The following is a 116,360-nucleotide window of genomic DNA, read 5'->3' as shown; positions in this document are numbered from 1 at the left end:
ACATTGTTTATTTCTGTATATCTCTTGATTATATTGATCATACTAGATTATAATATTTTTATTTTAGAGAGTTTGATTTTCTGTTACATGGCACTGAACAGGAGTGGCCCTCCAATCTCATTGTACATCCTGTATAATGACAATAAAGGCATTCTATTCTATTCTATTCTAGGTTGATTTATTTAACATTTCAACATGTATAAAGCTACAAAATGCACCCCTAAATAGCCTATAATACTGAATGGGCTAGTTCTCTATTAAAATGACCAGGCTTAAATATAATTAGAAAGCCACAGTTGTCAATTTGCTTGGCTGATGTGATTCCTGCTGGCACAGCATTTGGTCCCAACACATGTCACATTCCTGACCGGAGCCATTATAGTTGTGACAGCCAGCGGACTCAGGTTACAGCACGCGGACACAGCAAGAGCACGCGAGGGGACAATATGGGTGAGTACTCTGCGGTCTGCACATAAATAAAAAAAAACAAAACGAGATGACGGGACAGTATATCAAATATTACAACAGACCTAAGTATGCATGCAGTCTGTTTGCATAATGAATATGTAAATTGAGCCTGTATTTATTTGCCGTTTAGTTTTGTTGTACTAACTTCATTGTTCACTATATTTAAACAAGCATACCTTCATTCAGTTCGTTAAATTTATTTAAAATGTGCTCTGACCTCTCCAACTTCTGTGTACCATTACAAATACGTAAAGGCAGGCACTCTGCTCGAATAGCATCATGGGAATAGTAGTCTGAATTCGAATTCAACTGTGGGATCGAATAGAAACTGTATTTTTTCACACACTACATTACCCAGAACGTTGAGCGGTGCCATACGTCAACCGCAATCACAGTTGTAGCTCCAACATGGCGTCGCTGGGAAGGAGGCGCGGTGTCCCAGTAAGCAGGGAGAGGTCAGTTACTCCACATATTGGACATTAAACGAACATGTTTTAATATGGTGCATCGTTTGGTCTTTGTCGCCGTTTGTCAGATCCAGAACGTGCTTCTCATTTGGGATTCAGAGTTAAATATTAACTCGATAAGTCGGATTTTTTTAACCCGGGGTTAGCTCATGTTAGCGGGCTAACGTGCGCGGCTAGCTGTCGCTAACGAGCAGCTCATGTGATGTTTTGGTTGTTTCACAGCGAGCGATTAACTCTGGGAAAAGTTCCGTTTTGCCACATGCTGGGGCAAACGGCGGTCCGATATGCCAGGTTCATATGCTGCACAGACTTGGCTCAGCTAGGAGTGTTGACCGCTGTGTTTGTCGACCTGGTCTCTCAGCAACTTAGCTGGCCGGTCCTCCAACTTTCTGCCAGTCGAGCGCGTCGGCTAATGCACCTAACCGAGGTACAACTTGCCCCTAGCTCTGTGATCCTCAACCGATTTTCCCTACTTTCTTAAAATTCCCTAAAAAGTCCCCCTCAAGTGTGTGAAGAATATCACCTATAGTGGTTGAGCCGTGTTTGTTGGTCTCCAAGGAGGCCTTGTATTGTGAAATGTTAGGAGTTAATAAATAGAAAATATGAATAGTTTATTGTGCGACAGCTTGAGAAGCCTATAATGACCATTTGGTAATCTTGGCATTTGATAATTAGGACTTGATGTAAAGTAGCTACCCAAGTCTATGCATTTAAATGTTATACAAATGTTAAGATGTGTATATTCTTGGGACACCATTAAGAGCACTAATTACCAGGGTGGGCACCTTTCATATTTGAACTGGTACTCAGTACTACCTCTTTATTTATTCTTTTTAATTCTGAAACACAAGTCCAGACTTCATTTTATATATATATATATATATATATATATATATATATATATATATATATATATATATATATATTTTTTTTTTTTTTAACTTTATTCACATTTTACACACCACACCAGTCACCTTGGTCACTGTCTGACAGTGTCTGTGATGCTAACTGTCATAGGATTAGTTAGGTTTAGCCTGGCTCGACTGAGTCCAGTCAGTTTAATAGAATAGAATATAATAGAATAGCCTTTTATTGTCATTGTACATGGTACAACAAAATTGTGCAAGCTCCGCTCCAAAGTCTGGTTTTCTGCGCTAAATATTGGAAATTTAAATAAAGTGGAAAATACTAACTGTACAAATAGAAACTGTACATTACACATAAAATACACATAATTAAATACACAGACTGTACATTATTTCACATAAAATACACAAATGGCAAGTTAAAACATCAACCAACACAGTGTTTAAAAGTCCCATTTCTCTGACAACTTATTCAACTAGTTAATTACCTGATGATGACATCAAAGTTGTCGAAAGGTTCAGACATGCTAAAGATACATGCAGGTCCTTCACTGAATCTGGCTTTCAAGCTGTCAAATAGTTGGATATATATTGTATTTTCAAGGTGTATCATCGGATCAGATGTTGTTGCTGTGGCTGCCTTTGCATATTGCGCTGCAAAAATTGCAGAGTTTTGTCTGCTTCCACTTCCAAAAAGCATAACCACACTTGAGACTACTTTGAGCTTGCTGCCATTGCTTTTGCCCTTTTGCTGCTTTTCAACACTTCGCAGGAGTGACATCACATGGTCTTGCTGATTTAGACTTCTGCAGCGAATCTGTGCCTATGATGTCACCTACGTAAGTGGCAGACACTGTTGCCAGCATTCACACTTGTGCGTGGTCGTGTCCCGTTGTCTTAGATATGGTACCAGGCACAATAGAAACACATAAAATCCTGGGACTTGTTTCCCCCTTTTTGTTGTGGTCAGTTTTTTGTTCTCAAAGGCAAAAACATTTGTATCTTAACTTTATCCACTTTTTGTGTACATTCCATCTCGTCCATTCCAATAGATTAGGCAGTCTCCCTCCAGGAATTTGCTGTCATCTGTGAGTCCCTATATTGAGGCTATGATTATAATTCTCTCAATAATGAATTCAAAAACTGTGGCAAGAAATAGACAGAATGCCCAGGAGTAATAAACAATACTCAACAGGTCAATCAGAATATTTGCCGCTACCTAATTGCGACTTGTAGTTAGATTTCCAGGGAGGGACACATCAGGGTACAGCATAGTGTTTCAGAGGGGGTTTGTCATTGTGACACACCTACGATGTAAGTTAAGTGCAAAGGTCTAAATCAACTGTGACTCAGATGTGCTCTGGTGCCAAAGTTTGATTGATTTGGTGTGATTCGGTACTTGGTAGTGCCGACATAATTCGGCTGGTACCCCCCCCCCCCCAAAAAAAAAAAAAAAAGTACCAAGTTGGGTACCCAACCCTTCCAAATACACAGCACATCTTACTTTGAGAAAGTCATGGACATCAGAACAGCACAAGTTTAACTAAATAAAGTGCAGCAAATATTAAATCCTGCCCTGCTTTTTTAGTTTTTTGTTTTCTGCTTTTGTTGTTGTTGGTTTGTTTTTTATTACAGTTTGTCAACAAAAAAAAAGCAGTCAGTCCAAGCCAGCATTATGGTTGGGATTATAGTGGTTGTGAAGGTGTATTTCAAGCTGAAATATGCTGAAAATACTGGGATATTTTAAATATTCCTGTTCATCGGTGCTCTTAGTTACACTCCTAAACAGTGTTAGATTTGGATGAATGAGTCCCTGGTTATTGGTTAGAGAAAATCAAATCTCCTTTGCCGTTGATGTTTGTTAGATGGAAGAGGAGTTGACATTTCAATTTTATGTCAGAAACAGGCAGGAAATGGGGAAATAGAGTTTTAGCTTTATTAAGGTATGTTATATGTCCTCTGTTCTTACTCTCACTGTTGCCTGCCTGTTCCTCTGTTTATGCACAGGGGAGTGATGGCGGCGTCAGACTGCTACATCGTGCACGAGATCTACAATGGGGAGAACGCACAGGACCAGTTTGAGTATGAGCTGGAGCAGGCACTGGAGGCCCAGTATAAATACATTGTTATTGAGCCCACGCGGATCGGAGACGAGACGGCTCGCTGGATTACCGTGGGCAACTGCCTGCACAAGACGGCCGTGTTGTCAGGTGCCGCTTGCCTCCTGACGCCACTTTCGCTGCCCGTTGAATACTCACGCTATGTGGCATTGCCTGCCGGCGCCCTCAGCGTGGCCTGTGCCGCCCTCTACGGGATTTCGTGGCAGTTTGACCCCTGCTGCAAGTACCAGGTGGAATACGACAGCCAAAAACTCTCGCGGCTGCCCCTGCATACACTGACCTCCTCGACGCCCGTGGTATTGGTACGCAGGGATGACATCCACAGAAAGAGACTCCATAATACGATAGCACTGGCTGCCCTGGCGTATTGCGCCAAGAAGATCTATGAACTCTATGTGGTATGAGTGCACTCTGAAGAAGATTTAAGAACCAACAGAAAAAAAGGAAAAAAAAAACAAAAAAAAAAAACAGAACCTGCTTACCCCCACAATGTAAGAAAAAGAAGCCACAATCAAGCCCAGCAGTCAGCTCCATGTGTGGTGGGTGCCTCCAATTTGAACTATGATCAGAGGGATATAGTTAAAACTAGAAGGAATTGTTTTTTTTGTTTTTTTTCTTCCCTTTTACATTTCCTTTACTTCTATGTGACACCAACAGCACAGTTATCTCTGTAGTGCACTCGCGCCCTTCCCCTCAATTCTCTCCACCTGTATCTTTGACACATAAGAAACTAGTGCACGAGGGTATGGCAGCAGTTCCTCTGGACTGAGGTGTGTTGGATTGAAAATGATCAGTTTTGTGTACCAAGTTCGTTCCCCATGTTCCTCGTAGTTTTACTGTACCCCTTTTTTGCTGATCAGTACATCACCATTTAATTAAACATTAGGATATTTCAAACTCACTTTTCTGTATTTTATTTTGCTTTTTACATTAAACGGATTCAGCACGATGTCTGGAAAAGAGCAAGTAGCTCCAACTTGTTTGAGATTGTCTTGGTCATGTCCGGTTTGAATGAGTGCAAGTAAGAATATCCTATTAAAAAACAAAAAAAAACTTATATTAAATGAACCAAAAGACAAATTTGAGACTGTTTGATACAACAGAAAACAGCAAAGTTTTATCTGCAGATGAATGACAAATGAAATAATTATTGCTTTTACCTCTAGTTTGAAAGGGATTTGGTGGCTCTTATACTTTGGTGGCCTTTTGCTTTCAGTTTGGGTCCTTTAGAAGGAAAGATCACTGCAAATCAATACAAAGTTGTTTTGAGTGATCACCTTTGTCCTACTGCACAATGAAAGAGTTCCAGTGCCTACATAACTTGGTTGATTAGGATGAAAATGACTTCAGTCATATGCTGTTGCTTTCGTGGTCACCACATTTCAACCCAGTTCAACACTTGTGTGACATTTTGGACTGACATGTGAGACACCTGTAGAGTTTCAGGGACTCTGAGACTCAGTGTCAAACTGGATTGAGGCTGTCCTGGTGGTGCGTGGTGGCCCAGCATTGTAATGTCACGCTTACTGCACTTTCTAAGTCACAGTGCTGTGTGGGGTTTTTTTTTTTCCTTTAATTTGCTACTTGTCTGTGTTTATCCTGCAGAAAAAATAAGATTAAGTGAAGCAGGAGTTGTGACTGCATAAGTTGAATATTAAGTGACATGATAAAGTTAGTGGTACCGCTTTTTAATTTTCTTTAAAAAAAAAAAAATAGTTGCTGTGACCTTCCTATCAGCTGGAAGCAACCTGGCCATTCTCTTCTGACCTCAACAAGGCATTTTCACCCAGAGACCTGCCTCTCACTGGATAGCTTCTATTCTTCAGATCATCCTCTGTAAACTCTACAGATTGTTGTGTGCTAAAATCCCAATAGATCAGCTGTTTCTGAAATACTCAGACCAGCCCATCTGGCACCAACAACCATGCCACGTTCAAAGTCACTTAAAATCACCTTTCTTCCCCATTCTGATGTTCGGTTTGAACTTCAGCAGGTCATCTTGACCATGTCTTCATGATTAAATGCACTGAGATGTTGCAGTGTGATTGATTGATTGATTGATTATTTACATAATGAGCAGTTAAACAGGTGTACCTAATGATATACTCCTAACATTTAAAACCAGTTGCTTTGGTTTTTAAATATCATTAGTGCTGTATTTGCTTACATGTGGCGTTTCTCAGGAACTGCACAGTGTATGAAAATACCTCAGACAACAAAGACCCAAATCCTCCAGGGTCGAGGAGAGCTTGTTTACAAGCTTGTTATTCACACTTGCACAGTGATTTTTTTTTTTTTTTTTTTTTTTTTTCTCCAAGTTTAACTGTGGTGTGTATTTGCTCTTGGATCAGGAAAACCACAGACGTGCAGTTATGTAGAGTTAAACATGTGAGCATGCACAGTTTAAGAATCAAAATTTCAAAGTATTTAATTTTTTTGGTTACGTAAGAACTCACAACACCTGTGGGAAAAGATTTAAACACTGACAATGAGAACTGAGTCGCAAACAGGTTAGAGGCCCCACCCATGAAACACCTGTGGGGAATGATCGTGCAAGAAGTCAAATTCCTGCAAGACATGGGAAAACAATGCAGTTACAGTCAACCGTTATAACACTACATGGAAATGCACACATGTTGGAAGCTCTAGTCTTGCAAAAATAATGCTTCCTTCAAAGTCCAGGCAGTAATCCACACAAGGCTGTATTGATTTTCTTGCAAAACACGTTTGTGGACTTCTGAGTTTATTGTACTGCTGCCATCGTGCGTGACAACATCAGTGAAGGTTAATGAGCTGTGCAAGCCATGACATTACCAGCACCGTGAGCTCGTATATTTAGGATCATGAGATCTTTTTTTCTCCAAACTTTTGTATTTTCATCACCTTGGTAAAAGTTAATGTTCAACTCATCACATAAAATTTTGTCCCAAAATTTCTGAAGCTTGTCTCTGTACTTCTTGGCAAATTCCAGCCTGACTTTCCTATTCTTTTTCCTAATTAGTGGTTTGCATCTTCTGGTGAAGCCTCTGTATTTTTGTTCATGAAGTCTTCTGCCAGCAGTAGATTCTGATACCTTCCTGCCCCCTGGAGGTTGTTGCTGATGTCACTACCAGTTGTTTTAGGGTCTTTCTTTACAGCACTTACAATGTTTCTGTCATCAGCTGCTGTTGTTTTGCTTGGTTTTCCTGTTCAGCACCTGTTACTTAGTACACCAGTGACGACTTTCTTCTTCAGGATGTTTCAAACCGTTGTACTGACTGTGGCCAGCATTTGTGCAAATTCTCTGATTGGTTTTCCATCTTCTTTCAGCTTCACATTTGCTTGTTTTTCACTGATAGACAGCTCTCCGGTTTTCATATTACTTACTCCTCTAACTCTAAATGCAGTCGACACAGGAAAATAATTAGTGTAACAGGACACACCTGGGCAACAAAACACACCTGTCAGTCACATGTTCCAATACTTTTGCTCACAAGAAAAATGGGTGGGTTCAGATGAAAGGTGCTATCTTCTGAACTATATCAGATCCATCCATGATCCATGGAAATAAAAGCTGAGGTATTGATCTTTTGTCTCACATTTATTTGATTTATTTTTTTTTATGTCAAACATAAATGTTTTCAGTCTACAGCAAAAATAAAGGGATTGGCCTCATTGATCCAATACATTTGGAGGGGACTGAATACCTATCATGGGCATGAATGTCATGATAATTTTGGGCGTTTAATTTCTTTGACCTTCCCAACTTGTATAAATCTACAATCCTTCTCTGAGGTCCTTGGACTTGCAAATTGTTCTGACTACTGGTCAATCCAATGAGTGTTGTCAAAGAGAAACTACCATTTGTAATTAATTATGATCACTAATATCCTAGTCAAAAGGATATACAATGTAATGCATTGTGAAAGCTTCAGCACCACTTATTAAAAGATTAAAGTGAGCCTGTATATCTATTTTTGACCTTGTGTGGATCAGAGAAAATCCTAAGTAAATTCAAACTAACGCACCCAATTCTTGTTTTTTAAAGTCATCAAAGATGTATGCTGTACAATCATTCCACCCTGGAAAAAGGAACAGTTCAAAGAAGTAATTAAAAGCTCAAAATTACCATGACATTCATGGCCATGATTAGTGGATGTAAACTTCTGACCTCAGCTGTTTTTGTTCCCACTCAGGATGTGGCTGTGAGTCAACTTCCTTCACAAACTGTGTTTGTAGTGCAATATCTGTTCAGAATTTCTGAAGAATGTGACCATGAAAAATACCCTCCATACTGTAGTAATTAATAAACCCTGGAAACTAGCTGAAAATAAACCGAATTCAAAATAAAAAGTCAAAACAAAATAAAAACTGCAAAGAAAATACAAAACTAGATTAAATGCTAATAATATATCTGTTTATTCATGTGAGACAATGACCAAAAAGAAGAGAAAGATTATAGCAGATTAAATAGGTCCCAGTGGTTTAAACAGTTCTCTCTACAGAAATGTAAAACATTAATAAACTAAATTATGAGTTTTACGAGAAAAGATAGCAGCTTTTCTTTTTCCAGCACGTAGCTTTTTCCCTTGTAGTTCACACTCCGGTCCAGTAGGTGGCGGTAATAGACTTGTAAGTTAGTTGTCAACAGCCATTAAGTTCTAAAGAAGAAGAAGGGGAACGAGGAGGGAAAAAAGAAGAAGTAGGAACTGTGGATCTCTGACACTTTGGTGCTGTTCTGCTCGGCAGCACCGCTCAGGTGAGACCCGACAAAGGAAACTACAAACGGGCAAACTGGCGGGTTGTGCTGTAGATGCTAGCTAAAGTTTGTTTTAGCCTCAGCAGCCGTTTTGTTGTTTTTACGTCAGCTAAGCTAGTGCTAAACTCACCTGGTTTCCACCAGGCATACTCTTAACTGCACATTTTAGCTATGAACACATTAGTTCGCTGAATGGTGCATATATTTAGTTAGCATTCACTGTGTAAAGTTGTCCGCTTTCTGATGATATCAAGTTATTGGTTATTGATCCCAAACACCCAATAGGAAAATAAAGGAAGATGCATAAAATGCCCTTTAACCTCCTGAGACCCGAGCTCCTGTTTGCGATGCATTTTCAGTCTCTCCTAGATATTTGATTAGATGGACCTGAAATGTATATATACTAAGCTTCCTCCTTGAACAAGAAGTTGTATTTTGTTACATGTTGTTACATACTTTTATGAGAAAATAGATGCCCTCAGATGTGGACACTGGGATTATTTTATAGCATAACACAAGAAAAACAACATGACTTAACAAAGTATAAAATACTCTTGCGCACAATGAAGTATAAGGTGCAGCAAAGCCAAAACGTAATGTCCCCATATGTGGACGCAGGGTCTCAGGAGGTTAAGTCTTTATTTAGTTGTGTTAGTGTAGATAATCAGTGGTCATTTATTGTTGGAATATGAGTTCAGTTTTAACGAGAAAATTTCATCCTGTCTGAATGTGTGTGTGTTTGTGTGTTTGTTTATTGTGGACATTCTGGTAGTTACAGTCATGTGGACTTTAAAGGAACAGTCAGTCGTTTTTTTTTTTAGTTTATTAAAGAAAAGTATACATTAGTGTGTAATAACGTCTTCAAACAAACTGATGCCTTCTAATAAACTTAGAATTAATCCATTAAAATTACACAGGAGCGGGCAACGGTATGTGGAAGCCACCATGTTGCCCGCTACAGTGGCAGAGATGGACATTGCTGCGCCGCCTTATCATGTTTTATGTTTGTAGCTAGAAACCAACCGCATACATTGAATGCCAAGGGCAGAGGAGAAGGAAGTCGTAGGAGTTTGCTTGCCATGGAGGCACATTTTAATTAAGGATTTTAAAAGGGACAGCAAAGTTTTGACACATGGAGTCTGAAAAAAATAAAAAGTTTGTCCTACAGCGGCCACTGTAGCTAGGAATATGCACTTGAATTGGGAGGGATAAGAGAACAGAACTCAGTTGACTGCAGTCTGCTGATAACTAGTGGTGGGATTGTTGACACTGTACCTTTAAAGTGTCTGCTCAGTTTTTTCTCTTTTTTGGCTGCAGATAGCTGGTGATTGCCAAGCAATGGAGCGTGTGATAGGAGGAGGAATGCTGCCACTGGTTTTAGCAGGTGTGGGGGTCGTGCTGCTGTACCGGATACTTGTCCGCCTCAGAAAAGGAGCCTCAGTCCGAGGTGCTGTGGTGGTCATCACAGGTGCCAGCTCTGGACTCGGGAAAGGTCAGGCTCACATTAATTTCTTTCTCTTTAGCTTATATGTGGATGCTCTCTAAAGCTCACACCACACTGCTTTAGTGCTTCATTTCAGGTTGGTATGCTTGGATAGGCTGGGGCTGAAATGGGACAAACTGACAGGTTTTCCAACTGATGGCTGTCCAGATCTGATGGAAAAATGGAGGACTTTTGAAGCGGATGTAAAATAAAGTGACTGAAATGAAGCCAGAACTGAAATTGGTGTTTTTGCAGTGTATTATACAGCAGGAGGTGTTGTGCAAATTAGTGCTAAAAATGAGCCATGTTGTTGATGTTGTAACTAAAACCGTTAACTTCATCAGAGGAAGCACACTGAATCACAGCTAGTCTGATGCACCTTTGATTCACTACTGGCAGAGCACTTTGAGTCAGTGTCACTGATGGATTTTTATTCTTCTCTACACGCATAATGAAACATGCTCAGTGATAAAGACTACATTTCTCTCAGTGAGCGAGAAAAAAGAACTGAAACACTGCAGATGAATTAAACTACAAGCAAAACAGCAATTGCACTTTGTTATAAAGTTAAGTCTTTAAAATTCAGAAAAAGATGCACATTCTGTCAACAGTTATTTTTTGAGAACAGTAATAAAATTATTATTGTGCCTATTTTACATTTTCATTGCCTACTTGCAACATCTACTCTTACCAGGAGCAGTTTATAAATATATAAAATGAATATTGAGCACTATTGAGTTCAGCTTGTTGGTGTGGCCCTCCACAACAGTCCCAGCTTCTCATGTGGCCCCTTGGGAAAATTAATTTCCCACCCCTGGTTTATGCACATTAATCTACAACACTAATTTTGCATTGTAGAGTGCGCACGGGTCTTCCACGCTGCAGGTGCACGGCTCGTGCTTTGTGGACGCGATGCAGCCCGCCTGCAGCAGGTGGTCCAAGAGCTAACAGCAAGTTCAGCAAACACACAGAAGCAGGTATGTACACACAGACATCACTGCAGCTCTTTGCTCTTAGTGGTACAAGGAGTAACCCTAACATGAAAGAAGTCTGGGCTGTCTCCGTCATTATTATCACTCCTGTTTTCGAATATTTTGTGGAAGTAGACAGTTTTTCTGAACTATTGCTTAACCTCTAAGAATCCATATGTGAAGAGTTGTATTAATGAAGACAGAAGATAACTGTTTTGTTTTGCTCACCCACCAGATTTACACTCCCTGTACTGTTGTCTTTGACCTGGCAAAAACGGACACGGTGGAGAGCGCTGCTGAAGAGATCCTGAAATGTTACGGACAAGTGGACGTCCTCATTAATAATGCTGGAATCAGTTACCGTGGCAATATACTGGAGACTCATGTTTCAGTTCAGCGGGATGTTATGGAGACAAATTACTTTGGGCCCATTGCTCTTACACAAGGTTTGTGACCGGCGCACCCCGCATGTTATCATTTACTTTAACTTTTGGTTGAAAGATGTGAGCATAATGGGAGGTTAAAAAGTCATTTATTTATGTGGGAGCTAAACTGTGGAGATTCTGCATCAACATTACAGGTTTAGATTATCATGAATGTGAATCAGCTTTTTTTTCTTTTTGTCTTCTTTCCTCTCTTCACAGCTGTCCTGCCCTCCATGGTACGCCGCCGCAGTGGCCATGTCGTAGCGATCAGCAGTGTCCAGGGGAAGATAGCCATTCCTTACCGATCAGCTTGTAAGTCATCTTTCATTGAAGCAAACAGATGTAAGATGGCTTTGCCAGGGGGATGGTGAATAAAGCAAGACTCTGGTTTGTCTCACGCTGGTCAGATGCTGCCTCCAAGCATGCCACCCAGGCCTACTTTGACTGCTTACGAGCAGAGATCGAGCACTACGGGATCCCAGTGACGGTAATCAGCCCTGGGTACATTCGAACCAACCTGTCCGTCAACGCCGTCACAGGAGATGGCTCCAAGTATGGAGGTGAGACAGTGAAAAGCAGCATGGAGCCCCATTTGAATAATAATGAGTTAGTAGGGGATGGAAACAAAAGTAGCAGAGTTACTAGTTAAGAGTCAGTTCATGAGGTGTAAGTTGATAAGTTGAAGACTTGTTAGGATGGTGTGAGAGTGTGTGTGAATCTGTGTTGCCAGTTGTACCTTTTGCTGGGTTTTCCTTCTGAATGTCTTGACGAAATAAAGGAAAAGACTCTGGAACCCAAACGTGAAGGTGCCTGAGCTTTAGGCTCATGAGGATTACTTTTACATACTCTGACCTTTTTACTAGAAACTCCAGACATGTTTAATATGAAAATCAAACCTTGTAACAGTATTACAGAAGTAAAGCATAAGAAGTCCACTTTAAATACAAATTTTCTTTTAAACCTTTCATAAAAACTTCTCTAACCAGTGTCATCTGTGGAAGTATTTGTCTTACTTTAGCACATTATCAGTGATGGTAAAAATAGTTTAATCATAGGTGGATCAGTGCAAGTTTTCAGTGCAGTAACATTAAAAAATGAGTCAAGGCCAAATATTTAAGAAACAAAGTCATATTTAAAAAGTTTAACTAAAAAATACAACTAAGAAGCAACATTAATTGAAATGATCTGTATTCCCTTGTGCCATTAATGTAACATCTCTCTCGTCTTTGCGATGCCGTTCAGTATTGGATAAAACGACAGCTACGGGCTGGGACCCTGTGGACGTGGCGCAAGAAGTCCTAAAGGCTGTTCGTCAGCAAAGTAAAGATGTGGTTTTGGCCGGCCCTCTGCCCACCATGGCCATCTACCTCCGCACACTCTGGCCTGCGCTTTTCTTCAAGCTCATGTCCTCCCGCGCTCGCAAGGAAAAGAAACCTAAAGACGAGTGATGCAGCAGAAGTGGAGAGCAGCTGTTGTGGAAAAACAGACTGAGGCCAAATGGTCAGGATGAACTGGCGGAGCTGTTCTAGTCTGGCATCTGAAATAAGTCAGACCCTGTATGATTTTACCAGAGACGTGGAATGTGTTTTATTGTTTTGTAACATCTGTGCCAGTTCACGGCTCTGTTGTTTTGATACTTCTGCAAATTTGGCATCAGAATTGCTGTTTTTTGCAGTAGCATTCATGCTTAATTTCTCATTCATGTGATATTGATATTGTCTGTTTGGTCTGAAAGACAAATTTCCAGCTGTCCCACTCATAAAAAAGTCATTGCCAGAAGCCTGCAGTTTAACATTTTACTAACTGGGGAGGAGAACAGATTTCATTTATAAACACCATTACTCTGGAAATCTTGATGCCAACAGAACGTAAATAAACCAAACTGTGGTAAAGGGATCATGTATGCTGCTTTGCCAGAGTATCTACCCACAACTGTGTCACTTACTTACTGTAAATAATGTTCTGTGGTTACAAAGTCAAACTTTGTCAACAATTTCTCATTGAAATGTGGCACAACACCTGACATGTTGTTTCTGGGTCATTTTTTCCATGCACTATGCAGAAAACATCACTGACAATGAGTCACTTCACTACCCATACACGAGTACTTGAGTTTTTGTTCGAAGTAGCTTCCATCTAATATTGTTCACCACTTTATTCCAGTTGAGATGCTTTAATGAGTATTAATGTACCGTTGTTATTGGGAGCAGTCAGGGAGTCGGCAGATAAACTCATCCATCTCTGGGATGAGCCTAAGGCCACAGACTAACTTTGTACATTCTTGCATGTGAACTGGTGTGTACCCCACAGTGAAGACAAGAGGCAGATTTTTATAACTATCTTTATACATAGAATAGAACACCTTTTACAAACTGAAAACAGGTTTTTTTTCCTTTCTTGGATGTCACCTTAAGTTAAACAGAAAACACTCGTCTCAAATGTTAACAATAAATAGTCCAAATAATTTACATTATGTTACAAAAGCGCAGTGAATACTGGAATTTCCATTTGTACAAATACATCCTTCAAGAGGAAAAATAAAACTGCAAAGACAAAAACTGCTGTTTCCTTATTAAGAATCTAGTGTGAAAAGATGAAGTCTTTCACAAATTTAACACCACAAGAGATTTTACATTTGTTAGATCAAAGCCCCCCAACGACCAAAGGAACGAGGAGGAAACATTTTACAGTCGCATTTGTGGAATGACGAGCTCTCAGTTTACACTGTTACATCAAATTAAATGGGTTCACACTACTGCATAGAGGTGATGCTGGTTAATCAAATTAAATGTGAAGGCAATGAGTGCGGACTGCACAGAGCATGTGGGTATCCTCTGAAGACCGCACACTGCACGGATAAAGTAAGAGAAATTAATATGAATATCCAAATAAAAACAGCCAATCATGCTGACATTAGGCATAGTGTTTTGTTTCACTAACCCACTAATCAAAGGGGAATTAATGTTTGGGGAATATTTTTTAAAAATGACAAGACTTTAAAAAAAAAGGGGAGTCAACGATGGCTTTAGTGTTTCATTAAATTAAATACTTCTAACTGCTCGTGCTTATGGAGTGTATCACTGCTGGGAACACTTAATGGTACCCAGGACATTCGTAATTCAAGTCTGTCAAACAAAATGACAGCTATTTATTTGAACTAATTAGAACTGCAAGAACACAAGAAAGCTAAGGAAGGTAAATGAGTCGTTACTATTTATTATTTATTTTTAGTTGTAGTCGATATAGACATTCAAGGGGACTCCTGCCTGTTGTGGCAACATTATTAAAAATGAGACCAAAAATAAAGATGAAGAATCTAACCCCTTTCTAGACATGTCCTCTTTGCTGTTTATCTGGCATTTTCACGTCTGAACGAGTAATCTGGTCGAACCTAGTAACATTTACGTGCCACCTTTAAAAAACAGAAAAAGCCTGAATGCATGCCAGATTAACAGACTGGCACACATAAGACTACTGCCACTCGTGTCTCCTGAGCATCTCACAGAGATCCTCCTCTCCCGTCATTCAAACCTTCCTCTGTCTGCAATCCAGGAGGGAGATTTCCATCTCATAGCTTGTGTGTGAGGAGCAGGGAAAGTCATAGGTCACTTTTTATGTGAATGTTCCTCAAGGCTTCATTCAGACATAACGCACCGATGGAGGGTCTCAGTACTTGCATATTATGCTGCCATACACGCAGACTTGTGGCATTTATAGGTACAAGCACTCTTACACTCTGGCGAAGTTTGCCCACCCTTCTAAAATATTCTGATGCCGTCACCTAGATCAAGAAAATCAGCAAACACCACAAGTCTTAAAAGGGCTTAAATATCTAAAAGCTATTCCTGTTTGAATGTGCATCTCTGCACACAATAAAACTAATGAGAACTGAACACAACTGGCAGTGGACATAAAAAAAAAAAAAAATTATAAAAATGTAAAAAAACAAAAAGCCAATACACTTTCAGCATCTGTAGAGCTACCAAGTGGAGTCAACCAACAAGCTGCCATTTTTTTAATGTTTGTGTGAGAAATGAACAACCTGAATCCAAACGCGCATGACTACAACACAATCTATAAAAACTGAACCCACAAGAGATGAGGAATAAAAAGAGAAAAACCAAAGAACAATAACAGGAAAGAAAGAACTTCTACCTGCCACTTTCTGTTTTGCTCCAATTTTGCTACTGAACTATGCCAAGCACCTTTTTCTCACTGCCATGACTTTCATAAATGACGGCCCAGTGGCTGTTTACCGCCAGCTAGTGATCTGAACTGCACATTTTGAGAGGTCAACCTTAGAGCCTAGAAGACACACTTACACACAGATACATTCATGCACTCACACACAGAGAGCAGGAAGAGACATAAAAAGATATTTTGTTCAGATATGGCATAGTATTTTCCTGTACATGAGGTTGTATTTTGTAAACTCATTTGTTTATCTAAAGTGTTTTGTATTTAAAGGGAATTCTTCCTGAAAAAGAACAGTTCAGTGAAACCAACGCAACTCACTTTAAACAACAGTCACGCTCGACTGGTATTATTGCACTTTTACAAACAGGGTGTGGATGGCTTTGAGGGGTTGGCCTTTCTCCCCAGTTATCTTTCTCCAAACAAGAAGTAAAGAGGAGAAACCTCTCCTCTGCTCACTCACAGTGGCTCTTGTCACCACCAACATGGTGCCTCGGTTCTGCCTCGGTGCCTTTTGAGAACCAGCCCACTCTTCAACAGGTCTGAGAACTGGACATAGTAAAAGTTGGGATAATTTCCACAGTATGAAAACTTAAACTGCAGCCTGCAAATCCGTTGTGAATTTCTAGCAGTAGCCACTCCAAAAAGTTACTGCCTCCAGGTGTGGGCCCAGCAATGTGCCCCCCCCCGCCCTCCAATGGAAATGCGTGGAACTGGTTCTAGATTAGCGGTACAGATGGCCGTGGCTTGGTGGAGCCAGTCATCCTCAGGGAGGTGGGATGGAGGGCTCGGTCACGGCGAGCTCCTGAGCCAGATCATTGAAGCGAGCAATGTAGTCTATGCTGCTCTCACTCATCATACAAGCAAGCTGAGAGTCCATCTGCAAACACAACCAAAGAGCTTTCAGTTTGACAACAGCCAGAAAAGCAGCAAAGGCAAATAAAAGAAAAAACATATCGGGATCTCTCATATCTGAAACATCTGGAACAGTTTGATGTTTTAGGTCAAGAGCGAGAAAAGAGGGTTTATCATGTCAATAGCTGTCAATGTAATTTACTGGAAAAGCAGAAGGTTTGGTGTAAATACAAAAGGAAACAGCCGCTGGGCTTCATTCATCCCCCAGGCAGATCTGAGTCCTATTCCAGCAAGCAGGTTTAGTTATCTCAGTTAACCCTGAAATGAGGGAAACTTTGTTTAAAATGGCTCATCCTCCCAAAACTGTACTGAAATATTTAAAATCTATGAAAGCTGAGGCATTTTTTATAAACATGTTCACCTGTACTGACTTGGAAAGCTGTCCAGTGTTTTCTCAGTTAAATGTGAAAGTATGACTGAACTCTGAATATTAACTCAGTAAAACATCTCTGCTGTGGCTGTAAGAGAGCCATCATCCATCAGTGTAGGCTGAGATTAGATCAGAACTGGGGAACATTAAAGCAGACCTGCCCCAGACTCTGGTGCTATCTGGGTAATTAATATCACAGATCCATCAGTAAACTGCGATTCGTTTCTTCAGATTTCTAACTTCAGTTTTTCACCTACACTTTGTTCCTGTCAGGATACAGCTGAATAATTATATTTAAAAGTCAAATGTAAAATCAGGATTCCAACTTCATCTAAAGAAAATTCAAGATCAAACTTTTATTCTGTCTATGATGATGATGACAGAGTGGTCCATGTTAATTAAAATAACTCTTACTACTGTTTAAAATAAATATCAGGCTCAGCTCTGACACGTGTTCATATTCCTCGGTCCACTGGGTTAAAATGGAGGCTCTGCCCTTTAATTACCTGTTGCCATGGTGAATCCTGGTCTCTAGCTCCACTGATGATGGATTTCTTTCCCTATTCACACACATACTTAATTCAAGGGGAATATACTCAGAGCTAACTCTGATCAGCCTTTCTGAACAGGAAACTCAAAGTTGCTGATCTCAGTTAATAAACTTTATTTTTAAACTCAGAGTTTGTTGAACATGCTTCCTGGAAAAGGGCCCGGGACATAAACAGGGGTTATTTTTAAAATGGGAACTGATGCTTTTACATTTGAGTTTTTATAGAGATTAAAAAAAAATAAAACATTGTTACTGAGACTCAGAGGATTGTGTTGTACAGAATTAGACAGTCTCCTCTCTCCAGTGTTTGTGCCCAGTGATGTGTCTTACTTACTCCATATACATCTAAGTCACAATACAAGACTTCTTTCATTTAATCAAAAAGCATTTACTTACTTCTGCCACATCAGGAAGGCCACGGGATTGAAAGGAATCATGGGAATTGCAGTCCAGTAAGCTAGGCCCGAGCAAAGCTGTGCCGCTGGAGGGGCCAGTGGGGGTTAGGGTGGTCCGTCTGCCCTTATCAGGAGAGACCATGCTGGCTGGAAGGAAAAGAAGAGCAAAAGACTCAGTGAATAGTCTTTATGAGTTATCACTTCTACAGCTGTATCAGTAATATTGAGCATTCTACAAACAGATTTTTGTAAAAGTAATTGTGTGAAGGTTTAATTTTCCAAGTATCACAAAAGTGGAAGCAGACCCTCTGTGCTGTCAGGATGCAGCATTTTTATTGGGAAGTAATGATAATGAATCCATAAGTGGGTGTATTTTTTTTCTTCTTTGCCTTAAATTTCACTTCTGACAAACTCTTGAGGAAAGAAGCACACAGCAGAATGAGAGATAAAATACATGAAAAAAAAAACTTACAAAGGAGGCATCCCAGTGTGGAGTCAGACGAGTCGCTGGGGTACCACTGGGGGTCGTGGCTGGGTGATGGGATCCAGCCTCTGGATGGGCTGAGCGAGGGAGACGAGGCCAGCAGCTTGGAGCCATCGCTGTTGCCCAGCTTGGCTGGAGAGAGAGCGGCCTCCTCACCTGCAGCACAACAGGCAAACAGAAATGAGAGGTCACTCATTAAACCCAGCAGCTCAGATGTTTAGCTGGTTAGACTGTCAACATATGGTCTTTTCTTAACCCAGAGAGAACTTAATGACCATAAAATGACGCACCATAGTGTGTAGAGTTGATGGCGAGCTCGATGATGGAGTCACTAATCTGTGTTTGAGGTTCTCCGGAGGTTAGAGCCTCTTCAGGGGGGCCTGGGAGTGAGATATCAAGAAGCGAGGCAACGCTCGGTGGAGAGAGGAGTGAGTCTCCACCACCGGTCACTCCAGGAGATGGAGGAGGTACACCGTTCTGTGGAAAGAACAGCTTCATTTAGCATGTTGGATTTTTTAAATCATTTACTCAAACATAACTGACTTTTTCTTCATCAATTGCCTTCAAGTAAACCAACTGTTTATGTGCACAGTCTCCCCACCAAAAGGCCCCCTGTGTGCAACAAAACACCCTGATGTCACTGCAAACAGCTTTATTAATCCCATAAGGGGCAATTTGTTTGTGGCAGCTTGTGTGGCAGCTTGTTATTAAACAGTTACATACGGGCAAACAAATCATGCAGTATATTAAAGGTGACTGTGAATGTGTCAGAGAATTATATGTAAGAATTTTTTTTTTACAGATAAAATCTATAAAAATGCCTATAAATTTTACTAAGACTGGTATGTTGCAAGTCTAAACAGACATTGCATAATTTAAAAAACAAAGAAACAAAAAAACCCAAAACAAACATGCAAAACCTGCCCTACTCTGCACAGATAAACAGAGAAATACAGCAAATAAAGTAAGATAAATCATGAGTCGACAGTTCTATATGAAACACTCTAAGAAGGTCATGAGCAATAGCATTTATTGTAATGCCAAAGGCAAGGAGGAGATATCAGATGAAAGAGGCTCCTAGTCTGTGTGTGTGTCTGACCTCTGGGACATTTTGCTGGAGGAGTTGGGAGTCTGGCTCAGCATCAGCAGTGGGTGTGGTAGCAAGCAGAGCGCTGTTATCCACAGTGGAAGAATCTACCTCCCGACAGGGACTGCCTGGGATGATGCCTGCAGTCTTAGCTGCCAGGTCAATGGCACCTGAAAGAGTATTAACAGTTTAGGCAAATGAGGGATTTATCATATCGCTTCTGTTAAGTATTAACAGCAAGAATATGAGAAGAGCAGGGGAAAAAAAACAAAAACAAAAAACAGTATCATATAAGATGGAAGAATGTTCTCTTGTGCAAACTTCTGATCTTGACAGAGTAATAGAATTTGAAAGAGTAACCTTACACAAACACAACTTGTAAATTAAATACATTTTAAAATAATTTTACAAAAACGCAGTTTGAAAAATAAACACAAAGATACTGGAAGAGCCCTTTACTGGGACTAGGTCTGACTAATACGAGTAATGCGTAAGGTTACTTTAAAGTTAACAGATTAAAAATGTTAAGTATCTTTAAGTGCTGTGGTTTTCTGCAGTATTCCTGTCTTGTTGAACCCATAAAAACAACAATACATGCTTTTTTTTGCAATAACCTGTGTCTAGAATTAATCAGTATCTGAACAATAGAGAATAATGTAGCAGTTAACAGAATCAGTCCATACTAGAGAGCTGGCTGGCAGAGCTAGATGCTGCAGGGGGTGTTTTAGTCTGGACAGAGCGAGAGGAAGGAGCTAGTCGGGTTTGGATTGGCCGGAAAGATCCAGTTCCTGAAGGAAGAAACAGGAAGTGAGAGAACAGACAATTAGCAGAGGTCTTGCTGAAAAAGAGAACTCATATTTAGCAATGACTTTATTAATGCATACTGTAAAAAAATAAATAAATAAAATCAAAACACACCCTAAACATTTCCAGTATCAACTGACAACATCTTTTAATGTACGATCCTGCTATTGCTATCTGAAGAGTACCTGTGGCAGAGGAGTTGGAGAGGATGGAGAAGGAACAGACATGTTGAGGAGTATCTCCTGTAGTTCTGGGCAGCAGTGTTCGCTGTAAACAAGACAGAAGCAAACAAATGAAATGCAGAGTTAGGCAAAACCACCTTTATCCCCACTGCATGTAACGTGGATATTTACTTTAAAAAAATAAATAAATAAAAAAAAACCTTGGGGGGTCTTCTCTTACCTGAACCACAAGTGGTTTACGAAGTTGTCTGTTCCGAGGTTTTCGCTGTCTGGAAAGGAAGAGATCTGACTGCATCTGCAAGGAGGAAAAACGTGCATTTTAATGCTTGTTAATATATCAATTTTGTCTTTGTATGTTTGGTGTTAAAAAAATAAAAAGATGGCTTACACTGATAGAGTCGAGCTGCTGTCTTAAGGCTAGCTCTGCCTCCTTGTTGGGGGAGAACATTCTGTTGTGCCGCGAGCTGTTGGGTGGCAGCGTGGTGGGTACCGCAAACACACTGCCTTCAGAGTCACCGACCGCAGTCGACCCCAGCAGAGAGCGGGGAAGGTTGCGCCCACCTGAAGAGCATTAGAACAGGTGAAGTGCCACATGAGGAAAGGCAGTCATTTGAGTAACTTGCCTACTAATATCTGCACCGCATAATTACTCCTCACTGTTTAATAAGTACAGCACTGTCAGTACAAATACAGTGTTATCACAAAAACCTGCAAGTAAGAGCCATGAATACCTCCAGTGTTTGGCAGCTGTAACCTGGCCATTCGTACAGAAGCCTGCTGCCGGCCACAGCTTGGACTGCGAACGCCTGCTACAGGACCCTTCGCCGGAGGTGTGAGGACCTGGTTTTGCTCCTCCTGATGCGTCTTGAGTGGCGATGTGGCCGTGGAGCACAGCTCTGGAGCCTGAAGGGGAAGGTACATGACACCTTCCAGTTTACATTTCTACATAATGCTATAGTTTTAAAAAGAGTGCAGCCTTCATATTGCATAACCAGTAGCTAGTACTAAATCACCTTTAAACTTCATCTCTGAGAGATTAAAAAATTTTATTATTATCTGAAACAAGAGTATACACAATTGCAAGGCTTTAAACCATATGCCCATGTAAAACACAACTGTTAAATTACTCATTTAAAACAAGACAGCAAAAAAAACAAAACAAACAAAGACCTGGTATCTAGCCACAATGTTAGAAGAAAGAAAAGCAAATCCTTACCAGAGGTTTAGGGTTGACCTCAGTGGTAACCAGCTTGAGCAGGCAGCGCAACACTCGATTTGTCCTGTCGGGCTTTGGCTGCACTGAGGCTTGTCCATTTACTGAGCTGCTGGTAGGAGCTGCAACTGGCTGCCACTCATACTCCAGCTGCAGCTTGCCTGGCTTTCCAAACATCAGGTAGAGCTCAGCTAGTGTGACGTTCTCTGCGTCACGGGTGCTCCAGCCTTCCTCTCTGATCTGATCAACAGTCCGTTCTTTGGCTGCTGGTGTGGAAGCTTGTGACACGGCTTCCTCTGAGCTAGTCACTGGAGGTTTGACTGAAGGAGGCTGGTTGGCCTCTGAGGAAGAGGCGCTGGTGCTCTGCTCCTCTTTGCACTGCTCAGCAGAACCCTCTGCACCACTACATGAATTGTCCATGCTTTTGGTCACAGCTAAGCCACCACCGACCTCAACGCCAGTACAAGTCTTGCCTGGCTCAGAAGCTCCTATCCCATCTGCCTCTTCTCTGATGGTCACAGTCTGCTGAGAGGAAACTGGGACAAAGAGAGATTGAGGTCTCTTCTCTTCTACCTTTGCAGAACTGTCTGCTGATGATTCGTGGTTAGGGGGTTCAGTCCGACGAGAATCACCTGATACAGTCACTGAAGCAACAGCAGCGCTTCCCCGTCCAGATTTACTTCCAGTTCGAGGTGGTGGAGCTGTGTGGATGCCCAGGATCTGGGCAGCTGGCAGTTCCTTGGCATTAGGCCGGTTCTTGCCACTTTCTATCCAGTGGACAGTGCAGGAGGCTTTGGAGTGAACCACACGTGCTACACCAGGCAGCATGGTTAAAGTGCAGCTTTCAGCTGGAAAAAGAAAAAGCTCTTCCTTCTGAGTTATGCTGGGAGAAGCTGTGCTGGTCTGGTTGCCCTCTAGAGTCTCCCTCTCCATAAGACTCTTAAGCTGAGTTTTAAAAGTTAAGGACTAGATTATAACGGACACAAACAGGTGTATGCCCCAGAAAGCAGCACATCTCTTCACTTGTACACTAGAGATGAAAAATATTCTGTACTGTGCAACATATTGTAGTGTAAGGTTTTAAAGGATACAATCCGCTGGTCGTGATAAGCCCACTTCTGTTTCAGATATTCAATGAGGCTGGAGACTTTCCTGTGGAGCTCCACCACCATCCTGGGTTGGAAAAGACAGCAAAGGTTTGACAACAACTTTGCAAGATACACAACACTACAGGGTCCAATACTCCTGAACTAAACTACTTCTATGGTAGTACTTCTAGGTTTTACACTATTGTGGAGCAAGTTTAATAAAGTTCTCTAAAACCAAAATAAACATAGGTGTGGAAAAAAAAAAAAACAAAAACAACAAAAAAAACCCCAAAACTAACTGAAACAATGAGGTGTTTCTAAAATTTTCAGTTTTGGCAACACAAATGTGATGAGACATTGTGCATACTGAGATGTGAATGACTACATCACTACGTCAACCACTTTTGCAAAGTGACAAATGACCCCCTATAATAATACTACTACTACTACTACTACTACTACTACTACTACTACTACTAATAATAATAATAATATCTAACACTGAAACCAGTAAAAATGAAACAAAGAAGCAAACCCACTCTAAAAATGAACTGAAAAAAAAAACTGAATAGAGAGCAAAATTTAAATATGAAATAGTTTTATCAGCCTCATTTCTGTATCATCTTATCAACAATATGTTTACAAGCAAGCACTATTTTTATATTTGATGGTTCAATATAAACAAAACAAAACAAAACAAAAAACCTAATTTGCCAGATGTTTCATTACTGTGCTGTGCTTCTGATGAACTGATCCAGAAAATAGTGGAAAACATCAAAACCATCAAACTGAAACAAGCAGTCTGAAGCCAAAAAGAGGTTCCAAAAATAGTTCAGGTTTATTGCACCGTCACAGCTTGGAAAAAAAACATACCAAACAAAACAAAACAAAAAAAAACAAAACAAGAAAGTGGACCAAATGACGAAGGTATGACATCTCGCTGAGTCTCAGATATGGTATCCTTTTGAAAATATATTTTGGTAGTTATGTATGCCTGACCTGAGGCGAGGGTTGTGGGCAAGACTCTGAACTCGGGCCCAGGAGTGGTTACTGCGTGGCTGGAGCTCCACTGCCACCTTCAAGGGCAGGCGCACCGGCTTCTGGTCCTCTTCATCACTCACTCCTACAGGACACAGAGTTACACCATTACTGAGTGACAGCCAACAAGAGACCTCTTGGCCTATAGAGCTCCACTGTCAAATCTTTTACTTGTACAATATGTGATATATTGGATTGAAAACTAATTTGGCTTTAGGTCAGCCATCATTGAGATGATATATTTTTTTAAAAATACATTGTGAAAATTCATTAAAAAAATGTCAAAGTAAGTCAAAAATCAAAAATTCATCTCCCCTATTTTGTAGAGCATTACCTAAAGGGTATTTGTGACAAGTTTCAGAAGATTTCAAATATAAATGACCAAGGAGTAGCAAATTTAGCAAAAACTTGATGGACTCTCAACAGCTCGGTATCGGATCAGCTCCTCTGACTGTCGCCTGTCATTGACAGCAGAGCTATAAAGCTCTCTTCAAAGAATGGGTGTGGTGCTTTTGAAGAGCAAGAGCAAATGGACAGTGAGTGACAGTATGCTGTGAAAAAAAGAGCCACAACTGGAACCTGAGGGGAGATTCAGCCACTATATGAACAGTCCAAATGCTGCAAAGTCCCATGCTCTCGCTTAATAAACTGTGACAACATGTAAAGGCAGTCATCAAACTCAGTGGAATCCATTCACAGATTTAGATACAACAATGAGAGAGTCTCTTTTTCTACCCTTGATTAAAGTAAATGTTTTCAGTAACTGTGCCGAGTGGGTGTTATTGAACAGAGGGGTTGATGACAGCTGGTCAGAACAGTCATCTCCTCCATCTTCCTCCTGCTCATCCTCCTCACTTTGCACCCAAAGTTACCATGGCAACACCACCATCCCACATGCTGCCATTGTTTTTGTCAAAACCCCGCCCCTGTGAACCCCTCGTCTCACCATCAGTGAGGTTTTCAGTACGTGTTCAGTACGTAGTGCAAGTGCTGGGTTTCTGCAGGCTCATGCTCACCATCTGGATCACAAAGTTTCTTCAGTGCTCGGCACATAGGAGCTTTGATACGCAGGTTCCTCCCTTTGGAGCGCACGGTGGTGGCCCTGGTGGAACAGAAGGAGAAGTAAAGGAAATATTCAGTGTCTTCCAAGAGCAACTTTATTTAAACACAAAGACTAAATAAAGGCTGCTTCAGGCTACTTCACATAATAAAGTCAGAACCTTGTAGTATCACAGTGATACAGGAGGCCCATACTGTCACTTAGCCCTCGGACTTGTTTCTCATACTAGCTGAGTGCTAATCTGTAACTTTTCAGATGTGATGCAGGGCATCAATTTAATGTCTCACAGTCCCAGATGTGTGCATGTAAACACACTAGTCAATGCTTTTGCCATTTACTTACCCTTGCTGGATGAGTTCATTCAGCTTTGCCACATTCTTATCATCCATCACTGTCAAAGACAAAACACAAAGCCAGACGGCCATTTATGACACGTTCTTCAGAGGCAACTGTCCCCAGCCACTGGGATAATGCAGAGTTTAATCACATCCCCTGTGTCCAGGACCAGCAGAACTAACAGTAAAACACTCACGCACAAATTCAAGCACTTGCACAGTCTTCACTTACATCCTCCAACTTTTTTGCGAAGCTCAGCATAGCAGATGAGGCCGTACAGTTCTTGAGAAGATTTCTTCAACACTCTGGAGTACACTGAGAATGAAAAGACGCACAAGTCATGACGCTGGTGGAGGCCTGTGCATGCTACATAAAGATAACATGACAGTAACACTGAGTGCTTTTTGTAGGGGAAAAGACCTCCAGCTTATCTGGTGAGCTTCTTTAACATATTTATTGCTGCCTAAAAAACAAAACATTAGCGTGGGATCTGTTGCGGGAGTGGGGAAAATATATTGATTGATTATTGTTGATTAATGCTGTCTTTACTTCTCATTTAGTGCCTGTTGTAAGCAGCATAACTGAAACAAATCCACAACAAAAACTTCAATATATAAACAAATTAAGATCAGCTTAAGAAATCACCTTGTTGTATGAAATACATCATATTTGGGTCCCAAAGATTCCAAGATACATTCATTTATTCACCTTAAAGTTCCACATGTTTTCTGTGTATTTAAAATTAAAAAAAAAAAAGAAAATGGGGGGAGCAACTCACCGTTAGCGAAGTCGATGTGTTTGGAGATCTTGTGCCAAGTGCGGTAGTAGAAGTGGCGGACCTGCTCCTTGTTCTTCACCATGTTTGCTGGCTTGCCTCTCTTCTTGTACTTCATTGCAATGTTGTTCTGGATGGCCTCAAAATCTTTCCCATGCTGGAAGCAAAAAAGGGCAGTGGTGGGTATACAATGTCAAAAGATCTACACAGGGAAACATTTGAACTTATAAGGTGGTTGCGTCCTTTACCTCATAAAGCCCCTCAAAAAAGCTGTTTTTGTCCTCGGCACTCCAGGATTCCCATTGCCGACGGGCTCGCTTCTGGTTGCCAGCTTGCTCTTCCTTCTCTGTAGACCCTTGGCCCTTGGAGGTCTTGGATACCCCCCCAGTGGAGCTGACCACAGGCCCCGACTGACCCACCGCACCCTGGGAAGAAGAGCCATTCTCTGCTCCTGTTTTAAATGGAAACATTCAGAAGAAAAGCACAACTTAAATATCAGCTGACCACCATGGTTGTTTTGTATAAAATTAAAAAAAAAAAAAAAATGTTGATATTAGGTGTGTGGTTGGAGAGATTAAAATACGTGCACACACAAAGTCACCCACTGCCATTATAGCGCACAGAACCTGCAAAGCCTCCCTCTCTGTGGTTAAGCTCTGGCAAGGAGGCAGGAAAAGCAATCAGTCCCTATGGTCAGGTCTACATTACACAGTTCCAAAACCAACTCATGGTGGGCTCCACTGGCCAGGTTTACCCCAGCAGTGAGCACAATGCCAGGAGACATTAACAGAAGCACCCAGACAGTTGCTGTTACAGAACAGTGCCCCGTTAAGGAAACTGGACTTTTTCAGTCTAAATGGGTGTTCATTTACAAATGCAAACACGTCTCTGGTTCACAGACAATAACCTAGATGTGTCTCTTCAAAATAGATGTGCTTTCTTGGTCAGCCGGTCAAACATTGGGAGCAATCTAAATATAGTTTATGGGACAATCAGTCGTGTTCTTTTTTCAAACAACAAAAATCCACCAGTCATACCTGTCAGGACACCAGAGGAACTGTTTTATTTTTTTTTTTTTCCTCTGATCAAAAGCTGCTTCCTGTACAGAGCAATTTTAAAAAGTAAAAATGTATGAATTTATAATTGCAGATATATAATGTAATGACATATTTTTTTCCAAAATGTTTTTCACCAGAGTGACCGGTGGTATGGAAACCCAGGAGGTGATCCCTCATTTGCACAGATAAACTGAAGCAGTTTGCAGTTACTATTAGTGATTAATAACCTACAAAGAAATCCTTCAGTGTGTTTAAAGTCATCCTGAAAGCCTTAAGTCATCGTTAGCTTTGATTCATTGTTTAGAGAGCTCTTGATATCAGTCACCCTTTGAGTTATTACACAGGACCATTCAGATTATTTGCAAAAGCAAAACTAAATAAGCACTTTGGCAACTAAATTACAGCCTCTGTTTTACTGTTATTTGTTGAAAACTATGGGGAAAAAAAAAAAAAAAACATTTTTTCTAACAAGTTCTGAAACACAAATGTAGCATAGGCTAGATCTGTGGATCAGTGAAATGACTGGCTGAAAACTAAGATAATTCTTGCCCAATTTCCTATATAGTCCCCAAAGACAATAATAAGAAAAAGGACAAAAGAATTGTAAGCAACCCTGTGAAGTAATGTCCCTTTCCACACTGGTTTGTTAAGCCTGTGAGTTATTTCTCCTATGCTGACAACAACATTGTGCCTTTATTGTTATTGCTGCCAGTTTCTAAGAAACTGCAACTGAAAATAATCAAGTGACATCCTAATTGAAATCTAAGTTCTGGCCTCTCCTCTTTTTCGCAGAAGTGGTGCACAGGATGGTGTTGCAACATGGGCTGGAGCTGCCAGAAGTGTACCCAGAGTTCGACCCAGCAAGTAGTCCATAGGCAGCAAAACGGCATCACAGATAAGCACACTGCAGGGACAGCTAAAAACTGACAGCAGACCCCCCAAACCCTTGCTCTGCTGATCCTACCTGTGTACACTCTTTTCCGAGCTGGTCACTTACTGTTACCTTTCGATTTTGCCCCGCCGTGTCCATTGATGGACGAGCCGATTGAATCCTTCCGTATCCGCTTGCTCGGAGGTCGAACGCTGGATCGGAGAAAATGATGCTGGTCGGGGCCCGGCGGGCCGGGCTCCGCTGGAGTCTGGGGCTGCTGGGTCGAGCCTGGTCCGGTTCGGTTCGGAGCAGAAACAGGAAGGACCGGGGCTGAACCGGAGCTGAGACCCGTGGCTGATGGATTAAGAATTTCCACTCCGTCCTCTCCCTTTGTACTGCGCTCTTCGCTCGCCTGCTCTCCGCTCTCCTCCTCGTCGCAACCGTCGGGCTTTCTGGACGGATTCCTCCTCCCATCGACACCGATCCCCTCCCTGGAGCCCGGTGTCATGCTGCCACAACACATTCACACAAAATTTGTCACATTAGGAGCAAAGCGATGTGCAAAATTAACTTCTAAAGACGACGTTCACTGTCTCTCAACATGGCCGCCGCTGTTTGTTTCAAATCCCCTCTTCAGTCCCGTCAAAACAACACCAAATATATGCATTTCATGCCTTGAGATAAATTAAATTTAACAGCTAAAACAGTCTGGTAACTGGCGACGATGCCTTTCCGAGTAGCTTTCCCCTCTAATGGCCAATATTAACGATTTAATTTAAACTGAATTCAAAAGCGAGCGCTTTTCAGTTTAGCGCCCTGCAGAAACGACAACGAAAAACCCCTCGGTGCACTCGACCTCTAAATAAAGTGTTTGTTTCAAACCTAATTTTACCCATTTTGGTGCTCCTCTGTAGCGGACGGTGTCTTCTTTCTCTTCACCATGGATCCGAGCGGTTAGACTGGCAATTAGTGGTCAAATTGAGCATAATAAAGCCGAGAGCGATCGCTCCGCTTTTATGCCCTCTCCTTGCTCCTGATTCGACTGGAGCTGAACTCTCTGCGCAGTTCAACTGTCTCTACTATCAGCAACAACATTACTCAATGCTTTCTATGCAAGGAGGCATAAATAAGACAAAACCGACGCCAAATATAAGACATTTAACTGTATTTTAATAGATAATTTACAAAAAAAAAAAAGCTCGTGTCGGTTAAGCACGTTTGAATCTATAAGCAGCGACAGTTTTATTAAGCCGCGCGCAAGTGGACTTCGCCTGAGACTACGTCACCATATGCAGAAATTATGCCTGCAAAAAATGTTAATTTTACACTCAAATCTTTGCCATGAAATATTATTTCACTACCAACAACATACATACACGCGACGATGGTACAATGAGGAAAATCAGGACCTGGATTTAAGTACACGTCAGGCAACAGCAGCAGCAGGGGTGCCGCAGTTATGTTTAAATGTGTAAACACTGCAGAGTTTCTTATTATTGTGTGTTCGCCACTCTTTTTCCACAGGTGCATTTTGTATTTGCAGAATCAGGATGGGCTGGCCGGTGAAAAGGCGGACAACAAAAGCTCAGACTTGGACAGCTTTAGTCTGGAAAACATCACTAATGCCCCCTCCTTTCCCACACACAGCATTTAAATCTCGTAGTTGTTGCCATCTGACAGCTGATTCTCAGGCAATCTTGACACAAAAATATGATGAATTAATAACGTGGGAAAACCCAAGATTACTACTTAAGCTGTTTAGTGTTAACTTGAACTCATTTAGATCTTTAAAGCTTCAAGTGATGGACAGATATTGCTGTCATTTATTCCGTGTCATCGTATTGTTTCAGTGTAATCTGAGGTGACTCTAACACAACGACAGCAGCACACCGGGGTCTGATTATTACTCCACTAAATTACAGCACTTGCATCCCACTGCGGTGTTACAGTAAAAACAGTGTAGCGGTTCTAATAGTCTCATAACAAGTTTACTATTATATCAGAAGCTTTACATGACTTTGGAAGTGCACTACTGTGATAGTTTGAGGTGTTTACAAGCAGTTGCTGGTAACTAGATGTAGTAAAATGCATTAAATGTAGTCAAATATCGCTTCTGTTCACAGCCCGCTACTATACCCAGCATGGCTGCTGTTGTTGGCTAGCTAACCTTACCAGTATGAGAAGCCAAACAAGCTTTTCCGTTATAAAACTGCTCCTAGCATAGCGGTTATATTATTCTGTGCCCAAAACAGCTTGATAAATGGATAATTAGTACTGAGCTTACCTAAAGCAGTAGCTTGCTGATAGTATTCCCAAATGAGACACAGGTTAGCATTGCTAGCTGACGGAAGACCTCCAGCTCGCTACCGCTGACAGCTCCGGCGGCTGGTTTGTCAGCGCGCGCAGACACGCCCACTACTAGTACTACAGGAAAACAAAGACTATGATTGGCTAAACACACACGAGGACGGAGGTTAAAGTTGATTGACAGAAGCCTCCGCCAATTGTTAATGAAAGAATTAAACCACGAAGGACCAATTGTCATTCTCTTCCTGTCACGCCCCGCTAAGTTTACTGACTAGTACTGTAAAATTTTAAAGCGATTCTGAGTGATATATATTTTAACCTTTCTGTTTAGTGATTAAAGTTTTGTTTCAACAACGCTGGATCACTGCAATGAACTTTGCTGCGCCTGTAAAAACAAGTTCCGCCCTGAAAATGATTGACATTTTGATGCGCCAATCAGTTGGCACAACTCATAGCGAGTGCTTGAATTTAATACGGGCGTATACCGAAAACGACCCGTCTGGAACTGAAACTAAACAAAAACTATATTGATCAACCATCCTCTCAGCCTCAGCCGTTTAAACATAAAACAAGCGCCACCCATGGGCGCGACTGTTTAAAGGCTACTTGAGAGACTCACAAAGCGAAACTGTCGCGCTTTTTGTTGAAGCTGTGTATGACATATTATTTAAATTAATCACTATAGCCTCAGCCCTGTTGGGAACAATGAGAAGTTGCGTCTCAAAAGTCTTCGGCCTGTTACGGGACTCCGGGGGAAGTGAAACGAGCGCACCTCAGCTTGGCAGCGCACCAGTTATATTCCTCTGTGTCATAGCTGGGTGGGCTCGAATTCTTCACTACGGAGTTGAGCCGGGCACGCGCAGGCAGAGGGAAACTCGCTCGTCGTCCAGTTGGCAAACTGACGAAGAAGTTGTCTTCGGAAACTTGGAGGGTCAAAACAAAACCACTATGACTTCGACGAACATGTTTCAAGGGTTGGATACTGGTTCGAAACCGAGTTCAAGGTGAAGAATACAGCCGTGCGGCTGGTTTATGAGTGAAAGAAGTCGGCCGGTAATGTCTTATTTCGACTGCAGCCAGCAGCTCGGTCCGCTAGCAGCCCTAGAATATAGGTTAACGTTGTCTGTCAGGACCTCGTAGTTAATGTTCTCAGATATAACTCGAACACGGCTTGCTCTCAGAAAGCTTAAATGCCTTGGTGGACGCTTAAGTTGAGCTGCATTGGGTTTAGTTGGCAAACTTATTAGTCATGATAGCTTTCGAGCTAGCCGTTCAGGCGTTGTCTGCTGCGCCTGCGGAAGTGTGAAATGCTCCTCGGAAGGGTCTTTGTATCCGCCAACAGAGGCGTTATGGTCACACTATCCTGAATGCAGGAGTTCTGGTGCTTCTTTCTTTCGTTATTTTTGACTCTAAAGCACCAGTTCTTGGATCAACTCCGCTAAGTAGTATTATTATACTTCCAATAACGTAAAGCGTGTGTCTGATGTAATCAAAGATATGTTTATTGTCATTGCACAATACACTGAAATTTTGCTTGTTGCTTCAGGTGCTGAAATAATAAATAATACGAGCTAGAAAATAAGAAATAAAATAAGTAAGGATCTGATATTTACACTGAGCAGAGGTAGTATGATGTATTCACAGTGAGCAAAGGCATTATGAATAGCAAATAAACGGTCTATTTACAACTGTATGCAATGTCCTAAAGTGGCGCAGTGGATGTGCAAGGAGATTGTCATTTGCGTTTGATATGGTCAGAATTCAGCAGTGTTACAGTTTTGTGGTAGAAGCTGTTTTTTAGTTTTCAGTCTATAGCAAACAATGGTTCCCAGCCATGCATACATGGCGCCATTCCCGAGGCTGTAATCAAGTAACCTGTTATTTGGCTCAGTTGGCTCAGCTAATATATTTATAGCCCGGTGCCTTAATGTTCCCTACAAGTCTTTTAGTGTAAAACATGGCACTAACAATAATCCATAAACATGAATACGCATTCTGTTTATTTAAAGATTTATCTTGTATACTAACTATAATATAACTATATACTATATAACTTTTTATGTTCATCTGTAGGGTATTGCAACCCCCTGGAGGTGGCTCCAGTAACCTGTTTGGTGGCTATGAAGAAGACTCTGCAGCATCAAGAAGACCTAATAAGATGGCCTCCAAAGTTTTTGCTCCACCGGAGGAACCCCAGAGTGCACCAAGACGCACCAATCCTCCAGGTCAGACCAACCTGCCCGGGGCTAGATACTGTGGCCAGTCTGCCTCTGTGAATCCATGTTCAGGGTGTGAAAACTGTTGACACGATGTTATGTTTCCACTACAAACACGTTCGCTGTTATCCATGCCTGCACGTAATACACCTGTGCATGTTGCTTTGGCATAGCTGAGTTTATTTGCAGTTCAGTCTAATCAGTTGCCCTGACAGTATTAAAATTTTCCCTAAAATGGTCAGTAAACTGCTGTCATTGTAGCATGTGCACAGTACATGATACTAAACTGTTTATGCACTCCATTTGGTACAGATGAATGAGTTTTAATGAAATGCTCATTCCAGATGTCACATTTTGTTACTATATTACTTAAGATTGTGCCACAGTGATGGTGTCACTGTAAGATATGTTGGTAAATCTTTTGTAGGTGGAAAGAGTAGTGGAATATTTGGTGAACCTGAACCCCCAGCTCAACAACATAAACCCTTACCTCCAGGTGGACCAGGCAGCAACATATTTGGGCCTGCAGACACTACACCTGTCCAAAGTCCGAGCCGAAGCTACCCGAATAAGCCAAAGGTAGGCCTTAACAGTACCTTCTGGTCACTTTGACTTGTATTTTATATCAAACTTGCAGAGAACACTTTTATTCAAAACCTGTGCAAAAACGACTATTCGGTGAGGAATACACAGGTTTCTGTCAGGCAGAATTTCAACAACATTCTCTCAAATAAGCAAACACCAACTCACTGAGTCTCAGCCCCACCCCAAACCGCCACCTGTCTGCTCCGCCGATGAAACCGGTGGTATGGAAACCCAGAAGGTGATCCCTCATTTGCATGGAAAGGCTGACTATTACTGGGGATGATCTGTGATTATCTACAATGGCATATTTAAGTCAGCCTTAAAGCCTTTAGTCATCTCTAGCTATCACGACTATCTGATGCTTGCTAAAATTTGGCTATTTTAGCCTAATTTTCTTTTGTTGTAAACTGTGGAAAAATTAAAAACTTACCAATTTTGACTGTTTTTTAAATAAAGGAATTCTCAAAGTTGGGATATGTTTGATCAGTGAAATGATGGCTGACGGTTATAGGGTCATTCTGATCTACTTCCCTAAGAATACAAAAAAAAAAAAAAAAAAAAAATGAGCAGACTAAAGAATTCTCCTGTATAATTTTGCATTTTTTAATGCTCATTTACTTTTCTGACAAACACAGCAGCTAGAGAGGTTTTAAAGAACAAGTTGACCCTAAATTAGAAATCACCACTGCAGAAAATTAAATATTTAAGTATTAAATTATTACTGATTTCACATTACTTTAATTGCTGATTTAACGTTAGGCAACAAAACAAGAACCACCTGCATTATGTTTTTTTTGTTGTTGTTGTTGTTGTTGTTGTTGTTGTTTTTCCCTCCATCTTCACTTTATTTAATTTTTTTTTTTTTTTTTTTTTTTAAAAACACAGGACAATCTCAGCGTGGGACCTGAACCTGAATCACCAGGTGAGTGCTGTACATGTCCTTTATGTATAATTTCTTCTCATTGTACTATTAAAATACCTCTGCTAAGCCCCACTGTTCAAACAGCAAATGGATCAAATCTTACTGTTAGTTTTGCACCTTAAACAAACTATTTCCTCTGTTAACTTCTGCATACAAAAAAATCTAAACTCCAAATGTGACAGTCTCAAGAAAGTATCCATCATGTCTGTATTTATTCTTTATTATGTGAATGAACTGGATTTCTCCATTATAATGGAGTTACCTGAACAATTTGGGCTGTGGTGTAGTACATGAATTCAGCTTCCTACCCAAGCCTTAGACAATAATTTGATATTCCACACTCTTGTCTAATTATGATCACTTCTGGCTCCAAAAATCCAACATGGTGGCAGGCTGTGTCCATCTTTCATATCACATCAGCGTCTTTTCTCTTCCTGAAGCCAAAGCCAGCCAGCCAGAGGCGAAGGAAGAAACTGCGCCCCCAGCTGCTCCACCAGCCAAGGAAGAGCCGCCTGCTGCCGCCGCTGTCTCAGCACCTTCACAGCCTGAATGCACACCTTCCTCATTTCCTGATGAGACTTTGCTGAAGAACCACGAGCCTCACCTGGGACCCAAGCCTCGCTCCCACAACAGGGTCCTCAACCCTCCTGGAGGAAAGTCTAGTGTGGTATTCTACTGATCAGCTGAGCACGCCACTTCTCCCAGTTTATGTCCGTACACCTTTGTCTGTTCCCCTGTTAATCTTCTCTCATTCCTACACTGCTCTCCTGATGGTTACATGATCTGTACGCATAAATCCAGGCCAGATTTTGTTGTTCACACCTGATGCCTGGTCTCAGAAGTTGTCCTCAACGTATTGCACTTTCACCCCCGTTTCCTTGGTATTCTTGTACAATGAAACTTGCAGTCATACAATCATCAATAAGTCAGCTGCCTGGCTAGCTATTACCTTATCACTCTAACTGTAACACTGTTCAGTCTCAATTTTGCAGTTAACATTTTCATTGTTTGTGTTAGAAGCATCTGTAAATGTAGTTTGGTTGAAGGCACAATTGTTTTTTTTGTTTTTTTGTTTTTAAACATTTCTGCATCTCAAGAACGGTTTAGAGTTTGGACTACTTGCACAATTTTCAGCTTTAAACTGAATCAATCAAACAACTTGGTTTTGCTAAAAAATTCATGGCAGGCATTTTCACAAATTTCTGGGAGCCTGTTTTAAATTGTGTAGGCATTCAGTCAGGAAGGGTGATGATCTGCTCATCAGCTTCATATATGACGTGCTAATAATCATTGGGTGACGACTTGAAATCGGAATTTAAAAAGTAATGCATGTGATCAAGGCTTGATATCATTTTAGCATCCTTTCATCTTTCATTCTCTTGCCTTTTCATTAATTATGCCTTATTAAAAATGTGTATAATGGAGAGCACAATTTGTAATTGAGAATTGAAACAATTGTTTACTCCCTAAATGTTTGTGCCTCCTCAAAGAAATTCCATTTTGATTTGTGAATGTATTGTGCAGGTACTTTTCTGCTTTGCCCTCATTGCTTGCTTCATTTGAGAACATAATCTGCCTTCTTTTAGCTTGGGGTAGGCCTCTGTTTATGTTTTAAATTAAAACGGCTGAAGACAAAGTGAACTCTGGACATGCGTGCAGCCTACCTGAGTCCAGGTTGGGCTCGAAAATCGATCATTTTCACCCACATCTCGGCGCACATTCATGGTGTTCTGGCGCCAGCCTGTCCCCCTCTGTGTCGATGTGCCTGGCAGGCCGTGAGCGCAGCAGAAAGAACTCCTGTGTATTGCAATAAAATGGTTGTTTTGCAGTAAGAGTTTGTTTACTGTGTTTGCATCCCTCCCTCTTCACAAAAAAGGAAAACACTCAGTAATGATTAATTTAAACAGGCATGTTTTGAGAGACTGAAATTCATTGCTCACATTGATTATTGGGATTTAATATTTATTGACATACAATCCATGTCTCGTCTGCCTCAGATTGAGGGTTAAATCTTGACTCACTGACACTGGTGCTTTTGTCTGGATTTGTCCTTGGGCAACACTCTGGAAACTGCTGGGTTTTTTTTCCCCAGACAAAAATGGCCACTTTCTGCCTGGTGGAGTTTTTATTTTAGCTTTGCAGCTACACAGAATCTTTTTTTATGTTGCTATTTTAAGCAACAGTACAGGAGACAGCACATAAAATACTGTTTGCTCATGAGTGTGCGTATAAAAACAGATGTGACTGGCATGTTCATCAGAAATGCCTCAGCTCACAGGTCACTAGACTATTTTTAAAATCTTTACATGCCACATGTCAACATCCTCCCGTGCTGAAGGTGGTGGTTATAAATGACTCAATCTTGATGAAAATGGGCTCTCACTGCCTGGGCAAAAAAAAACTTAATGCTCCTCATGAAATTGTTTTTTAAACAATTTAAATTAACTGTTTGGTTTAAAGAAAAACTACACGCAGCCTGCTTTTGTGCAACGTCAAGCAGTAGACCTAAACTCTCTAAAGAAAACTGATGACTGTAAAATGTAAACATTGTATTTCACTGCCACCTACTGAGTGAAAAATGAGCTAAATCTATAAAAATCAAATTGACATTGTAACAAAAGTTGGTATGATGGTATACTTAATTTTATTTCAGTTTTAGTTTACAATACAGCTCATTGGACTGTTTTTCTTACTTTACAATTTCATATAATAGTCTTTCAGATACACATATTGCAGTCTCCTTTCAGTAGATAATTTTTTTATATTTTCTTGAGCTGTAGCACTGGATTTGCTCAATACAGAGGTAGTTTGGATTCACCTTTAGGCAGCACTGATACTTCGTTAACCCATTTTAGTCTTCATTATTAATCCTCTCCAGTGCAAACAACAGCCCAAACTACACTTGACTAACTGATGTCCAATTTGAGGGGGAAAATTTCACCTTTATTTTATTTAGCACTCATTAATGATTTCAGTGTCACAGGGAAAAGTTGCGTTCATTGGAAGGTTCCTGTTGATTGTTTTTAATCCAAACATGACCACCTTTAATGGGCCACATTAATATACAGTCATTGTTAAAAAAGAAAGTACATCCTGTTTCAATGTTATGGTTTTACATATCAGGACAAAGTTACAGTCATCTGGTCTTAAAATACAACCTCAGATTAACAACAAAACATGAAATATTACTCCATGTCATTATTTGTTTAACAAAATTAAGCCAAAATGCAGAAGCAGTGTGTGAAAAACTAAGCACACCCTTACTGCTTCCATAGGAATTAAGATGTAAGGAACAGCTAGGCGCTGCTAATCAAATGCAGTTAATTAACTGATCATCAACAAGTGTGTGCACCTCTATAAAAGCAGAGGATCTGACAGTTTGCTGGTCTGGAGCATTCAGGTGTGTTTTAATGCAAAAGAGGTCAACGATGATCTTGGAGAAGTGATTGCTTCTGCCTATCAATGCTGGAAGGGTTATAAGGCCATTTCCAAACAAGTCCATAATTCTGCAATGAGAAAGATTATTCACAAGTGGAAAATATACAAGACACATGAAAATCTTCCCAAGAGTGTACATCCCAGCAAATTACTGACCCCAAGGACAGAACTACATCTCAGACTCTACAGGCCTCAATCAGCAAGTTTAATTTTAATGTTCATCACAGCACAATTATAAAAAGACTGAACGAGTATGGCTGGTTTGGAAGGGTCACCAGGAGAAAGCCTCTTCTCTCTGAAAAAAGAGCATGGCAGCATTAGGTTTGCAAAGTTGCATCTGAAAAACCAGAAGATTTCTGGTGCAGTGTCCTTCAGACAGACAAGAGAAGACGGAAATGTTTGGCCATAATGCACAGCACCTTGCTTGGTAGAAACCAAACAGCACATTAGTACCAACATCTCATACCAACTGTGAGCACGGTGGTGGTGAAGTGATTATTTGAGCTTGCTTTGCACAGGACCTGGGCACCTTGGAGTCACTGAGTCCATGAGCTCCTCTGTATACCAAAGTATTGTGAATCAAATGTGACCCAAGCACAGCAGCAAATCTACAACAGAGTGACTGAAAAAGAAAAGAATCGAGGTGGTGCAATGGTCCAGTCAAAGTCTAGACCTCAACCCGATTGAAGTGCTGTGCATAAACTAATACCCACAACCCAGAACTGAAGAAGCCTTATGGATGAGAGGTGAAACGTCTTTAAGAAACTTAAAGAAGGCCAGTCGCCTTTTTCAAGCTCCAGAGACTACTGTAACCCAGATGACTGAGAACCTACACAGACACCCACAAACCTCAATGAACTGGAGCAACGTTGTAAAGAGGTGTGGGAGAAAATTCCTCCACAACAATGTGAGACTGAAAAAGTCAAACACAAGTTATTGAATCATGGGGTGTACTTATAAGTCTGCACAGAGTCCTGTGAAAAAGTTTTTCACAGCAAAAATTAAAAAAATTAAAAACTGACACCCTAACCTGAGGAATTATGATTCTGTCTCTGCAGTCTGATCACATGCCATGACATAAAACTTACAGACTTCTGATCCCAGAGCTCTTTACTGCACTATCCACCGTCAGTCCTTTGAAAGCATAAAGAGCCTTTGGCATTTTGTTTTGCTTGTTTTTGATAGGTCTTGAAGTTTCTCTGTGCTGGTGTTTTTCAGGATTAATTTCCAAACCAATCCGAGGAACTTTTTCATGAGCAAACAGGTTGACTTTTATGGATGAGATGCAAAATTGATGGATTTTGCAGGCAAAACATGAGCACTTACATTGAAATCAAATCTTCAGAACGCACATTTGGTGTGAGGTCAACAAAAAGCTTGATACTTTTATTCTGACAGTGAATCAGCCTCTGAAATTTGAATATTTAACCTTCACAGGATGTTGTCATATATGTTGGCAACTGGATTTTGTTTCATTTTTGGTTAGTGCATCGTCATTATTATTCTGGCACCAAGCAGCGATGCGACTTGTGGACTATTGCAGGAAAAACTAGATCTTCCGGGCCCAACCTCCAAAATAAAAATTGGGCAGCTAAAACTGATCGCCCACTCTTTTGGACTCAATAGCTTTTGAAATTCACCAAACCTTTCTACAGTCAGAAGACATCACTCCAGATTTATGTTTAGTCAGAATATTAGGCTTGAATCTGTTAATGACCTGCCATCATGACTTATATATTCTTTACTTTATATTACAGATGTATAACAGAGCTACATATATGGCATTGTTTTGTTTGTTTATCTTTGTGGAAAAATTTTATTCATATCACTCTATCTCTAGCATCTAAGCATCTAAGTAATGCATTTCAGGATGTATTTAATATATTTTTAGTCCTAAGTACGTTTAAATCTGCAGATAATGCTACATTTCCTATAACCCAACAACAGCATTATTTATTGTCACTTTAGCCGACCATCCTAAAGACTGAAAAGCATTGAGAAGCTGAGGTTGTCGTAACTGATATCCCACAGAAATGACTGATAATCCTGTAACCAATGCTGCTTTATTTTGAAATTTTGCAGCCGACCTCCGGTTTCGTCTCCCTGACTTGACGCAGTACCTCTGCCTGCTCAATGCAGACGGTGTGACGTCAGCCAGAGTCGGTCAGCTGGCTCCTCCATCTGAACAGCACAGAGAGCCTCTCCCATAGGGAGATATCACCAAAACGCCCGACCCTGGCCAGCAGCATCGGCGGCCTGCCGGAAGAGGAAAGAATATGGATAAAACGAGACTATAGTGGCGGATCGGGCGTCGGTGGTGATCGGGAAAAAGACTTAGATTATTTATTTACCTATTTATTAATTATTTATTCTCCCTGCCAGTAATGGCTGGGGTCCATGGCTGCGGCTGCTGAGAGGCAGGTGCAATATCATCGACGAAGGCGTTTCGCTCCTCGGCATGGACTCAGCGAGGGCCGATCCACAGGCTGGCCCAGTCCACATCTTCTGCTCCCGGGATCAGATGCTTTCTGCCGGAGCCGAGTAATAACAGGGCCGGGTCTTGAAGCGATAGCCTGTAACTGGCTGGAGGAGCAGGAGGAGGAAGAGGAGGAGGAGGAGGGGGGCCTCTTCATATCAGTTTATTAGGACCAATATTTTCAGCAGCAGCTCAAGGTTATGCGCACACAACAGTCTGCCTCCCCTCAATAAATCTGCGCCGCTGCAAAATGGCATGACTTTTTTTTTTTATATGAAGAAAGTCTGTGATTGAATGTACCCTTATCCCCGTGCTGAGCGCATTCAAACGCGGCGACAGTCTCGCCTTTGAAAGGCCTGAAAAACTGTTGAGCGCAGCTTCATCTGGATCACAGCTGCCAAGATGATGGAGTTGCAGATAGACGAGGTAGTCTACCAGGACGACTACGGCTCCGGCTCCGTGATGTCGGAGCGGGTGTCGGGCCTGGCAAACAGCATCTACCGGGAGTTCGAGCGGCTGATACACAGCTACGACGAGGAGGTGGTGAAGGAGCTGATGCCGCTGGTGGTCAACGTCCTGGAAAACCTGGACGCGGTGCTAACGGAGAACCAGGAGCACGAAGTGGAGCTGGAGCTGCTGAAGGAGGACAACGAACAGCTCATCACTCAATATGAAAGGGAGAAAGCGCTGCGCAAACAGGCGGAGGAGGTGCGTAAAGAGCCCACCACATACCACCGGCCACCGCAGGCCCTTCATCATCACTTACAGCCTCCGTAGTCACATGTGACTCGTGTTTAGGCCTGCGACATGGGATTGTTGGACTTATTTTTAGTGTCACAGCATTGTAGTCACTCCTAACGACAACACTGCTTAGATTACACAGCAGGAAACCTAGAGACCTTACTGCAAGTTTTAGTGTCCTTTAAAGGAGGTAAACCAAGTATGTAACAGGGGCATTTCCAGGATTTTTAGAATCAGGTGGCCCAGGGGCATGCAAATATAGGTTTACTGTAGAATCACATACATTACATTATTGAATCATATTTATTGATCCGTTAATATGTTTATCACTTTAATGTTGCAGCTGGAGATGATTTTAATTATGTGGGTACTGCTGGGAGTTTTATCAGTAATAATAAAGATTAATATATTCCTATTACATTCCTTATATTTATAAAATCTCCAAATAAGTAGTAGATTAATCTTTAAAATAAGTAGTACATAGTTTAAATACAATATTTGCATCAAAAATAAAGTGGAGTAGAAGTAGAAGGCAGCAAAATGTCAGCAAAGTACCTGAGTGAATGTAACACCCCACCACTGCTTCTGCCCGTGCTCTAATACAGTGGGCATTGTAAGATTTTATTTTCGGGGGTGGGCAGTACCCCTCCGTGCCCCCCTCATGACATGCACCCCTGGTTTGAATTATAGCAAAATGAAAGTTTGTTTGATTAAAATACATCACAACAAAAGACTCCTTAAAGTTTAATCCACACTGACTGTATGTTTTCTTTATGAAATAATTTTAACAGAGTCAATATGTACAATATAGATATAACCAAGTTCGAACATTTTTGCTACCAGTACTCCTACAACCACCAGTGTAATTACAGCCAGCTACCATCGTCATCACACATAAAAGTTTTAACTGCTCTTGACTTAAACATTAACACCACACAGCAGAAGCATATGCAAATATATAAAAACACGGTATGCAAACAAAGTGAGGGAGGACATGATAGGAGTATGTAAATGGTGATAAAAGGACACTCAGCATGACTCTTGGTGGGTGTTTACACTTGAAAACAGTCAAAGAACAGGAACACAAACAATAAAAGTGGTTTTCAATACGAAGCTATTAAATTACAGGCTCCAAGCTCCACCTCCAGCACTTTTTTCTCCCCTGTTTTTACCTGACTGGTGTCATAGCAGCAGTGGGATCTGGCAGACAGGCATCATAAAGGAACTTTAATCCTCCTCCCATCCAAAGAGGCCTCAGCGTATCACTGGTGGCCCTGCTAGTGTCAGCTTTGCTCAGCTTTCAGCCCACTTCATCATCTGCTCTCTCCAGGGGTTTCCCCTCTGTTAGTTATCTAGTTTGTTTTCACTTTAAGCTGCATCATGTTTAAATTTCAGCTTAATATCTTTACAGAAAGAAAATCCTATTAGTGAAAATGCAATATTGTAGGCCCAGTATTTGAAAATGAACACACACTGCAGGTTAAAGTAGGTACTGAGCCAACAGCTAGTACAACTGCAGAAACTGTAACCTATAGCACCAATGTATGCCTTTACATACTCTATGTATGTGTCTCATTTCAGGTAAAACACTGCTGACAGCACAGTATAGGAATCAGATCTTTTGTTTGGAGTCAGCTAAAACTCTTTTCTGTTTTTTTCACCCACATGCAGAAATATTTTTTTAACTTCTGAGACATTTTTAATCTGTCTTGCAGATGTAGCATTTTTAACATCAACCCACAGTTCTGAAATGATGTGAAGGCAGGAGACTGTGATGGCCACTCCAACACCTCCAGCCTTGTGTTTCTTTCTTCCATGAAGATAACGTGCACCACCATACTCATGTCTTAAGGTCTTTTGCAGTTACTGCAAAGTTGGGGGAGTTAAAGGTGCCTTCAATGGCTGTTTTTCAGTGACATTTCAGACAAAGACTTCATAGACTCCACTTAGCTTACATTTCAGATTATCAGTCAGCTGCTGAGAGTGTTACAGCAAAGTCTGAAGAATCAGAAAACTCCTCAGCTGACTCCTGATGATGGTGGTCGACCTGGCTTACAGTAACATTCACGTAGGGCTGCACGCACACTGTATATTTTTAATATGATTAGGCAACAAATAGACAGACAGTTTTCTCCATCACTGGGGTGCAGAGGGGGATGGGATGATGTGCAAATGGGTTGAAGTCACGGGAAATCAATAGTACACAGAGCTCACTGGGGGAGTCTGGGACTGTAATCTGATTTATGCTTATGAGAAGCAGAAGCAAAAATAACAAAAGCAGAGAGAAAGAAGCAGACCAGGGTTTTTAAGAAGCTACAGCAGGGGCCAGCAAATGCCAGATTGGAAAGAGTCAGAGGATAATAAGAGGAAAAAGACACACAGAGTCTGTGGAAAACAATAACGCATTCTCCTGTAAGACATGGGGAGCAACTAGCAGAAAGGCAGCTCAGATTACAAGGTTATTAGGCCTAATGGTAAACAACATCAGCCCTCTTTTTACTCATGAAGCATTCACCGAGATATCCATGAGCACAAATGTAACAATTTTATTGCATCTGTTGGTTAAAGATCTAACTCCTGTGTCTGTTTCTAATACATTACATACAAATGATTTACCTGGTTAGCTCCATACATCATCTTAACCTCTAGATTTTATAATAATTTTTAAAGATTATATTGTATTTTCACGCTGTTGTCACTTCACTGTCTCCTCAGATATCACACGGTATAAACAGCTGAACATGCGACCACAGTGCAGTCACACTTAGAGTCAGATTGTCAGGGAAGCTCATTAGTTTCACCCATCACGCATCACAGGGTTACTCATCGAATTATTCCGACTGGACAGCACGGTACTCCAACACAAACAATCATTCCTACAATGTGTCACTTTACCTGTGGAAGTGTTCGTTCTGTTTAAAGTTTTTTATGAAAACGCACCACATTGGTTTTGCTCCTCTAGTCACACTGCTGCACATTGCAAGCCGTACCTCACTAACACTGCATTTTAATGGGAAATGATCCTGGGATTGTAGAGTTTTGGTGGCTCATGCAGGTAAAGGCACAGGGAATAGAGGGGGTGGATTTGAAGGGCATTAGTGAAGGGCGTGTTCCCAGTCTCAGGGGACAGGACAAAGGATATTGCTGTGTTTTATTTCAGCAAGAAACATCTAATATGAGACAAACCCTGTTTTTGATGTATAAACTCAGTTTGGTCATTGAAGTGTTGTTGCAGCTGTGGATGTTCAGTAATCACAGGGCTGGAGGTTCTGTCCTCCTGCACCATGATACAGTGCAAAAACTGCAGCAGCTACAAGAATGCGGCAGCAATCACTCTGCAATTTCTGCTGGAATTTCACATTCTCCTTCTAGTAAAGCTGCAGGGAAACCACAGGATTAATGTTGTTTACTTGGCTTCATGTTTCGGGTTCTATTTTGCCACATTTTCTGTAATTCCTTAATGTTTTCTTGCTGGTTAATTTCATTTCAGCGACCTTTTCTGGAGCTGTGCAGAATTTCTGGCATGTGAAAAAACTAAGATTTTATTTTTAACAAGTGTTGTTTTTACTGTTTCACTCCCTGCTGTTAATGCTTTAGATATCAGCATTAGTTGTAGTTTCAGAATGCAGTGCTTGCTGTTTTGTTCGGCATATATCTGCTGCACATTGGTGGTTCCAAGGTCTGTCTGCAGTCAGAGGATTACCGTATTAAGACTTTGTGGACTTGCTGCTTTGAAAAAAGGACGTCATTGTGAACAGCTTTATTTAAAAAAATGAAAAAGGCAGTATGAGGGAAGTAGGCAGTTCTGTGTTTCTCTGTTAAGGCTTCTTAGTATCTGATTTTATGTGTATATTGTGAGATAAATTGATTATATAGACCTGGAAGAGACAAATTGCAAAGTACATTTTTTCTCACCCAGACACTGTTACTTGATGTAACCACACGAGGACATGACGCCTGAGTTTAGTTTACATTTTTGACATGTACAATGAAGCCCTGATATATCCTGAAAACACACTGCTTAAAAACTGATATGAAGAATTACATAACTCGTAGACAATGCTGTGATTCAGAAACACACAGTACATATAATATGCTGTTTCCCTTTTTATGAATGATAAAAAAATATATATATATATACAAATATTATATAACCTTTCACTTTTAGAAGAGTCTGTGCATTGCTTTACAGGTCTTTTTTTTCTCTTCTTTGTCTTTTATCAGAAATTCATTGAATTTGAGGATTCACTGGAAGCTGATAAGAAAGATTTGCAGATGCAGGTGGAGTTTTTGGAGCTGCAGGGGAAACAGCTGGAACTCAAGACAAAAAACTATGCTGACCAGAGTGAGTGGACACACTTCCTGTAATTTGCCGTGCATAGGTGTGTCACTGTAGGTCACCTGGATGAGCGGGTGACCCTTGTACTGAAGGCTAGAGCCCTTGCTGCAGTGTCCCAGGTTTCAGTCTGCCCTAGGCTGTCCTCTGCACGGCATTCCCCTTCAACCTCCCCCCATACCCTCCTATTTGTTCTACACTGTCCTATTTAATAAAAGGCCAGAATATTCTGAACATGTGGCTGTTGAATTGGTTTCTCTGAGCCTTGTCCAAAAAAACTGGAAACAGTGTTTAACAACTGTGTTTGGAAGAACGAAGACACCAGAACAGATAACACAGAGGATATTTTTCCACTCTAGCTCTGAAGGCAAGACGCAAAGGGAAGTAGACAAGCTGAGGATGTATTTTTAAACTTTTGGTGATTTTGAAATGAAACACTGATTTGCTTTGCTGTACATTATGAACACAGACATTCCACTGGCTTAGTGATTTACCACTAACTTGCAAAGTGGATAACGCTGATTATCTCTCCATTATGGCACCTGTTAGTTTGTGGGATATATTAGTGAGTAAGTGAACATTTTGTCCTCAAAGTCGATGTGTTAGAAACAGGAAAAATGGGTGAGCGTAAGCATTTAATTGAGTTTGACAAGGGCCAAATTGTGATAACTAGACGACTGGGTCAGAGCATCTCCAAAACTGCAGCTCTTGTGGGGTGCTCCTGGTCTGCAACGGTAAAAGGAAGGAACAAGTGGTGAACCACTGACAGGGTCATGGGTGGCCAAGGCTTACTGATGCACATGGGGAATGAAGGCTGGCCCATGTGGTCTGATCTAACAGACAAGCTACTCTAGCTCATATTGCCCAAAAAGTTAATGTTGGTCCTGATAGAAAGGTGTCAGAATGCACAATGCACCACAGTGTGTTGTGTATGGGGCAGCATAGCTGCAGACCAGTCAGGGTGCCCATGCTGACCCCTGTCACCCATTGAAAGTACCAACAATGGACACGTGAGCATCAGAACTGGACCAGGGAGCAATGAAGGAAGGTGGCCTGCTCTGATGAATCGTGTTTTCTTTTACATCATGTGGGTGGCTGTGTGCATGTGTGTTACCTGGGGAACACCTGGCAGCAGGATGCACTATGGGAACAAGGCAAGCCAGCAGAGGCAGTGTGATGCTTTGGGCAATGTTCTTGGGTCCTGCCATTCATGTGGATGTTAATTTGACATGTAACACCTACCTAAGCACTGTTGCAGACCATGTAGACCCTTTCATGGAAACAGTATTCCCTCTTTCAGCAGGATAATGCACTCTGCCACAAAGCAAAATGGTTCAGGAATAGCTTGAGGAGCACAACAATGAGTTTGAGGTGTTAACTTGGCCTCCAAATTCCCCAGATCTCAATACAATTGAGCATCTGTGGGATGTGCTTGACAAATAAGTCCGATTCATGGAGGCCCCAACACACAACTTACTGGACTTTTCCGTTGTTAAAACCTTGGTGCCAAATACCGCGGCACACCTTCAGGGGTCTAGTGGAGTCCATGCTTTGATGGGTCACGGCTGTTGTGGCAGCAAAAACGGGAGCAACACAATTATTAGGCAGGTAGTCATAATATTATGCCTAATCAGTGTATATTAAATAACTTGCTTGTATTTAAAATATTAGCAAGCAAACAGAAAATGAGCATTATTTAAATTTCCTGTCTTTTTCCTGCCCTGCTTCATGTTCCACCAGTTGCCTCAAAATTATACTTTTTATTCATTTAATTGGTGAAAAATCGTAAAGTGAGCTGGATGCCAAGGCTGTTTACTTTTCTTCTTGTTGCTCCTAAAGTAAGAGTCCCTGTTGATGTGTTATCCGTCTGCTTCACAGTCACTCGGCTGGAAGAGCGAGAATCAGAGATGAAGAAAGAGTACAACGCTCTGCACCAGCGCCACACTGAGGTGAGCAAACCTTCAGCCCAGGAAGACTCTATGCTCTCCAGTTAGTTAAATAACAAAAGTCAGACATTCTACTTAATAATTGTTCTTTATTTCTTGATTTTTAGCTATTATTACATATTAGTTACCATAGCTACATAGATACCATCAGTTTGGATATCTGTTATTTTATCAACCTTAAAGGTTACAGCCATCATGCACAATGTTTCAGTAAAGGAGCATATTGGTATTTTTTTTCACCAGTGCTACTTTTTTGGACATTTTCTACAAATTAGAGGCTTTAATCATAATCTTTCAATAATATTAAAAATAAAAGCCTGTGATGGACCTAACACAAGCAACTCCCTGCAAATTGTTCTCAAGTATCTATTAAAACAAAGGAGGTCAATGACTTGATTCTTGTACATTTTATATACATTTTTGTAATTAATATTAATAAACAGGAATATGCAAAAGACTTTTGAGTGCCTAAGTCTGGTCATCCATTAAATTAGCAAAATCCAGCATGTTGTAGATTATAGATTATTAATTGAATAACTCTAATCCTTTTCATGGACGTTCTTTTTACTCACTTCTGTTCTACATCCATGTCCTCACTCCAGATTCTCCTGTTCTCAGCTTGTTCTCAAAACAATTTTTCTTCTTGATGTCCCATATCACAGATGATTCAGACGTACGTCGAGCACATAGAGCGGTCCAAAATGCAGCAAGCGGGGAGTAACAGCCAATCAGAAGGCACCGGCTGTGGACGATCGTGAGTTGTTTTTATCCTGTGTGTGTGTGTGTGTGTGTGTGTGTGTGTGTGTGTGTGTGTGTGTGTGTGTGTGTGTGTGTGTGTGTGAGATTGTCATGGATCTTTCTGTAGATTTGAGCTGTCACTTTTGCCCGTCATCTTGTTGATGATGTTTTGTACAAATGTATTAGCCGTTTCGTGTTGCAGCATGTTTTTTGTGTTGACGCTGGCACTGGTTGTCAGGAGCCATGGTGAACAGCTGGCATGTCCCGTTAACAGAGAGGAGAGTCGATGTACAACACAACACAACACAACAGTCATTATGAAGCCCGGTGGAAAATATTTAGAAAAAACAGGAATTTTGGAGTTTATATGCCAGCTTGTTGTGCTGAGCTAGTGCCAATCCCATGGGCTTGAAAGCTAGAAGAGGAGTGGGACATCTGGTGTAGCTGCTGTGGCTGAAGTGCAGATTAGTCACCTTCAGCAATACGTTTACTAAATCCTAAAATATCCACACTTAGAGGCATGCAGAAGTTTGGTCCAGATTTCTGATAGTGTGAATAATTAAATGAGTACAAAAGGAGCTGATTTCCATAAAGCTAAACATGGCATGTTGTTTTAATATCTTATGCAAGATTGCTTTTTAATTTCATGTTTTACTCTTTCAAAAATAACAAAGGAGGAGAAGGGCCTAAAGTAATGCAGTAATGTAGTAAAAGCCTTTTCAGCAAGTATCAGTACGCTCTGTAGCCAGCAAATCTTTTAGCTTTTGTTTGGGTTTTTTGGCCCATTATTGAGAGATTGTGAGATCCTTGCATGCATGCTCTCTTGAAGTGTATCCACAAATTCTGAAAGATATTTAGACACAGATGGCTGTAAAGGCGATAGCAAAACCTTCAGCTAGTGCTTTTTTTTTTTTTTTTTTAACACACACTGTGATGCTTGCTTCCTCAATTTGCAGGTTTTAAACTTAAACCATTTGTCCTTCTACAAGTGGATGGCCAATGTCAGTGGCTGCAAAATGAGTCCAAAATATTATTGATTCAACCACATGATAAACAGTTGGAGAGATGCTCTCTTTGTGAAATTCTGGACCCCTTTCCCCCCTTTCTTTTTCCTTTCCTTTTTGCATTTGCAAAATTTTGATGCAGAACTTTGTGTTAAGAATGCAGGAAAATTTTTCCTCTAATAACATCTCCACGGCGCAGTAGTAGGGTGCACAGGGGTTTGATTTGCATTATTTATAGCATTTGAATAATTATTTCAGAAAATTTTCTTTGTTTTCCTGAGCTAAACCTAACCTCAGTCACTTTAAAATTCTTACTTCTATTAAGCTCCTGGGACAAGGTTTCAGGAAACAGAGTGTCTTATAAAGCTTTGACATTTACATCCCGTGGCCGTAGTCGTAACAGGCTGAGACACTGGAGAACACAAATATCTGTGTGGAGAACAAAATAATACAACAGTCTTGGTTTAAATGTTTTAAAGAATGTTTTATCTTTACCTCAGTTCATTTATGCAGCAATCAGACTTTTCACCAGGCATGCTCAAAGCTTTCCATGCCACTGTATGTAATATATCCCTACAGTCACTTTAGATACATTTCTAATGAAGAGCACCCCAATCCTGCAAGTCTTCATCAACTGTCAGAATTACTGGAGAATGAATAAGGACAGAGTTACAGATGCTGCTTCATTACAGAATGCATCATTTATAAAGAAAGTAAATGTTTGATTGAAGACAAGACGGTGAACGTGCAGGAAAAACTGTAGTCTGACTAAATGTATAAAATTGTGTGTCTCTGTGTGTTTTTGTGGTTTTATGTGTCTTGGCATGTTCCTGTCTCCTGTCCTTCTCTAATCAGTGTCTGTCTTGTCTGTCTTGCTGGCTTGCTCTCTGTGCTGCTGTTTGCACAGTCAACGACACACATGGAGGAAAAGGTAAATCCAAAATGATTCTTTGACTGCCTCACTCCACTTCCCTCAGCTCCGAACTAAAAATGTCCCTCCCTGTATATTTGCTATGCTTCCACACTTTATAGAAGGAAGTATTCCCTAATCCCTTTACCAGTTATCAGTGCTTTGAACATCTATTTATTATGTTGGATGCATTAGTGATATTGCATTTTAATAGTAAATAAAATAAGGAATGGAACAAAAAACATGTTAAGCGTATTTTCCAGATATCTCCACCTACCTTCTCCTCTTTCTCCCTCATCTGTTTGTGCCAGTCAGTCCATCCCTCTGTCTGCCTGCCCTGCTTGTCTGTTGCTTTGTCCGTGTCATATATAATCTTGTCTGTCAGGATCTGGGGATACTTTTTCTGGGGATACTTTTTGTGAAATGCTTTTATTTGTGTTTTTTCTTGAGATTAATGAGATCAGTGTGCTCACATCTGTACAGTAAATATGAGGTTTATGCCAAGGCTGGTTAGTACAGCTTCACACAAACACAGGGTGCAAATTACATTTGAAAGAGTTGTGAATGAGGGTGTGAGTCACTGTCCATAGTTTGACCCTTGACCCCAGGGATGGACTTAAAAACTGTCCAGGTTTTGTTGTGTTTTGCATTACATGCGTGCCAGAGCACTCCAGGAAAAAAGGGCATTAGAAATAATAAACTGATAACCAACAGTCAGTCTGACATTAGTCTCCACTCCCTCTGTGTCTCCTCTGACAGCAGCAAAGCGGAGCGCCCACCATCATTGAGCCTGTACCCTGATGGCATGGTACGTGGGGGTCTCGGGGGGGCTAGGATGATTCCCGGGAAAGACATCTGGCAGGTCAGCGAGCTCGGCCATTCTACCTTCAGCTCCGCCTACCAGGTGGGACAGACAAGCCCTGTCCTCCTCCACGACCATAATCGCAGCCTGGGGAGTGGAAAGGGGGAGGGGCCAGCATTACTGCTGCTAGCCACACCCACACAGACCACCTCCCCTCCCACGCCTGCTTGTGTCACTTTTGAGGAAACTATTTTTGCATTGGAAATCTGTTCTTTTAAAATAAGATTTTTTTTTTTTTTTTTTTTAGGTATAACCAGTATGTTGACCCAAGCAAGCAGGGATCATAATTTTTTTCTTTCTTTATTTTGTTTCACGCAGTTTTCTTGTGTGATTGTTTTACTGTGCAGTTGTGATGCTTCTTTCATGCGTTATCATCTTTTAGTTTACACTTTCACAGTAAATTTAAGTTTGTGTTTATAAATGTTCATACAAAGTGATAGCATACAGTGCTTCATAGTTTATGGGAGGAACCTCCTGAGTTCAGTCTGAGAGCACAAATTCATATTGAAATGCACAATTTAGGATTTAGAAGAGTGCAAATGTGACAGCAGCTTTAAAATACTCGGCAAGCTACCTGAGTCAACATTATTTTTTTATCCAGAAGAGTCTAATGTGGTTTGCCTCTCATATTTAGGCTCATCATTTAAGACTACTTGGCCTATTGTCCACAATAAGCAGTCAAAGTATTCATTCATGGGTTTAATAAAAAAAAAAAAAATTCCATTGTTACAATTAGAGAGCAAAGTAAGAGACATCCTTTCTTGTATGATGCTCAAATGTTATTTGTCTCTCACCAAGGAGGATGGATCAGAGTCGGACTCAGTGGCAGCCACACCCAGCAGCACAGGAAGCAAGTCCAACACACCCACCTCCTCTGTCCCATCTGCCACAGTCACCCCAATCAACGACGGCTTCCACCCACACGACTTTGACGTCACGCGGCCTGGAAAACACAGGAAAAGCGCCAAGCGCCTCAGTCGGAATATGGAGGTGCAGGTCTCCCAGGAAACCAGAAATGTCAGCATCGGTAAGATAATGTCACAGAGTAGGTCCTCAGGTGAAAGGTTTAATATCTGAGGTTATGACTTGCACCTTTTACTGCCCACTTTAATGTTCAGCCAACACTCAGTGCTCTGATCTTCCAGGTATGGGAAGCAGCGATGAGTGGTCCGAGTTTCAAGAGCTCATCGATTCTACCCCGGAGCTGGACATGTGTCTTGACCCCCGTGTGTATGGAGGAGGAAACAGGTACAAGCAGCAGTGTTCCTGCTTTAAGCATGCACATGTGTAAAAGAATATCAACATAGATGTTTTCCTGTTAAAACAAAGACAGCAAGAGATTCATGAATTCTTGAGCTTTGATGGATGGAAGTATTAGTCCTGCATGTAAAGGTTATTATACTTTAAAAAGAAATAAGACAAATAAAAACCGATTCTATTTTCATGTGTTTCAGCCCCTCTCAGGGCATAGTTAACGCTGCCTTTGGCATCAACACCGACTCTCTCTACCACGAGATCAAAGATGCCAAGTCGGACATCATTGGGGATGTGGATGCAGGTGCCGAGCTTCTAGGTATGAACGGGATTTTGGTTTCAGTACATTTTGATAGTTTTATAGGTTTGTTACTGACACCCTAATCTGAGAGCCCTGAAGATTGAAATATAAATCATTTCCTCATGAAACTGCAATATGCTGGTCAGCGGTACATATTTTACTTCAAAAGAGATACTTAAAAACAAATAAAAGCACCACCTTCACTTCCTCTCAGGCGGACTCTCAGTGTCTCCTGTTTACACCGAAAATCAAATCTGACCTGTACTGTAAGCTAGGAGGTCAGCGTGTGATAAGACTACACCCTTAGTAAAGAAATAAGGGCAGATGCATGTGTGTGTGTGTGTTACACAAAGCCAGCACTTGTATTTTTTTTTTTTTTTTTGCAGTGCGGGGTCCGAGCTCCATGTGAGGCTGTGCGAATCTGCCGCTGCACTAACTTTACATTCTTTGTCTTGCATGGGGGCGCTGCAGCACACGTCTGCATCACTGCACAGTCATCCTGAAAAAAAAAACCCCAATCTGACACCCCAGCTCCAGCTGTACATCCATGCAGTTTTTATTTTTTTTGTCTTTGTTATACTTTGCTTGTATTTTTATATCAATTTTAGGGGCAGAGGAACAATTAATGCAGCGTATCTCAGCAGACATTTTTGTGTTTTTTTGTCATTGTATTAATAAGATCTTAAGTGCAGTTTGTTTCATGTTTACATTAATTATCTTAGAGGCCCATTATCACACTCCATTTTGGGCTCATACACACTGGGGGATTCTGGCAGATTTTGTGTATCTCAGTCTTTTGTTACTGGACTCACTTTCACTATTGACTCACTATCCCTGAATTTTATGTTGCAGAAACAGGAATCACATTTTGACCCCTTTCCTTGTCCATCTGTTAACCTCTCACTCATTTCTTTTTCCCCCCCTTTTTATGTGCTTCTGCTGGTGACCCCCATAGGCGAGTTCTCAGGTGTGTATCTGAACACACGCTGGTTGGTATTGTTTTCTTTTTCTCTCTCAACTCCTTTCTACTTTTCAAAGTCCACATTTAAGAGTAGATGCCAATCGGTGGATAGAAATGATAAAATAGCACATTATTTTTGGACAGGGAAATTTGGAAATTGTTATAATGACCAGCATCAGTTAAGTTGCGGTGCAGCAGTATAATTCTTTCAGGTCGCACTGAAGTAATGTTAATAGTTTGTTACTACTAAAAGCTGTACCTGTTTAATTCAAGGGGTTTTCATCCAGTTTTATCAGAAACTACTTTTAAGGGTCCTGCCATGTTCTCTGAACAGTTTCAGTGGGTCTTTACAGTAGGTTTGATGGCATTTGAATAAATGTTGGGTTTCAGCGTGAAGGCCAGATTGTCCTTTAGTTCTGTAGCCAAAACCAAATTAATAAATGCTTATCAGCATCTTCTTTCTTCTCTTCCCGTTCTGTTTTTCTTCCTCATCTCTAATCTGCACCCTCTGCCCTTTTCTCTCTTCTCCTTTTTTCTCTCCACTTTTTCTTCTTCTTTTGCCTCCAGTCCCTGATGATTTCTTAGGTAAGGCACCCCATGCCTACGCTCATGGTCACATTTGCTTGCTATGCCATTCCCCAGGCTTTAGCTTTCATGTCCCCCTTGTTGCTGAGTTTCTGTGGCTTCTTATTTATATTTTCTGTCAATTTTTATACCTCATATAACTGACATTCAGTAAAACACTCTTGCAAATGAGCTTGCAGGAAACCTTCTGGCCATTTTAGAAAGTCAGAATAATCCAGTGGTAAAGAGATATTGCAGAGCTTTTATTTAAAAAATAATATAGATGTTTCAGAAGATAGATATAATAACAGAAGACTAACTCAGCTGGCTTTGATAAACTATTTGTCCTTCCATAATAGTTGAGTTAATGTGCTATACTGAACACCTCCAGTAGTGACATGAAGGGCTACATTGATTAACATAATAAGTAGAGAGGCTTGAACCATAAGAACAAATTAAGGTAAGAGAAATGCATGAGTTCACAGTCATGTGATTTACGTTCTCACGCAACTCTATGCAGTCCTGTGAAGAACTAACACCCTGTGATTCAGTAGTAATTAAGAGCATCAGTAGGAGCCAGGTGCTGATAATCAAATTCATTTGATGAGTCAGCAAGTGTGAGCATCTCTATAAAAGCAGTTGTTTTGGCAGTTTGCTGGTCTTGAGCATTCAGGTGTGTGTTTGCGCAATACCACAATCATTACAGGAGTGGATGTCCTAGCAAATTCACCTCAAGGTCAGAATGTGCAATGTTCAGAGAAACGGCAGAAAACCTGAGCTACATCTCAGACTCTACAGGCATCAGTTAGCATGTTAAATGTTAAAGTTCATGACAGTACAGTTAGAAAAAGACTGAACAAAAAGACTGGCTTTTTTTGGAAGAGTTGGCAGGAGAAAGCGTCTTCTCTCCAAAAAGCCCATGGCAGCACAAATTAAGTTTGCCAAAGTACAAAGGAGAGTGTGCTTAAATTCCTCCACACCAATGTGAGACTGAAAAAGTCAAACACAAAGAAGATTACTTCAAATTATTGCTTCTAAAAGCGGTTCTACAAGTTAATGAATCACGGGGTTACTTGGTTTTTCACAGGCCTGCACAGAATCCTGTGGAAAAACTCTTTTTCACATCACTGTGTCTTCAGGCTGTCCAAGACATGAGCAGCTGGAATAATTAGTTTTAGCTCATTTTAAATATGTTATTTGCTGTCAGATGTGTTAAAACATTAAAACTGACACCCTGACCCGAGGAATTATGTTTGTCTCTGCAGTCTAATCACATGCCAGGACATAAAACTTACAGACTTCTGATCCCAGAGCTCTTTACTGCACTATCCACCGTCAGTCCTTTGAAAGCATAAAGAGCCTTTGGCATTTTGTTTTGCTGGTTTTTGAATGTCCTCATATCTGAAAGTTTCTCTGTGTTAATGTGTGCTTGGCTTATGTTGCACATTGCTTACTGCTTCCATGTTTTATTTCGTTTTTTTTGTGTGCTCATTTCTGGCAAAACTCAGGATAATAAGAATAGTTTTTTTTTTCATGTTTAATCATGTTTAAGCATGTTAACACTAATACTTCTGTATAGATATCTGCGCTCGACAATTTAGCAATGTACGTTTTGTATTTCGGGTGAAAAAAAGCTCCAACTGGAGCGCCGGGGTGGCTCAGTGGTTGAGCAGGTGACCATATTCATATGATGCGTTGCGGTGCGGGCAGCACAGGCTCGAGTCCCGACCTGTCGCCTATTTCCCACATGTCTTCCCGTGTATCTCTCCACGTGATTTCCAGTCACTCTCTACTGCTAATAAAACCGCTGTGGCCAAACATTTTTTTTGAAAAAAGCTCCTACTTTATTCTGTCTACTTTCCAAACACAAATAATATGGATAGTGAGTTATTTTTAAGATTACTTAGTACGTTTCCAATATTTTACAAATAACTTTCCTTTGTTAGCTTAAATTATCCTTGTTGATAATACTAGAGCTTAAAGCATTAATCTGTCCATTAATAATTAACTTATTAAACCTTTTGTGTAGAAACTCTCATCCTTTGTCCCACACTTACTTTGATTGGCCTTGAAAGCTGCGTTAACATATAAACAGTTGCATTTTGTTCAATGATTGATTGATTGATTGATTGATTGATTTTATTATGATGTTTATTGTGAATGAGTAACAGAAATGTGAATGTGATTGTTTCAGGGATGAGCAAGGAGTGGGAAAACATGCTGGCGGAGAACAAACAGCTCTTACAGACCAAGTAAGAAACTCGGTGAAGCTCAATATGTGTCTTTTCTCTGAAAGATTCTGTCTTGAGTAGTGATTCACTCTGTGATTGATATTTGCTTTGGATATTTAACTACATCCTCCTTCTGTCCTCTTCTTGACAGAAATGCTCTAAATATTGTAAAAAATGACCTTATTGCCAAAGTGGACGAGCTGTCAGGGGAACGGGAGGCACTGAGGGAGGAGCTGGAGGCTGTGAGACAGTCTAAGAACAAGGTGGATGGCAGAATCAAGGAACTTGAAGAAGAAATCAAGAGGTGAAAATAGTGACGAGTGTTCAAGTACTTACAAAGACACAGGATGCTGTGCTGGTTTTTGTGTCATTTTTAGACCTCAATAGCTCATTTCAAGAGACACCTGACAGAGATCAAAGATCCTAAATAAAACAATAAAAGCAACTTACAGAAAAAGGAATGATTAATGAAACATGACGGCATTGTAACAATTGCATTTATATTTTTTTGCATTTGTAATTTTTGCATTTTTAGGCCTTTATTGACTTCAAATGTTATTATTTAGCACTTCTCTTGGAATAGGGTGCGAACTGTCTGATTTTTAAATGAAAATGACCTACTTTTCAGCTCATAGCCTTTAGTTGCATCCGCTTTCATCGTTTGACTAAAGCAGCTTCAGAAGTCTTGTAAAACATTTTTTAAAAAAGGCCTAAGCCCAGGTTTCTAATAAAATGTTGCACAATGCCAGTCATTCTCAACATCAGTTGATCACCAGCATCTGCTTCTATTCTGCCTGCCGTATGATTCAGTTCCCACAGGCAGAAATGAAAACGTGCGTCTGTGTTTTTGTTTGTTGGCTGCAGGTTACGAGCAGAGGCTCTCGGGGCTTCTCGGGACTCCAAGGATGAAGTTGGCGATGATGTGAGTAAAGCTGCCCCTGCCTCAGTGGTCATGAGACGTGTTCATGTCTCTATAAATACACTGCTCAAAAAAAAATTAAGGGAACACTTTTTAAGTATAGCATCAATTCAATTAAACATGCAGCAGTTTCTGAATTACTGCAATCTGATTGGCTGAATAGATATTTGTGTTAACAAGCAGTTGAACTGTTGTACCTAATAATAAAATGGCGAGTGAGTGCACAGTATGGACCACAGATTAGTTTTAGTTTGATGTAGAGAGAGATTTTCAAATTAATTCGATGGCTCTGTTCTCTCGTGTGACCAGTTTTCATCACCGATGCAAGACGGCGACATGACAATGACCCAGCGGCGACGATTTACTCGGGTGGAGATGGCCCGTGTGCTGATGGAGAGAAACCAGTACAAAGAGAGACTGATGGAGTTGCAGGAGGCCGTGCGGTGGACAGAAATGATCAGGTACACGTGAGAGAGCGCTGCTTTAAACGAGAGATGAGGATTTTGAAGGCCCACGGGAAGGGGAGAGCTTCGGGGTTTAAAGTTCACATACCAAAATAAAGATTCAGCGCTTTCTCATTAAATTTGAACTGATATTCTGTGTCAGTACTGTTCACATTCACATATTTATCTGTAATGTAATTTTGATTGTAGTAGCAAATCAGTGTTTTTACAGCGCCTAAACTCGACTTTGAAATGAGACTTTCCTGAGTGCAGAATCTGTGGCATTTTTTTTTTACCTGCACTCTTAAAACAGATGTGTTAATATCAACACAAGTGGTGTCAATTTATAACACATTACTGTGTCAATATAAGGACCACACAACCTGTGTAACATTTCACACAATCATTGTGTTGAAAATTTAACACAAGGTTTGTGTTAAGATCGTCAACACAGTAATTGTGTAAAATGTTACACAGGTTGTGTGGTCCTTATATTGACACATTAATGTGTTTTAATATGTGCTAATTCTGATCGGATTTTAAATAAACCAACACCAAACTGTACAAAAAGGTTAATATTTATTGTTCAGTTCTTTTACAACCATGGTCCTGAACAAAACATTTCATTCATTTTTTCCAGGCATAAAATCACCAGTTTTAAAGGAAAAACATCCTTCTAAAATTCCCAACATACTGTAACAAAATACACTTATAATACATTCATATTGTCATTTTTTTTCCCAGCCTACAATGTTAAACTGGATGTCAAATTACTTCCAGATTTTGAACATGCAATTCAGAATGATCTACAGAATTTTGTACCTGGGATTTAAGTAAAATCTGTCTCCCTCAAGACATAACAGGCTTAATGGTCTGACATCTGCAAGGTCACTTATGCTAACCACTTCAAATACATCACTTCTATCAACCAAGTAAGCATAGAAATGATCATCAAAACATTCAACTGATAAACTCTGACAAACAGCAATACCTCTACGTTCTCACATTGTGGAAGGATGTGAACTATTTCACCAAACAGGCGTTCGTTCACCTCTTATATCATAGTTAAGAGGCACAACACTGCCTGTTCTGTAGGTCTGACCAAACACACTGACTGTGTGTGCGACATGGACTGTGCTTAGAGTGTCAAGATCAACATTCTTTGCATGCAGCTTTTCAAGAAGCAGTTCACCATGTTCCAATAATCCTACAATGACAGGAAAAGCATTTGGAACGCATATTTTTCTCTCAAGTGGCTTCCCCCAATTTCCAGTTGTACATACTCTGTATTTGAGTCTTATAAGCCAGTGTTTTTGAAATATTTTTAAAGTTACAGACTACATGAGCTTGACGTTTCAAAGGACAGTGTTTACTTTCAAACCTCATGCACCATAGCTTCACAAGTGGCCCAAACTTAATCATCATTCTACCATAGTGAATCATAAAATGGTGCTTGGGGATAAGTGGTCTGTCTGGATACAGTGTCTTAAACAAGTTGTGGTGGTCTATTATCAACTGCTTTAAAAACACACTTAGTCCATTTGTAACTACAGGTGCAAATATTATGCTGCAGATTTCTCTAAGAAGAAGAAACAATTTCCAGTGTGCACTTTGCCTACTAACTAGGTTCCCTATCATGAGTGGTAAAAATAGGAGGAGGCACCACATTTGGCTGGCTGTCTGCTTAACAGCATGTTCACTTGTTCTTAGATTCAGAATTACAGATGGCTTATCCCTCTCATTCATGTAGCCATAATCAAAGCTTGATATTCGATTGTTAAGCTGCTCTAATGTAAACTGTTTGTCCACATATATGAACTGTCGCAACATCAATTTTACTTCCAAAGGCGCAACACCTTCCAACACATCATGCATGATGTCTACACAAACACCTTCTGTCACATGGAAATATTTAAGTGTGTTCAAACAAGAGTCATCTTTGATGCCTGTGGAACTGGGATCATTCACCATTACATGTTGCTGATAATTGACTCTGTCACGTGTTACAAGCTTATCTTCATCAAAGACATGTTGAGCAGTTTTTTTGTCTACTAAGCAGAAGTGACAAAATGTTTTAGCTGTGAAACTCTCCAAATAGCCACAAAGGGAATGACAAGCAAGGTTGTCTGCAGTCAATAGGCAAATTGTACCATAAAACAAGTAATTTTGACCTTTGACATTAACTGCAATACCTTGACGTTCAAGATACTTAATGTCTTCTAGCAATGGCTGTAGTATCTTGCTAAAGCCATATTTTTCTCTATCGATGGTATTAAAAAGAAGACACAAATGAACATTAGCCAGAGATGAGTTGTACTCTGCAGGCAGATTTCTCAAAGAAAAATACACAGCACCCATTTTGTGTATTTTCGTCTTAGAACCTAAGGGATTAGTGGTTTCAACATCATCAAAATAGAGCTGTATCTGTAATGCATTTGGATTTCTACTGTACAAAGGATGTGTTGCAAAATGTGCCCCATCGCAGTAGTCTCGCATTTTAGCATCCATACTTTTATTAGACTTCATGTAATGACTCTGAAAATTCTCACAGCTAAAAAGCAGTCTGATGGTGTCAAGAATAGAAATATATTGACATGTTTCTGAGATCAGCACTTGTGCCACTTGTCCATTCTTTCTGGCAGTATCTGCCCTGTGCCCCAAAAATATCTCTGTTGGTTTCACAAGAGACATTTTACCAGAGAAATATTTACTCATCTTATAGGGAGTGTCAACATCCTCAAACATTTTCCTCCCACTTTCCAAATCCTGCATCAAAGTTATGAAAGCATCATCATCTTGAGGTATGGAATGGGTATCTATGAAGGTCAGCATTCTCTCTTGAACCTTGTCCATAGTCCTGTCTATAACTTCCTTTGCACATGTAATGCTCCTCTGCACATCACTGAGAGTTGTATTGGGTGAGGAATACATTTGGGCTACAAATGCAGCAGCAAAGTCTTTAAGACTTGGTGAAACAGCTGTTACATCTTCATTTTCAAGAGCTGCTGTAGCTTCTACTCCAACAGGTTCATTACCAACGTCATTTGACATATTACAATGTTCCAATTGTCCTGGGACATAGTCAATTTGCTCATTTTTCAGCACTGTTGAATGGACTTTCTTGAGATGCTTTGCATAAGAGTTTAGATTGTGATATGTTCTTTGGCAGCTGTTCTGGCAACAAATAAGTTGAAAGTCATTTGAATCTGATAAGGCATGAAAGGCTCTGAGATGCCGAATAAGGTTCCTGACTTCTCCTCCAGTTTTACGCTTACACTTTGGACACACATACATGGTTTACTTATGAAATAGCCTGGAGTTTGGAGATGAGCTCAACAACTTTGGATCTCTTCTTACCAGAAATGGGAATCTCATAAATGTGCTCCAGAAAAGAGAAGAGAGACTGCAGCTGGATTGGATAAACAAGGTTGCAAACCCAATACATCTTGAACAGCTTGTCAACTGCACTTGTCAGCCCTTCGTCTCCAAGTGGAAGAGCAATCTTGTCACTTCTAGCGATGATCACATACTGTTGGGAAGTTCCACTAGGGTGTCCAAGGCAAATGATGACAGGCTGGTGGGTCTTTGAATCAGGATTTTCAAGAAGAGAAGAGATGCTTGTTCCAGTCTGTAACACAAAAAGTTTGAAAAACTACATTACAAAACCAGCAAATGGACACTAGCATTACCAAAAATCTGGAATAAGATGAATTATGTTCTACATTCAAAAAGCCAGAAACAGAAAGATTAAGACAAAAATAACATACTGGTACAAAGTCCAAGAGGTAGGAGATGGCTGATTTCACACTGCAGCGACTCCATCCTGCTCTCTGTCCCGAAGCAGTTGGTGGAAGAAGTTGCGTGAGCACCTGAAGGGCTCTAAAGCAAAGCATGTCTAAAAGAAAACAGACCTTTACCTTAGTCATGTTCAACAATTAAAATGACTGAAGTATATATTAATTGCATTAAAGCTATTAAATGGGTGCAACACAACATACCATCACTGTTGTTCTCAGGAGCTGATGAAGGATTTACCAGATCTTGAGGCAACTCCAAAGAACCAATCTTCATCAACCTGGGGATGATGTTTGTCTCCCATTTGCGAAGAAAAAGATCAGTCTTCCCCTCAAACAGTTTTCCAAAATCTGCATCAAGCTAAGATACAGAAGAAGATGAAACCGTTCTTTAGTCAGTTTCAATACATTTTGCTCTTGTTCCACATTCACTGAGGCATGGCTTCTTACAATCAAATATTCTGGCTGTGCTTCAAAAGAGTGACAACTGAAACCTGTATTCAGAAATTAAAGGAGATTATAGCATCAATGAGTTTCCTTACCAGAAGTGGCATGTCAATAAAACGTGGATACTGATGAAATATCTCAGCCAATGTTGGTGACTGTGTTGTTATCCATGTTCTTCGATGTGTATAGGTCTTGTCCATAGCATGTTTGATTGTTGAGAAGTTTTGAGGGGATGGCTTCATTCTTTTAGCCAGGGTGACCCACTCACTAACATCTTCATCCGTGTTTGTCATTATCAAAGTTACAGTGCTCGCTGACTTGCTCTTCCTGCGATATCTTCTCTGGCTCTCCTCCATATCCCTTCGAAGGTTTCTTAGTTTCATTTCAATGAAGCCACTGTGTGAGTCTGGATCATAGTAGTGCTCCTTGGCATAGTTCAAAGGAAGAAGAAAGAAAGTGGGAATGAGGCATCACTCATTACAACACTGTGCAACAGGAATGACAATTTATATTTACTTACATATCCTTCATTCTGCTCCTGGATTTTAACACTTAGTTTAGGGAAAATGGTGAAAATATTCTTGGCAAGGCGCATCTTTTCATCACTGGATGGATAACTGAAAATAGCAGACAGCAGCTTTTACCAGTCAGATCACTAACAGTCTCCAATCACGCTCACACACTGACTATAAAGTATAATACAGAAAATAGATTTAATTCCATTGCCATGTGTTTTTTTGTGTGTCTCAAACTGATACAGTAAAAACTTACAATCCTTGTCTCTCCACAAGATCGCTGACACCAATCCTAACAAGTAGCATTCTGGATTTTGTGCAGATGGTGCCAGATTCCTCATATTCTTTTAATATGCCTGGAGCTTTCTTTTGGATCAGTGCTCTAAGTGCTTCCCATCCACAGTCATCTTGATTCTTGCCATCACAGGCAGGTAAAACAGTAGTCCATCTTGGCTCGCTGTTTGACAAGGGAGCAGGCTAGAGAACATAAAAATACAACAAAATCCAAATTTTACAAGCCATTCATGCAGATTATACCTCCAGACAAACATATGATATGTCTTATTAAAAAACAAGACTACAGTAATATTGAAAAACTGAGAAGTCTTCTATTCTAACAGTCTTACCAGACAGATCCCTTCACTTGGTGCATTCCCGAACTCTGAATCCGACTTAAAAAAGATGTGGAATTTATCAAACTCTTTAATGTCTATGTCAAGATCTGAATCAATGAATTCATTGAAGTCTGTGTTGTACTTGAGAAACCTATCTAATGTGACTGCACAAGGCACTTGGGATTTGCTTGCATCAATTAATTCTGCAGGATTATGAAGTTCATAAACTTTTTTGCAGATCTCTTTGCCATCTAGAAAAATTGTTGCAAGGATTTTCTTCATTGTAGCATCCATTTGCTAAAAAAATAGAGAACCCCATTTTCAAACAAAGGTTAAATAACTAGGTACAAATGGGTTTTTAAAAATATTAAAATAAAACAGGATTAATACTGGAGATGTGTTTAACACCCTCAAAGTCTGAGGTGCAAAAAAGCATACAGGTTTTTACCCCTGGGCTTACAGCACTATTGCTGAATGCTGCTGAATGCTCCTCACAACAAGGCACACGCGGCTGCTGCGTTCTACACACACTCGTTGTTGAATACCTGCGCTCGCGGAAAGACATTTGCGTATATTGTTGTCTCACGAGTGACTTCTGACCAAATTATAATTCCACACTCATCTATCCACAATTTTCCAGCCAACACTCAAAATGGTGGCTGTCTGTCTTCGGGGGAGGGGCGGGCTCACAAACTGACAGGTCAAATGCAGACGTGCAGACCAGGTGGAGAAATTTTAATTTTAGATTTTCCAATGCATTTTCTTTCTCTGTTTCATAAGTGAACTATTAAGTCAATTTTATTTTAAAAAGCAATTACAATTTTAAGCACTTTCAAGCACTACTATATCCAAAATTTAAGCACTTTTCAAACCTTGAAAATACAACATTAAAATCCAAGCATTTTTAAGGATTTCCAGCATCCATACGATTCATTTAAGATATAGTATTCAAGCCTATGGTTTCTGTAACACCACAAATAACAGAATTCTGAAATGGAGGCAGGGGCACGAACTTCCCGCTGTTGAATTTCACCCCAGCCCGCCCCTGAATGGAGGTCATGGGCATGTTGCTAAAACAACATCGTTTCACAAAAAGCTTTTAAGACAATTGCTGCAGCACAAATGTGACTGAAATAAAGCTAAAATAAATATGGGATCAACTTCGTTTCAGCATAGTCACCATGCAGTTTCAAATCCTTCTGTCAGTGTAAAGATATAACTGGGGTAACTCAAGAATTGTTAAGTAGGCCAGACTAGCTCAGCATAGCCGCATTTGTTGGGGTGTATATAGAAAAAGCCAAGCCTACTAAACGGTTAGCATGATTTCTACTTTATCTAAGCTTTCAAGTTTTTCTTAGCTAATCTATTTATGCAAACAAGTTTGTCATGTTAAATTAGCTAGGCTGCTCCGACCTCACATAAGCGTTACATACTAAACATGTCAAGCATGCATGTAACATGGGGTGAGAGCATGATGATATGTATAGCAGAATGATCAAGTCTCCTTCTTAGTTATGCTTAACTACCGAAAACCTAAAGGGTGTTCAACGCTAACATTACATTCAGCAATAATGGTGAAAACTTGTCTAACCAAAAAAAAAAAAAAAAATTAAGCTTCACATCAACAAATACAATCCCTGTGTCGTTTTACTTTACTGTGGCGACTGTAATTTCAAGTATAAAATACACTTACCTTAGTTATTCTTCTTTGTTGAAATTGCCGTGACAGTTACCGTGCGTCCATTTTCAAAAGGAATTAAAAAAGAAAAATAGGCGGGCAAGTAGGAGTTAAAGAAGCAATGTGATTGGTCAGTGGTTTAACACATGATATGTGTGTCCCAGCATTTAGACCAGTCAACGCATACTGTGTAGAAAATAACACAATATGTGTCTACTTGGGAATAACACAAAACTTGTGTCATCAAACAACACATCTGTTCTAAGAGTGTGTTTCATTATAATTTGGTGATTTTCTTGTATTTCCCAGTTGTTTTCTCTTCATGTGCCCTATTCATAATGTTATTCAAAAGTGCTATACTACAAATAACTTTTATTATTATCATCATTAAATTTCCTTGGATTTCACACCTCTGTTTTCCCTCAGGGCGTCCCGCGAGAATCCTCCTATCCAAGAGAAGAAGAAGTCCACCATCTGGCAGTTGTGAGATTCTGCTTTCATTAAATTCATTTACTGACATAAAATAAGAAATATCTTAAGCCAACACACTAAGCACACTCGGGAAAATTAAAACCTCTCCTCCTCTTTCTGTCCTTCTACAAGCTTTGCACGTCTCTTCAGCTCATCGTCCAGCCCTCCGCCCGTCAAGCGACCGTACTGCAGTGTCAACATCCATTACAAATCTCCCTCACCGGCTGGTTTCCCTCAGAGACGCAGCCACACCATGTGTCAGATCTCCACCTCCAACCGCACCCTGGAGTTTTTCCCTGAAGAGTGAGTGGCAGCTGACCTCACCACACTCACCACATTAACCTGAACCTCCACATTTATCTGCGATTATCTGGGCTGCTTGCTCGCTTGTAGAAAGCTTCTGAATATTTAGCAGAGAAATGTGTTTTTAAAATTATGCACTGCTCCCATTTGAGGTTGGTTATCAGGGCCTTCGTATCCCGTCCAAGTACATTTACACCTTTTAGTACAGCTGCAGCTCAAGGCACTTTTATTTCCTCTGAAAATCTATTTCTTGATCACACGTTTTTTTGATTGTGTGCGCAATAAAGACACAAAAATAGCCCCATATATACCAAAACACCAACTTCGATATCATACAGACGCAGAGGAATGCATGAAGGACACTCAGACCTCCAGTTTTGTTCTTTTATATTTTAAAAACTCTACACTACACATTACTTTTAGTTCTATGAGATAAGAAGACTGCTTGGCTGGAGTTAGATGGAAGTTTTGTTTAACAAGTGCTACTAACTGCACTGCTGTTGCTTTTCCTTGCTTTCTCTTCATTTCTTTTTCTCTATTGCTGCTGGCTGGCCAGGCTGCTAACGCTTTGCTTTCTTCTTCTCTTCTCTTCCTGCCTCCCGTCGCTTCTAGACTGGCAAGTAACGGTGTTGCGTCTCTCCTCAGTGACTCGGCACTGTTGGCCCGCCGAGAGCAGCGGCGTGAACAGTACCGACAGGTTCGCGAGCACATGCGCCGCGATGACGGCATCATGCAGGCCTGCGGCTGGAGCGTGCCATCTCGATTCAAACAGGTACCCATGCGGCTCTCTGTGCACGCGCACAACAAAACACACAATAAACTCTGCATGAAGAGAGGAATGTGAACAAACCAAGTCACTGACTATCAAATGTTTGGTAAAACCACAGTCCTTGAAATGTTTTCTGAACATCATTTCAGTTACTAGTTCTTATTTGAACCTATAAAACCCTGTTTTCAGGCTAATTCTTACATGCGAAAGTGGACGGCATTAAACATTATCCTACAGCATGCTGTCAGTGTGAGAAGATTTCATTTGGTGATGTTAAATTGTCTTCCCGAGCTCCACAAAAAAAATTATCACTGGTTGGTACTGGCATATGTATATACAAGAGAAAAATTACATGTAAAAGCCAGTGGGATTTTTTAAAATCAGCTACTACATGCTGAGCCACTGAGATTCTTTAGTAAGATAACACTGCTTTTATTTTCTACATTCTTACTGGATATCAGTTATAATGAAAAGACAGAAACCAGCAAGTCCAAGTCAGTCTCTTAATACTTACAGGCTTTCCTGTGCTTTAGTGCTTTAGTTCCTATCAGAGGTTTAAGCCTTGAAAACAAATAAATCTTAAATACTTTTCCTAAATTAGTTTTGGCACTTTGAAAAAAGAAAATGTTTCCCAACAGAAGTAAACAGGATAGTTGGGAAATATTTTCAGCTGTGGATTCAAACACATTTGGTGCTCTAGTGAGTATTTACAGGACTGTATGCTGACTGTATGAGTGACTCACAGCTGAACTAATAAATCAATAAACTCCCTGTTTATTGACATAATAGAAAAATATCATCCGAAGACACAATGTGGAAACAAAGCGCTATGAGTTAAAGCAATAAGATCCCTCACCGGCCACTTCTTTAAGTGCTGCTGGGCCCCCTTTTTACCTTCAGAACTGCCTTAGTTCTTCGCAGCATAGATTCAACAAGGTGCTGGGAATATTCCTCAGAGATTTTGGTCCGTATTGACGTGATAGTGTCACACAGTTGCACATCCATGATAGGATGCTCTACTGGATTGTTATCTGGTGACTGTGGAGGCCATTTGAGTATACATGTTCAAGAAACCAGTTTGAGATTATCTGAGCTTTGTAATGTGTTCCATTATTCTCATCAGAAGATGGGTACATGGTCAGCAAAAATACTCAGGTAGGCTGTGGTGTTTGTGATACTAAATTGGTACTAAGGGGCCCAAAGTGTGCCAAGAAAGTGTGCCCTACATCATTACACCACCACTAGAAACCTGAACCATTGATACAAGGCAGGATGGATCATGGTGGCTTTTATCTAGATGGTGGTTTGTGAGGGAAAATCCCAGAAAATCAGCAATTCCTGAAATGCCAATAATCATGCCACGTTCAAAGTTACTGTAATCACCTTTCTTCCCCATTTTGATGCTCAGTTTTTCAGCACTTTGTCTGAACTGACTTGCTGCCATGCGAGTGGCTAATATTAGATATTTGGATTATCAAGCAGTTGAAGACGTGTACCTCATGATGTCACCCGTGAGAGTGTATCAGGTTTTGGGTATAATTGGTAGTAATCAGTTTATTCTGGGTTTTATGAGATTAGTTGATTTCCCTTTAAAGTGATCAAACAGAACTGAGATTAGCTGAAAACCATCAGTCTTTTTTATTTTCAAGCATGAACATGATTTCACAGCATGGGAGTATGTGCTTTAAATTTTGGCCAGCAGACTTTGAGGTTGACTATGCAGCTTGAAGGTCAGAGGGCAGAGTGTGTTGGTAGGCAGGTGGCTCTAACTCTGGTCTCCCACAGACTGGTGGTCAGACGGACAGCGCTCAGGACAGCCCGCTGAAGAGGCAGCAGGCAAGTGAGACCGACAGAGTGCCAGCATGTGCCTTTATGGCTTTCCCTCCCCTTTAACCTTCCAAACAAAGCTCTGACCCGTAGGTAGCAGCAGACAGCTAATAGCAGAGGAAAGACATGCAGATAATAAAGAAAGCCTTTAATTTTGTACCCAATGAGAGCTCCAAGTGAAGCTTTTTTAACAAAATGTATATTCTATGAAGAAAATGTCACCACTGTACAGTGTTTACTGTTCCTGTGGAAATGCATGGATATTTTCATTTTTTAAGCATGATGTAAATCAAAAAAAGCTGTATTTCAAAAACACACACATGTAACACACTTTGCTCTTGGATAAAGTCATTCCTGTGGCGTTGGTTCCAACTGATCTCCTTTCCTTCTGCTAGTGGTGTTGCAACCTTTTAAACCCTTAACCTCTGTCTGTCTCAACCTGCCCTACTTAACATATGGATGTTACTCCTGTACATTATCTTAGTATCTTAAAGGAAAAATCCACTCGTAAAAATTACCTACAACCACTAAGTGTAGGTTTTATTGATTATTGTAAATCTATCGGTTTTGTTTATTTTGTAAAATGCTAGTAAAATGAGTCCACTGCAAAATCTTTCAAGCAGTTATGGACTACAGAGCATGTTTTTGACTCCTTAAAGTTTTGTCAGGCCAAGATATTTATAAGCCTTTCTTCACCCTTGGTGTATTTTTCACATTTTTAGTAATAAAATTACATTGAATCTGGAAAACTTTGCAAAACTTTGCAGCTAAATAAAGATTACACTTTGGTACAAGAGTCAAAGAGCACAGAACCAAACTGTTTGTGTAAATGTACTGTACCAGTCAATAGAGCAGCAACAGCAATTTCACCAGCTTATAGAGGTGTTAATGCTTTGAATAAGTGGTGAAACGCTTTTCTTCTTAACAATATTTTTCCTCATCTCATACATAATGTACACATCGTCTGGGGACAGCCCTGCGGTATCCTGGGAAAAACAGGAAACTGAAGGAGGAGTTGAGACTATATCACAGATGGATGAAAGCAGTGGAGTTTTCCTTTAAAGTTTGCTGTGTATGTGCTGTATGTGTATACAGTGCATTCACAAACAGTGAATGTTTTTGCTTTCTTCAGTGCCCAGTAAAACTGGAGATGTTTTTATGGAACTGGCCAGTAATTCACTGCTTTGCTTTTCTCCTGACAACTTCTCACCTGTGCTTGTAGACAACCAATGAGAAAGAGGATAACCGCATGAAGAATGTTCCTGTCCCAGTTTACTGTCGCCCTCTGGTGGAGAAGGATCCCAACAGGAAGGTGGGAAAATCAGGAGGGATGAGGGGTTTTCTGTTCAAACGAACCACCTTAGCTTTGTCTTTAAACTACTTTTTATTGAGGTTTTGCAGACCATGACCACTAACCATGTGATGTTAAGTTGTCCATTATTTTGGATAAGTAGGATCAAGCAAATAAGACCCCAGTCACACAGATCTAGAGACTGCTCTGTGACTATCTGGCAACCAGTACTGGTTGCTGGAGGTTGATGGTAGTCACTGGGGAAATATTTTCTAAAGTCACAGTCATGCACGTCACTGGTCAGTGAAGGCCTGACAATCACATGTTACTAGAGAAAAAAAGTGTATTCCACATGGCAAAAACCTCCTATTGATTATTTTGATTGTTAACGGATTCCTGCAAATGGAGAAGGTTTCCCTTCAAAGTAAAAGTTGCACCTTTTTGAAACTTGCTGGCTACAGCGCAGAAGCACAACCTTTTCTTTTCTTTGAAGGCATTTTGGTTTATTTCATACTTTTCAAAAGTTTTTTTTCAAGTATTTGCAGACAAACATTAAAAATTACAGGAAACTGTGGCAATCTGCTAGCAACCAAAGCAATCACAAGAAAGTTTTTGGTGTAGCACCTTCTTTTCACCCAGAGAGAGCCAGAGACCTTCAGGAACCACGGTCAACAACCAGTTGGGAAAATAAATTTTTCCTACCATCTGCTGGCTGTATTATGTATCCTATGGCAATGAACAAATCTAATCTTAACAGTGTGGAATAATGCAGCAGAAAGAGAGATTCTGTTTTTGAAACAAGAAAGATTTATGTGACATCTCAGCCAGTTTCAAGGAAACTTCACACACACCCAGAATGGACTTTTCAGCAAAGGAGATCTCAAGACATCTTGTATCTTATAGTTCACCTTTTGCAATGATTACTACTGGGGAAAAGGAATGAAAGTACATGCAACTTTTTATGCAAGTATTACGGCACAAACAAATGATTATGCAAAGTAGATTATCTTCCATGTCTTAAATGCTCTGAAAACTTTTTCTACCACACGATTTGTTTTTGCTTTCTCACTGCAAGCAAACATTTTCATCAAAATCTGGTGACAGCTGGTGTTTGGTCACTGCCAATCAAATATGATCAGCCCACACTCACAGATTCATCAGGAAGCAGATGAACTGACTGTCTCTGTGCTAATCTCTTAGTATAACAAGTAAGAGCTTAATGTGTCCATTGTACTTTGCAACAGCAACTCTCTTAATCATTTATTCCACTTATTTAATTATGAATCATTCTCAGTCAGAAATGCTTGTCTGAAGGGCACGTTGCAAGATCCAAATTATGGCTCTGTGCCAAGAGCCACATTAAGCCTGAACAATGTCATTTTAAAAATGGCCACTGCTGCTTGCATTTAGAAGCCACAATCTCTATCTCTGACCAGTTTTACCTTTTTAAAATTTCTCCACATGTGTGTTTACATGTGTGTAGCTGTGGTGTGCAGCAGGAGTGGACCTGACAGGATGGAGAATCAGCAGTCAGGACACAGCAATGGAAAAAGCACCACCATGCAGCAGCGATCCTCTGCACGCCGAGGAGGACGGAGCTGAGAAGAAGAAGAACCACACCTCTCCTGAGAAGAGGAAGGTAGAGCAGCTGTGGAACCAGTCTGGATCTGTTTACAACTTATTTCAAAGCATGCATTCATGACGGCTAACACTGAACACTGAATTAATAACAATGAAATAATATGTGCAAGAATTATCCTCATGTTGGGAATACGTTTAAAAACACAGAGTATGATGCCTTTAACTACTCAGAACTATGACAGATAGCATACACATGAACCATGGATGTGGTCAGGTTTCTGAAGTGACCTGGAAGTATCTGGCGGCAGCCATTATAGGAGCAGGCTGAATTCTCTAAATACTAAAGAAAGGTGCTTTGTGTGCCTGTTAGGGGTAACCCTCGCTTCTCTTTTCTGAACTGAGCAGTTTCTGTCATATTTCAGGCCCGCTTCCAGAACAAACATTGTAGTTTCACAGCAGCAGATCCATGTCAGCAGCATCTGTAATCATATTAGTAAGGATCCTAGTGTAAGTCTAGCACCAGGGTTCTCTTTTCCTAAGACATCCTCATAATGTTTTCCATCTTAATTAAGGAAAAGTGATTAGGAAAAAACACACAGTAGGAAGTTTGGGGTTTTTTTTTTCCACAGTTGAAGAACAAACTATGACTGTCCTTTCTCTTCAGCATGTTTGTCTCCTCCTTCCTATGCTCCCTCAGTCAAAGGAGCTCCAGGAAACCGATGCAATGAGCAGTCGAGTGTGGATCCTCACCAGCACCCACTCTGCCAGCAAGGTGGTCATCATCGATGCCAACCAGCCAGGCTCACTGGTTGACCAGTTCAATGTCTGCAATGCTCACGTGCTCTGCATCTCTAGTGTGCCAGGTGAGAATGGAAGCGCTGCTCTTTTACATGTTTGATGTGACTGTCTTCAGCTTCTGGTTGCTTTGTGGTAAATGTTGGCTTTCTTGCCTTTTGGTATGTTAATGTGTGCCTGTGCGTGTGTGTATGTGTTTGGTTGCACACAGCTGCCAGTGAGACTGACTATCCAGCCGGAGAGATTGTGTTGGATCCAGGTGATGGTGGAGCAGGGGGAGGAGAGGACACAGGCGGTGTGGAGGGCATGTTAGCCGGCATCACTCTTGTTGGCTGTGCCACCAACTGCAGTGTTGCACGCAGCAACTGTTCCTCTCGCACAGATACGCCCATCATGGACAAAGGACAAGGTGGGCACATGATAAATACTCCTTTGTTGGTGTACTGTTAAGGAGATGAATGCATCTTATAGTTGTGTTTTGCTTTAGCTCCCACTGCTCCACCAATGAATGGGAAGATTCACCCTGCCCAATCAGCTGAGGAAGCCACAGAGGCCACAGAGGTTCCCGAGTCAACGGCCAACAACACAGAAATGAGATCCGGACCTCCAGGACCGTTTACTGAGCACGTCTTCACCGACCCTCAGCCTCGTCCAGCAAACGCCACGGATAGGTAGGAGGTCAAAGTCTGATAAGTCATCAGGAATGCCTCAGATAATTTAGAGGGAAAGAAACAGTTACATCAAGCACTCCATCAAAAGAGTCAAAAGTTCTCTATTTTGAGCCTAGAATTCTGTGTTTTTCACACAGGAGCTCAGGCCAGTCAAAGGAGGAAACATCACATCCTCCAGAGTCAGAGGATGGAGGTGATGAGACCAAAAACTACACCAGCGTGGCCCCCACCATGTGGCTTGGGGCCCAAAATGGCTGGTAAGTCACTCACAACTTATACTAAAGCCTTACAGTGTACATTATTAGTTTTGTTATTACTTTTTTGCAGCATGTTTGACACTGGGAAAATTTGAGTCATAAATAAGTTTGGCTTCACACTCACGGTAGAAAGATTCCCCAAAAGCTTAAGTCAACATTAGATGGATGATTTTCAGTAAACATAAAAAGCTTTACAATTACTTTACTGAGTTCTTGTATCTGCTAAAACACACAAATGACCTGCATCTCATGGTCTCTGTGTGCTTTTTGCTTGGAAGTAAACTTGCTTCTGTTTTTCCCCTCCAGGCTTTATGTCCATTCAGCTGTGGGAAACTGGAAGAAGTGTCTTCACTCCATCAAACTTAAAGACTCAGTGCTCAGTCTGGTGTAAGAAAAAAAATCAGTGCATTTCCTTATTTATGACACTTACATTTATGTATAGTTTTAAGCATATTTTTTTTTTTTGATGAATCTCAGTTCCTCCAACGATCTCTGCCACCTCTGTAATTGCAGGCATGTGAAAGGTCGCGTGCTGGTTGCCCTCGCTGATGGGACGCTTGCGATATTCCACAGATCAGAGGGTATCTGAACTTTAACAGAGCTCTTATACACCAGACTTTTAGTCTGTTACGGGAGGTTACGAAAGCAGTCAGGATTGGAGCGTTGCCACAGACTCAAAAAAACAAAAAAGATATTAAAAAAAAGAAAGCACCCAATAACTCCATAAATAAATTATCAAAGGCACCAAAATGCACATTAGAAATAAATGTAGGAATAATTTTAATGATAACATGTGGCAATTTGCTTCTGTATTGGTTAGTTGGTTAACAGTTAAAGTGTGTCTTGAAGTTTTGGCACACTGTCAGTGACAGCCGTTTTATTTAACTCATTTAAAGAAGCAGAAATGTATAAAGATGTACAAAAAATAATTATAAATAAATATACATAGAGAAAATAAAATTCACATAAACACATTTAACTCATGTGTGTGTTTCTGTGATCAGATGGACAGTGGGATTTGTCCAACTACCATCTCATGGACCTCGGCCGACCTCATCACTCTATCCGCTGCATGGCTGTGGTCCACGATAAAGTGTGGTGCGGCTACAAGAACAAGATCCATGTCATTCAGCCAAAGAGCATGCAGATTGAGGTGAGGCGTGAATCTGCTGTCGCATTTTGTGCTGAAAATAAAAAGTTTTGCAGCTTCTGTGCAGCAGCGGTGTTATTTCATTTGTAGTAATGCACTGATTTTATCCACTTCTAAATCCTTTCTGCATTGCAGAAGTCCTTCGATGCCCACCCTCGCAGGGAGAGTCAGGTACGGCAGCTAGCCTGGATTGGTGATGGAGTCTGGGTGTCGATCCGATTAGATTCAACCTTGCGTCTCTACCATGCGCACACGCACCAGCACCTCCAGGATGTAGACATAGAGCCATACGTCAGCAAGATGCTGGGTGAGTTTATCTTAGTTTGTATTATCAAATGGGAGATTTCACTTTTGGAGATTCTCTCATGCCTGTGATCTGTTTGCCTTATCGGGAAGTGGCATAACTCAAGTGCAACGTCCCACTCACTCTGGTTGTATCTTGTAGGTACTGGCAAGCTGGGATTCTCTTTTGTGCGAATCACAGCACTCCTGATTGGTGGAAATCGTCTTTGGGTCGGGACTGGAAACGGTGTCATCATCTCCATCCCACTGACAGAGAGTGAGTCTTAAGTTTTATTTATACAAATGAAAGACCACAAACTTAATATCTATACTCACTAAAAAGAAACTCCATCCCTCCTGATGCTGTCAAAGCATATATTTAATGCACTTGTTAGGCCTCTGTATGTCAACCAGCTCCACCCTCAGCTATAAGCAGTATAAAATATTTACGTGGTCACCATGATTTCACCCATTGTTTCTGGACTCTGCATTTTTTGAGCCAGAAGTTACCTTATGCAGGTGAAATGATGGAGTTCTAATTTATCAGCTGACACTAACTGTATGGGTGCGACATTGAAGCATAAACTGTACCACACAGAAAGCCACAACAGTTAAATAATGCTTTAAACATGCTCCAAAGGACTCCAACAGCACACACAGTGAAGAAATCCAGTTTAGTGACTCCAAATAGGCAGCGAAGCCTAACAGATGTGTGTTAATCAACGCGGCTGCACCTAACTCAGGTATCCAGGTGGATGTGTTCTAAAAATAAAATTAAAAAATTCACCTCTTGTAGAGTTGTTACACGTAAAAAGGATTTTTATCTGAAGTTCAGCTGGTAGGACTACAAAAAAGTTAACATGAACCAAATCTTGTCAAATGTTCTCCACAAAGGAAATTCATTATTTGAGTATCCACACAAACTTTCACTCTCCGCCACTGCAGCATTTCCCCGTTCTTCTCCCCATGAGCTCCCCAGCTATTCCCACCTTCTGTTTTTCTTGCTTCCCTCAGTGGTTTCACCTCTTTCACAAACTCCCAGTCGTAACTGTTACTGTGCTCTTTCTCCTGCTTTCCCTCCACCCTCCTCTGCCTCCCGTAGCGGTGGTCCTTCACCGGGGACAGCTCCTGGGTTTGAGGGGTAAGTGGGAGCGCTCCTAACCTCCTACTGTAGTGATCTACCTGTTTTCACCCGGTCAAGCCTTCATGTCTCCTGTACAATGTAATGTCTGTAGACCTCTTCTACAGCACATGCTGCTACACTTTGTCTACAATGTGCTTATTCTACAAGGGTTCATATCCAACACTCTTTCAACAGTGAACATTTAGCCGAAGGATGCAAAGTGTGCAACAATTTCACTGTTTACTGAATTTTAAAAGCAGCATTTTACTTGTGATTTGCTTTGCATGTCTATGATTTGTTTATTTTTATGTGTAACAAATTCATTGCATGCAGCGGGTGTCTCAAAGCCATCTGAGATTTGCTGAAACATCCTTTCTTTTCAGTTGATCTGTGGGCAAATATGCATTTTTTTTTTATTTGATTGTGTTATGCTACTGAATACGATTTGCTCATAAACGTTCGTGACTGATTGATTTCTTACCCCTTACCTTTGCTCTATCAGCCAATAAGGTATCACCTACATCCTCTGGCGGGGTGATCCATGTGTACGGTGACGATGGCTCTGAGAAGAGCAGTGGCAGTTTCATCCCCTACTGCTCAATGGCACAGGCCCAGCTCTGTTTCCATGGACACCGTGATGCTGTCAAGTTCTTCGTCTCTGTACCGGGTAGGCCTGAAACTCTATCTGCTTATCTCTGCCTTTATTTCTGAATTATAATGTGTTATTTTAAACGACACTAACAGGCATTTTTAAATTTATACATCTTAGCCTAAATGTTAAAAGACACATATCTAGACATCATAAGCCTGTGATAGTACTGTACTATGGCTCTGAAAATGTTAACGGCTAGTTTATAAACTGATGCATCTCTGCTTCTTTGCAAACTTTTACAGTATAACTTTAGATCAGGATCTTTAGAGATCTGCTTCAACAATCATTTGGTTATGATATATTAGACAGGTGTTAAATAATGAGTGTTTTTGTTTTTGTTGTGTTCAATGAAAAATGACGACACCTGCGATGTGATTTGCAATATATATTTTTTGCTTGTGTGACAGGCAATGTTCTGGCCACCCTAAACGGCAGTGTGCTGGACAGCCCGTCAGAAGGACAGGGCTCCACTGCACCCACAGAGACTGAGGCACAGAGTATTCAGAACGTGTTGGTGCTGAGTGGAGGAGAAGGCTACATCGACTTCCGCATAGGTGAGTAATAAAACCTGTCCACAAAATGATGACACCACTGCTTAGGCATGGTTATTTGATTTGAGAACTTGGAAATAGTATTTTTTTTAGTTTGGTTACTTAATAATTAAAGCTTGACAAAACCTACTGGCCTTTTTCAATCAATGTCACCAGCACAGCTGCAGTATGTAGCTACTGATGCCTGCTTCTTTACCACAGCAGCCCATGCAGATAAGTTGGTTTAGTCTACGCAAACAAGTCTGAGATGATCACTTACAAATAACGGACCAGACAGTCTGATTTGCTTAAACAGCAAATCTGGTTGGCTGTCTGTCTGAATAAACAATGTATATTTAGAATCAGCAGAGCTCACCGTAGTGAACGACTGCTGAGCCAGAATGAAATTAAAAAGTATGGGTGAAAATTGTCTGTGTAGATTCTCAGTTATCCAGGTCATAGTAGTCTCTGGAGCTTGAAAAAGGCGACTGGACTGGACTCTGGAACACAAACTTGGGGTGATCAGGACCCTACAACACCGTGCGGAAAGTGTTCCCTCTAAGGCAGAAGGGAAGCATAAGGAACACACACACATTAAGAAAGCCCTCAAAACATGCGGTTACCCCAACTGGGCCTTCATCAAATCAGCTAAGATGCACAGGAATGAAGGCCAAACACAAACTACAGAGAATGGGAAGGACAAGAGGAACAACATTGTCATCCCATATGTGTCAGGCTTGTCAGAGAAACTCAGAAGAATTTTCTCCAAGCATGACATCTCAGTATACTTCAAACCAAGTCACACCCTAAGACAAAAACTGGTTCATCCCAAGGACAAACCCGCCAAACACAAGATCAGCGATGTAGTGTATGCTGTTCAGTGCAGTGAAGAGTGCTCGGACCTCTACATTGGTGAAACCAAACAGCCTCTTCACAAACGAATGGCACAACATAGAAGAACCACCTCGACAGGACAAGATTCAGCAGTACATCTGCATCTGAAGGAAAAAGGGCCCTCTTTTGAGGATGCCAATGTCCACATTTTGGACAGGGAAAACAGATGGTTTGAAAGAGGAGTGAAAGAAGCCATCTATGTCCACTGTGAACAACCATCATTGAACAGAGGAGGTGGATTACGTCACCAACTTTCCCCCGCTTACAGTGCTGTCCTGAGCTCCCTTCCCAGACGTCTCAACCCCCATTCACACCTTTGTTCCAGTGACCTCAATAGGCCACAGGAAACAATGGAGCGGAGTCCTAAGTTGGTTTCAACTGAAACCACTGATTAAATATGACCCACGCCCCCTTCACACCTGGGCACATGTGTTCAAGCACATGATCAATAGAGGGTCATAACCACCTCCAGGGGACTACGCCCACAGGGGTTTAAATACCTGGGTCTCTCCACCATTTGGTTGAGAACTGAAGAAGCCTTTCGGATGAGAGGTGAAACGTCTTCAAGAAACAAAAAGAAGTCCAGTCGCCTTTTTCAAGCTCCAGAGACTATGGGTGAAAATTGTAACTGTACTGTTCCTTGGTGTGACCACTGGAGGGCAGTGAACACTCCTGATTCTGTATAGTCTCAGAGAAAATGTCATATATACACAAGCAGTCACCATCACATTTATACATCACATGAAATTAAAAAGAGTCAAACACATGCCTTTTGGCATCATGAAATTCATATTCCTTACATTTACACTGTTCCTACAAAAAAATAGTTTTAATAGCAAAAATAAATGTTTGTGGAAATAATATCTGTGTACAAACATGCAATTGTATGTTTCCATTCAGATGCATACATCCGCACCAACACTTGGTTAAATGTCCCTTAGAAAGTTGCACTTCGATCAGACACTTCTGGTAGCCATCAACAAGCTTCTAGCATATTTCTGGCTGGATATTTCACCACTCTTCTTGAAAGAGTTGATTTAAATTGGTTGGTTTCCTGGCACAGACCTGGCTTTTAAGGATAGTCCACAAATTTTCACACTGAGGTCGGGGTTTTGAGAAGGCCATTTCAGAAGTTTAATGTTAACCTGCTTCATCAATTCCAAAACCAGTTTTGATGTGTTTGGGATCATTGTCCTGTTGGAACACCCAACCATTTCTGAGTTTCATCCATCTATCTGTTGATTTGAGGTGAAGTTGAAGAATTTGAAGGTAGTCCTTCTCCATTATTCCATCCACTTTGTGCAATGTACCAGTACCACTGGCAGCAAAACAGCCCCAGAGCATGATGCTACCACCATCACAACTGACAGCTGGTACAGTGTTCCTAGGTTTGAAAGCCTCACTTTTACTCGTCCAAACATACTTCTTCTCATTGTAGCCAAATAGCTCAATTTTTGTCTCGTCTAACCATAAAACTTTTCTTTAGAAGACATTTGGCTCGTTCGTGTGGGTAGCTGCAAATTTCAGAATTCTTGCTCGGCACCCTCAGTCCATGGTGATGTAAAACCAGTTTCACTGTGGACAGTGATGCTGGCGTTCCAGCAATTTCCAGTTCATAGCAAGCTTGAGCCTTGGTGGTTCCTGAGTTGTTCCTGAACATCCTAACCAGTGTCCTCTTCATCTGAGGGGGGCAGTATGGGTCTTCTTCCAGATCTTGGCAAAGTGGTGACACATCCAAATGACTTGTACTTGTGTAGTTGTTTGAACTGATGATCTTGGAATCTGCAGTTTCTTAAAAATGGCTCCAAAATCTACAATTCTCTTTCTTAGATCTTCACTGAGTTCCTTGGACTTTCCCCATTGTTCTGAGTATTGGTCAATCCAGTGAATGCTGTCAAATAAATAATTTTACACAGGCAAACAGAAACTACCAGCTGTAGTCAATTATGATCACAAGTCTTGTCAAGTTAAAAGACATTGCAGAACCTTCAGCACTATTTATTAAAAGATGTGGGTGTGTGTATATATTTGAGCCTGTATATATAATTTTGACCCTGCGTAGATGAGATAAATAAATAAATTCAAACTTGTGCACCCAAAGCTTGTTTTTTAAAGCTATTACAGATGTGTGCTGTACAATCACTCCACCCTGGAAAAAGAACAGTTCAAAGAAATCATTAAAAGCCCAAAACCACCATGGCATTCATGCCCATGATGACTGTATGCAAACCTCTGACCACAACTGTAGATCAGTGCAGTGCCTGTAAAATAAAATATCAATTTCAGAAAGTACAAGAATCACAGGTAGAGAAATAACTTTTTTTTTTTTTACTTTATCAGCACAGAGTGTGGCATGTTTTCATGGCTCTTAAATTCTGTTTTGTTTTTTCTCTTTAGGCGATGGAGAGGATGATGAGACAGAGGAGGGAGAGAACAGTGGTGGTGGAGCTCCACAGAATAAACCTACTCTGTGCAAAGCTGAACGGAGCCACATCATTGTATGGCAGGTGTCCTATGTACCTGAGTGACACCTGACATCTGCTTTAACACCTCACCCATCCACCCATTTCCTTAAAGAGATCTCTTCTCCCGCCCAGAAGCTTTCAGCTACCCAAACCTTGTAATTTATCCCCGGGTCATGTAAAAGTTCCCCCCTTTGGCTCTAAAATGGCCATTCAAGCTGTGTATTGTCCCTTGTAACTATTATACCCCCTTCTGCCCCATCACCTTGTAACTTTAATGCCTTGTAAGTACCTCCACTGATCGAGTAACCTGCCTGCCATCCTGTCTCTGTCCCACCCAGGGCACTGTAACGATCTTCATGAGCTTTGTAACCCAGCTTCATAACTACCTCCCTTCTCTGTACCAACCTTATATTCACCCTGTAAGCACACTGTATCTCCTCCTATATTTACCTCAATTATCCTGCATCTGCCCCACTCCTCAACTTGCTCCATTTTGTCATCTGTGAAAACTCCACCTCATTTTAAAGCAAAGCCCAGAGCCCCAACATGCACAAAAATAAGGACGAAAACAGCAGCCGGCACAGCAACAGGAAAGATAACACTGACATGTAAAAAAAAAAAAAAATCAATCGTACCAACAGCCAATTGGCAGTCTGTTAAACATTAGGGACTTTGTTTTATGCATTTACATATTATTTGACAGTGTGTGAGGAAACAGAAAGCTGAGGTCTTGGTTTAAGGTTGTAGTTCATGCAAACGTGTGGTGAAAGTTCAGAGTTTAATTCAGGATGAGCAGACACGGAACAAATAGGAAGCCAAAATTACTTCATGTCCAACTCACTGCAGAAATCTGGGTTCACCCAGCTGCTACTTGAAATACATTGCATCTCACAATGAGTTGCCTCTATTTGAAGTGTCCTGATGTGGCTCAAAAGCCAGATCGCGTCCACATCCAGTCATAGGAGTTGAGTTAAATGTGTCGAGGGTTCGGTCCAGATCTCATTTCTCTCATCTGCCTGGCTGTTGACGGGACGGGTGAGCAGTAGCGTGTTGTCATTGTATGTACAGGGAGCTATGTAAATCTCCACTGAAGCCCATCCTCTTTGTTCAGTATGGAAATTCTCGCATTGATCTCTGTGTGGATTAAATATTAAACATATTTGTGTGCTCAAAACAGTTAAGTTGGGTTTGTGTTGTTTCTGTGTGTCTCTCACTTCACAATAAGCAAAGCATTTTAAAAAAAAGTTAGATTTATTGCTTTTTGTATAATCTTAACACAGCTTTTTAATAACTGATAAAAGCATGAATGTGACAATCAGGTAAACATCGTTTAGTGCAGCACCACTTTAACAGGATCATTACAGTGCTTTATGCATTTGGGGAGCTAAAAACTTTACATTCAAGTACTTTAAAATGACAATCGTTGGACTTGGAAGGTATAGGAAACTAAATGTGTGCAAGGCAGTTCTTCTCTTCTTGTGTCATACATGACCTGTTTATATTAGTGTCTCAAACCTTTGAGTATTACCTTTTAATAGTCTGAACTGAAAACAATAAAATACACTGGAAAGAAAACAGAAGCCGAAGCCATCAAGTTTCTGCTGAGGTTAGTGCTCACTTAGTGCATCTTGCTCAGGTGTTGTCTCACCTCACTGAAGACAAAAAAACCAAATGAAACGTACAAAAAAGAATAAATCCAGGAAGGCAGAGACGAACCCCCTGTGTAGCTATAAACTACTAAAGCCAAAACATTCGATCTGAGGTATGATGTGATCCATCTTATGACATGAAAAACAAATAACAAAACAAAACATGGGTTTATGACAAAACGGTGTTCGTGCAGCATGTGCAGAAAGTCAGTTGTAGAGCCAGCGGCTGTTGCTGTTCTCCCAGCGGTGAAGCTCGCTCTGACGAAACCACAGACTGATTTCCTTCTGCGCGCTCTCCACGGAGTCGCTGCCGTGGATGACGTTTCTGCCAACAAACATGTCCAGAACATTGATATTTGACAAACTATGTGCATAAAAGAAAAACTCTTTCATTCATTAAAATAAATAAAAATAAGCAGGGGTCTGTGGGGCAGTTCACTGGTGTTTGTCACCAGTTAATTTACATTTTCTTTTTCCCCAAATAAAGATGGGTTACTTTTTTGAAGTTGATGACAATCTCAAAAGTCTGATTTGGGATGTTTAAACAATTCAAATTAGTTTTTATTTTATAAAGCACCAACTGACAACAGCTGTCTTTATATTGCAAGGCAAAGACCCCACAATATTGGAGAAAAACCCCAACAAGCTGATGACCTCCTATGAAAAGGAAACAAGAGAAACAAGGCCAAAGAAAAGCATGAAAACTTATTGCAATAATTAACAAGTACACTGATCAACTTATCATTTTAACTTCATCATCAATGTCTGCAACCTCTTGTTGCAAGAATACAGTCAAGTCAGTGACGGTTTTTGCCTCTGTACACCACCATAGTCGACTCAATGTACAATGTGACTGAATGTACACTCTCAGCTTGAATTGAAAGGTTTTCACAACAAGACCCCAGCCTTAACCCTTTTAGGAATTACAGCCATTTTTCTGTAGTCCCACTTTCTGCAGTAATGTAACAGGTTCAAAATTACTAATATGACTATGAGTAAGATGCTCTGTCATGCTTTACTGCAGCCAGAATCCTTCAGTTCAGGTGTTTGTGGGTCTTTCTGCCCTCAGTTTGGTCTTCAGTAAAAGAAAAGCATACTCAGCTTGGCTAACATTCAATGGGGCAATCCATGACAATCAAAATATCATTCTCCCACAAGTCCTCCTTTAGGAGCAGGAGAGTGAGATCGCTTACCTGCCCACCTCCACACAAAAATCTCCCCGGATGGTTCCAGGCAGCGAGTCTGCAGGGTTGGTCTCTCCCAACATCTTCCGCGCAGTCTTGACCACGTCCAAACCCTGCCACACCTGAACGATCAGAGAGTACAGCACATCTGTTATAATAGGCAGACGACCCCACGAACTGTTGAGAAAAACCTCAGCATTTCCCAATGTTTCCCTCACGCCAAGGAGTCTCACCATCGCAACGACTGGTCCCGAGTTCATGTAAGTTATGAGTCCACTGAAGAAGGGCCTGCTTCTCAGGTCCCAATAGTGTTCCCTAAGAAGCTCCTCTGAGGCCTGATATACAAACACAACACGTTAATGGGCAATACCATTCATGGTTCGCCACAATAAAAAATATTTTGGAAATATAAGGTTCACAATGGGAAATAAAACACCTGCTCCAGACATACCTGCATAAACTTGAGGCCCACCAGTTTGAAGCCTTTCTTCTCAAAACGGCGCACGATTTCCCCAACCAGTCTCCGCTGCACGCCATCTGGTTTCACAGCAACGAAGGTGCGCTCATTCACCCCAGTCCAGCCTAGAGTCAAACAGAACATGCTTACATTTGAGTTTAAATGAACACCAACAAAAATCTGGATCAGTTCTTCAGCGAAACAAGCACTTTTGTCCAAATCACCCGGTTTTTTACTGCATGCATTTTAAGGCCGGGATTATACTTTCCCTCATCGGTACGACAGATTTTAACATCAAACGACGAGCGCGAGGGTTCATGTGGATGTCCGCGTGCTTGCCCATTTTTTTTTGTGACGGCACTAAAAATTTACATTACAGTGCACCAACTACACATGCGCCTCAGGCGGCGAACTTCTAAAAAGTATGATGGGAACGACTACACAGCTGTCAGGTCTCCACCTATCCATGTCCACAATGAACTATAATCAAGGTCTAACCAAAGAATCGGGACTACACTGTTTCAAAAAATACTGGAGAAGAAAACGTAAACCTTTTTTAGTGAAACGCCAACTGGACACAAACTGGGCTTCACAAAATGAGTGCAAAAACAGCCATCATCATCACAGGTTATTTTGCTTTTGCAAAATTTCACAGAATGACTCTTTTTTTAGGGTTTTCCATTACGTGGTAGTACATGGTACTTTTTTAGCACCTATTCAGCCACGGTTCCAAACAATCTGAGTTGAGCCGAAAATGTGACGCAAGCAGAATGCATGCCACTGATTGGCCACTGAGTGACAACACTAGATGAGTCATGAGGGCAACTCTTTCACCAGAATCAAACCTGCCATTTTTTTAAACTTGGCAACGTGGGAAATGGCTACATACTAACCAACACAGGTGATTTTGTGCTTGGTGGCTGACAACAGACTCTAGAGGAAGCTAGATGGAGCAACCATTTGTTGCATACAAATGATGATTTTAGAGCCGTCTTGCTAAGGCGGTACTCAGTTGTAATGGAAAATGAACAAAACCAAGTGGAGTTGAGTCTAACTGAGCCAAGTAGCTACTAGTGGAAAAGAGGCAATATTCATCAAGAGAGCTGACATCCATAATATGGTAATTTCAGAAGCTCACTTAAGCCCCACCCACCTACTGTTTAAACCTCTTGTTTGCAAGGGGTAGCCAATCAGAAGAGAGCTGGCTTAAAGGGAGAGAGAATAAACTGAGGGGTTGCACCCAGATAAGTAAGAGATCAACAATGATTATTTAAAATTGTGAATCTGCTCTGGTAGATTCCAATAATAGAAGTATGGAGTTGGAAATATGCACAAAAGGTCCCCTTAAAAACCTTCACATGCATTAGTGCACACACATGCAAATGTTGATTTAACCACCCACATTTTCCACACCCATAAGGCCTGGAGGATAAAACGTAATGCCCTTGTCGGTATTAGTACAGACACGCTCAGCGGGAAGAAACTCCTCAGCCCTTCTGTCAGCTCGCGTCACAAACCTCGCGGTTACAGCTGGTTAGGTGTGTGCGTAAAGTATGTTCGCGTGTTTAGCCACCAAATCTTGGAGCTCGGACTGGTCCGGCCGTACCCTCTTTTTCGGCCCCATTGCAGAGCTGCTCCTGCAGCAGCCTATCAGCGCTCACACGAGCTATTAATAGGATGATGAATCAACTTTTTCCTCACGGTGAAGAGGACACATGGATCACGCCGCGTGTACCCGCGCAGGCTAGCCACTGTCAGCATAGGTTAGTTAACAAGCTGACGATAGTTTCACCCACAACTTCATGCTCGTACCGTCACAGAAGAAAAACTATTAGTCACTCTCCGCTTCTCTTGTTAAAGAAAAGTTAGTGGAAGCTCCATAACACCGCTGCTGTACCGGTTAACTGTGTTGCTGCCTGCAGCTAGCCGAGGCATCTGTCCGGAGACTTTCCTGCAAACTGGGAGGATATTATCCGGTAAAAGTCAGACCAGAGGGTCGGTGAATGACAGAGGAGGAGGTACAAACCGATTTATTACCAACCTGACTGAAAGATATGAGCAAATATGGACAGAAACAAGCAGATCATTGTCACCGGCTGATGGAGAACACTGTCAGGATGGAAAACGAAGAGGGAAGGCGGACGCGCGTGCACGCAGCCTGAACGCGGGCTCACGAGAGCGGCTGAAACTGCAAATCATGTGGCGCAAACGACCAATGGTATGCCGCTCCCGGAGCTCTCACATTTGCCCATTAGTTTGTTTTCTTAAACGATAATAACCTTGGTGTTGACACACAAAAATGAAATGTGAAGGATTTTTTTGAAACTTTACAAAATTGCTGAAATGGAGAAAAGTAAAATACTTGTGAGACTGCATCAGGAAAAAGACAAAGAAAATACATAATATTACCAATTTGATCATGTGCCTTCAAACACATATGAACTTGAGTGACATCCTATTCTTAATACTTGGGGTTTATTGTGATGTCGGCCCACCCTTTGCAGCTATAACAGCTTCAACTCTTCTGGGAAGGCATTCCACAAAGGTTAGGAGTGTGTTTTTGGGGAATTTTTGACCATTCTTTCAGAAGTGCATTTGTGAGGTCAGGCACTGGTGTTGGACAAGAAGGCCTGGCCGCAGTCTTTGCTCTAATTCATCCCAAAGGTGTTCTATCAGGTTGAGGTCAGGAATTTGTGCAGGTCCAGTTCTTCCACACTATATTTACTCATCTATGTCTTTATGGACCTTGCTTTTTGCAGTGGTACGCAGTCATGTTGGAACAGGAAGGGGGCATTCCCAAACTGTTCCCACAATGTTGGGAGTATGAATTATTCCAAAATGTCTTGGTATGCTGAAGCATTAAGAGTTCCTTTTACTGGAACTAAGGGGCCGAGCTTAGCTCCTGAGAAACAACCCCACACAGTACAGTGCAGTCAGATAAGTACAACGAGTTCCTGACTGGTTACAACCACCAAACCCAGACTCGTCCATCAGATTGCCAGACAAAGAAGCATGACTCACTACAGAGAACATGTCTCCACTGCTCTAGAGTCCAGTGGCGGCGTGCTTTACACCACTGCATCCGATAGTTTGTATTGTGCTTTGTGATGCAGGTGTGATGAAGGCTTGGATGCAGCTGTTCAGCCATGGAAATACATTCCATGAAGCTCTCTACAGACTGTTCTTGAGCTAATCTGAAGGCCAATATATTGTATATACAAACTGAGAACATAGCATCAACTACTGTATAGTTTAGTAAAGTCACGCTACATAGATCCAGCAGATACTTTATTAGGTACTGTTACAGCCTTAGCAGGCCCTGCTATGACTTCTTGACCCACTGGGTGTGGCTTGCTCTCTCCAGCCTTGGGTGGAGAGAGTAGGAGAGTGGATTTGTTGATTAACGCCTGTGTTTTGTTTTAACTTTTTTTTTTTTTTTGAAGGTGATAGAGGCCTGTCCGTCTCTTTTTGTTAAAGCATTAATAAAAATCTCTTATTTTAGCAGTTTTGTGTTCATGTCTCTTTTCTATCAATCCGGACACTTTTTGTTACTTCCCCAAACCCCCCTGGACTCTTTCGGGAACATAGACCTGGCTAGCCAGCAGGCCAATCGTCTTGACCTGGTAGAGAGGCAAATGAAGAGTGTTTTCACAACCCCAAATGTTGTCCATATGTGCTGGCTCAAAAACCCCTGGTGGTCCCATGAGACTTTACTTTGACAGTACTGGGAAAACTTCCTTCAGTGTTTTTGACCCATTGAGAAGCTATTGGCAAATTCCACGAGCTATGCCTAATCATTACCTTGGTGTTTTTAGTAGTGATGAGAGTGTGAAACCGAAGCTTCAATACGTGCTTCGAACCCTTGGCTTACAACTCCATAGAACCACTGCTTCGAAGCTTGCTTCAGGACGAAAAAATCACCTGACATATGACATCCCAGCAACTGAGTCAGGTGATTCATTCCGAGAACGAAGCATGGGCTCAGTCCCTCAGTTTCATTGTAAGGAACTCTTAATGCTGCAGCAAACCAAGATATTTTGGACAATTTCATGTTCCTAACCTTGTTTGGGAATGGCTGCTTCCTGTTCCAACATGACTGCATACCAGTGCACAAAGCAAGGAACATAAAGACATGGATGAGCAAGGTTGGTGGAAAAACCTGACTGGCCTGCACAGCCTTGACCTCAACCTGTTAGAACACCTTTGGGATGAATTAGAGCAGAGACTGTGATCAAGCGTCTGACCTCACAAATCCACTTCTGGAAGAATGATCAAAAATTCCCATTAACACACTCCTAAATTGTGGACAAAATCCAGCTGAGCTCTTAATGGCCACGAACTATGAAAAAGTAATTTGCCCACTGAGATCTGTACTTCATTTAAAATAAAGTAAGAGCAATATGTGATCTCTGTTTATATTAAAATGAAAGTCTACAATCTGAAAGAGAGCCTTGGAGGAAAGAGCAGAACTGTTGATGCATGACTTCCAAAATATTTTCTTTTTATTAAACTGATCTGATGTTCTTGATCTGGACAATAATAGTTTTTTTTTCTGAATTTGTTTCTTGAAGTCATAATGTCAGGAGCAAAATCAGTGAAGAACATGAAACAAATTATCTTTAAATTCTCAAACTGTCTGCAGCTGCATGATCAGGATGATATGACAGCAGATCGATCAGCTTGATCAGAAGAACCAACTTCTAGCACATCACAGAATTACTTTTGCAGGGACCCCTTGTTATCACATTTTTGTACTATTATTTCCTATATGCTGGTTACTGCTCAAGGACAGCATTTTGCTTTTTGGTTAAGTTTAGGCAAAATTACCTGGTAAAGCTGGAGCCTATCCCAGCTGACATAGAGCAAGAGGCAGGGTACACCCTGTACAGGTTGCCAGCCTGTCACTGGGCCAACACAGAGACAGACAACATCCACACTCATGCTCTTATTCACACCTATGAGCAACTTAGAGTTTCCAATTAACTTAACCCCAGTAAGTGCATGTCTTTGGACTGTGGGAGGAAACCCACACAGAAATGGGGAGAACATGCAAACTCCACACAGTGAGAGAGAGGCCCAGGCCAAGGTGGAATCAAACCCAGGCCTTATAGATGGTATTCTGAGGCAGCAGTGCTAACCACCACACCACCGTGCTGCCCTGAAGTAAAATTTGCGAAACATAATAATGATCTACATGTTTGATGAGTCTTTATATGTATAGAGTTTTTTTTTTTCACTTCTGTTTACTTTCAGGACATAGAAATTAACTGTGAATATATTAAAATAAAACATTATGTAGAAAACATAGAAAGAAGCCACACAGGTGCAGTATAACTTGCAACATTCTGGCTGCAGATTTCAACACAGTTTTGAAGTAAAAAAAGATGTTGTGACTGTGATTTCAAATGAGGATTCAAATGGGATTTATTCAAATATTCTCCTTGGAAAGATGGAGGGATTTATTTTACTAAAGAAATGAACATGGATGTCTGAATTTCCCAGGAACCTTTGAAAAAACAGACAGCATTCACACAAAACACACTAGTTCTACACTAAGAATATACAACCATTCAAGTCTTTGGTTTTTATTTTTTAGCAATATTGTTAAGGCTGATCAGAAGATGCTATTCAGTGCCAATAGGCACTAATCAGCCAAGGAGTCAGCTGATTTTAAGTATTTATCTTAGGTTTAATATGAATGAATAAAGTGATGAGCTAAAAAACATTGTATTATCACTGTTGATACTAAGTTTCCTGATCTCGCTTACCTTTTATGAAGCAGGCTACAGTTAAGGCCTGGGGACCTCCGTGTCCCGAAGATCTCCTCCATAGTGAATAGTTAATTTGAGCTTCTGCCTTAGATACAGGTTACTAAAGATGAGGTTAAACTGGTTTAAAAAAAAAAACTCAGGCCATCAATGTCATGTCTCCTGTCTCCCAGTTAACCACACCTTATGTTTCAGGGGCGGGACCCACTCCAGCTCCTGCCAGCTGTGTAACTCACCTGCTCTCATCAGCCAGTTCCGACCCCCTTTTAAGGAGGAGAAAGGCCTACAGTCAGTGCTGGATTGTACACTACATCCAGTTAGTGCCATGCCTCCCTCTGTGACCTGTGTACCTACTCTATCAGCCTTTCTTGCTGATTGGTTTTCTTTGTTCAGGATCCTCAGTGCTGAGCGAGCGGCTTAGCGGCGGAAAGGAGTCCCATTGGGGATAGGAGTGGTCCGGCTCAAGAAGCGACTAACTGGATAACCCTGGCTGCAATATTTATTACCTGCAAATTTTTTATTCTCGTCAGACCACTGAGTCTCATCCCTGACACAATCATGACAGAACAAGCCAGCCAACATGGACACAGAGCTGTTTTCCAGTGAGTTGGAAAAAACTGGAGGTTTTCTTGTTGGAAATCTTGTGATTTATCATTCTATTATTGAAGGACATTCAAAGCTTTTCTTTGGATTTTAGCTGCCTTTTATTCCACTCTCTGTCAAGATGAACCCACACGGATTCAATAATGTTGAGGTCATATATTGAGGATGATTGGCAGGAAGCCATCAAGGTGGTTAACTCGACCTTTATATGTAATAGACTTAGGGAGACACAGTATAAAATATTACATCGGCGACATATAACCCCTTTATATTGAATAAGATGGATCGCCAGCACTCCCCCCTATGCAATAAATGTGGAAGAGAGGTTGGAACCTATTACCACTATTTTTGGCAATGCAAACTTATCAAAAGATTTTGGGGTGCAATTTCTAAGGAGCTGAGTGGCGTGTTTCTAGTCAAGATCAGGTGTGACCCAGGACTGTTCCTCCTTGGCCTCCCATCAAAATCAGTCACTCTGACACAATCACACTTCAGACTTTGTGATAAACTGTTGTTATTGGCCAGGAAATGCATTTTGATAAGTTGGATTAAGGATAAACCACCGACTGTTACACAGTGGTACAGAGAACTATTTAGGGTCCTCCCCCATGAAAGGATCAGGGCAGTTCTTAGGGGCAATGAGAGATATTTCACCGATATGTGGTCCCCTGTGCTCAGATATTTACCTAAAGAATTGACTCAACTCGTGATGAGGGGACAGAATCTAATAAAGTGGTCAATCTTAGGGCCTAACCGGTGAACATCCTCCTCCTGTATTACTATGCTCGCTTTTTTGTTTTTTTTTGTCTACACCATAGCTGCAATCTCTGATTGTCTTGTTGACAGGCATTAAATGTGTATGTAAATGCCTGGCGATTACTATGACAATAAATAAGGCATAAAACCAATGAAGACACGATAAGACATGATCATGTGACAGTACAGTGGCAGCTTTTTTTTTTGTTTGTTTGTTTTTGGTTTGTTTTTGTTTTTTTTTTCTTCCCTTCACCTCTGTAATGTGACATAACAGTATGTTGTACAATTCTATGTTCTCTTTTTTTGTTAGTGAAAACACAAAACTAATAAGACTGTGTTTTAAAAAAAAATTAATAATAATGTTGAGGTCCACACTCTTGGGAGGCCATGACTGATAGTGTTTCATTGTGTGCTTTTCTATCCAGGTATGTTTTTACACACACACACACACACACACACACACACACACACACACACACACACACACACACACACACACACACACACACACACACACAAACAACTCTTTTTATTGTCCATTGATTATTAAAAAATGAATTCCCTAATTGTTTAAATAGAAGAAATTAAAAAGTAAATGAATTTACTGATATATAGTTTATTGCACTATTAATTAAATCACAAAATGCTTTATTTCAGTGTTGCGTAACTCTCCTGGTCCTCTAAATCATGTGTTTGTAAACCAGATCATTTAGTGCCCCCTCCTGGCAGATTTGCGTACATGCAGAGTGACTGCTTGATTGAGACTGCTGCAGAGAATCTTTGTAGAACCTGTGATGTTGCCTACACAAGCGGCCAATGCCGTTGCCAGCATTTATGTCTCATATCTTGTGGTTGTGTCCCATGTACGCTGCCAGCCACAATGGAAACAAATAAAATGATGGAACTGGAACAAACACAAAATCACTACTAGCAGATTATGTTGCATGATGTAGCAATCCGATTCTTTGCTTTTCTTTAATAGATGTTGAGCCTACAGTTAAATGTGTCAAAGGCAATTAAATTCTGTATTAGAATAAAGTTTTAAGCTGAGATAATCTAGAGATAAGTGTTCCAGCAAAAACTCTACAGCAACATGCAAATCAGTGTGACAACAAGCAATTCACTGTGGGGTAGAATATCAAGATATTGGTTTGATGGCACAAGTCTTCTCATCCTCTTCCTTCTGCTTGTCATCCTTATGGAAGATTTTTCCATCAGGCAGCTTCACCCAGTTTAGCTCAATGTCTCCACACATGCTGTCCTCCTTCAATTTCTGACTGAGCTGTGAAACACAAAGACCTTATTTTAATCCTGATTAATGTATATATGATGAAAATAATCTGTAAATTTTCCCAGTCTTGTTATTGAATCACCTATTAAAGGGAAAGACAGTCAGGATAAACTGGAAGTAATTTTTCTCTTTTGACATGGTGCTGAGACAATGTCAAAGACCAAATCCTGCTCTGAAGTTTGGTTCAAAACACCCACGTCATGTGACCACAACTAACTGAGGTTTTGGTCCAATTCACCTCTGTTTTAGCAGGTGGCTTACCTGCTGCTTTTGGGTTTGACTGACAGTGTGTAAAACAAACCCCCACAAAGTCATCAGCAGCAGGGGCAGTCGCCCCGGGGAACAGGTCCTAACTGTTCAGAGTACCCACCCGTCTTGAAGTTGCTAGGTGGAGTGCGCAAGGGTGCGCCATCCGATGACTCCATCGTCCAGCTGGGAGACTTCAACGCTCATGTGGGCAATGACAGTGAGACCTGGAGGGGTGTGATTGGGAGGAACAGCCTGCCTGATCTGAACCTGAATGGTGTTTTGTTATTGGACTTCTGTGCAAACCATAGTTTGTCCATAATGAACACCATGTTCGAACATAAGGATGTCCATAGGTGCACATGGCACCAGGACACCATAGGTTGCAGGTCAATGATCAATTTTGTAATTGTATCACCAGATAGGCAGCTATATGTTCTGGACACTCGGGTGAAGAGAGAAGCTGAGCTGTCAACTGATCACCACCTGGTGGTGATTTGGATCTGGTGGTGGGGGAGGATGCTGGACAGACCCGGCGCACCTAAACATATCGTGCACTGGGAACGCCTGGCAGAAGCCCCAGCCCACAAGATTTTCAACTCCCACCTCCAGCAGAACTTCAACAGCATTCCGAGGGAGGTTGAGGACATTAAGTCAGAGTGGACCATGTTCCACACCTGTTGAGGTTTCTGTTCAGAGCTGTGTCTGCAAGGTGGTTGGTGCATGTCATGACGGTAATCCCGAACCAGATGGTGGTCACTGGAGATGAAGGGAGCCATTTATCTGAAGGAGTCCTATCTGGCTTGGTTAGCCTGTTGGACTCTGGAGGTAACTGGCAGGTACCAGCAGGCAGAGTGGAACACGGCTCAGGTGGAGGCTGAAGCAAAATCTAGAGTATTGACAGGGGCTAGTAAAAAAGATCATATTTCTCCCATATTGGCTTCTTTTCATTGGCTCCCTGTTAAAGCCAGAACTGAAAATCCTTCTCCTCACATACAAGGTCTTGAATAATCTTAACTTGAAGACCTCATAGTGCCATATCACCTCAATAGAGCACTTCACTCTCAGACTGCTGGCTTACTTGTGGTTCCTAGGACACTTAAGAGTAGAATGGGAGGCAAAACCTTCAGCTTTCAGGACCCTCTTCTGTGGAACCAGCTCCCAGATTGGATTTCGGAAAGACACCCTCTTTATTTTTAAGATCAGGGTTATAGTTAGGGCTGGATTAGGTGACTCTGAACCCTACCTTAGTTATACTGCAAAAGACCTAGACTGCCAGGGGGTTCCCATGATGCAATCTAGCAGAAAGCTCTCTAGAAATGTGTGCATGATGTCATGAGAGAAACCTCAATACTCAAAAATCATTACCCTTTCCAAGATGTCCTCATTCAGCTCCTCCATATCCACAACAGCATCAGTTTTCTTCAGCTCCACCTTCAGCATCCTCCTCACCTTCATAACTGTTTTCAAATATAAGAACCAAAAGAATAAATTCCATTTGAATTGTAAATTAATTGTAAAAGTTAAACATAACAATTAAATAGAAGCTTTGTGACCATTAAATTCTTCTTTAAAACTGAGAACATGCAAATCAGAACTCACCAGTGTTACAGACAAAGGGCCGGAGGTATTTACATTCAGAGTTGAGCCACTTGCCAAAGAAAGCCCCACAAGAGGCTGTGACTAGAGGAGATGGTGCATCTATAGCCCAGTTAATGAGTGAATATGCACTCCCATCTGACCACCTCCATGAATTCCTGTAGAGACCGATCCATGTGTAAGAAGTCACCATCATCTTCAGCTGTTCATTCTCAGATTGGTTCCTCACAGTGGCCAGGTCAGTGTAGTTCTCCCTGCAGTAGCTTTGAGCATTGTTCCAGGACTTAGCCACATTCACAAAGATGAAGCTTGATGTGTCTGTAAAGATTCAAACAGAGTTTCACTCAAAATTAATTACAAATATCTGAACCATGTTACCTTTAGCTACTTATTTTGTCAAGGTGCTTTAAACCTGCACTTAATCATTTTATCATTAATATATATATAAATAAATAAATACATTTCACTAATTGCTTTATTGGCTTAATTGATAGTGATTAATAGTGATAATATAGTGATTCATTACTTCTGTTGTAGCAGAAGAACGGGAAAGTGTTTTCACACCCCTGATCTGTCCATTTCCCATTTGCAAGCATTGCCACACACGCTTTATACGTTCCTGGACCGTCATTGGGTTCACCATTGTTCCACTGTCTGAATGCAGCTTCTCCTTCACCATAGTCATCCAGAGACCACCTCCATGCTTCAGTGTCAGTCTGGAGCCCGATCCAGGCAGTGCTAATTGAGTTCACCTTTACGAGTTCAGTGAATCTGGCCAAGTCTTGCTCATTATCTACACTGGCCAGGTCAATGTGATTCTTCCTGCAGTAATCTTGAGCTTGAGTCCAGTTCATTTGAGTTTTAACAAACTGGTAGTTGTGAGGAAAACAGGCAGGTATGAAACACAGTCCTGTGGTAATGACAAAGATAGTTTACTCACAGTTTATGAATGAATATGATGTCATGGGTCCACTCATTATTGTGTGTTCAATGTGGCAAAAGCAGATTGACACATTGTTAATTTAAGACACTCAATTCAATTTTGCTTGATTTTGGAAAAAAAAATTCCTGTTATGGATTTATATAAATTAATGTGAATTTTTTCGGTTTGTAGAAAGACATGATTTACACTGACCTGATAGGACGATCACCATAACTGCAGTCATGATGCTGAAAAGCTCACTTATGCCTTGAACTGATGAAAGTCAGTATATCAGTGTTATTTTCTGTGGTGGGAGACAAAATATAGCATAAGTTGCAAAGTACAGTCCCAGTATAAAAATGACTGATACAAGAGAAAGTGTTGCATTTAAAATAATAATAAGTACCACTCTTCTTCTATTAAAAGTAAAAAAAATAAATAAATAAAAAATAAAGACTGATTCTCATCAACAACAAGAGCATTAACATTTTGATTAACTGCATTACATTTAATACACAAAACATTGATTATTTTATTAAATACATTCTTTGTGCTTACCTGAAATAAATATCAGTTACCAGTGAAAACCAAGCAGCTGAAACAAACACTGTAAGCCTCTTTCTATCTGTGTAAAGGTTGCGTATTCTCAGTGCAGTCCTTAGATTGGAAAGAAATGCTTGTTTTGGAATTGTGTGTTCTACTAAATTAGTGCGTAACATCTGTCCTTAAAGAGGACCTGTGACAGCACGGGGGATGAGTCAACCAAATTTTGTTCATTTCCCCAGCACAAAATGTAAATAACTAAATCCCTGTTCTATCCAGTTTATTAGGAATGACTCTCCTGGGACTGCACTCACCTTCAAACACAACCTTCTCGTTGATCTCAATTACACACCTGTGAGATTTTGTTGATGGTGGTGTCTTTAGTCTCCCTCTCATTTTCTGCTGGGTTGTCTGTATGGCTTTAAAAGCACATTATTTTTAATACTTACCCAAACATTCAAAAATTGAATGAAATTCAAAAAGAGGTTTGTTTGATCTTTAGCTGGATTTTTTTTACCCACCCTTCAGTAAAAAGGAAACTCATACCCTCACGTTAAAATCTATTTAGGCATGCAGACCTCCATATTTACATACAAATTATTTTCTTTTTCTCCTTAATTAACTAAATGAAAGCACTGCTCATATCTAGATAAATTCTTACAGAATGAAATTAAATATAAAATGTGGCAAAAGAGGAACAAGATTTACCAAAAGAAGAACCCACAAGTACATCATGAATCTGATCTGCACTTTTCTCAGGACTTTTCTGTAAAAGAAAAAAAAAAAAACAAAACCAAAGGATGAATACTCATTTTATTTTGTGCACTTGTTTCTATTAAAAGGTCATTTTGATTTTTTACCAAATTATAAATAATGGTTTGTTGACCAGAATTTTGCTTCAGTGTATTGATTTGTGATGACTTCACAATAAAGGCTAACCATACCAGTAGCAGTGGTAGTAGCAGGTGTGTAAAAGTGCTGGACAATTAAGTGTTTCTATTGTTGAGATGAAATGACCAAATATTTCCCACAGTCATGAACATGCTGGACTCCAACAACAAAACTGCACTGAGAGTAAAATGCATGTTAAATTCAGGTAAGTTGGTGATTCATAAATGTGTGCTCCATTAACAAAATGGAGATGCACATGCTTGTGTATATCGACTATGCTGGCAAACGTATATTCCCATCCAAATAATTGAATTCAGATGTTCCAGCTTCCACTTCCATGGCCACATATATATAAAACCAAGCACCTAGGCATGCAGACTGCTTCTATAAACATTTATGAAAGAATGGGTCGCTCTCAGGAGCTCAGTGAATTCCAGCATGGTACTGTGATAGGATGCCACCTGTGCAACAAGTACAGTCATTAAATTGCCTCACTACTAAATATTCCACAGTCAACTGTTAGTGGTATTATAACAAAGTGGAAGAGATTGGGAACAACAGCAACTTAGCCACAAAGTGGTAGGCGATTAAAAATGACAAAGCGAGGTCAGCGGATGCTGAGGCACATAGTGACACATAGAAGTCATCAACTTTCTGCAGAGTCAGTCACTGCAGACCTCCAAACTTCATGTGGCCTTCATGTGCCCTGTCCTTTATACCACTGCATCAGATGGTATAAAGTACACCGCTACTGGACTCTAGAGCAGTGGAGACATGTTCTCTGAAGTGACAAATCAAATTTCTCCATTGTTTTTCAGGAGTTGGGGTTTTTTTTTTTTTTTTAGCATTTTTGGCCACAGCAGCCTTTTGACAGTGGAGAGAGACAGGAAACGGGGGAAAGATACAGCGAACCCGCGCTGCCCACACCGCAACGTGGTGTGTGTATGTGGTCGCCGGCTTCACCACTAAGCCACCCAGTTGCCCCAGTGAAAGGAACTTTTAATGCTTCAGCATAGCAAGACATTTTGGACAATTTCATCCTCCTAACTTTGGGGATGGCGCACCACAAAACAAGGGCCATAAAGACATAGATGAGCAAGTTTGGTGGAAAAACTTGACTGGCCTGCACAGCCTTGACCTCAACCTGATAGAACACCTTTAGGATGAATTAGAGCAGAGACTGTTATCAAACATCTGACTTCACAAATTCACTTCTGGAAGAATGGTCAAAAATTCCCATAAACACACTCCTAAATTGTGGACAAAAACCAGCTGAGGTCTTAATGGCCACGAACTATGAAAAGTCATTGACCCACTGAGAACAGTATTCTATTCAAAATAAAGTAAGAGCAAAATGTGATCTTTGTTTATATTAAAATGAAAGGCTACAATTTGAAAGAGAGCCTCGGAGAAAAGAGTAGAATTGTTGATGCATGAATTCCAAAATCTTAACTTTAATTAAACTGAACTGATGTATTTGATCTGGACAATAATAATAATTTTTTCTGAATTTGTTTCTTGAAATAAAGTAAGTCATAATGTCAGGAGCAAAATCAGTGAAGAACATGAAAAAAATTATCAATTCTCAAACTGTCTGCAGCTGCATGATCAGGATGATATGACAGCAGATCGATCAGCTTGATCAGAAGAACCAACTTCTAGCAGAAGTTGGTTCTTCAGCTAGAATTACTAGAATTACTTTTGCAGGGACCCCTTGTTATCACATTTTTTGTACTATTACTTCCTATGTGCTGGTTACTGCTCCAAGATACCATCTTGCTCTTTGGTTAAATTTAGGCACAAAAATTACCTGGTAAAATACGCTGACAAACAAATAGTTAACTTGGAACTACCAATAATTTATATTTTTCTGCACCTGGATTAGATAAAACGGTGAAGCCACAGCAAACATCAACTGCTGCCCATTACATTAAGTGAAGGGCTCACACTTGCCTTTCCAGTAGGTGACTGGGAGTTGTTTCATATATTGGTTTTGGAATGTTTGTATATTAGTTTGAAGTTTTGAATAAATGAAAATAAAACATTATGTAGAAAACATAGAAAGAAGCCACACAGGTGCAGTATAACTTGCAACATTCAGGCTGCAGACATAGTTTTGAAGTAAAAAAACAGATGTTGTGACTGTGCTTTCAAATGAGGATTCAAATGGGATTTATTCAAATATTCTCCTTGGAAAGATGGAGGGATTTATTTTACTAAACAAATGAACTTAGATGACTGAATTTCTTTACATACACTACTTCTACACTAAGAATACACAACCATTCAATTCTTATTTCTGCTTGTTGTTCGATATATAACATATGAATTTCATTTGAAGAACAAATTATCCAACAAATTGACAGACAAACTTGTTTGTGGAGTCCTGTAGCACATACAGTGTAGTTACAGGCTATGTTTTGGTTTTTAGTTTTTAGAAATACTGTTAAAAATGTAAAACAAACAAACAAACAGACAACTGGTGAAATGTTAAGTGCTGATTCAGTTTCTTTGCTCCAACTCCCATATTATTATATTAATACAAGGGAATACAAACTTTATATCAACCAAAATTCAAATTTACTCAGTCTGAACATCTTTTATGTAGAACAAGAGCAGAGTAAATCAAAAGGAACAACAAGAAGAAAACCAAGGAACTGAGAACGCCAATCGGCAGTATTCAAACTCTAATGGAGAAATAGAAAATGAGGGATTCTGTTGAAACTAAGCCAAAAATATCAGCCACAACTGCCAGGAAAAATGTTCAGGATGCAAAGAAAAAAGCCACAAGTGTGAGCTTCACAGGCAAAGGATACCTGATTGAGGGGGTGGTGGTGTAGTGTGAAGGGGCACTGTTGCTCAGTGATCATATTACATCTGTCCCTCCAATTTTAATATCACTGTAGTTTTCACACAGTAATACACATTCTTCCCACTACATACACGCAACACATCACTCCAAACAAACAAACTTGGCGTGAGGCAGGGGGAGCTCTGCTGGGTGTCAGGTGGTTCTCAGGCACCTTGGGCCTCTGGGCTGTGTTCTCGGCTCGTGCTGGGGTTACCGGCCTACGGGGGGGCTGCTCATTGCCTCTGGACTCTTGCCCTTTGACCATGGGGGCTCCTTCTGGGGTCTCCCTCCTTCCTCCTGGGGTGTCATCGGGATGTGTGGCGTCAGGTCTTCAGAGCTCAGTGGATAGACCGGGTCCCCTGGGTCCTTCCTTGGTCACAGGGGCGTGATCCAGAGGCAAACCAAAGCAAGATTGTGTGTATATGCATGTGTATAGATATGTGTATGTATGTATAGCTACCTTTCTTCGATTATCTCTCCACCTGTAAGGCCTGGCATAAATAAATAAAATTAAAATTAAAATACAAACACTGACAAGAGTAGCCTGTAGAAAAATTATTCTTGTAAAAGCAAATATGTTTGGTACAAAAGTGCATTCGGATCATCATTTCGATTGCAAAAACTGCCAGACATGACAGGCTTAAAATAAAAAACATAAATAAATAAAGTGAGAGAGAGAGAGGAAAAGCAATGGCAGATGATGAGGTCTTTTGACTCAACTAATAAGTGAGAGCAAAACATTTCCTGGTAGATTACCTTGTAAAATGAATGCTGACATTTTGATGTTTAAATAGGAATTGAATTTAAGTGTGTTCATATCATAGCTGTTTTGTGTGTGTGTGTGTGTGTGTGTGTGTGTGTGTGTGTGTGTGTGTGTGTGTGTGTGTGTGTGTGTGTGTGTGTGTGTGTGTGTGTGTGTGTGTGTGTGTGTGTGAATTGGTGTGCATGAATCTGGGCGTTGGCATCTGTGTGTGTCTGTGTCTGAGTTCATGTGTGAGAGGAAGTTCTGATTCTTATGCATGAGGTTGCTTATTGGTTATTTTTGACCAATCTTTTCAGATAATGGGAATAATTTATTAAGCTGATCAGAAAATCTGCAAATGCATATATTATGAATGATAATTTTTAGGTTAGTTTAAACCCAAGGAAAAGACAAAAGTGGAAAAGTGGTTACGTTATAGGTGTTTTAAATTTTCAAGGTTGTGGTTTCAGAATCCTTTTTTATTTCAAGCCTGGTAATTTAGGACAGAGTGTGATTAATGATAATTATAATAGTAATTGGGGATGTCAAGTCTGTCTAATTGATTTTCCTAAAATGAAGCAAGTATAACAGAGTAATAATGCCTTAATCATTTCAAAATTGAGGTATTCTATGCAAATGATCAATATTTATTTGAGGCTATTGTTTTCACTTATGGTTGTCAACTTTCAAGAAATAGTTTCTGAGAAACAAAGTTTTACTAAAACCTTAAAAAGAAAAATTTGAATAAGTAAAGATGTGCTTGTGAATATTTTGTGACCACAGCTGAGTTGGGCATACAAAACAAGCTGCCAGACCTTGAGCTGCCGCTCTGCTGCAAAGCAAAACACTGAGAATTGAAAACCTATTTATGAAAATAAATAGTATCCTTTTGTGCATGTAGGTTTATTTATTTATTTGGCAGATTTTTTTATAACCATTATTTGAATGATTATAAGAAGTGAGAGCACTGATCATTGTGAATTTTGAGTTTGTGAACAAACTGATTATCAAAATAAATCAAACTTTGAAGAAAAAATCCAGAGAGGTAAAAATACAAAAAGTCAGTTTAACTTTTGATAAGCTGAATTATTGAGACATAAACAAGGAGGGATTTATAATAGGAGAAATTGAAATTTTATTTTCATGATCTATTATGCAATTCAAGACCTGAGAGATGAAAATGTCAACTAATAAATATGTAATATTATGTAATAACGTACAATACACACGCGCGCAATGAGGACCAGCTTACAAGCATAAACATAACTATATTTCTCAATGATGCATTGTTTAGAGACATTTGCTGTAACTAACTTTCTAGGTGCATAACAATAGGTTAACTTTTTAGTAAAAAAAATGTTGTTGTATAGCCAGACCTGATCTGACCACAGTCTATATTCAAATTTAAATACTGACCCTGAAGGCCTGCAGTCACATGACTCAACCTTTTTTACTAGACAGTAGGAAAATCAGAACTGTTCTGCACTGGACTAATTCTTTCCATGGATGCCAGGAACCACTCCCTGACATTTATGCCCTGATATGGAAAATGTGCCTTTTTTACGAGGAAGAATGCGTGCCTCAAAGTAGGACACCTGTCTGTCCCACAGGGATGGGAATATTCCCAGTGTGACAGGCCTGGTCATTACGATAAATGGCTTTAACTCTCCCTGGTTTACCAAACAGAAGGCTGGAAGGCGTCTGGTTATTGAAAGCTTTTGAGACCGTGGATCATGATATACTAAAACTTAGATTCCTCCATTCAGGTTTCTCAGAGAATGCAGTTGCCTGGTTCACAAATTACCTGAGTAATAGAACACAGTGCATCAAACATGATGACCTTTGTTCTGATCTTGTTACTGTCCACAAGGGGGTGCCCCAGGGATCTATACTAAGTCCTCTTTCATTCATTATTTATGTCAGTGACTTAGATTTAAATATGTCAAATTTACATTTTCATGCTGACGACAGTTATTATGTCCAACTCTTATTCAGAATCCCTGCAGCAACCATTTGTTGCTGTCCAGCATTCATTAATTAACTTAAAACTTGTTCTCAATGTAGATAAGACTAAGTTAATGATATTTTCAAACTCCAGGAAGAGGCAAGAACAAAATCCCTTAGTGCTCACTCTTGTGCAACACAAAATAGAGTTGGTGCATACTTATAAATACTTGGGTGTTCTACTTAATGATTCTCTTACTTTTAAACCACATGTGGAATACCTTGTAAAGAAGTTGAAGCTTAAGCTTGATTTTTATTTTTGGAACAAGTTGCTTTTCTTTTAGTGCAAGAAAACGTCTTGTTGCGGCAACTTTCTTGGCTATATTGGCTTATGGAGATTTGCTGTATATGAATGCCTCTGCACAATGCCTTCAGATGGTTAATGCTGTTTATCATCCCTCTCTGAGGTTTATCACCAAATGTAAGGTATTGACTCATCACTGATCTATATGTTTGGGTGGGGTGGCCTGCTTTGTCAATCCGTAGGTCCTGTCACTGGTACACTTTTACCTACATTACTTGGGCTACTACCAGCCTATATTTGTGGTTTAATGACACTGAGAAGCAATATTCCTTACTTATTTTGTTCTCAGAATCTGTTGCTGTTTTCTGTTCCTTTTGCTCACACTGACTTTTTTGGGGGAAGGGGGGGGCTTAGGTTACATAAAGATTGGAAACTGACAGAATTAATTTCATTGAGTGCCTTTAAATTGAAACTGCAAACTTTTGTGTCTGATTCCATAATTTGTACTTTTTTCACTTAATTTTTTTAAATTTTAATTATTTTATGTCTTTGAATGTGTATTTTAACTATGTAATATTTGTAACATGTTTTACTTACCTTTCTTGGCCAGGACTCTCTTGAAAAAGAGAGTTTTGTTTAGTTTTATTTCCCCTTGTCTCGTCTGGTTAATGACGTTCGGCTTTGCCCCTCACCTGTTGCCTGTTGCCTGATTACCTAGTGTGTGTATTTAAGTGCTCAGTCTATGTCTGTTCCTTGTTGTGTCGTTGTCTTTGATTCCTGCTGTGTGTCTCCCTGGTTCATAGTGATGGGCAAAACGAGGCTTTGTGAAACACTGAAGCGTTCGAAGCATTTGTGCCGCAATGGTATCGAAGCTTTGAAACAATCTGAAACCCATGTGCACAGTGACACCTGCTGGACAATTTGGTTATCGCCACATCTTGATAATGCTGTTCAATGAAACAATGACACAGGCACGCCCTGCACAAGTCCAAACAAAGCTACTGATTATACCTGACTATCAATAATTATGATCAACACATAGTCTGGAGGAACGAGGAGACTTTTAAAGACAGCGAGCTGTGACTATTTTCACTCTGATAACATCCGTGAGCCTGTTAAAGTTTTTTTTTATTAATTCACTAACGCACAAACCAATTTATAAAATAAAAAAATACTGAGGAAAAAATGTTATGTTTATTGTGATAACCACACAACTGTCTTTGGGCTCAGTTGGCTTCATTTTTGCCAGTCTTGGGGGAAAAAACAAAAGTTTGGATGTGTTTGGTTGGCTTTAAGCTTTCTGGGAGTTCATGTCATCAGGTTTGTTCTACACACAGTGAAACAAACGCGTAGCATTAGGCTTTATGTTCTGTTAATTCAAAAATAAATGTTTAAATTAAGAAAAAGCGAAATATTTATTTTTGTTTAAAAAAAAAAAAGATGACTTATTAAGTTTTAATGGTAAAATTCGCAACAGTCATTTTCACATCTTCACACTGACCAGTACCTTTATGAATCTGAGGAAACACGCCGTCCTCCAATGAGCGACCCCTGAAACATGAAGAAACTTTCCTGATCTGTGACCTATACTTGTGTGGACATCGTATCTGTGACATGACCGTGATGTTTGACTCTGTCTGACGCCTTGAACCTGCAGCATTTGTCCTACTGTTTATGGAACATTTACACCAGAAACCTCAGTGGGAATAAAAAAGAAAAAAAAACTCATTTGTCATGAGAATTAAGAAACAGATCACCTAGACGCGGTTTTACTTGATGAAAAAATATCTGTTTTCAGCAGGAATCCTCCTGCTGTGCAGTTTGCAGGTCACAGGTTGCAGTGTCAGCTTATGGATGGGTTTCGCAGTTCAGGCCTGTCCAGTCACTGTGCCCCCTGAAGCTGAATTCTACTGATACGCTTCAACTATAAGTTACACAAATTCATACAACTTGTTAATGAAAAACTTGAACAGCCACGTCACCGGGGGGGGGGGGGGGGTGCCTTTTGTACATGGCTTTATCGCTGATGGAAGAAATCTGAGTCATGAGAACCAGCAACTGGACGAGCCAATGACAAAGGCTAAACCGCAAGAGAAGTAAAAAAAGCCATTTATGTCCACTATAATTGAACAGAGGTGGTGGCTTACAACGTCATCTGTCAGCCACCTACAATGCTGTCTTGAAATTTCTTCCTAGGCACCTCAGCCCCCACTCACACCTTACTTTAGATGACCTCAATATGTCACATGATAGGGTGAGCCAAAGTCTCACTGTGGTTTCACCCAAAACACCCCAGGGCATGGATTGGTTTATATTCTTTGGGCAAGATAGAGATAATTTTGCAGAGATAGTTTTGAAAAGTCAGTCAGCTAGATGATGGTTAAAAATCACAGATTTGTGGTTGATGGGGAGCTGATCCTGTGGTAGACAGCATTACTGCCCCTCAGTTTGTGAATATGTCAGGTAAGCCTACACCTACTTTCTAATATTTGAATTGTGTGAAAGGTATTTTTAACCAGTTATATTTTATGTATATTTACAAACATTGTGCAGTGATACAAAAATTTATGACTGTCACATTGGTCATTATTAAACACTTCTAAAATGTCATTAATTGAAGCTAGCTTGCTAACATGACTGATAGATGACAGCCGGATTGTGTTCACTACAATGAGTCAGGGAAAGAGAGTGGGACAGAGACACATATTCAGAAAATCCACAGATCTGAACAAGTATGCTCCTTTCATAATTTCTTTATTCACTTTTTGCATTTTTCTTTTGTAGATGAGGTGACTCAGCAAATAAAGGCAGTGTCAGTCTGAGAGTTTTCCTTCACTTACAAGCAGATCACAGGTGTGGTCCAAACCAGGCGGAGCAGGGCATCACACAATATAGGAGAGAATTCACCCGAAGTGGTTTTAAACTAATCGTGATTTAATAAATAAACATTTTAAATGATGTAAAGTTGTCTGTCATTTACATGTTAAGACTAATTCCAGATAATGTCAGCACATTTGGGAAATCACCATTTACTGCATGGCACTCAAGGGCGTAGGAATGAGTTTACTATTGGGGGGAAATAGTCCAGAAACCTGACATATCCGTAAATACTCTGACCAAAACATAAAAAATATGCTATTTCATCTTTTGCTTCTTCTTTTTCTAATGTTTCTTGGAAAAAATAGTGTCATGTACACCTATATTTTTCATGTATAATTTACATATGTATATGTTTTATAATTGAAAGACGTGGGCAAACCACCAAACAAAATGGCTTGAGTCTTTTATCAAGCATAATGACCATGTCATTCCAGGGTTGTATGCTTACTTTAGCAGGTGGGTGCACTGGTACTAGCAAGCTAAATCAATCAATTTTTTTACTTGGTTAATAGATGCTCATCCTAGAGCTAAATGTGTGAAAGCCAACTAAATTCACGTATTAGCATAAACATTATGAGCTGATTTAATCTATAGGATGAAAATCCTTTAAAAAAGGATCCATATTTAACATTCTGGCAAAAAAACTCTACAGCAACATTCATGTGACAACAAGCAATACAGTGCAAGGTGGAAAATTAAAATATTTGTTTGACGGAACAAGTCTTCTCATCCTCTTCCTTCTGCTTGTCATCCTGGTGGAAGATTTTTCCATCAGGCAGCTTCACCCAGCTTAGCTTGATGTCTCCACTTGGGCTGTGCTCCTTCAATTTCTGATTTAATTGTGAAACACAAAGACCTTATATAATATATATAATGGATTTAATACAAAGACACACACCTTAAAGACACCTTGAAACTTTTCCTTTTGATAAAGCTTATAGTTAGGGCTGGATCAGGTGACCCTGAACAATCAGAAATGGTCATAGCAATATTTACCTATAAGTATTGTTTTATTACCAATAAGTTATTGTCACATGCTAGCCATGTGACACTGGCCATTTTGGATGTGTGACAATCATGATGACAGTGCAGTCAAGTGAATAAGGCCCCAGTCACACAGGACTACAGACCAGATAGTGACTATCTGGCAACCACCTGTCACGTGGAAAAATGAGATTTGCCCTGAGTTCCTGAAGGCTCTGGATGTTGTAGGGATGTCTTGGTTCACACACCTCTGCAACATCACATGGAGATCTGGTGCAGTGCCACTGGTCTTGAATAATTAAGTCCCATCTTATCTTAAAGACCTCATGGTACTGTATCACCCCCCAACAGTGCACTTTGCTCTCAGACTGCTGGCTTACTTGTGGTTCTGAGGATTCTTAAGAGTAGAATGGGAGGCAGAGCCTTCAGCTTTCAGGACCCTCTTCTGTGGAACCAGAAGTTTGGTTTTGGGAGACAGACACCCTCTCTACTTTTAATATTCTGGTTAAAACTTTCCTTTTAATAAAGCTTCTGGATCCCTTAGTTATGCTGCAATAAGTTTAGGCTGCTTGGGGTTTCCTTGATGCAATATAGCAGAAAGCTCTCTAGCAATGTGTACATGGTGTCATGTGTTTTTACAGTCAGAGTTGACCCACATGCCCACACCAAAGAAAGCACCATAAGAGGCTGTGACTAGAGTAGATATTTTGTTACTCCAGTTAATGAGTGAATATGCACTCCCATCTGACCACCTCCATGAATTCCTGTAGAGACCGATCCATGTGTAAGAAGTCACCATCATCTTCAGCTGTTCATTCTCAGATTGGTTCCTCACAGTGGCCAGGTCAGTGTAGTTCTCCCTGCAGTAGCTTTGAGCATTGTTCCAGGACTTACCCACGTTCACAAAGATGAAGCTTGATGTGTCTGTAAAGATTCAAACAGAGTTTCACTCAAAATTAATTACAAATATCTGAACCATGTTACCTTTAGCTACTTATTTTGTCAAGGTGCTTTAAACCTGCACTTGTTTAGTTCATCATTATATCATTAATTTATATATAAAATGACAAGAGATAAATTATATATGTTCACTATTTGCTTGATTGGTTTAATTGATAGTGATTAATAGTGATAATATAGTGATAATAGTGATTCATTACTTCTGTTGTAGCAGAAGAACGGGAAAGTGTTTTCACACCCCCGATCTGTCCAGTTCCCATTTGCAAGCATTGCCACACAAGTTTTATACATTCCTGGACCGTCATTGGGTTCACCATTGTCCCATTGTCTGAATGCAGCTTCTCCTTCACCATAATCATCCAGAGACCACCTCCATGCTTCAGTGTCAGTCTGGAGCCCGATCCAGACAGCGCTAATTGAGTTCATTGCTACGAGTTCAGTGAATCTGGCCAAGTCTTGCTCATTATCTACACTGGCCAGGTCAATGTGATTCTTCCTGCAGTAATCTTGAGCTTGATTCAAGTTCATTTGAGTTTTAACAAACTGGTAGTTGTGAGGAAAACAGGCAGGTATGAAACACAGTCCTGTGGTAATGACAAAGATAGTTTACTCACAGTTTATGAATGAATATGACATCATGGGTCCACTTGTTATTGTGCATTCAATGTGGCAAAGGCAGATTGACACATTAACTTAAATTTTGCTTAATTTTGAAAAAAAAAATTTCCTCCTCTGTTATGGATTTACGTAAAAATAAATGTGAATTTTTTCGGTTTGTAGAAAGAAATGATTTACACTGACCTGATAGGACGATCACCATAACTGCAGTCATGATGTTGGAAAGCTCACTTATGCCTTGAACTGATGAAAGTCAGTATATCAGTGTTATTTTCTGTGGTGGGAGACAAAATATAGCATAAGTTGCAAAGTACAGTCCCAGCATAAAAATGACTGATACAAGAGAAAGTGTTGCATTTAAAATAATAATAAGTACCACTCTTCTTCTATTAAAAGTAAAAAAACAAAAAGACTGATTCTCATCAACAACAAGAGCATTAACATTTTGATTAACTCCATTACATTTAATACACAAGACGTGTGATTATTTTATTAAATAAATACATTCTTTGTGCTTACCTGAAATAAATATCAGTTACCAGTGAAAACCAAGCAGCTGAAACAAACACTGTAAGCCTCTTTCTATCTGTGTAAAGGTTGCGTATTCTCAGTGCAGTCCTTAGATTGGAAAGAAATGCTTGATTTGGAATTGTGTGTTCTACTAAATTAGTGTGTAACATCTGTCCTTAAAGAGGACCTGTGACAGCACGGGGGATGAGTCAACCAAATTTTGTTCATTTCCCCAGCACAAAATGTAAATAACTAAATCCCTGTTCTATCCAGTTTAGTAGGAATGACTCTCCTGGGACTGCACTCACCTTCAAACACAACCTTCTCGTTGATCTCAATTACACACCTGTGAGATTTTGTTGATGGTGGTGTCTTTAGTCTCCCTCTCATTTTCTGCTGGGTTGTTTGTATGGTAAAAAAAAAAAAAAAGTTTGATGTACCATTTTAAAATGAATACATTTTCTGTATTTTTTATTCATGTAGACCCTCACTTTAAAATCTATTTAGGCATGCAGACCTCCATATTTACATACAAATTATTTTCTTCTTCTCTTTAATTAACTAAATGAAAGCACTGCTCACATCTAGATAAATGTTACAGAATGAAATTAAACATAAAATGTGGCAAGAGAGGAACAGGATTTACCAAAAGAAGAACACGCAAGTACATCATGAATCTGAGGTGCACTTTTCTCAGGACTTTTCTGAAAAACAAAACAAAACAAAACAAAAGGATCAATACTCGTTTTAGTTTGTGCACTTGTTTCTATTAAAAGCCACTTTCATTTTTTTTTTTACCAAATCATGATAATAGTTACCAAATAATAATGGTTTTAAAAAAGGTTGTTGACAAGAATTTTGCTTCAGTGTATTGATTTGTGATGACTTCACAATAAAGGCTAACCATACCAGTAGCAGTGGTAGTAGCAGGTGTGTAAAAGTGCTGGATAATTAAGTGTTTCTATTGTTAAGATGAAATGACCAAATATTTCCCACAGTCATGAACATGCTGGACTCCAACAACAAAACTGCACTGAGAGTAAAATGCATGTTAAATTCAGATAAGTTGGTGATTCATAAATGTGTGCTCCATTAACAAAATGGAGATGCACATGCTTGTGTATATCGACTATGCTGGCAAGCGTATATTCCCATCCAAATAACTGAATTCAGATGTTCCAGCTTCCACTTCCATGGCCACATATATATAAAACCAAGCACCTAGGCATGCAGACTGCTTCTATAAACATTTATGAAAGAATGGGTCGCTCTCAGGAGCTCAGTGAATTCCAGCATGGTACTGTGATAGGATTCCACCTGCGCAACAAGTCCAGTTGTGAAATCTCCTCACTACTAAATATTCCACAGTCAACTGTTAGTGGTATTATAACAAAGTGGAAGAGATTGGGAACAACAGCAACTCAGCCACAAAGTGGTAGGCGATTAAAAATGACAAAGCGAGGTCAGCGGATGCTGAGGCACATAGTGACACATAGAAGTCATCAACTTTCTGCAGAGTCAGTCACTGCAGACCTCCAAACTTCATGTGGCCTTCATGTGCCCTGTCCTTTATACCACTGCATCAGATGGCATAAAGTACACCGCTACTGGACTCTAGAGCAGTGGAGACAATCTGATGGACAAGTCTGGGTTTGGTGGCTGCCAGGAGAACGGTACTTCTTTGTCTACACTGTGCCAAGTGTAAAGTTTGGTGGAGGGGGGGGCTCAGGAGTTGGGCTCAGTCCCTCAGTTTCATTGTAAGGAACTCTTAATGCTGCAGCAAACCAAGATATTTTGGACAATTTCATGTTCCTAACCTTGTTTGGGAATGGCTGCTTCCTGTTCCAACATGACTGCATACCAGTGCACAAAGCAAGGAACATAAAGACATGGATGAGCAAGGTTGGTGGAAAAACCTGACTGGCCTGCACAGCATTGACCTCAACCTGTTAGAACACCTTTGGGATGAATTAGAGCAGAGACTGTGATCAAGCGTCTGACCTCACAAATCCACTTCTGGAAGAATGATCAAAAATTCCCATTAACACACTCCTAAATTGTGGACAAAATCCAGCTGAGCTCTTAATGGCCACGAACTATTAAAAAGTCATTTGCCCACTGAGATCTGTACTTCATTTAAAATAAAGTAAGAGCAATATGTGATCTCTGTTTATATTAAAATGAAAGTCTACAATCTGAAAGAGAGCCTTGGAGGAAAGAGCAGAACTGTTGATGCATGACTTCCAAAATATTTTCTTTTTATTAAACTGATCTGATGTTCTTGATCTGGACAATAATAGTTTTTTTTTCTGAATTTGTTTCTTGAAGTCATAATGTCAGGAGCAAAATCAGTGAAGAACATGAAACAAATTATCTTTAAATTCTCAAACTGTCTGCAGCTGCATGATCAGGATGATATGACAGCAGATCGATCAGCTTGATCAGAAGAACCAACTTCTAGCACATCACAGAATTACTTTTGCAGGGACCACTTGTTATCACATTTTTGTACTATTATTTCCTATATGCTGGTTACTGCTCAAGGACAGCATTTTGCTTTTTGGTTAAGTTTAGGCAAAATTACCTGGTAAAGCTGGAGCCTATCCCAGCTGACATAGAGCAAGAGGCAGGGTACACCCTGTACAGGTTGCCAGCCTGTCACTGGGCCAACACAGAGACAGACAACATCCACACTCATGCTCTTATTCACACCTATGAGCAACTTAGAGTTTCCAATTAACCTAACCCCAGTAAGTGCATGTCTTTGGACTGTGGGAGGAAACCCACACAGAAATGGGGAGAACATGCAAACTCCACACAGTGAGAGAGAGGCCCAGGCCAAGGTGGAATCAAACCCAGGCCTTATAGATGGTATTCTGAGGCAGCAGTGCTAACCACCACACCACCGTGCTGCCCTGAAGTAAAATTTGCGAAACATAATAATGATCTACATGTCTGATGAGTCTTTATATGTATAGAGTTTTTTTTTCACTTCTGTTTACTTTCAGGACATAGAAATTAACTGTGAATATATTAAAATAAAACATTATGTAGAAAACATAGAAAGAAGCCACACAGGTGCAGTATAACTTGCAACATTCTGGCTGCAGATTTCAACACAGTTTTGAAGCAAAAAACAAATGTTTTGACTGTGATTTCAAATAAGGATTCAAATGGGATTTATTCAAATATTCTCCTTGGAAAGATGGAGGGATTTATTTTACTAAAGAAATGAACATGGATGTCTGAATTTCCCAGGAACCTTTGAAAAAACAGACAGCATTCACACAAAACACACTAGTTCTACACTAAGAATATACAACCATTCAAGTCTTTGGTTTTTATTTTTTAGCAATATTGTTAAAATGTAAAAAAAAACAAAAACAAAAAAAACTGAAAACCGAAAACGGGTCAAATGTTAAGTGCTGATTCAGTTTCTTTGCTCCAACTCCCATATTATTATATTAATACAAGGGAATACAAACTTTATATCAACCAAAATTCAAATTTACTCAGTCTGAACATCTTTTATGTAGAACAAGAGCAGAGTAAATCAAAAGGAACAACAAGAAGAAAACCAAGGAACTGAGAACTCCAATCGGCAGTATTCAAACTCTAATGAAGAAGTAGAAAATGAGGGATTCTGTTGAAACCAGGCCAAAAATATCAGCCACAACTGCCAGGAAAAATGTTCAGGATGCAAAGAAAAAAAGCCACAAGCGTGAGCTTCACAGGCAAAGGATACCTGATTGAAATTGGTGGCAGGATGAATGCAGCATGTTATCAGAAAACACTGAAGGAAAATTTGCCCTCATCAGCCTGGAAACTGCACATGAGGTGCACTTGGATGTTCCAACATGACAATAATCCAAAACACATTTTATCATCTGAGCAAATAAAATGCCTCATCCACAACGACCACAAAAAACTTCAGGCTGTCATTGATGTCAAAGGAGGCAATACACAGAATTAATAACTAGGGTATGAAAATGGTTGATAAGGGTCAGTTGGGTTGTTTCTGTTGTCATGGTTTAACAATAACAACAAAAAAAAAACCCCACAAACACAATTTTTTGATGATAAATGGCTTTACCACAAACAAAGCCAGAAAGGTTGGTATGGATGGGGTTATAATGTTTAAATTTCTGTCCATTACAGAAATCTCAACTTACAACAGAAGGTGCACCAAATACCAAATGGTGTACTGGTACCCAGAGTGGAGAGATGGTCTGCATAATTTCAATAACCATGTTAACTTAACTCTGCAGCTTTTTCTGTATCTAAGGCACAGTCTCCAGGTGTGTGTAAAACAGGGGTGATAAACAATACAAATTGTTGTTACTTATGTTGCCACAAATATTTATCATTAAATTTTCATGGTTCAAACATTGTTGCAAGATATCAGATACTATCTTACTGTTCCTTCAATCATTACTTGGATTTCTGCTGCAAATATATTTACCTAGACAATGATTTCATGGTATAGTGATAGTATTTGAACATTTTTAAATTTTGTTTTGTCATTGTAGTCATGGAAAAGTCTTTGGACAAAAGAATGTGAGGAGTTCCTTTAGTGCTCAGGCTGAAGAGAAAGCATGAGCGGGATACTGAGGTTAGTTATCAAGAAGGGTCTTAATACACATTATTGACATTTTAAGTATTTAAGTCTCGTGGAAACTTAATTTAACACATTTTGCCTCCTTTGGCCTCTTTTTGAAAGAGAGCTGCTCTCCTTCTCTCTTTCTCTTCTCCAGGTGCTTCCAGCCTAATTGCCACAGCTGAATAGGTATTTAGGTATTGTTTTTTGTTTTAACCCCAAAGATTAGTACTGTTTTTGTGTCTGAAAAGGGAGGGCGTTTTCAAGTGTGCAAGATCCTGTTTGTGTTACGCTCCCTGCAACCCCTAGACCCTTCCCACAGGGGGGGCTGTAATATAAGTGAGGGCTTGTCCGGGGTACCTTCAACCATGGTTTTTAGTTTGTAGCCCTACATTAGAAGTATGATGCAAGCCATGAGGATGACCTCTGCGCTATTGCTGTCAGCTATGACATCTCAGTGTCTCGGTCTTTGGTCAAGCAAGAGTTGAAGCTAGTTGTGTTAAATGATTTGGAGTTGGGGGTGTTTCCACTGGATGAGATGGGGGAGGAGGCTGCTGCTTCCTTGGAAACCCCTGTGGAGGGCATTTCAAGTACCCCTGCTGCTGTCAAACCAGATGAGGGAAAACTGCCACCTTCCCTGCATCAGTTTGAACCACTCTATTGGGTCATTGCTCTTGTCTAATGCTGATGCATGCTTAAAGGTACGTCTAGCCCATCTTGACACTGAGGGCAAGGAGAGATGTAAGAATGTGCTTGAGTTCAAGTTAAATTGCTTGAAGCTGAGACAGCTGTCAGAATCTGGCAGCTTTAGTTATTCCTGAAAGGTCACTAAACCCTTTCTAATGCCATCCTGTACTCAGGAAGCTGTTGTTGTGTTTCTTCCTTCAACAAACCTCTTAAAGGAACTCTGTCATTTCCAAAGTCAGAGAGGCAATGTTTCTATTGTCATAAAACAAGACATCTAATTGCAGAGTGCCTGGCTCTTAAACATAAGCGGCAGTCCCAGAAAAATAAGTTAAAAATGTAAGTCTCATTAGGAGGGTGAGTCTTGCTGAGTCTCTGCCTGAGCCTGATACCACTCCTGCAATGATGAGGTGTCAACAGCATATCCTGAGATATTCTGTTAGTATGCTTACTAGGTCTCAGGCTCATAAGATAGAGGCGATAAACCTGGCTAATTCTGTGCTTGCACCAGTTCTGCCAGATAATCAACCTTCTGTCGGTCTATCAGAGGTCCTCATCCGAACAGAATAAGGCTAAATCCTCAGCTGAGAGTCTGCCACTGCCTGTGTCGCATGAGTGTCTGAGCCACGCTCAGAAAACTGATGCTGCGCTCACTAAATGTTTTTTCAGCAGTAGCAGAACCAGCAGAAGAGAAAATGGCCCAATCCATTTTCTTAGAAGATGATTTGCTAATGAGAAAGTGGGCTGGCTGTGGCTCCGCATCACGTGCCAAAGTTTCCTTGGGCAAGATACTGAATCCCAAGTTGCTCTCTGCTGCAAGCATTGGAGTATGAATGTGTGTGAATGTTAGACAGTGTTATGACATGTTTTGACATTTAATATATTAAAGAATCAGAAGATATAACCAATGTACATGTGGGACTCAGAGTTCAGGAAGAGACAGGCCTGTGTGTGCTCTGTCTCCCTCCCCTCTGAGCCCATGTTCCTCACTAACCATAACATTTTTATACTGCCACTATCTACACAGGCTGTGTGCTGCGGTTTGGCCTTCGTCATTGGTCTGTCCGGTACTGGTTCTGAGATTTTCTTCCATCAGCAATAAAGCCTTGTACAAAAAGCACATCTTCTCCCCTGATGTTTCAATTGGTCAGTACAAAGCAATCTAATTCAGATTAATAACAGAACATGGCGATGTTTTAATTGTATGTACTGTGGCCAAACCTTCAAGATAAGACACTGAGGAGTTAGTCTGGCACTTTCTACTGTATTTATTGTCTGTTTGCTTCAGCCACTGTTAATTTCCTGGAGTCTTAAACATTTGTCCGTTTGTCATTTTATTCTTTGGGTAAAAATAAAACTCCAACAACAGTAAGCACTTGGCTACATACGGAAGTGCTTGTATAAATGGGTAAATGCAAATGTGTTGTATTTAAAAAAGAAGCAGGATATAAGAACTAGTCCTTTACCATTTGCCTGACCAAGGTCAAAGCAGGAGGGGGGAAGAGGAAGACTGGAGGGGTGGTATGTCAGGTGGTGGTTCCCAAGGGATACAGGGACAGTGTGCTGTAGTTAGCCCATGAGCATCCATGGTCTGGTCATTTGGGGGTCACAAACCTATGACCACATTGTTCAGCATTTCTTCTGGGAAGGTTTAAAAATATATATGCTCCCAGGTTTTTTAAAACTTTGCTCTAATATATATTAGGGCAAAGTTTGATAAAACCTGTAGCATTTGCCAAATTGCTTGCCACTTGTTTCTGAGTGGGGCCTTGGAGACCCTGAAGTCTGATATGCTTCCTTAGTTTGTTCTTATTTTGGTTTGTTTGCTTTGTTTTGGATAATGCAGGTTGGTTTGTAAATGGCTATTTGTAAATAACTGTAAAACCTTTTAAGTGTGTGCAAGATCCTGTTTCTGGTTTAACTGTTTCTGTTATGCTCCTTGCAACCCCTTGGGTTATAAAACAAGTTTATTTTGATTTTCATAATATTTGCTAAATGGGTGTGGATGTAAAGTTTTTAATTTAATGACTCAGACAACCATGGCAGAGAGGGCCTCTGATATGGAACAACGGTGCACGGCTGATGCTATGAAGTTCTTTTTGTTTTTCCAGACTTCTGAGAGCACAGGAATGAGGTGGGTTTAAAAGTTAACCAAAGCAAAATTTGGAAGTGCTTTTCTGTGTTTTTGAGAGTGACACGGGAGTGATGTCTCATACACAGACTTTGTGAAAAGGCAACAACAACTCTGAAATTAGACAGGAAAGTTATCCTTGGTCAAACAGAAAATGTCTTATGTTGCAGACTTATAACCAAATGAAATGCTGGAATGTGGTCAGTGTCATGTGTGCAAAGGCTGGCTGCATACAGATAGTGGGGGGACTAAGAGCATCTAAGAAATGAGTCATTCAGCTGTGGATGCACAGATTCAAATGCCAACCCAAGGTACTACGGCATGTACAAGTTCATTATGTGTAGTGTCACACAAAGATCACAAACATTCGGCTGACACATAGCTTTTCTTTAAGAAAGGTTTAGTGATTGTTTAAACACTGGAAAAAAATGCCGGCTTGGAGAGAAATATAAACCTAAAAAAAGATGCTATTCAGTGCCCATAGGCACTAAAACAGCCAAGGAGTCAGCTGATTTTAAGTATTTATCTTAGGTTTAATATGAATGACTAAAGTGATGAGCTAAAAAACATTGTATTATCACTGTTGATACTAAGTTTCCTGATCTCGCTTACCTTTCATGAAGCAGGCTACAGTTAAGGCCTGGGGACCTCTGTGTCCCGAAGATCTCCTCCATAGTGAATAGTTAATTTGAGCTTCTGCCTTAGATACAGGTTACTAAAGATGAGGTTAAACTGGTTTAAAAAAAAGAAAAACTCAGGCCATCAATGTCATGTCTGCTGTCTCCCAGTTAACCACACCTTATGTTTCAGGGGCGGGACCCACTCCAGCTCCTGCCAGCTGTGTAACTCACCTGCTCTCATCAGCCAGTTCCGACCCCCTTTTAAGGAGGAGAAAGGCCTACAGTCAGTGCTGGATTGTACACTACATCCAGTTAGTGCCATGCCTCCCTCTGTGACCTGTGTACCTACTCTATCAGCCTTTCTTGCTGATTGGTTTTCTTTGTTCAGGATCCTCAGTGCTGAGCGAGCGGCTTAGCGGCGGAAAGGAGTCCCATTGGGGATAGGAGTGGTCCGGCTCAAGAAGCGACTAACTGGATAACCCTGGCTGCAATATTTATTACCTGCAAATTTTTTATTCTCGTCAGACCACTGAGTCTCATCCCTGACACAATCATGACAGAACAAGCCAGCCAACATGGAGACTCAGCAGACTCAGTCTTTGGGCATCACTCTTTCGCTCACCTCACAGCCCAACTGGATCAGCATGAAAACATGCTTCATCACTTCTCGGGACAGTAGGTCGTTATTGCCCAGCATCTAGTGGAGTTAAGAGGTATGCTTACATTACCTGTTCCCCTTTCAACAACCTCCAGTGAGCCTTCACCTGCTGCACCACCTTCCCAACTGGAGCCGGCCGCTCCTTCCCCTCAGCCCTCTGGACCCTCAGCAAAAGCCCTCCCCACACAGAGCTGTTTTCCAGTGAGTTGGAAAAAAACTCTCACACTCTTGGGAGGCCATGACTGATAGTGTTTCATTGTGTGCTTTTCTATCCAGGTATGTTTTTACACACACACACACACACACACACACCCACACACGCACACACACACACACACACACACACACACACACACACACACACACACACACACACACACACACACACACACACAAACAACTCTTTTTATTGTCCATTGATTATTAAAAAATGAATTCCCTAATTGTTTAAATAGAAGAAATTAAAAAGTAAATGAATTTACTGATATATAGTTTATTGCACTATTAATTAAATCACAAAATGCTTTATTTCAGTGTTGCGTAACTCTCCTGGTCCTCTAAATCATGTGTTTGTAAACCAGATCATTTAGTGCCCCCTCCTGGCAGATTTGCGTACATGCAGAGTGACTGCTTGATTGAGACTGCTGCAGAGAATCTTTATAGAACCTCTGATGTTGCCTACACAAGCGGCCAATGCCGTTGCCAGCATTTATGTCTCATATCTTGTGGTTGTGTCCCATGTACGCT

The 116,360-nt window shown here is 40.5% G+C and overlaps 6 protein-coding genes across 20 annotated transcripts; 4 read left to right on the top strand and 2 right to left on the bottom strand.

The window, feature by feature from the left end:
- Window positions 1-357: 357 nt before the first annotated feature.
- On the top strand, window positions 358-4,822 carry tmem11 (transmembrane protein 11). Of its 3 annotated transcripts, none has more exons than XM_030735798.1 (2): window positions 358-450; window positions 3,809-4,822. In XM_030735798.1, the coding sequence occupies exon 2, from the start codon at window positions 3,816-3,818 to the stop codon at window positions 4,323-4,325; it is 510 nt and encodes a 169-aa protein (XP_030591658.1). In that variant the 5' UTR covers window positions 358-450; window positions 3,809-3,815; the 3' UTR covers window positions 4,326-4,822. The 3 variants fall into 3 exon arrangements, with proteins under 3 accessions (XP_030591658.1, XP_030591657.1, XP_030591659.1); XM_030735797.1 differs by lacking the exon at window positions 358-450 and adding an exon at window positions 799-923; XM_030735799.1 differs by lacking the exon at window positions 358-450 and adding an exon at window positions 1,343-1,362.
- A 3,726-nt stretch (window positions 4,823-8,548) lies between these two features.
- On the top strand, window positions 8,549-13,904 carry dhrs7b (dehydrogenase/reductase (SDR family) member 7B). The gene is made up of 7 exons (XM_030735377.1): window positions 8,549-8,659; window positions 9,977-10,151; window positions 11,001-11,119; window positions 11,349-11,559; window positions 11,758-11,850; window positions 11,946-12,098; window positions 12,781-13,904. Exons 2-7 carry the CDS (start codon window positions 9,998-10,000, stop codon window positions 12,984-12,986), a joined length of 936 nt encoding a protein of 311 aa, XP_030591237.1. The 5' UTR covers window positions 8,549-8,659; window positions 9,977-9,997; the 3' UTR covers window positions 12,987-13,904.
- A 27-nt stretch (window positions 13,905-13,931) lies between these two features.
- Window positions 13,932-30,367, bottom strand: cramp1 (cramped chromatin regulator homolog 1). Of its 2 annotated transcripts, none has more exons than XM_030735376.1 (21): window positions 30,243-30,367; window positions 28,091-28,467; window positions 26,278-26,480; window positions 26,033-26,186; window positions 25,486-25,569; window positions 25,261-25,309; window positions 24,875-24,960; window positions 23,820-23,943; window positions 22,824-22,905; window positions 21,736-22,677; window positions 21,251-21,422; window positions 20,908-21,080; window positions 20,740-20,814; window positions 20,523-20,604; window positions 20,217-20,321; window positions 19,546-19,703; window positions 18,737-18,923; window positions 18,435-18,602; window positions 17,964-18,109; window positions 16,426-16,612; window positions 13,932-16,366 (listed from the first exon to the last, which is right to left on the bottom strand). In XM_030735376.1, the coding sequence occupies exons 2-20, from the start codon at window positions 28,464-28,466 to the stop codon at window positions 16,499-16,501; spliced, it is 3,480 nt and encodes a 1,159-aa protein (XP_030591236.1). In that variant the 5' UTR covers window position 28,467; window positions 30,243-30,367; the 3' UTR covers window positions 13,932-16,366; window positions 16,426-16,498. The 2 variants fall into 2 exon arrangements, with proteins under 2 accessions (XP_030591236.1, XP_030591235.1); XM_030735375.1 differs by lacking the exon at window positions 30,243-30,367 and adding an exon at window positions 28,851-29,049.
- Window positions 30,368-31,079: 712 nt separating this feature from the next.
- Window positions 31,080-35,816, top strand: jpt2 (Jupiter microtubule associated homolog 2). 2 transcript variants are annotated; one of them, XM_030735671.1, is made up of 5 exons: window positions 31,080-31,269; window positions 32,339-32,490; window positions 32,978-33,060; window positions 33,952-33,988; window positions 34,429-35,816. In XM_030735671.1, the coding sequence occupies exons 1-5, from the start codon at window positions 31,214-31,216 to the stop codon at window positions 34,665-34,667; spliced, it is 567 nt and encodes a 188-aa protein (XP_030591531.1). In that variant the 5' UTR covers window positions 31,080-31,213; the 3' UTR covers window positions 34,668-35,816. The 2 variants fall into 2 exon arrangements, with proteins under 2 accessions (XP_030591531.1, XP_030591529.1); XM_030735669.1 differs by having other exon boundaries at window positions 31,081-31,269; window positions 32,909-33,060.
- Window positions 35,817-39,970: 4,154 nt separating this feature from the next.
- Window positions 39,971-80,384, top strand: mapk8ip3 (mitogen-activated protein kinase 8 interacting protein 3). Of its 10 annotated transcripts, none has more exons than XM_030735002.1 (34): window positions 39,971-40,610; window positions 44,868-44,988; window positions 46,858-46,928; window positions 47,588-47,679; window positions 49,575-49,598; window positions 50,340-50,385; window positions 51,238-51,466; window positions 51,585-51,687; window positions 51,894-52,012; window positions 52,950-52,961; window positions 53,523-53,540; window positions 55,714-55,771; window positions 55,902-56,054; window positions 56,615-56,672; window positions 56,979-57,130; window positions 64,587-64,643; window positions 64,764-64,934; window positions 65,580-65,706; window positions 67,489-67,539; window positions 68,753-68,842; window positions 70,305-70,460; window positions 71,100-71,265; window positions 71,409-71,606; window positions 71,685-71,868; window positions 72,006-72,125; window positions 72,432-72,512; window positions 72,639-72,706; window positions 73,130-73,278; window positions 73,411-73,582; window positions 73,721-73,834; window positions 74,660-74,698; window positions 75,183-75,347; window positions 75,740-75,886; window positions 79,154-80,384. In XM_030735002.1, exons 1-34 carry the CDS (start codon window positions 40,305-40,307, stop codon window positions 79,282-79,284), a joined length of 3,948 nt encoding a protein of 1,315 aa, XP_030590862.1. In that variant the 5' UTR covers window positions 39,971-40,304; the 3' UTR covers window positions 79,285-80,384. The 10 variants fall into 10 exon arrangements, with proteins under 10 accessions (XP_030590862.1, XP_030590860.1, XP_030590854.1 ...); XM_030735000.1 differs by having other exon boundaries at window positions 65,547-65,706; XM_030734994.1 differs by having other exon boundaries at window positions 50,340-50,481; window positions 65,547-65,706.
- A 98-nt stretch (window positions 80,385-80,482) lies between these two features.
- Window positions 80,483-84,674, bottom strand: nme3 (NME/NM23 nucleoside diphosphate kinase 3). Of its 2 annotated transcripts, none has more exons than XM_030735004.1 (5): window positions 84,553-84,674; window positions 82,506-82,636; window positions 82,288-82,389; window positions 82,064-82,176; window positions 80,483-81,195 (listed from the first exon to the last, which is right to left on the bottom strand). In XM_030735004.1, the coding sequence occupies exons 1-5, from the start codon at window positions 84,596-84,598 to the stop codon at window positions 81,078-81,080; spliced, it is 510 nt and encodes a 169-aa protein (XP_030590864.1). In that variant the 5' UTR covers window positions 84,599-84,674; the 3' UTR covers window positions 80,483-81,077. The 2 variants fall into 2 exon arrangements, with proteins under 2 accessions (XP_030590864.1, XP_030590865.1); XM_030735005.1 differs by lacking the exon at window positions 84,553-84,674 and adding an exon at window positions 84,060-84,150 and having other exon boundaries at window positions 82,506-82,642.
- Between the last annotated feature and the right edge of the window lie 31,686 nt (window positions 84,675-116,360).

Source organism: Archocentrus centrarchus, chromosome 8, assembly GCF_007364275.1.
Source record: "Archocentrus centrarchus isolate MPI-CPG fArcCen1 chromosome 8, fArcCen1, whole genome shotgun sequence".
In the NCBI taxonomy this organism is placed as follows: Eukaryota; Metazoa; Chordata; class Actinopteri; order Cichliformes; family Cichlidae; genus Archocentrus; species Archocentrus centrarchus.
This window is presented reverse-complemented; position numbering and strand designations above follow the sequence as displayed.

Excerpts from the sequence above, each read along its gene's own strand:
- tmem11 (XM_030735797.1), top strand. The coding sequence starts at position 877 with ATGGCGTCGCTGGGAAGGAGGCGCGGTGTCCCAGTAAGCAGGGAGAG. Across the intron at positions 924-3,808 it reads GTCCCAGTAAGCAGGGAGAG|GGGAGTGATGGCGGCGTCAG; the intron begins GTCAGTTACTCC and ends GTTTATGCACAG.
- nme3 (XM_030735005.1), bottom strand. The coding sequence starts at position 84,135 with ATGGGGCCGAAAAAGAGGGTACGGCCGGACCAGTCCGAGCTCCAAGAT. Across the intron at positions 82,643-84,059 it reads TAAACACGCGAACATACTTT|CTCTAGGCTGGACTGGGGTG; the intron begins ACGCACACACCT and ends TGTTCTGTTTGA. Across the intron at positions 82,177-82,287 it reads CGGGACCAGTCGTTGCGATG|GTGTGGCAGGGTTTGGACGT; the intron begins GTGAGACTCCTT and ends CTGATCGTTCAG.
- mapk8ip3 (XM_030734993.1), top strand. The coding sequence starts at position 40,305 with ATGATGGAGTTGCAGATAGACGAGGTAGTCTACCAGGACGACTACGGC. Across the intron at positions 70,461-71,099 it reads CCTCTCCTGAGAAGAGGAAG|TCAAAGGAGCTCCAGGAAAC; the intron begins GTAGAGCAGCTG and ends ATGCTCCCTCAG. Across the intron at positions 73,279-73,410 it reads CAAAGAGCATGCAGATTGAG|AAGTCCTTCGATGCCCACCC; the intron begins GTGAGGCGTGAA and ends TCTGCATTGCAG.
- dhrs7b (XM_030735377.1), top strand. The coding sequence starts at position 9,998 with ATGGAGCGTGTGATAGGAGGAGGAATGCTGCCACTGGTTTTAGCAGGT. Across the intron at positions 10,152-11,000 it reads CAGCTCTGGACTCGGGAAAG|AGTGCGCACGGGTCTTCCAC; the intron begins GTCAGGCTCACA and ends TTTGCATTGTAG. Across the intron at positions 11,120-11,348 it reads CAGCAAACACACAGAAGCAG|ATTTACACTCCCTGTACTGT; the intron begins GTATGTACACAC and ends CTCACCCACCAG.
- cramp1 (XM_030735375.1), bottom strand. The coding sequence starts at position 28,900 with ATGGTGAAGAGAAAGAAGACACCGTCCGCTACAGAGGAGCACCAAAAT. Across the intron at positions 28,468-28,850 it reads ACAGAGGAGCACCAAAATGG|CATGACACCGGGCTCCAGGG; the intron begins GTAAAATTAGGT and ends GTGTTGTGGCAG. Across the intron at positions 24,961-25,260 it reads AATGAACTCATCCAGCAAGG|GGCCACCACCGTGCGCTCCA; the intron begins GTAAGTAAATGG and ends CTGTTCCACCAG.
- jpt2 (XM_030735669.1), top strand. The coding sequence starts at position 31,214 with ATGACTTCGACGAACATGTTTCAAGGGTTGGATACTGGTTCGAAACCG. Across the intron at positions 32,491-32,908 it reads AAGACGCACCAATCCTCCAG|GTGGAAAGAGTAGTGGAATA; the intron begins GTCAGACCAACC and ends AATCTTTTGTAG. Across the intron at positions 33,989-34,428 it reads ACCTGAACCTGAATCACCAG|CCAAAGCCAGCCAGCCAGAG; the intron begins GTGAGTGCTGTA and ends CTCTTCCTGAAG.